The sequence below is a fragment of the Solanum dulcamara genome, chromosome 10 (genome assembly GCF_947179165.1).
Source record: "Solanum dulcamara chromosome 10, daSolDulc1.2, whole genome shotgun sequence".
Taxonomy (NCBI): domain Eukaryota; kingdom Viridiplantae; phylum Streptophyta; class Magnoliopsida; order Solanales; family Solanaceae; genus Solanum; species Solanum dulcamara.
The window spans coordinates 70,681,520-70,808,489 of record NC_077246.1 but is presented as its reverse complement, the minus strand read 5'-3'; the positions used below and the strand labels follow the sequence as shown (position 1 = coordinate 70,808,489).

Below are 126,970 nucleotides of genomic sequence, written 5' to 3'. Positions count from 1 at the left end.
TGCATGTTAGTAATATTTTGTTTGATATACTTTTTTTAACTTATAGCTAATGCATATAATAGTTCTACATTCTATTTGGTATTATGATATGCATAACTAATACATGAGAAATCATAATATTAGCCATGAAGGAAATTCTAATGCATGTATTAGCATATGTAAAAACACAATTATCCCTTAAAAGTCAAAATCCATTCCACATTCTTCCATTATATTTGTAGAGGGTGTTTTTGTAAAAAAAAATATGTCATTATTGTTAATTTTAATATACCAAGCAAAACGTTGTATAAGAAATAATTTCAGCATAACTACTGCAATCATAACTAATACTAATATTAATACACTTTATACAGCATTATTCTTATACACTCTGCAACGAGCTCTTACTCATATCTAAACTTAAAAAGAGGAAAAGTTCTCCTATTGAATTAATCCATGTATTATTTCATCCACATATATATATATATGAGTTTATCAAATAGTTAGAAAAATATAGTATTACAAAATATATATCAACGTTTTTCATTATTAATCAATCACGTGAATTCAATATTTTAATTTTATTTTACTCCTACAAACTCAGTAAAAATACATTGTATTTGAAAATTTTCTAGGATATATATAAAATTTGAGTTGAAAATAATGAGTGTGATTATTTTTTTATAATATATATGTATACATATACCTTTTAGTCCTTTACTCCCTTGTTATCTTAATGGGGAAGTTAGATTATTTTTTCTTGTATAAAGTAGGAAAGAAGTTTTCGTTCTGAGCTGAGGATCTCCCGGAAACAGCCGTCCTATTTTGGTAGAAATAAGGTCTGCGCACACCTTATCTTCTCCGGACTCCACGTTGTGGATTTCACTAGGTTATTGTTGTTGTTGTTGTTAAAGTAGGAAAGAAGTTTGACAGCAACTGCACATTAATTAAGCAAAATGTTAATTAATGGATTAATTTCATTGTCTAGCTAGTTATATCCAACCTTTTGCAATTAGGGTAGTTTGGTTTAGAAGTAAGTTGTCCAGAAATTAGTGATATCGGAATTAATTGTTATGGCGATTGATAAATATAAACTACATTATTCTATGTTTTAATAATGTAAGATTATTATGTTGCGAATTAATAATTTATTTGGTCAAATTTCTAAAATAATCTTCGCTTGAAAATTGAGATTAAATATTTTGCTTTTATTCAATACATAATACATAAATTTGAATTATAATACTGAAATCTACTATAATTATATCTATTTATATATATGTATAATATTCTAAAAGTGAAAGCTCATTAGTATCCTTTAAAAATTGAACGATCAAACTGTCTTCTATCTAAAAGTAAAATTACAACTTATTTGTATAACTCATTAACAAAAAATTTTTGATAATTTTTTTTGAAGAATTTAAAATGCATGAAGTGAATAAAAATTTTCAGAGTCAAAAACTCTTATACCAATTGAAATAATAAGCGTGTATATATTATACACTACAACAAATTCGATTATCAAAGACAAATGATTTCGTCACTAAAGATCTTGTGTGACGTAAAAACAATCGTCAATCAATCGTCTCTAAATGTGGATCGCTAAAGATATACAAAGACGATTTAGTGGGTCGTCACTAAAAAAATATTATTAACTACAAAAACTAAAATCGTCCCCAAATATTTCAATATTTGTGATGAATATATTTGTCATAAAAAGTGTAATTTTTTTGTAGTTGATTGTATGATTTTTTCACTGAAAACGTTATTATCACCAACAAAATTACATTGTCACTAATTATTTAGTTTAATCAGTGACTATACCAATTGTCTCTAAAATTATTTGTATTTTGTAGTTGAATGAATGTAATTTCGTCACTAATGAATGCTTTTTATATACAAATATTATTTCTTCCTAAAATGTATAAATTAGAGACAAATTTATCATTATAAAAAAGGTTAAGATTTATAGTTAAATCTATCATCTTGTCACTAAAAGTATTGTGGGACAAATATATTTGTCACTAAATATAGTCAACTTATGACAAACTTATTTATTTTGTGACAAAAATATTTGTCTTGAAAAGTATGTTTTAGTCGTTGCTAAAAGTTACCTTTGATGATAAAATCTTTTGTCACTAATTCACAAATATTTGATGACATTTAATTATTTCATATTGATATTATATTTTAAATTAGAGTTTCATAAATTAAAAATTAAATAATAAAATATGTCAAATAATAAAAAAAAATCCGTCCATGATAATACAATTAAAAACAGCTAAAACAATAAATATTTGATGACATTCAAATTTGTAAATGGTAACATTTCACTAGTTTCTCGTTAATTCGATAATTTATGAATGGTGACAAATTTTCTCATACTTTAAAAGATATGAAAATTCATCAATATAAAGTTTACAAGGAAAACTCTCAATTACAATAAGTAAATTGAAAATTTATTAAATTGACTTCATGATCCGAATTTATTCCTTAAACTTAGCATGCATCATATAATAATATAAAGTGGACATAACATAATAAAACATTTAAGATAATAACAAAAAGTATAACCCATGAGCATATAATCCAGAACAAAAATAATATTGAGATAATAGTTCATTGCAAGCTTCTTATATTATGCTAATGAAAGTACATGAATGTTAGTCATAAATTAAAAAAAAAAAATAGACAAAATATTACTCCTCATATACTAATGTAGGCCACTTTTCTAATAACTTTACTCTTGATTCAATTTTTTCATTCTTGTACCTGAGTGAAAAGAAAAAAATGTAATCTTAATATGTAGACGTTGATATATTATCAAAATTTAATCGTAAAATTGATATTAAAATGAGAAATAAATAGGGAAAATACTTACGAAAATTACACAGTAAAATTGTCCTTCCTTCCTTTTCTCAAGACAAAATTCACAAATTGAAATAATCTTAAGAAGACCACTGGAGAGGTATAGCAAAAAATGATAGAGAGTTGTATATTCATATTCAACAAAAAGTGAGAGAGAGTTGCATATTCAGTTTTTTAGGAGTATGGATCTAATGATAAAACACTCAAAATTCAATAAACACTAAAAATAGAGATAATGTAGGAAAGGTATTACGTGGGAAGTTAAGCAATGAAGGTGGCTAATAACTAAAAGAGTGATTTGTGGAGAAGGAGGAAAAAAAAAGAATACTCCCTCTATTTTAATTTCTTCATCTGATTTTATTTCTGATTTTAATTGAATATAAAATTTAAGGAAAAAATTTATTTGATTTTGACTTAACACAAAATTTTAAAACACACACACAATATATATATATATATATATATATATATATATATATATATATATATATATATATATATATATATATAATGTTTTACTTTATATGAAATTTAAGATAGTAAACAAAACTTTTGAATCTTGTAATCTTAAACTACAGATATGTAGAATGTATCAAAATACTTTTTAATCTTTTAGTATTAAATATATCATATGAAAAATTTGAATTAAAGAGATAAAAAAAAAGACACTTTTTCAAACTAAAAAAAGAAGTAAGAAACATAAATTAAAATGAATGGAATAATAACTATTAAAAAAGGTTGGGTAGAAAATTAAGTATTTAATTGTTTATTTTTTTAAAACTTATAACTACAAATATGATCCAATAAACTTTAACTGAATCAATCTATATATAAGCATCTAATTACATTAATTAAATCAATTAAGATATCATTCTAACAATAGAGATGTGAGTCAAATAACATTTCTTGAAGCACTTGTTCAAAATGAAGCTTGAGCAAGTCTTAATAATGAGGTTTTGTTTAAATTAATTCCATGTAGTCAATTAAATTTAATAAGATATAATTCATCTATAAATTAAAACTATATTTAAAACTTACAAGTAATATCCATAAAATTGAATCAAATAGAACAATCAGCACTTAAACACATTAAATTTGTAAAAATATTTTCTCGATCGAATAAGTTCAAATTAAATAATAATTCTCAAAATACTTGAAGATGAACCCGAGTGAAATTTGGTGTAATTTTATACTTTAAATTTGATATAATTTTACTTAATCAATGGTTATTAAATATAACCCAAACTATATACAAAATTTACAAGTATGTCTATAAAAATGAATCGAATCGAACAATCAATATCTATAATTAATTATACTAAAATATATATGTATTATATTCCGATCGAATAGGTTTGAGTCGAATGAGAATTAATCTTGAAGTACTTGATCAAGATGAAGCTTGCGTCTAAATTGGTAAAGTTGATTTTATTTAATTTGATATAATTAATTATTCAAAGTTAATTATATATAACCTCTTATTTATTTAAATTATATTTGAAATTTACAATTAATATTTGTAAAATTAATTTGAATAGAAAGATGAACACCTCTAATTATGCTAACTCAATAAAGATATTGTTCGACAAAAGAACTCTGAATCATGGAGCATACAATTATTATTTGATCTCATGTGGTTGTAACACCCCAATTATTATTTTTGTCAAGACTCGAATCATTCTTTATGTGTGTGTAAGATCGAATTTGGTGAATTCTAGTTGTATATATGAGTTAAGATCAATTCCTAAGTATTTGAAGTTTATTAGATGTGTTTTAGGATCATAAGGGATCTCTAACACCAAGCCGAGTCTAAAGAATTTCTATCGGCTAAGTTTTCATATGAGTTCGTATAAGGGTCAACTTCAAACGACTATATCTCCTATAATATAATTAATTAGGTGACCTATGAACTATCAAATTAAAGGTCTTTGAGTCTTCTTTCCAACGCCACCAAGATTGCATTTTTTGGAGTTCGGAGTAAGAAGTTATGCCCAGTAAACCAGAGAGGTGCGCGACAAGTCCGCGACGCGGACCTGTCTCGAACTTGGCCAGTTTTTCCAGATTTTAGTAAGGGAAACTTGGACCATTTTCTATTATATATATACGATCTTGAACGTATTTTTAGGGCATTTTTGAAGCCTTTAGCCTCCACAAAACCACAAAACCCCATTTAGGACCTAACATCAAGATTTCTTCAAGATATACTCTAAGGTACGTAAGGCTAATTAAAACATGGATTTGTGTTCTTCCATGTGCTCCATAGATGTGTTTGATAGAATTGTGAAAGACTTGAACCTTTCATGAATGTTTTCTTGAAATTTTCCTAAACCTTAAAATATTTTTACATACTATTAATTGGTTGATGATCTTCATGACTTGATTTCTTGAACAATTACTTTTCATATTCTATTTCATGAAGTATAACTACATATATTGACTGTAAATGATTATGCATATGTATTGATTGGAACGAAAAGCATAAATTGAGATAGCTATGAATGTGAATGGCATAAAATAGGAACATACTTATTGTCTTCATAAAAATATATCTACTACTCTTGAAAGATGTGATTGGGACTGATTGGATAGTATGATTGGTTGAGAGGTTTGATTGTGATAAAATTGATAAGGGTCCAGAGACTTGTTGATATGACTATATTGAACTGATTGGATAGAGTTTTATGAGCATTGAGTCTTGAGAGGAGTATCAAGCACCGAATTGGATAAGAGTAAGTAATAACTCGAACCCAATAACTACGTCGTCAAACGTAGGAGAGGATTGAACCGTTAAAGTCGGATGTTTCTCAAATTACTGTCCTGACATGATAGGACTTGATTGGTTACGGATCCATGATTGTTGATTCGTTCTTACCCTGGCAAGGTATGAACGGACGTGGCAACAACGTCGGCTTGTTGTACTATCACTGGCTCATAAGTGATAGTTGTCGGATAAGAGAAACTCTCATAATAGTCTTGATAGTACTCTGAGTCAGATTGGAATAGATTGGATTGGGTTGTATATGATTAGTCTTGTCTAAATCATATTATTGTTTAAACATAGGACATCTTGATTTAGTTGTTCCTTCTTCTGAGTTGAGATTCTGAGTTGATTTGATCCTACCCTGATGCATATTTCATTCTACCATTTTACATATTCGTACATTCCACGTACTGACATCATTTGGCCTGCATCATTTCATGATGCATAGACAGGTACTAGAGATCATCAACAGGCACTCCGTTGAGGATCTATTAGCTTCCAGCTAGTTGGTGAGTCCTCTCTGTTTTCGGAGGATACCGTAGTTATCTTTTCAGCTTTGAGTTAGTTTTCCTTTATTTGATTTGTGGTAACCATGAACCTGTCATTGGTACTTCTGAGATTGTCGATAGAGGCTTCATAGACTGGAGTGTTGATTTGTTTCATTTTGACTAGTTTCATTCCTACTAGCTGTTGATTAGATAGATGGTTGGCCTTTGGCTTTATTTATGAGTAATATTCTTGTGATTTGAGTCTTCCGCTGATATAATGAGATTTAATGAATGTGTGATTGGAACAAGTGATTCGCTTGGGGACCAGCAATGATCTTCGAGTACCGGTCACGTCTAGGGTACCCTCCCGGGCGTGATAGTGGTGTAAGTTTATGATTTTTATTGTCTCTTTGATTTCTTTTTGCACTTATTTTATCAATTCATATTCAATTTAAATACTATCTTGATGAGTTGATTTTATGATACCATGTAAAAACTTATTTATGCAAGCAATAATACCTATCAAAGTGTAGAAATCTCTCAAAAACCACATATGCATATATATTTCTATAAATATTCATCTAACTATATATATAATTTTGTTACAACTAATTTAATATGGTTAGATAAGTACTATTATTATAATAACTTTAATTGTACGAAAAAAATTATTTAGTGTTGCTAAAAAATTATTATTCCTCCAATAAATTTTAATTCGTAATAAAAAAATAATTAGCTATGAATTTTTGCACAACAATAAATCTATGGCTGTTTTATTTTGTCATGACAAATAATTATAATTATTAAGCCAATTACAATTACAATATAGCCAAAATTAGTAATTAGCTATGAAATTTACTATAGCAATAAATCTATAATTGTCTCATTAAATATTGCCATAATTTTTTATAATTTGAAGAAAAATTTATTTAACTACAACAGTTTGTTTCAAAAAATTTATCGTAAATTTTGTCATAGAAATTATGGCTATATCATTTAGCTGTTGCCGCGATTTTTTTTATAACTTGGAGCAAAAAATATTTATTTAGCCATAATATTACAATTATTACACGAATATATATAATTACTTCCTAATTAATATCAACATTATTTCATACGCCAAATATGAATTATTGGTTTTTTTTTTGTCTAGTCCACAAATTCAAACTTTATTTTTATAAAACTATACAAAATTGTTCCATTTTAAATTTTTTTAATTGTAAGCGTAAAATGAAAAACTTAGTGTTATACACAATATTTTTTTTTTATTAAAATAAATATTTTTTCAAAAATGACCTCCAGATGTTGATTTTATTAAAAATAATTAGATAAACAAAATATACCGACCTCTAGGGATCGATATCATATTAATATTTAATAAAAATAAAATTAAACACATTAAATTAAATAATATCAACATTCAGAGGTTGATATTTTATATTATTTTATTTATTATTAAAAAAATCATCTTCGGACAATTTATTTAAATTAATTTAAAATATATTTTTGTATTTTTTTATTTTAAATTTAGATTAAATTATATTTATTCTTAATTTTCTGATGTAGTACCAACCACAGGAGGTCAATTTGAATAAAATATTTAAATAAAAATAAAGTATCGACCTCCAGTGGTCACTATATAAATATTTTAATATAAACCAAATTAGTTACACATAATCGTCCTTCGGAGGATGGTTTAATTAAAAAATTATAGTACTTTAGCAAACGATCCCTTGCATAGTCAAAGATTATTTTATATTTATTTATAAAAATAGTTTTATAGTAAATATTTAAATTATTCAACTACGAATTTTAAGTCGTCCCTATTTAAACACTGCAAATTTTGTGACAAAACTATGTTGTCACGAAATCATAGGTTGATTAGAGACAATAAAATGATCGTCACTAATTGCTTATAGTATTAGTGACAAAAACTAATGTCACATATAAATATTAAAAATTGTGTCTAAAACTTACAATATTTAACTACGAACTCTAATTTGTCGCTATTGTAACAACTTATTTTTTGTGACGAAAACTTTTCGTATCTAAATTGTAACTAATTTTAAGACAAATAATAGATTGTCACAAATTGGATGCATTATTAGTGACAACATCATGTGTCACTAATAACTTAAAAGTCGTCACTAATGGTACTTAATATATGGCGGCAAATTATTTTTTGGTGGGAAGCTTTGCTGGACAAAATTTTGCTACAAAATTATTTGTTTCGTCACTAAAAGTATATTGCTCATGCATTTAAGCACGAAATATAATTTTTGTCACAAAAGATAAATAATTAGTAACGAATTTTGTGTCGTACCTAATAATGTCGTAGCTAAATATCACATTTGTTGTAGTGATAATTGTCTAAGTGAGTACCTATTAAAAAAGGGCTACACCAATTTATTCTTATGTCTTTATAAAACGGTCTGGATCTTGATCTTTTCATATTTGTTATGGATGTTGATGGGATGACTATTATTGAAACTCATGTATAGCTTTCAAAAGGAGTAGACTGTTGAAGAAAGAATTTGAAATAAATGATCTTGAAAAAATAAAATTTTGCCTTAATTTATAAATTGAACATATGACAGATTTTGACCATCAATCGACATACATCAAAATATACTAAAGTAATTTTAATGCATAAAGCATATTCATGGACTAATGGAATACATATATTTGGTGATATACTTGTCACGCCCCGGGAGGGTATCCTAGATGTGGCCGGCACTCGAAGACCATTGCTGGTCCTCAAGCGAACCACTTGATCCAATCACACATCCATTCATTCGATCAATCAGCGGAAGGCTTAAAATAAAGAAATAATTAGGTGGACAATCCAAATCAACAATCTAATTCAAGAAAGAAAGGCCATGGGCCCACAAATCAATCTCCAATCTATGTCATTAAATAATTTGACACGAACAATTCAAGAAAATAAAATACTCAATCGACCCATCACTATCTAGTCTATGAAGCCTCTATCACTACAATCTAATTGGTGTCAATGACAGGTTCATGGCTACCTCAAATCAAAATGAAAAGACTAAACCCGACGCAAGAATAACAAAAGTGGTATCCTCCGAATGTAGGGGAGGACTCACCAATAAGTTGAGTGTGAATAGATCCTCAACGGTGTGCCTAATGATGATCTCTTAAACCTATCTATGCATCATGAAATGATGCAGGTCCTAATGGACGTCAGTACGTGAAATGTACGAGTATGTAATATGCCAGAATGAAACATGCGTCAAGATAGAATAATATCGGTTCAAATATCTCAAATCAGAAAGATAAGAGAGACTCAATCAAGGTGTCATAAGTCTAAAGTAAGAATACGGTTTAGACAGAGACCAATCATATACCATCCAATTCAATCCAATCATGTACGATACAATTCAATCAAATCGTTCAATCCAATCCAATTATATGCAATCCGATCCAATCCAATCATATATCATCCGATCAAATCCTGTACAATTCAATTCAATCCAATCATTTACAATTCAATCACATACCATCCAATCCACTCACATATCGTCTAATCCAATCCAATCACATATCATTTAATCCAATCCAATCATATACAATCAACACAACAATCAAGTCAAAGGACTCAACTCAATAGATATGCAAATTAGAATTTAACAATGTTTTACCATTCGACTCAATCATCTACAATCACAATCAAACCAATCATATCATTCATAATCCACTCAATTTGAGAGTTTCTCTAACCGACAACCATCACCTATGAGCTAGTGATAGTACAACAAGCCGACGTTATTGCCACGTCCGTTCATACTTTGTCAGGGTATAAACGAATCACCCAATCATGGATCCATCCATCAATCAAGTCCTATCATTTCAGGACAATGAAATGGAAAACATCCGACTTTAACGGTCCAATCCCCTCCTACGTTGGCTACGTAGTTTATGGGATTCGAGTATGGACTATACTCTTACCCAATTCGGTGCTCAATACTCCTCCTAAGACTCAATATGCTCATATCTATCAAGTGAGTAAAATACTCAAAATACTCATTTATTCTCTTAGGACTTAGTTTCAAATCAACTCATTTAGTCTCATTGGACTCTTTTCAAAACTCAATCAGTCTAGTCTCATTGGACCCTCATTCACAATCAACTCATCTCAATCATCAAACTCTTCTTTTTATTGAATTTGGTACCATCCCAACTCAATGAATGCAGAAAATATTAAATGCATTTAAAACATAATTTCAACTCCCCAACTCAAACTCAAAATAGACATTTTTAGGTAAAAATGCTCAACTTGTTTATACTCAAAATACTCATGTTCAAAAATGATAATTTAGAGACTTCTCAAACTCAGCTCATGCTTAAACTCTTTTTAAATCAAAGATGAAAATAATCATTCTTCAAACTCAAAATAGTGTATAAATAGTTTATGTAAAAATGTTCACTAATCATTTATTTAAAACTCCTTCTCAAACAATCATTTATACTCATATGACTCCAACCAAATCAAATTATGCAAATCACATATCATGTAGTCACATTAGACTCCAATCCATTTCATCTCAAAACATCATCATCAACATAACCTCTTCATCAATCATTTTTCCTTAGTTAAATAAACATCATTCACCTCATCATCAAACATCATCATTCACATCATCATCAAACATCTTGCTCCAAAATCATTATTTAATTCTATATTCAATTTATAGAGACAAAAGGACATTCTAGCTCTACCAAGGTTTCGTTCCTTTTTATGTAATTCACTTTCATAACTATTCCAATTCATTCTTTTCATTCCAATCAATACATATACACAAAAACCATCAATCTCAACCTCAAGACAATTATGATAAAAAGAAATCTTATCTTGGATTCATGTGAATGAATACATGAATCCATACTCTCAACAAAACTCAACTCAAGAACACTATTAATACATATGAATTTATAGACAAAAATTCATTTGTAATCAATATGTAGCTACGGTTTATGAAATAAATATGAAGGATAATGATTCAATAATTCAAATCATGAAAATCACAAATCAATTAATAGTATATAAAAATATTTTATAGTTTAGGAAAAAATTCAAGAAAACCTTCATAGAAGGTTCAAGCCTTTCACAACTTCCATCCAACACATCTATGGGGCATATGGAAGAACTCAATCCATATTTTAGGTTAGCCTTACATACCTAGAATGAAGATCATCTCATCGGAAACCAAGACTTGACTTGAAGATCTTGAATCCTTGAGCTTGAGAGCAATTTGTTGGAGATAACTTGAGAGAGAAGAGGAAGTTTAGGGTTTTGGAGAGGAAAAAGACAGAAAAATGACCCCAAAACGCGTCCACTTCTTATATATATAATTAGGGAATGGTCCATAATGCCCTTCATCAAAGAAAATCTCGAAAATAGACTCAAAACCCTACAGGCGCTATAGTGGCGCGCCGCGCCAAGGGCCAAACTACAGAGACTAGTTTCTGGCGCTATAGTGGCGTCGGGCGCCATTGTAGCTCTAGGCCTGAAATTTTTGCAGTTATAGTCTATAGTAAAATGGTCATAACTTTTGACTCCGAATTCTAAAAAATACAATCTTGGTGGCGTTGCAAAGAAGACTCAAATTCCTTTAATTTGATAGGTCATGGGCTACCCAATTCATTATATTCTAGGAGATATGATCGTTTGAAGTTGACCCTTATACAAACTCATTCGGAAACTTAGTCGATAAAAATTATTTGGACTCGGCTTGGTGTTAGATATCCCTCATTAGCCTAAAACACATCTAATACTCTTCAAATACTTAGGAATTGATCCTAACTCATATATAAAATTACAAGTTATTCGGTTCGAGTCTACACACGTGAAAAAATATTCGAGTCTTGGCGAAAAAAATTTCGGAGTGTTACAATACCTTTCTAGCTGCCTTATAAAAACCTTACTAAAAAACTCAATTAAAACAAGATCAAGCAAAATATAGTAAAGTGACAAAGTGATTTTCCCTTAGATTCTTTTTAGTAATATTTTAACAAGACACATTATTTATTAATAAACATCTAAGAGGTAGCATTAAGAATACACTAAATTGTGAATGTTTATTTAGTACAGTTACAAATTACAAGTCATAAAAGTCTTGAAACAACTTTTTAAGACGATCAAGCAAGCAACTTGCAAATAATTTCTGGTGACGATAACATACGTGACACATGGCGGGCATTGAAAGTGGATACTTGGCAGGCATGTAAAAAAGGATACTTTGAAGGCCATATATGACCGACATGTATCACATCACTTGACTTACAGCCTTGACACATATAGCGCCTAGATTTACCCTCACAATTTCCTACCTTCAAAAAAACTTTATTATGAATTCTTCATATGTACATAAGTTCTAAAACAATAGGCCAATATATCCTCTCCCTCCTCTCAACTTCTTTAAGTCATACTACTTATAGTACAATTTTGTCATTGCATAGCATTATTCAGAATAACAATGCAGATTTTAAGATACATTGGACCTAATCTCTGCATGGTTCAATATAGAAATATATTTAGTTATGTCCATTCAAATTAAAATGTTTTATATAGTGGAGCTTTAGTTTTGGCAATAGTAGGTCCTGCTTCAACAACCTCAGTTGTGGTCAGAGGCGGATTCATTATTTTGAATTTTTGGCTGCCACACTACTTTAAACAATAATTTATGGCAAAATTTCTAGCATAGAGTAAGATAATACTCAATAATTATTAAAAAATTTGCATACAAAATTTAGACTTATTCTGTTTGTTCAGTTAAAATTTTACTTATAAGAGGTCTAAGGTTCTAATCTACTTATTCACAATTCTTTTTACAATAAATTCGGTAAAAACAGTTTTAAAAAAATACACCCCACAACAGGGTTCAAACTTGCATCCCTGCAGTAGTAAACCTGAGTTTTAACCACGGGTACCACAAGACTCATTATTTCTAAGGGTGTCATATATAATATTTATACTTTCTTTATAAATATTTATATATATAAATATAAATATACATATACATGTATGTATAGATTTTCAATCGAGATCACGGGGTAGCGTGGCACCCCTTCCAACCACATAGATCCACCTATGGTTGTGGTGCAGTAGTGGTACTGCTTCACTCTTAATCGAAGGTCTCGAGTTCGAGTCTTATGTATGAAGAAAATCATATTAGGAGCGTTACCCCCGAATGAACGCAGCAGTGCGCGATCTGAATTTAGTCGAGGTTCTAATACGAGCTCGGGAGACCAGGTAGGAAACAAAAAAAAAAGAAAAGGATCCTGGTCCACTAAAATTAGATATTATACTTTTGGTTCGTGAAGAGTGCGTAAGCTTTTTATTATTGCATTTTGGACCACATAATATAATGAAAAAAAACTTTAATATAATTTCCTTTCTCAGTAAGAAATCTAATTCAACTGAAATTAGAGAATCTATTTCTTACTCCTTTCTTGAAAAAAATCGAAGGACCAAAATGAATTAATTAGGAAATTCTGTTTCCCTTTATGAGGAGAACGGAAAATTGAGAAAAGATTGCATGTTTTTCCCCACTCAAATAAAGGCAGTGCAAAAAGCTTCCAAAATTGAGGGGTTATTCATTGAAATAATCAATTGAATTGATTGTTTTTTTAATTACTAGAAATAAATTTAAAATATAAATTTTGTGGGTTTAACTTTTAAATTTTTAGTATTGAACTCATTATATTCTCAAAATTATAAATTTATATATATATATATATATATATATATATATATATATATATATATATTATTGTAATATTTGAAACATTTTACACATAAATTTATGGTTTGTCTCGAAAGTATTAGGTTCAGATGAATCTGATATCAATACTCTACACAATACTAAAAAATCAATAATTTTCATTGAAAAATGAAAATTTTTAGTGATAATTTTTATAGATATTTTGATTGAATAGGTAACAAAAGAAAAAATTAGAAAGTTTTCCACTATTTTGGTGAGAAAATGTTTTTCACCATGCATTTTCCTAGTAAGCTGATTCGATACAACATAAACAAAAAAATCATCTTGTATAACATAAATTTTTCACTGATTTATAATGGAATAAATTTTTATTTCTAGTAATAATATTCACCTACACTAATCTATATATATAACTCATATACTGATTATACATATATTATATATGAATTACACATATATTATATACTTATTGATATTTTTAATTTAAGTAGTTGAAGGGATATATTGGTAAAGTTAAAAGGTTGTGAGTCATTGAAATGAAAAAAGGAAAAAAATCTCTTCAAATTTGTGATGCTTTACAGTTGGTTATTCTTGTCATTTTGCTAACTGTTGCTCTTCAAAGTTGGTACTAAATGTGAGGACTTTAAAGCTTATTGTACTTTTCTTTTCTTTTCTTTTGAAAGATGCATCACTTTCATAGTGCCAAGCTAGGATTTAAAACTTTATAAATGAAGAAGAGAAGTATATATGATTAAGTTACCTTCGTTCGGAATTCAGAATTTGAATTTTATTGATTTTAGTGTAAACTTTTAAAGTATCATAGTTTTTTTAGTTTATTAGTTTGAAATTTAATCGTTGTGTATATATTCCACATGCTTGAGATAATGTTATTTGGTTAGAATGAACCAATTGTTCTCCTCTTTAACGAATGAGAGTTTTCAGTGAAATTATGTGAGGTAGTAAGATATATGTGGGACAAAGGACTCGTAGTACATGCTGTCATGAATATGTAACGAAAAGAGATGAGTCTAAATCGACCCTCTTCTTTTAAAAAAAACATAAAAGAAAAAAGCAATAAAGAGATTAAACACTCGTATGAGATTAGACTAAACAATTATCGGCCGTTTCGATGTATCTATCATGACCTATTTTGATTAAGCCCAAAAATCTATTTCTAAAGTGAAACCTAATTTGAGCTGTCAAATAGGGGATGATTCAATGAAAGAAAAACCAGTAAAAAGAGTTGTATAGAATTCATAAAATTTATAGGAAAAGAGCCTCTAATTTTTTGCACGTAACCAAATTGCTCCCACACAATCAAGTATGTAGGTCTTCTAAAATTAGGATACCAAATGATTTAGGACTGACACAAGTTATGTGAAACTGTATTATCAAATATATAATATCCGATTGAATTTAATATGTACTCTTTCGAACCTTTATACATAAATTATACATAATTATAATATTTTCTTTACTTCTTTTGTTTTCCTTGATGAAAAGATTAAGGAAGAGAAGGCAAAACTTTATTCAACCTAAATATATAGGATTCAATGATACTATATATTAATATTGAAAAATGCTATAACTTTTTGGGAACAAAGCATTAGTTCATGCGTGAGCTGTGATTTTACTAGTTTATACTATAAAAAAGAAAAACTCGATGAACTAAGCTTTTAATTAAGTACAGGGTTTGGAAAAAAGAAAAAAGCTAAATCACAAGAATCTATTACAAATTTATTGCATCCCTAATCTTGTTTTTGCCAAATCTGATTCTCTATACAGGCCAAATCGAATATATAATTATTGGAATAATGAACATGCAAGCATAAGTAAAATTATTGTGTACGAATTTACAAATTTTAAAATTATTAGCTTGCTTACCAGCCCTTTGTGTACATACTAGATTACAATCATGCCCACCACCAATGAGTTCGTTGAAATGATTAAAATTCCTCCACTTTTAATTGGAGTTCACAAGTTTCAATATTGGGTCTCCATTTAGAATAAATGTTTGTTGGGTCTAATTATTCAGCTTCAAAAATTTACTATTTTTTTCGTTTCTATTTACTTATCAAATATTTTTTAATTTGATTTTCCTTTTTACTTATCAATTTTGATAAATAAAAAAAGGATAATTTTTTTTTCTATTATACCTTCAGTTTATTAACATTGAGTTAATGTCTTTGAAAAATGTAGTGAGTGTTTAAAACTCTATCAATTAATAGGAGTAAAATGATAACCTCACTATACCAATCATTGTTTTTTAATAGTTGTGTCAAATCAAAATTTGACGAGTAAAAAAGGACGACGGAAGCAGCTATGAAATTAGAATTGTCTAAGATTATACTATAAAGAGACAACAATTCGTTTCCTCCACTTAACTTCCCGATACCACGTTCATGAGATCATGACTAAAGACATGTTAAGCGTGAACAACATAAGATAGAGGTCCAAATTTCAATACCAAGGAAAACTAATAATTAAAATAGGTCTAACTCTTACATTATGTTATAGTATACTATTATTTTTATCTCGAAAATTTAATTAATAGGTAAATCACACTTTATTTACTTAAAGTATTTGGTAAAGTCTAGTATTTTTCTGTTTTTCTTAATAGAATTGATGAACCAATCACAATCCCGGAACATCCATCTCTACTGAATTTGAATTCGTAACAATTGTCCTTGCTATAATTGCAATTTTTCTTTTATATATTGAAAAAATTATAGAGCATTAATAAAATCGTAATTTAATGAACTTGATTCAATAAAGAAATTTGATTTTTAATTTTACGAATAACTAATCACAAGCTTATGTGGATTCGACACTCAGTCTAAACATTTTATATATTACTTGACAATCACGTATATTTATGCGTGCGTTTTAAGCTTTAATATTTTTTTTTTATTTTGATGGACTTAACAATTATGTATAAAAAAAAATAGTGATCCAATTTATATATATATACACACATACACACACCCCATAACCTTCTGTTGAAAGTTCTATGTTGTTGACTCTGGAGGATCTAATTAAGTACTTAATATTTAAATGTTTCCTTTTAATAAAAAGCAAAAAGAAGAAAATAATAAGATCATAAATAAAACTTGCTATGTAGAGAAAGGGATTTAAATATATAGGTTTTAAATTTTTTTTTAAAATAACTTACTGTATTCTGATTAAATAAGATCATAAATAAAACTTGCCATGTACAGAAGGGGATTAAATATATAGGTTTTAAATTTTTTAAAAAATAACTTACTGTATTCTTATTAAATTATTTATTCATATTAAGTAAAAAAAGCTACTGCAAATACAAATTTTATGTCAAAATTATTAACTTCTACCAAATTCGTATACTGCAGTGAGGCTTCATTTCTATCCGTGCACTAAATTATTTTTAAAAAAGTGTATACAAGAAAATTGCTTATAAAATTATTTTTTAAAGCATCAATAAAATTAATTAACATGTTATAATAGATTAAACTAGATCCTATAAAAAAAATATGTTGTGTCAATGCATATAATTTTAAATTCAAAATATACCAAATTAAAACAAGGAACATGAATGATTAAAAAAGGCTTCAATTTTTTAACCACTGATATTTGAGACCCCCCCCCCCCCCCCCCGCACCCCCCTCCCCAAAAAAAAAGTATAGAAATCTTTTTATATTAATTAAGTATGACCTAATTATTTGAAACCCTAATCAAATTCCACGTGTAATTCCAACAACTCTAATTAAACTCTATTCTTAGTTTTCTATTATTAATTATTGTTTCTTTTATTTTAATTTTCTTATTATCTTAATGACGTTATAGTGTATGTTCCTTTAATATCGTGTTTAGGCTTTACTTAAATCTTAAATTGAAGGTCTATTAAAAATAATATATTTATTTGTATAAAATAAGAAGAAATCAACGTACATACAATTCTTTTTTATATTTCATTTATGAAATTATATTAAATACGAATTACACCAACTTAAGAAATAACTTAATTCAACAATCGCAATGGGCATTTTTAATCCTTCTTTTTTAATCTTCTTTTGGGCTGACTTCAACAATTAATTAAATGAAGCCTATTCTTTTTTATATTTCAATTATGAAATTATATTAAATACGAATTACACCAACTTAAGAAATAACTTAATTCAACGATCGCAATGGGCATATTTAATCCTTCTTTTTTAATCTTCTTTTGGGCTGACTTCAACAATTAATTAAATGAAGCCTCCTCCATGATTGAAGATTTAATTTGTTATAATAATTGCTGACAGTTGAGGACTATGACTTTTGATTTTTACTAAGTACTAGTAGTATTTTCTTTTTCTTCAAAAAACTTCTAGACACAACTTTAGTCTCTTATTTATTTATTGTATAAAAAATATTATGGAAGGGAAGTCAAAATTTACTTCAACCTTTAAAAGAGAATATGATAATACTATATATTATTAGAAAAATGATTAGACTAATAATCAGGTTCTTTCAGCAATTACGTAAGGAGATTGCGAAATAATAAATTAACATAAGAATTCATGCGAAAAACTCCTTGCTCAAAGAAGATAAAAATCTTAACTTATTTCTAACAGGATTTTTCTAAAATCTCCCTTATAACACGAGTAATTTTAAAATTACAATTCTTTAATTATACATTTAAGGAACTAATTCTAACAACACCTACTTTTCAATCCTAACAATTCTCCCACTTTAGGTGTGAATGAATTTCTCAACGGAGATACTTATAAATTTAAAACATCATATAATATGAATCGAGGAGTACATAACAAATTTCGCTCGTCTTTCTCGCATCTCTCCCATCATTCGCCACTCTCCTATGTATCTACTATTTCAGATACATGCGAATCACGTCAGATACATATAAATATGTATCTCTTTGCATTTAGTGTGATTTGGATGTATCTAGGATACATAACAAATCTCGCTTGTCTCCCTTCCTATCTCGCTCGCCTACCTATTTTAGTGTATCTGATAGCAAAAATATATGTATCTGAGTATATCTTCCTCAATATATGATAAAAAACTTTTAATTTATGATAAAATATGTAATATTTTAAGAGATATAGATAATAATAGTATATATGGTAGCAAAGTATGTCAAATTATGTAGTTTTTTTTCAATAGTAAATTGTTTGTCTATTGTTTTCGAGAAGCAACAAAACACAACACACCAAATACTACAAAGCCCATTCTTAAAGTGGGCTCACTAAGTGGGCCCAAAGTGGATATTGCTGTTAAAAAATTGGATCTGCAAAAAGTGGTCGAAGTGTACATATACCTAAATTTGATGTCACTATTTAAGTTATGTTTTAAATTAAATTTATAATTTTTTCACGTCTATTTACTTTGAAAACTTTAGATTTGCATTGTGTGAAGTTAGTTTTGATATAACTAACAATAAAAAATTCACCGCGAATCATGGAAATTTATATCATAGGACATGATTTTTTCATACATTTTTCATCGGATTAGCTCACTTAGAAAATGCATAGTAAGTAATGTATTATCTTAGAAATAGTGAGAAACTTCATAATTTTTTTGAATGAAAATATTATTATTTTTTTAATACCGATTCAATTAAAATATTTATAAAAATATTACTGAACATTTTCAGTGAGAAATTTTAGTAAATAAATAGTAATTCTTTTAATAGTAATAGATCTGATTGAAGTTCAAATATTTCTACTTCAAAAATATACGCAGGTTTATTTGAAGTTTAGACACCTATGCCTAAAATTCAATCATTTTTATCCACATTTTATGGAGAAATATTTTAACTTTAGTTGTATGATACTTCAAACACAACATATCTAAAATTATTTAAAAATATATCATAGACATGCAATTTGTTTAAAATAAAAATTAAATAACAGTATCCAAATAAAATATCCGTAAATTTCTTACTGCAAAAAAGTCAGTCAACATCTCATGTTATTTATTTCTTCAATGTCCAAAAAATTCTTTTTGTGATTCTATCAGAAAAAACTTTTATTTAACTTAAAAGATATGCAAAAAATTAAATCCTTATCCGATAGCTTATCAACTTTAAAAAGAAAGCAAATCCCTTGAGTTTTCTTCTTCAAGTAATGTTTCTTTCCTTTTTTCTTCCTTTTTAAACAAGTGAATATGATATAATTCTGATATTTGACAACGCCATATGTATAAAGTATAAATAAATCTAATTTCATATGATATCTCACAAAAAATGGCAAAAGTGAAAAGGTAGTGAATCTCAATTAGGAAAAAAAAAGTTTAAAAAAAGAAATGTATATGGTATTGAATTTGAAAAAGTTATCATTTTCATGTGTGTAATCAAACACCTTTCTTTTCTTAATCTTGAAAATTGGACTTTTCAAGCATTATCATATATAGGGCTGGGCATAAAATACCGAAAACCGAATTACCGAATCGAACCGGCTATTTCGGTATTCGGTAATTCGGTATTTCGGTTCGGTATTCGATATCGAAATTGATATTTTGGTATTTCGGTTTCGGTATTCGGGATTTTGGTATCCCGAATACCGAACTTTTTTTTTTATTATTATTTTTTATTTTTTTACAAAAAAACTGGAAAAGAGTATAGTAAGAGGAAACTATCTCATTTTTTCATTTCCCTTACCATTTTCATTTCAACTTTCCCACGTTTACCGTATATTATATCATTATATGCACACTTACACGTACATTATGGATAACTGCTAAAATTTAATTCATGTACATGTAAAAATTATAAATTCTAATTTCAAATTTATGCAATTGATTAAGAATTCTAATTTCACTTTGCATGATTTCCACGTTAGTTATCTACATAAATTGTTTGGTAGTTACATTGAAAACGAAAGATTCCAACTCTTTCATATCTTTGCAGGAACTAATTAATAATTAGTGCAGTGATGTAGAGTTTTTGGATAATTCAAAGAAAAACATATGTATAAAAATTATGTATGATATATTAGAGATTTTTGTTTTCACTCTTTTTCATTATTTTTATTACATGGTAATATTTTTTTTATTCTGTATCGATTCATAAATTATTTTCTCTTTGTTTACGATATATCATTTCTCCTCCGTAGAATGTGGCTTACAAGCAATTTCGATTTCGATATTCGGCAAGTTAAAATGCATATATTACTTAATTATGGTGTAGTAATAAAAATGTAAGTTAAGATATGTATTCTTTAGGTTAATGTAAATATTAAATGCGGATAAATTTTTATTGTATATTAACTATTAAAAAAATATGGTATTACCGAATACCGTACCGAACCAAAGTTTTATTTATCGATTACCGAATTACCGAACTGAAGTTTGAAAGTTCGGTATTTGGTATATACTTTGAATTACCGATTACCGAATTACCGAACCCGAACTTTGAAAATATCGAACCGAATACCGAACGCCCACCCCTAATCATATACAAGTGAAACATTGGAAAATGATACAAATATAAGTGTGTGTTCGGAGCGAAGGAAAAATATTTTTATATATTATTAGAAAAATAAGTGAATTTTTTATCTATGCTTTTGTGTATAAGGTATGTAAGTAAAAATAGTATTATCATAAAAATATATGTATATAATCTACACAAATTGTGTGAGAGGTGAAAGTGAGGCTGGGGTGAGGGAATGAGGGGTACGGGGTGGAGATACACGAAGATGAAGTGTGTTTGTCAGGACCCGATTCCTCAAGTCATGATGACACCTACTATAATCCACCAGTAGGTAAGTCAATCCGTCAACCCGGAACTTCAAGTAATTGGTTTGAGGGCAGAAACTAAACAAGAGTGGCAAATTATAAATATAAGCAGAAAGAATAAACAGAAATAAACCAAAACATGATATAAACAACTAAAGATCCCTCCCAGAACCTGGAAGTCATAAGTATAGAGCTGCTACAAAATAAAAGACGAGTACAAGTACTGAAAGTGGACCAAAAATATATACAACAACTGGCTAGTCTCAAAAGGCAAAAGACGAGCCGCCATCCATACTGAAGGAGACAGAAATGATCCAAAAAAGCCGAGTGCTCACCCTATTCTCTAAAGCTGACTACAACAGGCTCGATCTATCCACGACGGTAGCTGGTGCTTGGTCCTGCATCACGTAAGTTAATGCAAAGTGTAGTATGAGTACCAAGACAACAGGTACCCAGTAGGCATTATAGGCCGATTCAGCAGAAAAGGTGAAAACAATATGAGAAAGAGGAATAAGCCTAAATATGAATCAATATAAGCATCTAAAGTGAAAAGAGTACTATCTACGAGAACTACAGCTAATTATAACCAACTGAGTCCCCGTAAGCCCATCAAAACACTCGTGCGCAAGTTAAATAAAATCCGGACGAACCTCCATAAGCTTGCCGAATACATAGAATAGCTACAACTATCAAGGCTAGGAACCAAGAATCTGCGAGGTTAGGAACCGAAGAATTGTATCATTTTCAAACCCAAAATCTCCAAGAGCCAAAGAACTAGGAGTTCCTTAGGGGTCGAGGCTGGAACTGGGACCCAGATGATCGCACGAATGTCCAACATATCCAAGGCCGGTACTGAGTACCCAGATGCTCGCCGTGACGCATCGGTATGATCAAGATTAGGACTGGGTACTCCGATGCTCGTCATACTAGCAAGCCAGCAAAGGTCAGGGATGGGTACCCGGATGCTCCTCGATAATTTAGAACATAGGCCGAGAATAGGTACCCGGATGCTCACAGATAATTTATCTCATGGTGTCGAATATTCTTCTTTCCAACTAGACTACAACAGTACCGAGAATCTCTTGTCTAATGTGTCAACTGATATACTTAAGCCGGAGACAAAGCCAAATGGTCATGAAATCTATTCTTGTCGACGCATCTCAAAGTCATGGTTATACCGAGTTATGGATGAGGGTGTTATTAAGAGCAGGGGTATCACTTAGTTAAGGACAACTACCAGACACTGGCTTGCTATACCATTCTACAAGGATCTAAATTCATCGGAGCGACTCCTGGGCAACTAAAATAGGTTTACAACCTTTACTAAGGCCAACATACTCCACAATATCAGCAACATTCTCATTCAACTCTTCTTATAATACTAACAAATAACGGCAAGATACGCATGCTTTCAAATACCCGAAAAACTCGATAACAAGTCTAAAGCATAATTTCTAACACCTAAGATATACCATTAAACTACCCAATCTAAATTCCAACTATTTCAACATGCTTTCACACATTCCAGCTTAATCTAAAGAAAGGGAAAACGTAGCCTACCTGTAGGGTGAACACACGAACTTCAAATCACAATGTCAGAGCCTTTCCCTTTCAAGAGGTCTCGAAACGCTGTTATACTGTCAAAAATAGAAGCACAACGTCGATATGGTCGTTTAGACACTAATTTCATAATTTTTGGAGACGGACCAATTTCGGGGTCTAAAATGGGGAAATTGGAACCCGCATTTGGAATTTCAGATTTGAACCCAAAAATAGGTTCTAAACGTCACCCCAATCTCATAAATCAACACTATAATACAATTCGGGGTGGGAAACTACACGGGACGAGCATTCAACCAAATTTCACAAAATTTGAACTAAAAGATGTAAATGACAGCTTCTTGATTAGCGAATCCTGAAAAAACTAGACTCTCCTAATCTAAAAAAATTACACCATGACGTTTCTTGCGAAACCCCCCACAATCTACCCTCAAAATAACTAAAAATGGAGTTCAAATGATCAAGATACAATCTTCCAAAATTCCACACAATTTCAATCCTAAAATGACCAAAAAAGTAGCTAGATTCGTAAATTTACCTCACACGAAGCCTCCACACAAGATTCTAAGTTTACCATAAGCTAACTTTCAAGTCAAAAGCGCCAAATGGCCCCAAACTCGTATCGATTGCATCGATAATCATGCCAACAATGATACTAGCCTAATTTAACTATTACGGAGCTGATGGAACCATCAGAATTCAAATTCGAGGTCTCGTTGACCAAAACTCGAAAAGTCACAACTAAATCAACTTAGGCTTCAAAATTCCAAAATGGGCTCGGGACCTCTAAAAATTCATCCAACACTTTTTATAGACCAAAAATCATCCCCCAAATCGAACGGAGTCGTCGAAATTCTATTCCGAGCATCGAAACTCCAAAAGTTGATAAAAGTCAAATCTTGACCTAAAATTCTTCAAATTGTCAACTCAAGACCTCAAATCTTGGTTACAAGTCCAAAACTAATTCTGTAAACTCTTTTAGACCAATTTTGATATTTCGGAGCTGCTGGAATCAATAAAATTCTGTTTTGAGACCCGTAGCTTCGGTTGGCCCCAAATATCACTTTTGAACACTTAAAGCTTATGAAAACTCAAAATTTTCAAAGATTTAACTTTTTATAGAATTTTCTAAAAACCAACACCCGATACCAATTAGAAACGACTCGGGGCAACTAAAGTGAGGGGTAAAATGGTCATTTTATAAAAATTTCAAAAATGACCTTCAGAATCATTACAGTGTTGGAGGACGAAAAGACAGAATCAGTGTGTAATACCATTTGTGGAACTTATTTCCATACTTCAATTAAATAATTCATTTTTCTCATTTTTAAAGAATTTATTTTCCTAACTAAAAAATTGGATCAACGTACCAAACATAAGAAAATTAGAAATCATTTCCGAACACACGCAATATATTGGCATTTGGTTTTTGCAGTGGGTCCTATGCACAACAAGTATATTTAGTTCGTGAGAGCATATGAACTTTTAGTTTTATTGCATGGTGACTTCATAGGGAAAATGACTTTTAGAATATTTCCTTTTTCAATAAGAAAGTATAGGTGTAATTCAACCCTAAAGTTAACACTTTGATATTAGAATTGCTCAACGTTCATATAATGAAATCAAATATCAATGAATTAGAATAAATCTGATTTTAAATTATGATTTAAAATGTGAACATTGAATCTAACTTAATTCATTAACATGGGTTGTAGTGCAGTAGTAAGACTGTTTCACCCTTAATTAAAGGTCTCAGGTTTGAGCTCTGGGTATGAAAAAAATCCTGTTGAAAGTGTCACCCCCAAATGGATCCTGCAGTGCACGATTCAGATTTAATCGGGACTCCACGGGCTCCGGACACCAAATGGAAAACAAAAACAAAAATCTAAATTAATCCAAAAGCTAACTCAAGAGGTAAGCATTGTCTAAGATCATATAATGAGATTAAATATACACATCCCACCTGATGTGGCACAATTCAACACCAACATGTACATCTAGCTAGGTTTGCTAGCTAGATCATGAACAACATAGTATGGAGTCTAACATTGGATAAATCAAGAATTAGATAATTTTTGCGCTTGACACTCAATAAGACCACATATCATATAATTCTTGCGTCCGGCGTTCAATAAAGACTGTCCAAAATTACATAATGAGACCACATATCAACATCTTGCACGCAACATCCAATATATGATAATTCAATAATTGCTCAAATTAAATTTGAATTAATCGAATCAGTATCAATATACACAGATGTAAATCAAAAAAGGTAAAGAAAAGCTAGCTATGCTTAAATTGGTCGATCTTCTAAGGAGCAAATTGGTCGTGCGTTACAACTGGTCATTCTTGTCATTTTGCTAATGTTATTCTTAAAGTTAGTGTGGAGTGTGAGAACTTTAGAAGATTATTGCTTTTTTTTCCCTCTCTTTTTCAAAAAAGAAGATACAAATATCTTTTTGTCTTTGACCAAAAAGTATGAAAATAAAAAGAAATTAATGTTTAAAGTTAAATCATGAATGTGTAAAGCTTTAACGACCATACTTCACTTTATAACACATTTATTAAATTGTGGGGGCATCAACAAGAAAAAAAATGTTTCCATTTTCATAATAGAATAGAAAAATAGTGTTTACTGATATTTTTTAGCCTTTTCTTTAAAAAGTAACTTATTATGGAGTTTCAAACTCCACGGGTGAAGCTCCATGATAATACGCTAAGAGATTCAATAATTGCATTTGAAACTCAATCACAATGACTATTATTTTAATTATAGGAGCTGAAAAGTGATTGTTTAAGAAAATTTATCTTACATAGCACGATTGCCCTCGTCTTTTCAAAATTAGTCATTATCATAGAATTTCAAATTTAATTGTTAAAGTTATAGGACATTGTCATTGAATTTCACTTGTGGATAAGAATTTGAAACTCCAAAACCATAACTATTTTTTTTCAATACAAGAACTAAAAGTGGTTATTTGTGTGAATTTTACCCAGAGGTTTGGGGCCAGAAAGCCCACATATACTACTTGGGCCAATCAAGAAACCAATATCTTGATTTGTCCAAAAGATTCATTTGCCTTAGTACATTCGCCTGCTAAATTGCTCGTAGCTAACATAATTTTATTGTTAATTTATTATTAAATATAATTAGCAATGAATTTTACTATTTAACTATGAAATATGTTAGTCGCTAATTTCTATTCTTTAGTAGTCAGAGAGCAATAGCATTATAAGTTAGTTGACTTTTTTACGTCAAATTTGACTGAACTAAACTAAAACGACCCTTAATATGTTTTTTTTTCTTTTTTGGGCAAAATTATGGATTTCTTTTCATAGAAGTTAGTAGAGTATTTTAGTGAATTTGATTGTAATTGACCAATGTTTGTAAGTCAAAGATGAAAATTACATTTTTCTATAGTTTGTTTATCGATGAGATTTAATTTAACTCTACAAGTAATTTAAATTTCTTGACCATATAAACTTGTTTATTTGAGTTATCTCTGCACAGAAGTTTGGGGATTTGTTTGTTTAATTGCTTGCCTTTATTTGTTCAAAATTTTAAATTCTTGCCTCTCAAGATTTGAAAAATAATTTCCATGCAAAAATTTATCTTTTTGCATCATAATATCTATAAGTTGTATTCCGCATTCTTAAAGAACAACTCAGTTGAAGAGCAAATCGTGCAATTAAATCATGTCTACTACTTATTATTGCAGTATACACTGTTATAACTACTTTCGCTATTCACAATTTCTTTTCTTTATTTGGTTTTTCGTACGGTATTTCGCTACTGATTTGCAATTAAATCAATCTCATCCATTGCACCACATGCATCATTTAATGGTGCTATTAACAATCCAACTATACAATACATCATTAAACATAAAACATTCTATTTGTGTAAATATTTTTTCTTTAATATGTATGAAGTATAATATTTTTTGAAATGGATATTTTTAGATATATATTTATTATGGATCACTCTTATTAAATAGAGAAATCTAATTTGGACAGTTCGGAAAATACAATATCTAAGATAATTTTTTTTAAAGAAAAAAAATCTTCAATAGAGTATTAAAAAATCTTAATTTAATCTTCATGAATATCAATAAATAACTCTAGTAATTTTAGAAATTAATTAATTAACACTATCTGTTGATCATTCTACATTACTTAACACTTCCATGAAAAAGAATGTAAAGATGCTTTATATATAAAAACAAAGAATACAATCTCTGCCTTTTTTTAAATCTATCTACTTTTATATATATACACACAAAATACATGAACAAATAAAACAAAATACAATAATAATTAAAACAAATAACCAAGAAAAAAATTAAGTAACTCATAATCTTTTTATTGTTTCAGTGAATAAAAAGCTTGAAAGTGGCCACCACTTTCTTAAATGTGTTAAAGAAATTTGTCCCAGAATTTTGTGACACAATTCCATCATTGCCAGCAAGAACTCTATATTTGTCTTTTCTTGTAAAATTAGTACACTCAAATCCTAATGTTGCAGCCAAAATCCTCTGGACATAATTTGCAACATCATGTGGACTTTTACCTGATGAACATGTGGCTTCTACTGGTAGTTGATTCAAGAATGTTACCTGTTTAATGACCACAAAAAAAAATATATGAATCAATAAGACATATAGTATATTATAAGCTGGCGCAAACCCAAATAGGATCGGGGGTTCATTCGAATCTTCTTTAATATAAACTATATTATTTAAATATGATTAAAATTGTTTTTTAAGTATACATAATAAATATTGAACCCTCTCATACTTCTTCGTGTGTTTGAGTTTTTGTATTTTAAACTTTTTAATGAAAAATTCTGACGCCGTTGATAATAGGATCTTATTAAGGCTTGAGACATTCATTATTAAAAGACGTGAATTTTTCTATTAATACTTGTCAGAAAATAAGCTTGTCGGTTATAAGAGATTTTTGATAAAAAAAAAATCTATGGAAAACGATCCAACGATCCAATTTCTGACGAATGTGGGAAGCAAATAGGTTTTAGTGAATATAATAAGCCTTTTGAATTTTTATGCTAAGCAAATAGTGAAAAGTTATGATTAAGAAAGTAAGAAATATTTTTGATTTTATCAAGTGGAGGATTTTGAAAAGAAATATTTTTGTTTTTATTTTTCTGCAAAATAAAGAAAAAAATCAGTTTTTCATTTAAAAATCATTTAAAATTATTGTTTATATATTTAAAAGAAATTCTAACATTACCTCATACATTGGCCTAGGGTTCATGAAGAAGAAAATTGGATCCATTGCTTTCCATCCTCTAGCTGTTGTTGCATGAAAAAACCCTACTCTATAATTCATTGCTACGGGCACGATTCGATCGGTTAATTCAGCGAAAAGCGCGCTGAACCTTAATAAAAATGGTTCCCTGCATGTTGTTCCTTCGGGGCACACGACCAAATCTCCTTTCTCGAGTTGACGTTTGATTTTATGTGCGTCCACTTCTCGAATTCTCGTCAGTCGTACAGTCGGGATCGGGGACAGAATCTCCGAAAATCGGGAGATGGAGTACGTCACGGCCGGAATCCTACGTTGAAGTACAGTGGATAAAACCACAGGGTCTAGTAGGGTTCGGTGTGTGCACACAAAGAGCACGCCCGAATTTGTGATTGACGCTGGTGGTGGTGGTTTGCCCTTGACAATAACTTTACCACCAAATAATGGAGCCAAATAGGGTACAATCCATAATGGTAGCATTAAACCTATAATAATACGTATTGTTGCTAATATAATACCAAATGGAATCCATAAAAGAATTAATAGAGCAATTGATGGTGTTGGACGTTTAACAAGACGTCCATCATGGAAAATTACTGGTAAAGGCTTGATAAGATGATCTTGATTTTTGTTGATCATAAATGGTGGATGTGATTGTTCCTGTTTCAATTTGTAACAAAAAATTAAATTAAATTAATGTCAATGTTATAAAGAAAATCTATATAGTTCTTTCTAGTACAATTATCAGATGGAATCACATTAAATAGGTGGTCACATATATCTAAATGTGACAATTGTTTCAACTATATTTACAATTGACATTTGTAACAAATCTTTTTGGCAAGAATATTATTTCAATGTTATAACAAAGAAAATAATATATCTAGGTCTTTCTACTATGATTACCCTATGGAATTTTATCAAATGCTAGATTTTTCATTTTTCAGTTTAAGTTATATATATATTGCCAGTATTATAAAAGACATTAATTCTTGAACATATATCTGTCAAAAAATTTAGGTACCTTGCGCATAAAAAGTATATATCTAATTCCTTCTTGTATATTTATCGATTGGAATCTCATCAACTAGCTTTTTCATTTCCAATGATCATATATATAGTTCGAATTCAAACAAACGAAAAAAGTTAAGACATAAAAATTTAAGCTATATATACTGACATCGTACCTTGCATAGTGAAAGGAATGAAGAAGCATTTTGAGGCCTTCCGAGGCCTAAGCTAGGTTGTGTTTCACCATCAAATAAAGCACCAACTTTTTCCAAAATCGAGTCGAAATCTTCCTTAATAAATCCAGTGGCGAAGCCAGAATTATTCACAACAAGTTCACTCCCAATAACATCATCAGCTCTCAAATGTTCCTTCACAAATCTCTCCACCATAATTCTTGGAATTTTTGTCACAACAATTCTCTTATCAAATGAACTAAAAATCCTCCAAGAATTCATATCAATATCATCAAAATAAAACTTAGGTAAAACAGCTCTAGCCACAGCTTCAATTTCAGAAATTTTTACACCTATAGTGGCCACAAATATCATCAATTTTAACCCTTTATCTTTTCGGCCACAAATTTCAAGAAATTTAATCAATGGCCATAACATGAGTAAAATTGCAAATCTTATAAGACTAGATGCTTCAAATGCCACTAACATGAAATAACTAAAAGGATCTTGATCTTTTAAAAGAGTACCTTCAAGCTCACAAACAATTGATGAATCCATTTGGACAACTTTTTTTTTTTGGACAAAAAATAATGTCGTTGGTGTAGTTATGTTAGATAATTGAAATCAAAAATTGAGTTTTAAGGAGTATGAGAATTGTAAGATGAAAGTAGATTTGACTTTGTTCTAAGGAAAGAATGGAATTTGTTTATCTAATTTACAACTACCAAGTTTATATGCAAAGAGGGTACATATATATTTATATTAAGATGTAAGACCCTATTTGTACATAGATATATATATATATATATATATATACCTACATGAAATAATAAAGAACTCAATAAAAAATGCTTTAGAATATACAACACATGTCAACATGCCAAGCTTGGTTACTTAACTCAACCAACTAATTGTTGTCTTTTTTTGAAAAAAAAAATATCTATAATTAAGAATTTATATTTGAAAAATATTATTCGAATCCTGCTGGTTAGTCTGTAAGTTATGAACATTCTACTTAAACCTTACCATATGGATGTAAAAAAATAAAGGGTTTTTTTCGAACGTTTCTCATGGAATACAAACGACAATTGTAATTAGTTATATATACATAAATATCCTTTGCATCACTAGAAAATGTTCTATCATGAAAATAAGGAAGTTTACCACTTTACCCGTCTTGTGATCAAGATTATCAACGACTAATAATTTAAGTTGTGATTATAATGAATTCGCTTTGGTAATGAGAAAGCTGTAAATTTCTTAAACTAGTTAAATTATATACATATATAACTATTTATGGCTTGTAATATATTAAATTATATTGATAATACAAATAATACTTTTTGTGTTGTTATGAAGGTTTTGAATTTGTTAAATTCTACCCTTTTAAATTTTATAATTACTTACAAGTTTAGTATAATAAAATGACATTTTTCATGCATTATCTACCTGCAGGTAGGTGGTAAGAAAAAGCTATATACTGGGGCAGATCTAGGGCCCTATGAGTGTATACTCGAACCTTATTAATAAAAAAATTATATTGTATATATAGAGATAATTTTTTTATTTTTTATATGTATATATAGATTGATTATGAATTCCGCGAACACATCAGTTGGATCAGTTGTTTGAACTGCACCGTGAAGTTTCAAAATCAAATTACAAGTATTCTATTTTTATTTTTACTTTTTGAGCCCCGTAATTAAAATTCCGAATCCGTCACTGGCTATATAGTCATATAGGCAACACTCACGACTATCTTCCTAATCGCTTTAGAGTTTTAGACCACAAAAAAAATTGTGATAAAGTAGTAGGTACTCTTTCTTTCTCACATAGAAGCTTCAAGTTCGAGTCTTAAAATTATAGTAATTCTTATTTCCTTAAAATGTAATCAATTTTAGAGCGAGTATCGAATATCGAAGGAGAAATATAATATCAAAATGTTTAAACTTTTACTATCTATTTCTGTTTTGTTTTTTTATAGAGACTTGCAAGAAAGTTATGAAGTTAGGTTAGAAATATTTGTTCCATTTGCGGCGCATCAAATCTATATACAGTTGTGGTTGCTCAACTGATTTTCTATCACCTTTTTGTTAACTTTTTGGCCTCAATTAATTCATCATTAAATAATCTATGAAAATATTTCTTTCTAAACTTTATAACATGAAATTAACTAAAAATATAACCCTAGTCTATGAATATATTTGTCATATTTATCAATCGTTTGGTTATTAGTATTACCTAAATCAATATACATTGTATACCAAAAATCAAAATTTTGATGTTAATCTCGAGATAACTTTGTTTTGATCTAGATGATTCATAGTATTAAAAACCTTTCTACACAATTAGGTCAGCTAGAAAATTATCAGCTAAAAGAAACGATTCATAATAAGTTGGATTAATAATTTCAAAAATACACTAAACGTGCTACAACATATTATATATATCATTTCAATTTTATCGCATGTTTGTTAATGAACTTTTTAAAACTCAATGTAAAAAAAGTGTAATTTGCATAAAATTGGTAATGTTAAAAGCTAATTACATTATTGGGGAATTTTCGCATATAGCCACTTAAAAATACCTTAATGCTCCATAGCTATAGTTTGCTAATTGCAATTCGTAGTTATACTTATAGCAGCGTTTGTATAATTCGCGCAACATTTGTATACGTTTGTATAATTCGTTATACAATTCACAGTTTTTCTATAATGTTTGTATATTTCACTATACAATTCATGAACAACGTTTGTATAATTCGCTATACAATTTGTAGTGTTTGTATATTTCACTATACAATTCGAGTCGCGCATAGTGTTTGTATAAATCGCTCAAATTATACAAAACTCAAATTGTAATTACAGCTAGATGTTTGCCGCGAGCCATAATTAATTTAAATTATAGTTATGTTAACTAATTAACTAGTATATGTTTGTTTATCCGCATAATTTTTCCTACATTATTTCCCTATTCTTTTTTCAAATTACAAAAATTCATTAAATGAATTTCGGACATGTCATTGGACTTCCGGATACATCAGCAGACATCCGGATACATAGGGGAGGATGTATCTGAGGAGAAGGGATGTATCAGAGAGGAGATAGAGATCTATTTGTGAGGGGATAGGACATCCGGATACATAGGGGGGATGTATCCGAGAGGGGGATAGGGGTGTATCCACGAGGGGGGAGTGATATATCCGAGAGGGGATTTTTGAATTTTTTTTAAATGATAGGAAATTTTAAAGATTATGGTAAAATAAAATGTGTATTTGAGTAATTTTTTCAAAAGTGACATTTGATTCGACTTATATAAGTGGACATTTATTCAATAGGAGGTTATTTTGGGCCATCGCGCATACAATATTATAAGGGGAAAATTACACGAGATGGCAAACATTACTAGTTTATTACTCCATATGGGTATCATTTTATTTTATTATCATTCGTGGGTATATTTTTCTTAGATTTGCTATAATTCGTTTGTATATTTCGGTATACAATTCGTGTACAACGTTTGTATAATTCGCTATATGCAATTCCAGTGTTTGTATATTTTGGTATACAAATAATTTATGTGTATATCATTTGTATAATTCGCTATATAATTTGCAGTTTTTGTATAGCATTTGTATATTTTGCTACACAATTCGTGTACAATATTTGTATAATTCTCTATACAATTCTCAGTGTTTGTATATTTCGGTATATAAATAATTAATGGGTACAACGTTTGTATAATTCGCTAGACAATTGCAGTTTTGTATAGTGTTTGTATATTTTGCTAGACAATTCGTGTACAACTTTTGTATAATTCGCTATACAATTTGCAATATTTATATATTTAGGTATACAATTCGTGTACAACATTTATATAATAACAAACATAAATTTGTCATTTGAAAAATTATACTCATATGGAGTTATTATACTTAAAATGTTTGTCATATGTGAAATTTTCCCTATTATAAGAGCTTAAATTTGGACTACTAATATGTATAGGCTGAAATGGGCCTAGCCCCTTGAGATAACAGGCAACCCAAATCATTGTTCCACAATTAGCCATTTTTTGTGGTTGCTATTTTTTTCTTTTGAAAATAAGTCACAATTGCAAGAGCATGTTTGGATTGACTTATAAATTATTTTTAGTTTTTCTGAGTGTTTGGTTGGCCAACTTAAAGTTATTTTGTACTTAAAATAAATCAAAAAAATAATAATTGGATATGTTTGGCTTAGCTTATCTAAAACAACTTATAAGTTGAAAGCATTTTATAAGTCAAAAAAAAATGGCGTAGCCAACTTATTTTTTTAGCTTAAACCAAATAAGCCAAATAATTATTATAAATATCTTAATTATGCTCTTTAGTTACAGGTTGACGAATACACAAAAAGCCTCCGAAGTTAGTTTTTCAAGACCTTGATGATTAGTGCATTGTTTATATATTCTAATTAAAGACTCTTTTTGAGTAGATAAAGTATGATAACATTTCTTTTTTCCTTCATCAAATTCTTCATTGAAAGAATATGTAACTTTTTGGAAGATCCAATAAAAAGTAAAACGCATTCTAAAAATGCGATTTATGTTTATATGTTAAAAAACCTATCTAGCAGGTTGGTAGTGGCATTGGGCTCCTGGCGAAGCAAGGTAGAATCAATGGGTTCCAAAAAAAATTTCTTTTTATTGTTTATATATGGTTATTATTTTTTTTATGTGTATATAATAGATGTTGAACTTCTTTCATATCTTTGTGTGTTTACTTATCCATCGTCTGATCTTTAGTGTATATAATAAGTTGGATTAGTAACTTCAAAAATACGTTAAATGTCGTATAACATGATACATATACCATTTTTTTACTATAAGAATGTATATAAAGTAGGGTTGTTCAAAACCGAACCGTGATCAATAAACCGAATCGAAAAAAGTTATTGGTTTATCGGTAATGGGTTACTGGTTTAGTGATTTTGATAATACTTTTAATTTTTTTTATTATTGGGTTATCGGTTCTTAACGGTTTAAGTTTTTTTCTTAACGGGTTAACTGATAACCATATAATAACTTAATAATTTATATTTATTACCATTCAGTATATAAAGTCCTTCACTTAAGGTCTAGTTTTCATACTTTTATTTCTTGTTCTCTCAAACTCTAGGTTATTATACAATGTTTTACATTTGTTTTTAAACAAGACGCAATTTATCAACTTATGTGCATAGTTTATTTGGTTCGTCACCTTGTTTCTAAGTGATTTTCAATGGGTTTTTTTCCCATCAAATCTTAATGGTTAAACCGATAATCGAACGATAATGATCAATAACTGATAATCCATAAGCCAATATATTAATGATTCTATAACGATTTGGCATGTCTATAAATCGATAACCAATAAACTTTAAAATCGAACCGAATTGACAGCTACGCAGCCCTAATATAAAGTAAGTTTATTATATAATTAGGTGTAAATGAATCGCTTCAAATTGAACATATATAGTTTTTGATTTTAACTTGCTATTATAGTATATGTAATTTTGGGAAAATTAATGATGAGGACTATATTTGATGATAGACCATAATTAAATAACAATAGTCTAATCCCCTTAGATAAAAGTAATTAAATTAATTTTTCTTACTTATAGTAAAAAAAAGTAATTTATTTAATATCCGTTTTTAATCAGAAATTTTGAATACGAGTCTGGAGTATGAAATCACCAAATATCTACTAAGATTTGATGGTTTGATATGGAATATTAAATTAAATGCTAATACAATAATTAAACTAAAATAGAAAGGCATTTAAAATAACATGAGGAATTAAGATATCTCGACCATTTATAAAATAAATAAAATTTGATCTTTCAGAGCTGTTATGTCTAAAATGAAGATCTCGTAAAAATAACATAAAACTTAAAAAAATAAAAAATAAAAATTGACTACAAAACTAATTCTCTCTCAAAATGTATTAAGACAAATACTAATACTTATAATTAAGAATAGAACTTGTAATTTCTGGCTTGCAGTATGATTAGCCTCAAGGCACCCATTGGAGCTAAAATCATCAGAAGAATACCAAGTATGATGCATATCTGCATAAAAGAAACAAAGACAAAATAATAATATCAACAATACAATCAATTAAATTTCATCAATTTCTCAAAAGAATTTTCTTGTAACATACCCAATTAGTCCACCAAGACAATGAAAATCTTCTAGGTTTGTAAATGGCAAGCCACATGATACAGGGAAGCTGCAACAATAGAGAAAATTCTTGTCAATTAGAGGTGTTGTTTGTCAGTCGGTTCGGTTCGATTTGAGTGTGAACATTATCAATTTGGCTTATTGATTATCGATTTGTAGTCTGAAAAATCGATAATCGAATCAATAATAAGATTTTGATTATCCAGTATCGGATTATTGGGTAATAACATGCAAAACGATAACTGAATCAATAATAAGATTGTGTGTTAATCGTTAATGGTTCGTTTATTTGGTTAACTAATAAGGTTGTTTTGATCATTGCCTACATAAGTTTGTCCAAGAAAAACTAGTTCAAGAGTGATCAATTCTAACAAATATTCTCATTGATTGGTGTGTGTATATATATATATATATATATATATATATATATATATATATATATATATATATATATATATATATATATATATATATATCCAAGAGTGTTTTCGGTAAAATGTATGTAAGGATATTATTATAATTTTACTTTTCTTATCGTATTATTGGTTAATCTGTTAAACAAAGAAGTTAAACCAAGATCGAATTAATAACCCAATAATCATAAGACACTCAACCGTTATAAAACCGACAAACTAATAACTCAAATCATTAACCCAATAACCCTATTATCAGTTAGTGTTATTGGTCTGACTCGAAATATGCACAACCATAATGTCAATATTTGAGAGATTTGATTTTGTAGTCAGTCATTAATATTATTTTAATTATATGGTTTTTTTCTTGGAGATGACTAAAAAAAACTAACATAGGATGTGTAAAAATAACACAAGATCTTTGTCTTACAAAGTAGGTAGTAGGAGCAAATGCAAATCCTCCAAAGAAACCAAGTAGTCCACCAAAGAATGGAAATGTCATTCCAAGGAACAATGTTAAGGCTGCATATGCAATACAAAATAATAGAATAATTAATAAGTGATGGCTTAATTATTGAGCAAATCATACTAAGTGGTCTTTTGGTCATGAATATGTACATATTTTTTCGGAGTTAGAATTTCAAAAATCATGTTTGTCCATAAAATTTTGAAAAAATTCATGATTCAATTTGAATTTAAAAAATACTAAAAAATTATTTTCATTCACGAAAAATTAAAAACAACTCCAATTTCCAAATATGAATATATATATAAATTTCACAATTCTTATGGCCAAACGTAACGAGCTCTAATAATCAACCAAAAAAAATAGAGACATACCAACATAAACAGTCCGAACAGTAGCTCTTAGCATTGTAGTTGGAGCAAACTTCCTTGCCTTGACCAAGTAAGATTCCACCATGTCAAACACACCCATAGCAAATATCTGAAAAATTATCATCAAACCAAAAAAACCAACAAATTTGTATAAGTTAAAATATTGACGTGTAAATTAGACGCACGTCAACAAAAGTTTAAACTTTACCGCGAACTAAAAAATATATAATAAGTGATGTAAAGTATCAAGGATCGCTCGAGTTCATTATTCACCACCAAGTTCAAAATAATGATAAGTAATTGTTGATATAAATTAAGTTTGACCAGATAGCTTCCAATATCAAGCAAACTAAAACCAAATAATTTGTACAGTTAAAATCTTGACGCGTGAATTGGACACACATGTCACAAAGTTCGAACTCTACCATATATGAACAACAACAAAAAAAAATACTAAGTGATATAAAGTGTCAAGAGTCGCTCAGTTCATCATTCACCAGCAAGTCCAAAAGTAAAAGGTAAGTAATCATCCATCTGAACTAAGTTTGACCAGATAGCTTCCAATATCAAGCAAACCAAAACCAAGCAATTTGTATAGTTAAAATCTTGACATGAAAATTAGACGGACATCACAAAGTTCAAACTCTACCATGAACCAGAAAATATATAATAAGTGATATGAAGTATCAAGGGCCGCTCAAGTTCGTTATTCACCAGCAAGTTCAAAAATGAAAAGTAAGTAATCGTCCATATGAACTAAGTTTGACCTGATAGCTTCCAATAACATGAATGACAACGAAGGCGTTCGCCATGATAATAAGCCAAGCAGGTTTCTCTAAGGAGATCAAAATGTTGTCTTCCACAGTATTTCCAAAAGCTGCATAGCCAACAAAAGCAACTGGAAAATAACATATAGCCACAATAATGTAAGCAACAATAACTCCTTTCCACATTGGTTTCTTGCATGGATTTTCTGGAGTTGATGGCATAGTTGCTTGAATTTCTAAGACAACATTATGGCCAGCATATGCAAAAGCAACTTCCCCTAAAGCATGAAATGCACTAAATACTCTTCCTACTTGTGTTGAAGACCTTTGACCATACTCAACATCTGGACCTATTCCCTTGTGTACTGATGCTCCCCAACCTATGGTTGAATAACTACACATTTATGAAAAATGTTGTCAAGATACAAAAAAAAAAAATTGAAATGAAACACTGCTAAAAACAATGCAAAAATCAAGGGTCGAAACCAACGAACACCCTCAATTTACTAAAAAAAAATTCGATGCCAAATCAATAGACTGTACATCGTCGAAAAGACAACTGAGGGAGTCTGTGGTTTCAATAAATTGAAAACCTACATAGAAATGAAAAGACTGACGTTGATTTCAATAAATTATAAATTGAGATTGAAATTTTAAGAAGACCAATAGATGGACAGAAATATACATAAAAAATTTAGTTGGAATCGAATTGAGGTTACTATGACATAATTGGACAATTCTACCACTCAGCCACATACACTAGTTATTTGATAAAATATGCAATTTTATACTTCAAAAACCGATGAAGCCCCTCAATTTTCGTAAAAATATAATTAAAAACCAAGGAACTTCATCGATTTTTTGATATAATAAAATAAACAATAGTTTTCATTGATTTTCTTAAAGTCCATCGATTTTCTTTAAAAATGATGAACTAGGTTGGTTTTCCTTCGATTCTTTGGACCGACTCAGGCCGTCGGTTTCCTTTTAATCGATCTTTGCATTGTTTTTAATAGTGAAAAAAGGCAATTAATTAAATATAAGATGTTATTATTACCTAAGAGATGTGACAGCAGCAAGGAAGGAGACGAAAGAAATAGAGTTGAAATTAGGGCAATGTGAAAGAAAAAAGTGAACAGAACCAAAAATCATGATGAAATAAGTGGTCCTCAAAGGCCTACAAGTAGGACAAGCAGTGTTATAAATCTTCATGAGTGACTTGCCACCAGTGACCATATACAATATGTTCACTCCAACTTCCACTGTCAATTGCTGAGGAACCACAATCCATAGCCCAAGCTTTTCACCAAAAGCCTCTTGCCCCAACTCATGGTACCTATGATAAAGAGGGCAAAATTAGCTCGCGAAAATCATAACTCATCCAATTCAGTCAAGTTTGAACTGATTATTGACCTATTTATTTATTAGCTCGGCTCATTTCAGTTTAATCCATTTCATCCCATCAAAAAAGTGGGGGCAGGGGAAGGAAAAATGGAGGAAGAGATATCGAACCCTCATCAATAAGGTAAAAGATCAGGTCATCAACGAACTGAGTTACTAAGATTCTCCGTTATACAAAAAATAATAATATATTCAGTGTAGTCCTACACAATGGGATCTGAGAAGGGTACAGTGTACTCAGACCTTACCTCTACCTCAGAGGTGAGGTAGAGAGAGGGTTTCTGATTAACCCCCCGGCAAAAGTCTCCGTTATATATAGTCATAATAGTAAAGAGATTAAAATAGAGCTAAAACTGAGTGAATTGAATTATGACCTGCATTTTAGTCTATTTTGATTACCTGTCAAATCTTTTTCCGGGTACCATCTCATGCATCTCCACCATTTGCCATAAGGTATATAATGTTACCACCCATGATACGATTAGTACTACGGTTCCCCAGTACCTATTATAATAAATCTACCATGAAAAATCAATTCTAAAGAAAATTATATCGTTATAATGAAATGTTGCTAGATCATGAATGATTATTATACTGAAAATTAACGGTGTATATATATATATATATACATACATATGTTAGTAAGCGTCATTAGAGTGAAAAATAGTGAATTAAGCCAATCCACAAAAAAACAAAATATGTCCTAGATGTGTCTTAGTCAGTTTAGAACCAGAAATTTCACTATAAGAGTAAAAAGTAATTTGTAACCTATATACAAGTATAAATTTTCAATGGAGAATGTCTTTTAGACTATAAAGATGTAGAAAAAAAAACTCAAATATAAATTTTCAATGGAGAATGTCTTTTCAACTAATAATTCTTCACTGTATGTAGCTACGTCACTGATCTTAGCGAAAGAGGTAGGAAAAAAAGTACATACCATCCCATTTGGGACATGGCATAAGGGAGAGTAAGAACACCAGCACCAACCATAGCGGTGACATTGTGAAACGTCGAATAATACCACTTTGCATTCCTATTTGATGTGATTGGTAGCCAATCGTCAGCATTTTTAGTATTGTTATTATTACTCTCCGATCTCGATCCTTGCCTTTTACTACTCCCCACATCTGACATACTGACCTAAATTTCTTTTACTTTTGTTTACTTTTTTCTAAATCTCAAACTGAATACTAATTAATTCCTATATGAGGAATATAGATGATTAAAGATGTACTTCTCACCTATATATGTAGTATGTTGAAGTGAGATAAATTAGTAACAAATTTAAAAATAAAAAAAATATGAGTATTTTTTGATAAATTTAATATTATTTTTAAAATGTGGTTAATTTATTCAAACATATTCCCCTAATATTGTGGTTTACTTAGATTCAAAGTTTAACTAACTCTCATTTTTAATGGGCTTTGATTTTTTCGTATTCTAAATATAGCAAAGGCAGTTAGGATAAAGCTTACCTATTTTGGTACAACTTGCAAATAAAATTTACAATTCTAACTACTAACACTTTGATGAGGCTTACGACATGGGTTGTGGTGGATGACTGTTACTTATTGTTTCATAATGTATTGTATTATTTTAATATAATATTTGGATAGACTATATCTTTTCTGTCGTTACACGTAATGTTACACATTAATAATTTGAATGATAAACCTACAAGAGAAATATGATACGACTAGAACTATTATAAAAAGATCGTGTAAAGAATACAATAAGATTCTTAAATAATAAGTAAAAATAATATAAGAGGAAAATATTACGGTAACGCCTTGATCACATCAAAATAGTCGTTACACAAAATAAAACTTTTCGTGGTTACCTAAAGATGGATACGATGTGGTATAATGAAATTTAAGTAACAATTTAAACAAACATGTTAGTTAAATAAACAATACAGTTCAATACAATGGGTAACAACCATCCAAACAAGGTGTTAATTAGAGGTCTCGGGGTTTGAACTCTTGGAATGAAAAAAATCACGTTGAAAATGTTACCTTCAATAATAGGTCATGCAATCGAACTCCAATACGGATATAACACTATGTGAGGAAATTGAAAAAAAAATAGTAATGAGAAATTGCATCTTACAAATCAAGTTAATGAAAGAAAGACAACAAAAATATTACGTTAATTTTTGTTTATTATAATTTTTTCATTGTCCTTTCATACAATTAATACTTCTTTCCATATTTCCATATTAAGTGAAAGTATTTAGAGCCCGTTTAGATAATTAGCTGATTAAAAATAAATAATAAATATCCAGAAAAAATATTCCTTAGAGTATTAAAGCTGGTTTTACAAAGGGAAAAGGTTCTTCTTAATTTTGTCATTTAGAGGTGATATACTTTCTGTTATGAAAGTGGCTCATATTATACCCATATCGTTACACAAATGATTCACATATACCTCCGCCGTTACAAAAGTTGCCCACATATACCCCCCACTGTTACAAAAATAGCTCGCATATACCCTTTTTCATCTTAAGGAAAGAAATTTTTTTTGTTTTGTTTTTTAATTTTTAAACAAATTCATGTATGGGGTATATTTTTTTTTGAGAAAGTAAAATAAAAAATAAAAAATATATATACCCATACATGTGATTTTTTTAGCAAAGTTTAGGGGCATATATAATCTTTTTTCACGCATGAATTATTTTTTGACTTCTTTTATTATCATTATTTAAGTTTCTAATTCTTATTTATTTTTATTTTTTCATTCTTTGGTGTAAATATAAGAGAAATAAAAAAAAGTGTGAATGAAAAAAAGAGAAAAAATAAGAAAAAAAAATAAAAACTATTTTTTGCAGCTATATTGTAATTTAAAACTAATTTTTACTGCTATATTGTAATTTAGTTTTTGTATCTATAAAAGAAAATTGGGCATGTATAATAAATTTTACAATAAAAGTAGTGAGAAAAATAAATTTGACCATCAAAATAATAACTCAAATTAGCCGTAGAATCAAAAAGTTAAAAAAAATAAATTATGTGTGGGAAGGACCAAATATACCCCTATATGTATTTTTTTTTAATAAAAAACTTTTTTTAAAAAAATTAAATTAATTTTTTCACCGCCATTAGAAGAAAAAGGTATATGTAAACTATTTGTGTAACAATAGGAGTATATATGAGTCACTTTCATAACGAAGGTATATCAGCTTTAAAAGACAAAATTGAGGGATATATCAGATCTTTTTCCGTTTTACAAAATAATAATAATAATAATAATATATATATATATATATATATATATATATATATATATATATATATATATATATATATATATATATATATATATATATATATATATATATATATTTGGATAGAAGTGTTGAAATATTCACAATTAGTGTGTTTGGTAAAAAAGTGTTAAAATTAGTATTTTTAATTCATTTTCAGAAGTTTGTAAATATAAAAGTAGTTTTATACCGTTAGCCAAAGGGGTGAATAATGGAATAAGGGATAATGAAAAGGGAAAACTACATAAATTAGATCAATTAGTAAAATTATTTATTAAATTGGACTCAATCCACATTATTTATTCTTAATAGATTCATGGTCTAAACTATTTACGCGTCTATCCCACTTTCTTTTTTTTTATTTCGCGCATGACGCAACATGACATCAGCATCACAATTATGAATTAATCATATGTAATACTCTGTCGGTATATTGATACCAAATCGGTATCATATAGGATTGAACTTAATCTTATGTGATAATTCGTCGGTATATTGATATTCTATCGGTATAATATAGGATTCGACTCTTTTTTTAAGAAATAAATAAGAAACAATTAAAAGAAAATCATGAAAGTCACAATTTTATTATTAAACTCTGAATTAGTGAAAAATATTTTTTTATAATTTTTTTCAATTTTTTTTTAAAATTGTATCTAAATTATGACTATTTTTTAAATTAAAATATTGAAGAATTAAAACATACATCAATGATACAATGGCAGTATGCATATATACTATAATGGTATCACGAATAATTGAGTAATCTCATCGAAGGCAAAATTCAGTGAAAATATTGCTTAGTTACTCTTTGATACCATCAGAATATATTATACGTTGTGTAACGATCTAACCCGTCGTTACTAAAATATCTACAGTAAAGGTATACAAATCTTTTTCGTCATAAGACTAGGATTAATTCCTTGATATGGGAGTGTATTAGTTGTGAATTAAGGTCGTACTATGCTCCTATGTCAAAGTTGAGTTGAAAGTATCTTTCCGATTTAGTTTTAGACTTGAGTTCAAACTAAGGTCAACTTCAAACGGCAATATCTCTCAGCCTATAATGAATTAGATGATCCATAACCTATCAAATTAAAGGTCTTTTAGTATTTTTTCCAACGCCACCAAATTTGACTCATTCGGAGTTCAGAGTAAAAAGTTATGCCTATTTTATTGGACATTGTCCCGACTAGACCGCCAGAGCGGGATTGAGGCCGCTGTAGTGGGATACAACAGATCAGAACTTAAAAGCAGCGTATTTTTATTATCTCATTCTTTCCTTAAATGCCAAAATAGATGAGGGTTACTCTAGAAATCCCCAAAAGGCTGCCCTAGGCTTGGAGAGAAAGGAGAAAGGGAATTCTAACGCGAGGAAGGCTACATCGCATGAATTTTAGGCCAGTCTCCATAGATTCTCCTTTCAAAAGTCAAGGATCGTGCTATAATCCTTTTACAATTGTTTGGCGCCCAAGTAAGCTAGGAATTCTCAATTGAGTAGTTATAAATTTATTCCCATTGCCTAATTAATGTAGATTGACAGGAGATTTTATGCCTAGGCCTTCGGGAATGGAGTCTGGATGGTTAAATGATTGTCAATTGATATTTAGAGTGGGAATGTATGTTGTATATCATATTTATTATGTGACCAGTGATAAAGGTCCAATCTTTGAATGTTAATCTTGGTGAAAACTGTTTAGAAGGCCAATGATACTTGTGGGATTAAATGTAGACTATTGTTGGATTGTTAGGATATCTTGAGACACGTGGGTTATGGAAAATTGATGTATATAGAGAAATGTGATTATACAAATAATTGTGTGTGTTCATGCTGGTTATTCCATGTGAATTACTTGAGTGATGTAAATCATGAAATAAAGGTGAATATGAATAACTTAGGGTTGATAAATCCTATGCCATGAACCAATGTAATTACCTATGGTTATAGATTATGGTTTAGTCTATATCATAGAGAGACTTTTATAGTGATGCAGTAGTGTTGTGAAGTTTTCTATGAGTTTACTATTGTGGTTGGGTGATTGATGTGTTGTAGTGATTGGTCTACAATTCCAAGACCGTAAAATTCATAATCTTGAACTTACTCTATTAAAAATGATACCTTGAATAAAGAAAGCTTGATTAAATATTGTTAATAAAGGGAAAGATAAAATGAAATCAATGAAATGACTATTTGTGAACAATTACATGCAATGAAGCTGTTACTTAACTGTGCAAGTACGTGAACTATTCGTTGTGGACTGTGATTGTGATACTAGATTAGGTGTCACATTCTGACACATATATTGAATTGGGTGTCATGTCCTGACACATATATTTGATCAGGTGTCACATTTCGACACATATATAAGATCGAGTGTCACGTTTCGACACATATATTGAATCGGGTGTCATGTTCCGACACATATATAGTTTGGGTATGGATTCCATGAGAGAAACATTGTGTGGCTATCATCTGTGAATTGATCTTGACTATATATGTGATGATAGAGAAACTGACTCAATTATAATTGAGCATGTCCATCTTGTGTAATAATTGATATGAAAGGATCAAAGGTCCAAGTGTTACCATGTTGACTATTATATCTGAGATTTACAATGTGAAACAGTATATTGCTCTGAAATGACAAATTTATAATATGTTCATGTATATGCCTGTTCGGATAATGTTATGATTGCTAGACTTGTCCACATCATAGAAATGAGGTCGTGGGTAAATAAATAGAGAGTAATCGATGCATTGTTAAGTGAAATTAGTGACTTAAAGTCAGATATTGCTGATGTCTTGTGGGCATATTTCTTAAATGGGGGATTTGAAGAGAATTCGAAGCTTCTACCTCCGAATAAGCCGCTCTAGCGAGAGGAATTCCATTGTGGCGAGCCCGACAGATCGAAATAGGTCCCGCCACAACATGCCAGTGTGGTTAGAATATGAGCCTTAGCCCACTTAAATATTTTTCTCTTTCGAGTGAGATGTTAATTATTCTAGGGCCAGATGTTAGTATGAAAGCTAAACGTAGTAGACTAGTTAGACAAAGTTAATGAGCCCCGTAGTTCAGAAACTCATCTATGTGTTAAATGGCTAGGCCTTGATATGTCTTAGGGTTGGCAGCGGACCAACTAGAAGGGATGAGAGTTAGGCTTGAACGACTTTAATGAGTTTAATGGGGATAATAAGAGTTTGTGCATAAAGGTTTAGCGATGTATTTCCTCAAGAGCATGTTTTCTTCTTGTCGATTTCTTTATATTATGCGGGGGGTATCGGGTTGCCCGATGATGCCTACCAGTACCTGTTGTTTGTAATGATACTACTCTTTCTATGCCACTTAACATAGTCTGGTTGCAAGGTCAGTTATGTTTCATATGGTGGAAGTTGTGTGTTGTTTTTATTTATACTCTGTATCTTTAGAAACTTTAGTACTTATTTAGACTAGTATTCTTGGGGGTGTTAAAGTATTTTGTAATAAATTCTAGAATTTTGATGATTCAATTATGATGTATCCCTGATTTTTAAGGCTATTATTGGTATTTTGTTAATCTTTTCATGTTATTTTTGTAAGGGTTTCCTATCTAGGTGTTGGAGTAGGTGCGTGCACGGCCTGATGGGTTGGATCGTGACACGTTAATGGTATCAAGGAGGAAGAAACACTCATTCAATGAAGACACTGCTTAGTTACTCTTTGATACTAGAGTATATTCATATACTATAATATAATGTGATGGTATTAGAGAAGAAAAAAGGGTGACACTGATATCAGCATGAGGTGAGCCTGGGAATTTAAAATAAAAAGGGATATGAAAGTAATGAGGCATTTAAGAGTAAATATTTTACTTTTTAAAGATACAAGTGTTCTTTTTCCCTAATTAAAAGCTATAAATATTTTGAAGATTACAAAAAATATTAGTCATAAATGATGAAAGGCTTGGTCAAAAAATATTTCTTATAGTTTTTGAATTTTTCTGACTAATAAATATTTTTTATGCTATCAAACACGTAAATCAATCAAAAGATATAAATATTTTGATCGATAAATCTAAAAGCTATAAATGTTTCAGTTACAAAAGTTATTAGTCATACAATAAAAGGTTTGGTCAAAAAAAATATTTTATTTTTTTGGATTATTCTGACTAATAAATACTTTTGATGCTATCGAACACATAAATTAATCAACTAGTATTTATAAACTAATTTGACCTATAAATCTAAAAGTTATAAATATTTCAATTACAAAAGTCCATAGTCATAAAATAAAAGATTTGATTAAAAAATTGTTCTAGTTTTTGAATTATTCTAACTAATAAATACTTTTGAGGCTATCAAACACGTAAATCAATTTAAAAGTATTTATAAATTAGTTTGACTGATAAATCTAAAAGTTATAAATATTTTAATTATAAAAGTTATTAGTCATAAAATAAAAGATTTGGTCAAAATTGTTCTAATTTTGAACTATTTTGACCAATAAATATTTTTGAGGCTATCAAACACGTAAATCAATTTAAAGGTATTTATAAACTAGTTTGACTGATAAATTTAAAAGTTATAAATATTTCAATTATAAAAGTTATTCATCATAAAATAATGATATTCATATACGGTAATAAAATGTGATGGTATCAGAGCAGAAAAAAGGGGAGGGGGCACTAACGTGAACATGATGTCAGCGTGCGAATTTAAAATAAAAAGGAATAGGAAAGTAATAAGGCATTTAAGAGTAAATATTTTACTTTTTAGGGTATAAGTATTCTTTTTTTTTCTGATGAAAAACTATAAATATTTTGGAGATTACAAAAAAATATTAGTCATAAATGATAAAAGGTTTGATCAAAAAAATATTTCTTATAGTTTTTGAATTATTCTGACTAATAAATACTTTTTATGCTATCAAACACGTAAACCAATCAAAAAGTATAAATAGGTTGACCGATAGATCTAAAAACTATTAATGTTTCAGTTACAAAAGTTATTAATCATAAAATAAAAGTTTTGGTCAAAAAAATATTCTAGTTTTTAAATTATTCTGACAAATAAATACTTTTGATGCTATTAAACACATAAATTAATCAATTGGTATTTACAAACTAGTTTGACCTATAAATCTAAAAGCTATAAATATTTCAGTTACAAAAGTCATTAGTCGTGCAATAAAAGATTTGGTCAAAAATTTATTATAGTTTTTGAATTATTATAACTAATAAATACTTTTGATGCTATTAAACACTAGTTTGACTGATAAAAATCTAAAAGTTATAAATATTTCAATTACAAAAATTATTAGTCATAAAAAAAGGTTTGGTCAAATATTGTTTTAATTTTTGGACTATTTTGACTAATAAATATTTTTGAGCCTATCAAACAAGTAAATCAATCAAAAGGTATTTATAAATTAGTTTAATCGATAAATCTAAAAATTATAAATATTTCAGTTGCAAAAGTTATTCATCATAAAGTAAAAGGTTTGATCAAAAAGTTATTCTAGTTTTTAAATTATTCTGACTAATAAATACTTTTAATGCTATCAAACATGTAAATCAATCAAAAGGTATTTACAAATCTAAACATAGATTTTACAAATTTCTTTATAATAAAATCTGCATATATATAAGTATTACTAAACACACAAAATATTTTAATCAATTAGAGAAAATCATAGTAGAAAAAACTATTTGACTCGTTAAATATTAAATAAAACAAAATATATTTTTTTAAAAACTAAATAAGAAACCAAAAAACTAAATAAAAGGGGTTAGAATCTAATTTGAAGTGGTCAAAAATATTTTAAAAGTTGTTTTAACAAACTTTGTCCATGTTTTTCTCTTAGTACTTTGAAGAATTCTATGCTAAAATAAAATAAAATTTGTTTTGAGATTTCAGTTCTAAAGACTTTTTCTGACGTTGATAATTGTCTGAATTAGTATATTTTGTGTAAACACCACGTGTCAATAATTTAGGAGTTCATACTTTATTTTGCTCTAATTTTTTTGGAAGAATTATAGTGTAACTTAAAAAAATATAGGAACAAAATAATGTGATTATTTGGGTTAAAAAATATAGGAACTTTTTTTAATAGCAGTATCGCATAATTTACGTACCTCATGAATGTCTACAGGTTATTATGTGTAACCTTTTTTAAATTTATTATTGTAATTAAATAGAATTTTTCGACGTTTATATGCATGTAATTTCTTACGTCTACTTTACATTCTATGTCATATGTTAATATTTTTTAATGAAATAATTTACAAAATTGAAATTATTAGGTGCACTAAGACGACGCTATCTCATTATAAATTATCTTTGGAATTTAAAATTAATTGTTCGATATAATACTCGAAATAATAACTCAATAAAAAGGAAAATTTTAGTTCTTGGAACTTTTTGGTACTGCAATACAACAATAATATTATATACAATGTACAACAATAATATTATATACAATGTAATCTTATAACTAGGGTTTATGGAGGATAAAATGTACACATGTGTTATTTTTTTGTGGGATACAGATTGTTTTCAATATTACTCAAAAAAAAAGTTTTCGAAATAGAGTTGCACGAAAAATTTGACAATAAAAAAAATAAGAAACAAAGCAAATGAAACAATAAGTAGTGATACACATTAAAAAATAAGAAACTATGTAAAAAATAAGAAACTATGTGATTACTAAATAATATTATTATAAGAAGAAGATGAGACTCTCAATATACAATCGTGCAATAATATTTTACTATCTATTAATTTTATACTCTAATTTATCGATCTTCATATCTTCCTATCTAATATTCATGTCCTACCTATAACTGTTAAATTTTTTTTTACATTTTATTTTCAAGTTATTATTTATAACTTTTCTTGAAAAAATATTATTGCAATTAAATAAAAAACTTGACGTTAATATGTATGTAATTTCTCATGTCTACTGTAAATTCTATTGACACACATTTTAATATAACTTATTACACATATTATGGAAGTTCTTTTTTGATCCACGAACAGATGAATGTTAATGATTTACGAGTTTGAAATTATTAGTTTCATTATAGAAAGATTATCAAATTTATAGAGAAGACAATATTTTTTCTTAATAAATTTTTTATTTATAGTCATCGTATATTTCAGATTTCACTGTTCGGCTAGTCTAGATTTATATATTACGAAAGCTCTAACACTAAAGTTTCCAAAACAAAATGATAATCAAAATAATAAAATAAAATCATAAGATAAAGAGTAACACATGAAAACTTTAGGTTACACAAACCCTAGCCGTCTCATATCCAAATTGAAATGAAATATAAAAATCTTCAAATGTCAGAAAAATAATTTATTTATTCCTCTGAAAAAATCTCAATTAAAATAATAGACCTTATATTATAAGAAATTAAAAATATCCAAATATACCAAATTTAGCCAATCTGGAAATATTAAACACAAGAACATAAGCTAAACAATAAGTATTAATATCAGCCGTTGAACTTCAATCCAACGGTTGATATGACACCTGGTACTCGTGCTTATCACACTTTTTTCCCTCACTTACTTCAGTATTCAGTGCACTTTGCTCACTCTCTTTCTCTCACTAGAACTCTTTGATTTTCTCTCTCTAAACAATGTATCGAACAGTCGGCGATCACCGTTTTTGCTTTCGATCTCTTTGATTCAACACTGGTTTCTATGAAAATCTGTACTGAATCGATTGAAGTTATGGTTGTTTTTTGAAGTTTAGCTTAAATATTTATGAAATTTATGAGCTCGTGAGCTAATTTGAGCTGAGTTTTGAAGTTTTTGGACGTTTTTTGAGGTGTTTTTGTTAATTTTTATGTGTATGTGCGATGATTACTGATGGTTATGCGAAGATGATGTCGGAAATTGGAATGCGATCAATGCTAGGAGGAAGTAGCGATTATAACGAAGAGTTAGGGTTGTTGCTTAGAGAACAAAGGAGGCAGCAACAAGAGATGGGTGATCGAGAGAGAGAGCTCAGTATTTACAGAAGTGGTTCAGCTCCGCCGAATGTTGAAGGATCGTTGAATGCTTTTGGTGGCTTGATGATAGGCACCGGTGGTGGTGGTGGCGGTGGAGGTGGAAGTAGAGGAGACAATGGTAATGATTTTGGTGGACTTTCAGAAGAGGAGTTAAGGTGTGATCCAGCATACATTTCGTATTACTACTCGAATGTGAATCTGAACCCAAGGCTTCCGCCACCTCTTTTGTCTAAAGAAGACTGGCGGTTTGCCCAGCGTCTACAGGGTAGCGGTGGAGGTGGTAATGTTGGTAGTGGTGGTAATTCACCAGTATTAGGGGGGATTGGTGATAGGAGGAAAGGAAATCGTGGTGAGGTTGATAAGGGAAGGGATGTTGAATCACTTTTTTCAATGCCGATGGGATTTGGTGCAATAAATGAAGAAAATGGAAGTGAGGCGCGGAAGGAGTGGGGTGGTGATGGTCTTATTGGAATGCATGGATTAGGTTTAGGAAGCCGGCAGAAGAGCATCACTGAGATGATTCAGGTGAAAAAGAAATGGAAAATATTATTTTATGTTTGCAGGTTTTAATCCATGAGTGTTGATGTGTGTTAACTAAAAGTGTTTCTGTCAGATTGCTTGTTACGTTAATACTGAATCTTATTTCCTTTTCAAAGAATGTCAATGCTTTCTGTAATAAAATGTTGAATTTATATAGGTTTGTGCATCTCTAGCATTGTTGTTTATCGTTACGTGACATGTTTGTGTATGGCACGGGTCAATTACAAGCATTTTTTAACGTTTTGCATCATGCTTCACTGTTTTGTCCTTGCAGCATGTCGAGAGCAACACTTGTGGGCTAGTTAGTTTGAGCTTAGATTATTGTCTTTGTCATATTGATCTACGTGGGGGTCAATCTTGGCGATACAAAATGTTACCTAAAATTGCTGGATATCTGTGTTGCCACTCTGGTGTTCTTCTTGCTCTTGAGAAAATATCAGCAGTTTCTTCTGGTTCTAGGGTTGTGTGGTTTACTTAAGTGCCGGGGGAAAACTTGTTCTCGGGCTTCGTAACTCTAACCTGTCCATTGTTTTGTTTGCTTAACTGGAAGAGCATGTACACAGGCATTCATAGAGTTTCATGCACCAGTATCTTTTTCAATGCCCAATAAGTTGAAAGTCACACATGTTAGTGAGAGTGTCTATCTCTTTTTATCCTCTTTTCTGAGAAGCAAAAGGCTCATTTCGTAATGTCATTAATTATTTCTCATATTCATTAATGTGGAAGTTTGGAGTTGGCTTTATTTTATTTCCATATTGTCGTTGCATTCTTAATATGCAACTTCTGACATTCTAAAGTTGCAAACATGGCACTTGTAGTTTATTGTGAAGGTTGGGTAACTGTATTCTTTAATCACAATTGATTGATGTTGAGTCAGCTTTGCTTTCATTACATCAATAATATCTTAAAGAAGGGGTCAACTTGTACTCACTTAATGAAGTTCCTTTTTTCTTTTCTTTTTGGAGTTTCATCTTACTGGCTATGGATTTCCGATTCTGAGACTTCTATAAAATGTAGGACAATATGAGCCAAACAACATCGAGGCATTCATCACGTCCTGCTTCCCGTGCATATGATGATATTGTTGATCCTTCTGAGTCTCAATTTGCTCATCTCCATCAAAATATGGCATCTTTGGACGCATTACATTCTCGAGAAAAGATTCAAGCTATGTCTACCCTCCAGAGTGGCAGTTCATCAGGTTCTCAGTCTTATGGTTCGGCCATGGGTACATCACTGTCACGAAGTACCACCTTTGATCCTCAGCTTGTGGCTAGAGCTCCTAGTCCTCGTATTCCTTCTGCTGGAGGAGGAAGGATAGCATCACTAGAGGATATTTCATCTCATATGGGCGAGCATACTGATTTGGCTGCTGCATTGTCTGGCATGAGTCTATCAGGGAACAATATGGGAGATGAACGGAAACATCAAAAGTATCAAATTCATAGTGAGATTGAAGATCATCAGAATCTCTTCCGATTGCAGAATGGTCAGAATCCTATGAAGCAACATCCATATGCAAAAAAGTCTGAATCTGTTCAGTTTCACAAGTCTGCAGGTTCCTCTGCTGCATACTTGATAGGGTCCTCTATGCCAACTCTCAACGGTGGAGATAGTTCTCCATCTCAATATCCAACTGTCGGTAGTCCTAATTCAACGTTTTCTGCTTATGCTTTAGGGGGTTATGGTATGAACCCTCCATCACCGTCCATGTTTGAAAACCAGCTTGGGGCTGGTAATTTGCCTTCCATACTGGGAAATATAGCTTCTCCGATGGGTGCATGTGGAATTGATGCTCGTGTAACAGGAGGCGGATTGAGTTTGGGTCCTAATTTAATGGCTGCAGCAGCTGAACTGCAGAACCTTAATAGACTTGGTAATCAGACCTTGGGAGGCTCTCTGCAAATGTCTCAGATGGATCCGTTGTACCTACAGTACTTGAGGTCACCTGAGTATCTTGCTGCTCAGCTAGCTGCTCTCAACGACCCAACAGTTAATAGGGAGTCTTTAGGGACTTCATACATGGACTTGATTGAGCTTCAGAAAGCTTATCTGGAGACGTTGGTTGCATCTCAAAAATCACAATATGGTCTTCCTTATCTTGGCAACTCTGGTGGAATAAATCATGGTTACTATGGGAACCCAGCACTTGGCCTTAATATGTCATATCCTGGAAGCCCTTTGGCAGGTGCAGGTCTTCCAAATTCCCCATTTGGACCTGGTAGTCCTGTAAGGTATGGGGAAAGGAACATGCGTTTTCATTCAGGGATGAGAAACTTAGCTGGTGGTGTCATGGGAGCTTGGCATTCCGAGGCCGTTTCTAACTTTGGTGAAACCTTTTCTTCCTCGTTACTAGATGAGTTTAAGAGCAATAAGAGTAAGTGTTTTGAGCTATCAGAGATTGAAGGCCATGTTGTTCAGTTCAGGTATACATTTTTGGCTAGCAGCACTGCTCTTCATGTCATATTAGCCTCTAAAATCTTACCATTACTAAATTTTTTGTATGAGCAGTGCGGATCAGTATGGGAGTCGGTTCATTCAACAAAAACTTGAGACTGCTACCACAGAAGAGAAGAACATGGTCTTCCAAGAAATTATGCCGCAAGCCCTTTCTTTGATGACTGATGTGTTTGGTAATTATGTGATCCAGAAGGTATGATCCTTGATGTTTCTTTGTTGAGTCTTTTTCATGTTATGTCTTCACTTCTAGGTCACGTGAAAAGAAGTGTCGTTAATCAAATGAATAGGACGTGTAACTTTCTTCTTGCCTTCTGCTATTCACATTTCTCAGTTTTTGGAGCATGGAAGTTCACCCCAGATAAGAGAACTGGCTGACCAGCTCAGTGGGCATGTACTCACCCTTAGCCTTCAGATGTATGGTTGCCGAGTAATCCAGAAGGTATCTTAGTTTCTTTTATTGTAGCTATAGTGATGTCGCTTTCATGTTCTCTGCTCTAATCCTTCCGATTTCTCGAGTTATCTGATTCACAATAATATATTTTTAATGTCTTCAAATCTCACTCTTGTTTTGCTATTTTTGGTTTGAAAGCTTGTTTTCTGTCTTAAACTAGGGAAGTTCACCGAGTTGCTGTTATTTGAAATTGTGAACTGGTACTATTCCACTGTCATTTGTGGAATAATTATAATACGTGAATTTCGTATTACTATTTCTGGTAAGTCACCGAATGGGTCAGTCTTTTAGTTCTCCCAGATTAGAATATCAAAGGAGGATGTTGCAGATGCCTGGGGCCGGTCCGGTAGATGGGTCACCCTCTAGCCAGTGACTATCCCAGCTATGGAGCTTGATGTACACCGCCATGTGATATTGTCTTGTTTCTCTCTTTCTTTACATGCCTTTTGACTGGTCTTGGTGAGACCGAGAATCATATTGCAAAATGGATACTGTCTGCTAGAGCTTTTGTCAACTCTCTAACTGCTGCTTTCTATTCTTATATTGGAGTGCGATAGTATTCATAACTTCCCCGTCAAATGTATCCTGATAAAAAAGATACCCCTTCAAATATATAAGATGTTCTTGTCTTGGATTGTAAAATACTGAACACCTCTCCAGCTTGAAAATGAATTAATCTGATCCGTCTCTCTGTCCTGCATGCCTCTAATTAAAAGGTTTGTATATCCCTAGTCTACCTCATGTTACCAGATTTCACCAAGTGGTCCCAGCTTGGTGATGAGTAATCTCAGGTGACTGGAAGCTGGTATTAATCATTCTTCTGATGGCTATAATTGCTGAATGGCATAGGTTTCACATCTTGTATGAATTTTCAGGCCATAGAGATGGTTGATCTGGATCAGCAGACTAAAATGGTCGCTGAGCTTGATGGTCATGTTATGCGCTGTGTTAGAGATCAGAATGGGAATCATGTAATCCAGAAGTGCATCGAATGCATTCCAGAGGATGCTATCCAGTTCATTGTTTCCACATTTTATGATCAAGTTGTGACATTGTCCACCCATCCATATGGATGTCGGGTCATACAGGTCAAATAATTCAGTATATGCTTATCTCTTTTGTGTATTATATCATCGATGGGATGACGTCCGTTTCTAAATTTTCTTTCTAATGACAGAGAGTCCTGGAACATTGCCATAATCCTGAAACCCAGAACATTGTGATGAATGAGATTTTGCAAACAGTTTGCATGTTGGCGCAAGATCAATATGGGAATTATGTTGTTCAGGTTTGATCTATTTCTCAACTTACATGTGAACATCCTTACTGAGAGTGGTGTCAAGAGTGTGCTAATTTAGAGAGAATGCAACTTGTCTGCAGAATACTGAAACAACTCTGTTTGTTCCAAGAGGTTGTGTTTTTGAGAAAATGCTGTTTGGCCAGCTATTGGTGGTTCTTTTACTCTAGATTTTGTTTTTTTTAACTTTTTTGAGGCTCCTTGGCACAAGGAAGTCCTTCCTTGAATTGCTATACATCTTTCCATTCAAGGGTTTCTGAATTTTTTTCTCACCTTCTACTTGACACGTGAATGAATGGGTGTTCACAGCTTAATTCATATCTCCAAGTTGATGGTAATAGAATTTTAGTGCTAAATACTTGTATTTTGGATTTGGGTTTTTATATACAAGTTAAAACTACATGAGGTTGTGTTCTAGAATTGCCATCAACTTTCTCATAAACAATAAATTTTCTAACTATTACACGCTATTTGCAGCAAATGAATATATGAGTTTTCATGTTTCAATGTTGTAGAGTACACTGGACAAATGTCATCAACTTCCCTGGGTGGATTATTTCTCTTATTATTTAGCTCATATGTTCTGCCTACCTCTCTAATCCTGCCAAGTTTTGTTACAGCATGTACTGGAACACGGAAAGCCTGAGGAGCGTACTTCTATAATTAGTAAGCTGATGGGACAGATAGTTCAGATGAGCCAGCAGAAATTTGCCTCTAATGTTGTGGAGAAGTGCTTAAGCTTTGGAACTCCCGAAGAACGTCAGACCTTGGTAAATGAGATGATTGGCACCACTGATGAAAATGAACCTCTTCAGGTTTGTTACTTCCTCAGATGCTTCTTCAGTAGTGCGTACTCAAGCTTAAGTAAATCCTGTTACCCGCTGACTGTTTAATCCTCAGAAGATAATCTAGATTTCATTACTCTATGTGATTGATTTAAGTTTATGTTTTAGATGATCTAGTGAGAACAACTATTCCTTTTTGAGCATTTAGCTTTTACTTTAGAACTATATGATTTTTCAGTTATGCTCTTTAGAATGAAGTAAACTCACTATGTGATTGATTAAGTTTACGTTTTTAGATGGTATAGTGGGAGCAATTATTCCCTCTTAGCGGCATTTAGCTTTTACTGTAGAACTACATGCTTTTCCAGTTCTGCCTTTTAGATTGAAGTTAACAAGTTTACTTTTGGAGAAAGTGCAACCTCAGGGGCTCTGGGATTTGCCTAACTAAAATGAGTATGGCCTTGTCGGTCTTCCAGATTCTTTTGGTGCAGTCGACATTGTTTATGAGTACTCTATAACTTATATACTTGCTACTGATAAAAATAATACTATTAATATTTTCTCCTGAGGGAGCTTATAAAAGGTATTTTGCATGGGATATTACTTCCAACTCTTTATTCACTTACAAGACTTCTTCCTTTTTCTATGTATTTGTATTGGAAAAAACATGGTGGTAAATTTTCAGGTAGATAAACATGTTATCTAGAGAAAAATGTAAGATATAGGAACAAACTAAACAACCAGATTTTAATAGATAACCAAAAATTAAGGGACAGATTACTAGTTCACATGTAACAGATGGAAATAAGATCAATAGAAAAGAATGTCTTATGAGAAGAACATATTTATAGGTGATTGATTGGGTTGATCAGATCAAGAAAGAAAATCATTTCACTTGTTCACAAATTGAAGCTTTTATTAATTTGATGTACAGGCGATGATGAAAGATCAGTTTGCAAACTATGTTGTACAGAAAGTGCTGGAGACTTGTGATGACCAGCAACTTGAACTCATTCTCAACCGTATCAAGGTTCATCTTAGTGCTTTGAAGAAATATACTTACGGAAAGCATATAGTCGCGCGTGTAGAGAAACTGGTTGCTGCTGGAGGTACTATTTTTCTTTCCCTTCTAGTTTTCAAGACCATAAAATTTATCCCGACATCTTGCACAAAGGAGAGGCTCATTTACCATAATGACAATTGATAAGTCATACTTTCCACATGTAATTGCTCACTGGTCAATCACCTGAGCTGAGGATCTGTTAAGAGTCAAATTATTTGTCTCTGACAGCCAATAGTTGAGATCACTTCCAGCTTTTGTTTTGCTCTTCCTCTTTGTAGAACCACTAGCCATATAGCAATAAACTCTTATCATTGTGACTTATTATTTCCATTGTTGATGTGCTCTTGAAATTACGTGTTGCATCTTTTGCAGAGAGGAGGATCAGCTTCCTGGCTTCATATTCTGGTGCTGCTTAGATGGTGTAGGAAGGAAAATTGTACAGCTAACTGAGGCTAGAACGAGTACCCTCGTCTTTGTTTTCTTGCCCAGAGCTTTAGCTCTACTTCTTGCTGATGGAACATATTAAAAATAAAACTGTATGTGGTGTTTGTAACATTGTACATTATAGCTTTGAGGTATAATCTATATAAGCAGGTTTAACTGTGAGGCTCAGATGGTAAACATACCTGGATGCCCCTGCCGCGGAGATAGAGTAACTGTACAAGGGTGTAAAGAAAAACTGTAGTGACATCTTAAACTGTACAAATTGTTGCCATGTGCAGAGCCTGTTGTTTTAGGTACCAATTTATAATGTATGGATTCGATAATTATCTTTTCTTCTGTTATAGAAAACTCTTTATCAAGCTTGTTTGTCTTTACTTTATTTGATTTCATTCAGAATATGGTACCCATTAGTAAATGTACTGCCAGATTTGTACATTTCAAAGATGGTAAGGAAGTTTCTTTTTTAAGAAAAAATTTGGGCTATTTCTTGATTTGTGTGTCATTCTTGCGTAGGGGCATACTAATCTATCGTTTCAATTTTAACGGATGCCCCTGAATGGACCATAATAAGGAATTGGCTTGATGGCTAGCCATTTTTCCTCGTGCCCAATCTAAAGTTTGGGTATATTTGGTATGATAGAAGTAAATATTTGTAGAACAATTTTACGTAGAGGCAGACTTGAATATAACCTATGGGTTCACGTGAATTTTGTAGGTTCTTCTCAAACACACACACATATATTAAGAAATGTATTATAATTATACTATTTTATTGCAAATCCAATTATTATTGTATATTAACTTTAAATCATCGTAGGAATTTATAAACTTCAAATTCTGAATTCGCTTTACACTGTTCTTTTAAGTTTGCAAAAAGTGAACACTTTTAGTAGTCGTCGATGTTGATATAAGATAAACAAGTATGAATATGTTGTTTATGTACCTCCATAACATCACCATATGGCATTTGTGAATTAGATTTACGGGAATTTATCTACTAAATATACATAAACAAAAACTTTAACCTTATACATACAATGTGATATAAGTCGTCGATGTTGATATAAGATAAACAAGTATGAATATGTTGTTGATGTAAAAAATTCAGATGAATCCCTTGCATTGTATTCTGACGAAAAGGGTTCGGATGAACTTCCTTACGTCCTAGGAGGATAATAGTATAACCCTCTAGAAGTATTTGTAGTCTTTAAAGGGAACTATATATAAGATAACTTCTTGTGGCTTCATTTAGGTTGTTAATAATCAGATTTATTGACAATTACACATGATCATTCAGAACTAGAATGATTCAAGTAGTTTTCTTGACAATTACATGTGTGATCGTTCATAAACTATGAACAATATCGGACTCATGAGATTTTCTATCTATCAATAAAAAAAATTCTGTCATTAGCTAGATTAATAAACTCGAAGACAATAACGGAGGCCCCAAAAGAGATGGAGTTTTAATCCATCCCTAGTTTCCGTCAACTATGTTGAAGTCCTTGAAGTTTTACAGAAGTCCTAGTGTTTTCAGTTGTTGAACATGCTCTTGTGGGAGAGGTGGAGGAGACCAATCATTTCCAGTATCCTCACCATCAACATCCTCCACGACGTATTCCTACACAAGAATTAAAACACACATTCTCAGGAACTAGTACTCTATAAACTATAGTGATTATAATAGTCATCATACAACAATCATGAGTGAAAAGAGGAAAGGCCTCTCTCTAAAGGAGAGTGATATAGGCAACCTATCCTGTCACAAGCATCAGTTGATTCCATGTCTCGAACCCGTGACCTGTAGGGTCACACAGGGACAACTTTACCATTGTTCCAACAATCATGAAATGATTCATGAAAACCTTCACAACTTGGATACTAGAACCATTTTCATGATGATTAATTAAACCAACATTACATTAAACAACTTTTAGCAAAAATGGTTCCATGACCATGAATGAGTGAGAATGTTGAAGCTTAAGTATTAGAAAAAGATAGAACATAATAAACCATTAAGAAAGTTGGGTCTCAAGAGTTTCTAGAACATAGAGAGGGAATTGAGAAAAATATACTCCATCTATCCCAATTTATGTATCACACTTTTGAAAAAGAATATCATACTTTCTTATATAGAAACAATTTAACCTTAAACTTCTCATTACACACTTAATGAAATGATTTATAACCACACAAATGTTTAGGCTTGTTTTAGATCACAATTTTCAAAAGTTTTTTTTCTTCTTAAACTCCGCACGTAATCAAACTGCTACATAAATTGGGACGGGAGGAGTAACACAAAAGACACAATAGACCAAACAATGGATGTCTAGGACTCCTGGTTATCGGAATGACAAGGAACAATGAGATGCACACCAATGAAAGCAAGGTGAAAACTATTCATATGCTTGCTCTAACCGAGATCTTTGGGGATGATTATGTACTATAGTTCGGCAGAGGAAACTATATATTTATTGTTATAACCTGGATTTTCCAACAGGACACACCTAATTCTTGTGGGCGGTTATTTATGATTAAAAAAAATGGATTAACGGCAACCTTCGTGCATAAACATCATATGCGATTGAACACTTCAAAACCGAGAAAAAGATAGTCAAGTGGATTTCACTCACCTTAGTGAGCATTCTTTTTGCAAGTATGTGGTAGTGGCGCTGCCAGATTCTCTGTCCGACCATCGTAACAACCAAAACACTGTAAAATATACCAATGATAGTAAACAGTCCAAGTACGACTAGAGCCATTATAAATAAAAATGGCAACCCAGCTTCACCGGCACCTCCTAAGCAACCTCCACATTCACTGGTCATACTAGCACAACCTTCAAAGCATGTGCTACAATCAGTCCATATACAGAGTGTACCAGGCAAATGGCAGTCGGCACAGACTCTGCAAGAACATTACCAACAAGAAAAGAAAAACGATACATTATCAATGCTCATTTACCTCAAAAAATAGCGTAACAGAAAACCATCAGAAAATTATTAACTCAGAGTTACTATTTTACAACATGTTACAGCAGATTATAGATTATAAAGAAACGAACAATTAACAAAATGATGTACAAAATGTTTCAGAGATGCTTCAGCATGTAATTATCGGTTATCTCTACACAACTGTCAAATACAACAACAAATATATGTTCTATAGCAGCAAGACTAGTCCCACCTCCCAAATAAATGTATCTCTTAAAATTAAATTTACAATTCTACTTTCTCAGAGACACAAAGGGTCTGTTCGCTATGGAGGAAAACATTTTCTGGAAATGTTTTTCCAATTTTCTCATGTTCGGTTGGTCAAAATTAAAGAAAATATTTTCCATGGAAAACATACCCAAAGAGAAAGAAACAAAGACTTTATAGTTCTTATCCAGAAAATTATCAATGCATGATCTTTGGAGAATAAACTAGATGGTTATCTTACTATTTGTTTTTTTGGTTTGACAAATGAGGAAGAGGAAACTGGAAGAAAGAAGGCATCATATGTACCCGGGATGACAGCAGCAAAGGCACACTTCGCGGCAGGGCTGAGCCAAATCATTGCGCACTCTTTGGTCGAAACAAGTTATCAAACAACCAGATAGGCCCAGCAAAGCGAAAAACAATAGGGCCCCTGCACAAGTTTAAGATCAATGGCATAAATTTAACAGCAAGCAATAGTTTTGTGTCGAAGAAGAAAGGTTAAGCATCAAATTATTTAGTACAGAGAATTGTGGAGACAGTTTTGTGTGGACAATCTATCTATTTCTTGACAGGAGAAAGCATGGAGATTCCTTCCATGTCCTGATGATGCCGCATAAAAAAAGGTACATTTTTGCCATGGGTAAGGCAAGAAAATGATCAAATCCTCACAACTATTTTTTCCTCAAAAATTGTTTCTTTTGCTTCCTTTTTTATTTTTTTGGATAACCGTGGTATCCGGACTAGCTTGCGCGTACCTCAACGAATTCCACGAGATACCTGTGAGGATACCACCTCCCACCAGCACTAGGTTTTAGGTAACTTTGTCCACCAAGGCTAGAACAGATGGGAAGAAATCTTCTTCCTTGTGTTCTAGCCTTGGTGGGCAAAGTTACCTAGTACTGTTGCTGGCGAGAAGTGACAGAAATCTCACATAATTTAGTTGAGGTGCACACAAGCTGGCCCGAAATAACTTCCCCAATCATCCCATCAGTTCACTCCCTCTGTCAGCCTCTCCGCACTCAGCTAACACCTACCTCCGTCAGAACATCACTTCTCTCCCCCCAACCCGCTTCCTCCACTGTCAGTATACGCTTACCATTACCCCTTCCCTACCCCCCATGTAGGCTTCCTCTTCTCTTTTGCCGAGGAAAAAAGGATGATGATACGGGGCCATGGAGTGTTCACGATCTGATCTCCTTATCCAAAAATATGGTACTAAAAATATACTAATAAATCATTTAGCTTTGCCAACCAACAATTAGTATGCAGAAAAGTTCTCGTCCAAGCAGGAATAAAAGATCTCACTACATAAAAAGAATTTCGTCCATTACATGAAGCCAAACAAGGATAGCAGCTTAAGCTACTTTAAGTATATAATTCCCCATCCTTGAGAATTTTTTTCATGAATATGACTAAATTTCTCAAAAACAATATCAATCATAGGAAAAATTCCAGTGGAAGGAAAAGAAATGAAGAAGAAACTTTAAATCCCAGAGGAAAAACAATAAAGAGAATATTACAACGAGCAGAAAAAAAAGATAATGACAATAAAGCACCTAAAAGTAAGAGATAAACCATATACATGGACTGCTGTTACTACCGAAGCTCAAGATAGTTTACCGCATATGTAGTAGAAGCTTAGTTCACTATCGAATCCCCAAATCAAACGAAGCCAAGATTTCTTGTATGTATCAATGATGTAAACTAAGTATCCCAATGAAGCTATAACCTGCAACGGAGAGTTAAGTCATCAATTGAATATATTTTCGGCAGAGAGGATTAAAGAGACATCTCAAAAATCAAACAACAAAACTAAAGAGGGACAACCACCTACAAGCTGAACCGCAAGAAATATGGATAAAATGTCTCTGGTTACAAAAAATCGGAACTTCAAAGTACGCCATTTTCTATCATCATTAACATGAACTCTCAAGTGATAGGGTGCTTTGCAAGTAGTGCAATGGGCAAAGGCAAATCCTTCCTGTAAAAGACAAAATATTTGCTATGAGCAGATAAACTTGCAAGTTTGGTGGTTCAAGCTTAAAAAAGTTCACGTCACTACGTGAATCCAGTGTTGGATGTATTAGACAAAAGCCTCACCAGCATTCTAATATTTGTCTCTTACAAACACAAAATAAAGGTAAAAACTTCCTTGAAAAGGCTGAAAAAAATACCTTGACAGCACGCCAATGATCAAGGCACTCGCGATGGACATACTTTGAGGTTCCCTTGCACTTGCAAGGTGCTATAAAATCCCCACCTAAAAGTCAAAGCGAAACATTTACAAGCATCTCAATTATCAAAATTATGGATTTGTCATATAGATGTATTGTAACATGCTTTTGAATAAACTAAACAACGAGGACCTCAACAAGAAGAATTAAGCAACACTTTTCCTTAAAAATGCTTCTCTCTCTTTTTTTATACTAGTGTCGTTAGATGTGATAAAAGTTGTCTCATATGTTACAACACCTAACCAAACATCTTCTTTCCAAATAGAGAGTACAAAAACATAATTAACACTGCATTTCTAGTCAAAATGTAAACTTCAGTCAGCTGCACTCTCCCATTGATGTGAAGAACATTATCAGGCAACCAAATACACTTAGGCTGGGACTATTTGGGATTTACTGAAGGGATAAAACCCACATTTTTGGACTCTCCATTCTCCATAAAGAACCAACCTTCCAATTTCCAATGTAATCCCACATCACCAAGCTTTTTTAAGAACAGCTGACTGCATAAACAAGCTAATATGCCGGAAAAAAGCTTTGAAATTATGCACAAACAACTACTACGCCTCTATCCAAACTAGTTGGCAGCCCATTTCCATTCCAAACCCAAATTTAGAAGATTTATCCTTTTTCTTTATAACAGTCGTATCCAGGTCAGCTTGTAGGTAACTCGACTGATTCCCTGGGGTTCTGTCCATAAGGCTTTGATCCATGGGAAACAAATTATCTAGTGTTTTTGAACATGGGACCTCATGGTTCCCGAGTAGTCCCAACCACTTCATTGAACACTAGGACACACCCTTCGGTGCAAATTTCAAAAAATTGAATTATAAGACAAATTTCTAAAACTGGAGAATCTCTGAAATCCCACACTCATCTCTACACTGACTCTAATGTAAATATACCAACATGGACTATCCCTTATTCCCAAGTTCTGTAAGTATTTTCTAGCTAGTGTTTTGTGACTTCCGCTCACAAAACTTCAATTTTTTTCCAGGTAAAATGCGTATGTCAAAAATTTGAATTCAAATTTCAACTTCAAAATCTATGGCCCAATGGGATCAAGCTAGCGATTAGCCATAGATTTTGTATCAAATTCTAAAAATCAATCTTGAAAAAACATTTCAAGTTCCAAAAACTGGTCAAGGGAGAAACTTCACTTAAAACTCACAAAAGTTCAATCCTTTTCCAAGTAAGATCCATATCCAAACACAACTACAACTACTTCCCAAAAAACCACAACTTTCATAAACTCAATTTTTCAAATTTCAACTTCAAAATCTACTAACAAACATGAAGTACTTAGACAATTTACAATCTTGGGATGAAGGAGATCTATAAAAATTGAAACTTTACACAAAACCCATAAATCTGAAAAGAAAAAAAAAACTAACCATCAGATTCTAGGCAAATCCTGCATTGAATGTGTTCATCTGGACCTGCTTCAAGGTCTATTATATCATCATCATTAATATTATTAGGTACAGTAATCAAAGAAGGAGGGATCAGAGGGGAAGATTCTTCAGGTTCAGGATGATCAACACTCATTTCAATTTCTTTTGACATTTTTTTTTTCTATTTAAAGAAATTTGTACAAAATAATATATATGTAAATATATATAAATGTGTGTGTATATAATTTAGCTATATGTATGTATCTCTCTTCCCCAACTGATCCTTTTGTTGTTTCTGGGATTTGTTTTCTCAGACAACAAACAAGAGAAACTGATGATGGTAAAGAAGAAAAACGAAAAGGGGCAGGTAGAAATATTATTGAAATTATGTAATATTTTCTCTAAGTGCTTGTTGGACAGTGATTTCAAATCAGATGGATTGATTAAAAGTTAAAGATTTTACTTAAATTTGTAATTTTAATTTTTTTTCGTATATATACAAACTCTATGATTTGTGAAAATTATTTAAAAAAATTTAATTTATATATAAATTTGTCAATAAATATATTATGATTCATGAATAAGATATTGAAATATTCTTGAAACCTCGTAAGCCTCCACCCACCCCTATACTGGGTTTATTGTTGTTGTTGTATTGTTGTTGTTTCCTTTCTCAGAATGTAATCTATTGCTTTCCTTATTATTTCTTTACTCGTGAATACTTTAATTTGCTTCACGATTTTTTAAAACAATCTATCTATTTCTATAAAATAAAATAAAAATTTACGTAAATATTTTATTTTTTTCATATCTCACTTGTTGCCACTCAATTTAAGATCATTGGGCCATCGTTGTGGGCCTCAAGAACAATGAAACTATAGTCTCCTTTGTTGAAAAACAGAGAAATCCGAATCCAAAACCCTGCTGCTCTCTTTCCCATTCGTCTTTTTCTCTCTTTCTTGAGGAAAAAAACCTTACTTTCAAGCTCCCATGGCTGCTAAGAACGAAGTGAAAAAGCGAAAGCTCATCAAGAAGGCAGCAGATTCCATGGCTACACCTTCTAAAATCAACAAGAACAACAAGAAGCAACAGCAAAAAACACCCAAATCCAGTAATTCTAACCCACCCACTTCCGATTCTGGCTCCGGCTCCGGCTCCGGCTCCGGCTCCGGCTCCGATTCCGACTCCGACCCATTACCGGTTAAACTTCAGAAACTTCTCGAACCTTTCTCAAAGGATCAACTCGTTTCCTTAGCTGTGGATACTGCACTTTCTCATCCTTCTTTTTACAACCTTATACAGTCAACCGCCGACAAAGATATTACCCACCGGAAAATTTTCGTTTATGGGTTGACGCGTGATACCACGCGCCAAACCCTTCTCTCTGTATTTGAACAATACGGAGAGATTGACGAATGCAATGTTGTGATCGATCATGTTACCGGAAAGGCGAAAGGGTATGCTTTTGTTGTGTTTAAGACTCGGAAATCAGCTGCGAAAGCGCTGAAAGAACCTCAGAAGACGATTAACAATCGTTTGGCTTCATGTAAGTTGGCTTCAATGAAAGAGACTGTTGCTTCCGGGACTAATGAATTTGGTAGTCGGAAGATATATGTTAGTAATGTGCCAAAGGATGTGAATTCGGAGAAATTAAGGAGTTTTTTTGCGAAGTTTGGGGAAATTGAGGTTGGACCGCTGGGATTTGATCCATCGACTGGGAAATCGAAAGGGTATGCTTTGTTTGTGTATAAGACAGTAGAGGAAGCAAAGAAATGTTTGGAAGAGCCGTGTAAGATGTTTGAGGGGCGGCAATTGTATTGCAAGAAGGCGGCAGAGGGGAAAATTGGTGGTGGAGCGGCTAGTATTACTACAGAGATTGTACAGCAGCCGTTGCTGGCAATGCCATCAGGGCAAGGTGTGTATGGTTCAGTTGCAGCTGCTCAGAGTATGGGGATGTTGGGTCAGAACGCTAACGTGGCAATGATGAATCCGTTTTATGGTGGAGTACTTGCTAACCCATATGGAGGATATGTTAATCCATTTGTAGGAGTTGGTGGTTTCGGGCAGCAAATGGGGATGGCAGCTGGATATGGTGGTTTGTTAGATAGTTTAGGAGGGGGTGTTTCGGGTTTAGGGGCATATGGTGGTGTTGGTAGCAGTACGGGTGGTTCTACTGGGGGAATGGCGCCTGGCTTATTGCAGCTCTACCAAAATAAGCAGGTTGGGCAACCTTCATCTGCAAAGCATCCGGGGAGTAGTGGCTACTCGTCACACTTGTGGTACTTGGTCTTCTATTTGATACCCTTATTACTATGTTTTGTGTTAAGTTGTACTCTCTTTGTTAATTGGTAAGACATGAAAGAAAGATTGGTTTTCTGTTGATATGGTCAAGTGGACAAGTAAAAGAAAAAATGTGGTTTTAGTATAGTGGACAAGTAAAAGTGAAAAAAAGAGTATTTTTGTTAAGTCCCTTCTTTCTTGGGAGATATTTGCATAGTGTCTCGGTATTTAAACTTTTATCATCATTTCTGCTAATCATTAAGTAAGATTTTTCTTTCCATAACCTGCATTTTTTCTTGATTTGTTCCTACTGCTTTTACATGTGATTATTAATAGTTTTTAAACTTGCTTATTTGGTATGCTAGAACATATGTACAAGTAATCTGACTAGGTTACCAGTATTATGTTTGTTTTTATTTCCATGCTTGCCTTGCAGTAGATGTAAAGTTCTTCACTTTTTTCTAAATTTTCTCTGAGTGCGGTACTCTGTTGCTAAAAGTACTCACATCTAATTGGTATATCTTACTAATTAGTGCCTAGAATTTGTTTTATATTAGTTATAGCTGATGTAAAATGGTCATAAATTGATTGAATGGGTATAGAGGACTCGTATAGCCGACCGAACTAGTTTGGATTGAGGCTTAGTTGATTGATCTATCTCAAAAACCAATGAGTTAACTTAGAACTTATGACTCAGTTGTTGTGAGCTAAAGTCTATAAGCAATTAGTGTCTATATGACATGTAAATTCTACACTTAAGGTCATTCATAATAAACAATCTCAAGTTCACTTAGCAAACTACAACCAGAAGCTATCTGAGCAACATCTCAGCTGGAATAAAGGGGGTGAAAGTAGTCATTTGACATTACGAAAACAACAAATGAGAATTAGTTAACAGATAAGAGAAAATTACAACCATTCAACAAGTAAAGAGTCATTACGAGTAAAATGTTGTAGTGAAAATGGAAAATGACTTTTATCCTGCTACCTTCACCTCAGCCAGCTAAGCAGATACCTGCTGTGCTCCTCTCCTTTCCCTTGTGCTATGATTATGTGGCATATATATTTGAAGAAAAATTTCAGACTAAGGTATGTCTAACCAGTCTAATGACAACACAGTCCAATTCAATGGAAAAATGATTTATTGTCCGTGATGTTGATTCTTTGTTATCATATTACAAATTAAATACTAGCTGTACCCCAAAAATTAATAAAACAAAGATAATCAAAAAAATAATTCAATCTGCCTCCTATGCATGGGAAAAACTAGCATGTTCCAGAAGCTAAGGTCTCTTATGGTATTTCACACCTTTCTTTAAGAGATTAGGGAGCCCAGGTAAAGCAAGGACGAGAGTACGAGTTAACCAACTGATAAATTGATTTTTTTTTGTTATAATCCTGTTGATTATACTTGTATTAGCTTGAATTTACTACCTAGCATAGAGGCTCGTGATGTTATCATTCTCCGTTGAATATACAAAGACGTGTTCTTGATTTGAGTGGATTATCCATTAACCTGTGCTTCCCGTTCTTCTTTCTTTTTTTATATCAGTTAATTGGCCTTTTGATTTTGCTTTGCCTTTTACGTAGCTCCAACCCCTTCTCCCTTGTTAAATGTATTATCTGGTACTTACTTGTATATGATTTTGCAGATGAACAACGCCTGATTCATGATGAAACAAAGTCATTGAAGCATTTGATGAGTGTCTAAGGGTCAGTCTTTGTCAGTGGCTTGGGTTTTATTGGATCTGTAGCCATATGTTTCTTATTTTTTTCCTTTCATATAATTCATACTTCTTACTGATAAGCCAAGTTCCTATAGGACTTGGTAGATTTTATGTCCTATGTCATTGCCCTTCTCTTTGGCGGATAAATTTCTCATTTTTCCTTTTAGACTTGTTTTGATGTGGATTTGTCCTTTTTCTTTTCTTGCTCTTATGTTTTTCTGAGATTTTCATTATAGTGCCTTTTGGTTTCATTTGTTTCTCTCATTCTTTCGTTTTATCCATTATTTAAGCAGTATCAAGAGATATCTCAGGTTCATGATATGGTGCACTTTTTAATAGACAATTTTGATATTTTGCTGTTATACCTTATCTTTGTGTGTCTGGCATTGTTTTCTTTTGTTTAAATTTGTTACACAATTCTTATTTGGCTAAGTATTTTCTTGATATTGTTATTATCCATTTCTTCTATTTGGCCTTTCTCGTATGCCATATCCTCTTTCCTCTCTTTGCGTACAAATATGCTTCTTAAGTTTGTAAAATTGTTACCTTGACATTTCCGAGTGGATATTGTCTTTTGTTTAGTTTCACTCCGGCTCCTAAACGTTATTTTTACTTTTAACAAGGATGACTAGGGGTTCTTCAATGTTTATTGCTAACTACTAATAGACAATTTTGATATTTTCTCAATTTTACCTATTCATATCTTTATTCTCTTTAACATTATTTAACTTTTAACAAGGATGACTCAGGGTTTGTGAATTTTTATTGTTAACTAATAGACAATTTTGATATTTTCTCCATTTTAGCTGTTCCTATCTTTTTCTTTTAAAAGCACAGGTCTTGTTTTTTCCTTTGTCTTAGTTTGTTCAAGCTAATTAGGCTTGTTTCTTAGAATAGATATTGATTCATTTTATTCTATTTTCTTTATTTGTTTGAGAAATAACTTTCAAAAGTGAATGAAAGTCCATTTCATTTCCTCACTTCCTTTTGCATGAAAATTCATGCTTTTCACTTTTTTAAGAATTCTTATTTAGAAGTTTTGAGCTGTAATGTTGTCTTTGTTTTTATTTCTGGTTTCTCTTTGTATTATATGTTTTTCATTGTTCAGCTTGTACCATTAACCTTCTGGTTTCTGCTTGTATTATTAACCTGCAACAAGCTTACTAAGTTTGAAGAAAGAAAAGTGTTTAAAATATGTTGCATTAGTTTCTCTTCCTTTATTCCCTTCCGGATTCCCTTTCATCCGGATTTCCCTTCTGAGATTGGTTTTCCCTCCGCTTTAAACGTCTTTTCCCCGTGAGAGCTGGAAGAGTATCTGTCATATGTGTGATGCTTCAATGACTTAAAAATCTGTGGCTTGCGCGATTAAATCGGCTTTCCTGCCTGTGTATCCCATGCCCGGTGCCATTGATCTGTCTGATGGGAGAGATCCACCAATTCCTTTATTTTGCGTAACACACTCCTCTAGAAACGAAGTATGATTACATTCACTTCAAGGATTCTTCACCAATTATCAGCTTATTTCTTCCCTATAACCATTTTCTGTTATCTTCATTCTTTATCCTGTTTGTCACATGTAACTTGGCATACTGATGTTTCAGTAAGATTCATAATTTAGATTGCAAGTTTAATTTCTGTTGGCAGCACTTCATGCTACAGATGTTGACAGTTCTGATCCTGAAATAGAACTGGTCAGCAGAAACATTTCAAGGTTACATATGATATATTACCTTAAGATTATGTTGCTCGGATCCTCCAAAAATGCATTGCTGATGGAGGATTCCACAGCAACAGAGCCTTAAGATTATTTGTTCTTATTCTTGAACTCCGTGTCTCGGCACATCATCTCTCTATGAATTGGTCTTTTCTCCTACTGTCACTTGCCATTAGACTACATTCGTTGTATTTCTGTAGAATTTACTACGTAGAGTTTGATCAGAAATTGGCTTTCTATGTTTTGTATCTTAGAGCGATGAGCATCAAAAGTCAATTCTGCTTTGATTTGATTCATATCAGAAGCAAGACTGTTTTACCTAATGTTTTATACAGTGAAAGCCTTGATACTTATGCCTAATTAATCGAGCTGAATACGTCTGTTGCTGTATAACTTCAAAAATTGTCTAATCAAAGTCTTGATCTATTCTCATTCAGCAGCAAATCATAGTGATTTTTATGAATAGAACATCCTCTAAACATTGCCGCAGTTGGGAATTTTTTTTAAGTACTCTAGTGGTGCATTAAGACACAAAGTTACAGCGTCAACATAACAGACCTCATAGTGATAAAGGAGATTAGCCTGTTGTGGATAATTTACTTCTTCCTCTTCTTTGGTGGCTGAATTGCTTCTTCTTCCTCATCTTCCTCTTCCTCTTCCTCTTCTTCATCATCCTCTTCTTCCACAGTTTCATCCTCGCCTTCAGCAGGCCCGTCTTCTTCCTCATCATCTTCTTCATCAGGTTCATCCTTATCATCATCATCATCATCACCGTCATCTGGTTCGTCTTCACCACCACCCTCATCATCATCTTCACCGTTCTCTTCAGCACCTCCTGCCCCTTCTCCAGGATGTTTCTTGGAGTTGCTACCGTTGGTGTTTGGGTTATTGCTCACATTTCCTCCATCTTCGGATGACAAATCTTCACCTTCATCTTCTTCTCCATCCTCATCTCCCGTTTCATTGCCGTCTTCCTCAGCATCAAGAGGCTTGCCTGGAGAAGATGCATGATGCTCTTTTCCCATTTTAGCCTTTTGTTCGAGTAGCTTCAAGTACCCCTATATATAAAAACATTATGCACTATGAAAGCGTAAACAAAAGAGTTGCTACATTGTCGTCTCAAAGAAAATGACTAAGAAATATTTTATGTTTGTGAATTGTTGGTCTCATAGGTTTGTCGCGAAAGTTAAATATTTAACAAATTGTGATTGGATTTTGAACCTCGTAAGTTGTATATATGAAGATTTGCTTTTATAGTTCATTTTCATAATACTACAGTGATATATTAAACATGTATGTTATATTTTATTTAATCACCTCTTTTAAATATTTTTTCAACCTACCTTTGCTTTTCAGGCTTGGGATTTTTCTATTGAAGTTATAAGCAAGTATAGAAGATTATTTTGTTATATTTACACGTGTCCAAGTTACAGATAACTAGATGGATATCTTAGTTGGACCAGGCATCTCATTATCTTTTGATCCAATGCCTAAGAAACTAATGGGCCAGACTCGATATTTTTCAGCAACAATTAGATAACTGACCTGTCAGTCCTATAGTTTATTGGAGTTAGCAAAGAGCATAAAAGATGGAATATTCTTTGGACATGATTATTCCCACATTATCTTTAGACAAAATTATAGATATTTCACATTCAAGTGGACCTAAAGATGTTGTCGAATTTACGCAACCGCACTCCCCATTGGAATATCCAACACACAAAAAATGTTATATTTCTTTTTTTTTTTTTGGAAATCAAGGAAATCCATGGTTCCCATTTTTTGGGTGTGTTTATGTATTATAATAGGTCGGAAATTGCATAGATCTCATAAATTGCACTAGGCAAATTCAATATAACGAACTCTTAATTGCACTATACAAATTCATATGTAATCTTATAAGCGGCAGAAAGATGAGCAGATCGAGGAAGGGTCTCAGTTATTTTCTTATCATGGAAATAATAAAATTTATTTCATAACATTATAAAGAACATAATACGCCCAAAAATGTTTTATTGATAAAAGGTCAAAAGAAGATGAGATACAGAGGATTAGAAATTAAAAAAAAAAACATTTTTAAAAAATATATATGACACGTACTGAATTACTTGAAAAAAAAAGGAAAAAATCCAGGCTCCGGCGCATGCTAAGAAAACCAAAATAGCTTCTGATACTATAAGATCTTTTCCAAATAATTAATTAGCCAACAATAATCATAACAAGCCCTATATTTAATTTAAAAGTCATATAATTTCTTTTTGTTGATATTAAAAAGAATTGATACACTCTGGAAATTCAATTATGTCGTATAAATTCAGATTGGAAGTATAAAAATCAAACCAATTATTTTTAAGTACCTGAGTGAGAGTGATGATCTGAGTTTTAACCAACGAAGAAGCCAGTAAAATTAGCAGTGATTCACCGGCGCAAGTTAGTATACTCTGTCTAATCATGGTAACACTGACTGAACCTTTGCTTGTCTCCATCAGTACGGTACGGTACAATTACACCAACAACCGTCAGATCCCTGCACCCATCAATTCTCAGCCGTTAGATTATCACCAAATAACAAAATTTCAGAAAACGATAAACTATTCTAAGCTGCTAGTGAAGAAGACTATTTTTGTGCCGGTAAAGAAGTCAACAGTTCGTCGGAGAGCTTATTTTGCCGGAGAACAGAAAAAAAAAACTGAAGTAGAATAATTCAGTTAATTGGAGCCGGAAAACAGAAATCAATGAGAAGAATTTCATCTCGTAACGAAGAAGAGAATTTTGCGAAATAAACTGAACCGCAGAAGGTTCTAGAAACGAAAAAAAAAACTGAAGTAGAGTAAATTCAGCTAAGTGGAACGCAAGGAGAAGAATTTATCTCGTAACGAAGCGAAGAAAGAACAAACTGAACTGCAGCAGGTTCTAGAAGGAAAAATAACCGAAGTAGAGCAAATTAAGTTAATCGGAGCCGGAAAACTGAAAACAAGGAGAAGAATTTTATCTCGTAATGGAGCAAAGAAGAGAATTTTTCCGAAATCGCAATCGGAGAATACAATGAACTTCATCAATTGTCAAATAAACTGAACCGCAGAAAATTCTACAAGGAAAAAACAAACTGAAGTAGAACAGATTCAGCTAATCGGTGCCGGAAAACAGAAAACAACGAGAAGAACCGCGATAGTAGAATAAATTCAGCTAATCGGAGCCAGAAAACAACGAGAAGAACCGCGGTATTTTCTAGAAGAAAAAATTGAAGTAGAATAAATCCAGCTAATCGGAGCCGGAAAAATAGAAAACAACGAGAACAACTTTTTCTAACAGAAATTAAACTGAACCACGATATTTTCCAGAAGAAAAAACTGAAGTAGTTAAAATTCAATGAATCGGAGCCGGAAAACTCACTGGAAAGACAGATCGGAGCTCCGATGAAGCAGATCGGAGAGTTTTCAGAACTATATCGTAGAGAAACTAAGTTCAAAAGCAGCGTTCATTGTGGACCGTCCGATGAAGAATACAGATCAACAGAGATCAAGCGATGGAGGGTAAATATAATCAGCTTGAAGAAGGAACTCATCGTTAGTGGTTACTGAGACAGAACTGCCCGTAATCTCTCTACAGTCATTGCGGGCAGTCAGGGCAGCGTTTTCTTATCTAAAAATAGAGATAAATATAAAAAACGCACCTAAAATATCTCTGTTTTTTGAGTTTCATACGTAAATTATTAGGAGTGTGAGTACAATAAAAGGGAGAGATGTGTTTCTCAAATTGAAAAGTGATAGTTTAGGTATGAAACTCATACTCACAATAGTTTAGATATGAAACTAAAAAAAAAAAAAAAAAAAGTGTTTTTGATACTTATCTCTTAAGAATAATAAAATATCTGCTCCTGCGCGAACATTAGTCCTTGACAAGTGTGTGTTTTTAGTTATGTCATATGTGTTGATTAATTATGATGCAATAATTAATTACTTGACTTTCAAATTTTGGTAAATTAAGGATTCGTCTGGTTGGAAAGTAAGTAATTTCGACAGTAGTTATTTCATTTTCATTGTGAGATTAAAATAATATTACAATTTCGAAATAACCAATTCAATAAAGGGTTTAAACTGCTCTTAAATTATTGGAAATTGTATAAAAATGTCTTTCAATCATTTATTGGGCCTAAAATGACCTTTTCTTTAACGGAAAAGGACACGAGAGACATTTTTGTACCATTTCCAATAGTTCAAGGGCATTTTAGACCCTTTTCCGTAACTAAATTCTAAATTTGATTTATAATTAATTTTAAATAATTAAATTGAAACCAATAGATGGTCGCCACGTGTTTAAAAAAATATTCAAATTATTTAATTAAAATTATGTTAAATAAATTTTAATTTATAATTAATTTTAAATAATCAAATTGAAACCAATAGATGGTCGCCACGTGTTTAAAAAAAATATTCAAATTATTTAATTAAAATTCTGTTAAATAAATTTTGATTTATAATTAATTTTAAATAATCAAATTGAAACCAATAGATGGTCGCCACGTGTTTAAAAAAAATATTCAAATTATTTAATTAAAATTCTGTTAAATAAATTTTGATTTATAATTAATTTTAAATAATCAAGTTGTACCCAATAGATGGCTGCCCCGTATTTAAAAAAATTATTTAAATTATTTAATTAAAATTATGTTAAAGAAAATGTCATTTTTGAAATTAAAGGTGGATGATTATCATATAAAATTCTGAAAGTTAATGCACTTGTCATTCACCTTTAGGTCTAAAAATTATTTTTTCTTTAACATAGTTTTAATTAAATAATTTGAATAATTTTTTTAAATACGGGGCAACCATCTATTGGGTACAACTTGATTATTTAAAATTAATTATAAATCAAAATTTATTTAACAGAATTTTAATTACGAAAAAAGGCCTAAAATACCCTCGAACTATTGAAAATGATACAAAAATGCTTCTCATGCCCTTTTTCGTTAAAGAAAATGTCATTTTTGGACCTAAAAGTGGATGTCAAGGGCATTTTAGGCCCAATAGACAGATGAGAGACATTTTTGTACTATTTTCAATAGTTTAAGGACAATTTAGGCCATTTTCCGTAACTGATTTGAGAGTAAGTGATCCCGTAATTTTATCTCAATCAAACATGAGATAAATTAATTCTGAAATTAGTTAGTCCTTGTTCCTCATATCAGCCGAGCCCTAAATAAGTAAGAAGTGACTTTTTTTAAAAAAAAAATAGTTCGAGGTAGGAGAAATGAAAATGAAAATGTATGGAGAAATGAACTTTCACTATAATCGATTAATTGAGTTATTAAGATTTTTCTTTACTTGTAATCGTAGGTTATGTCATCTCTTGTTCTCGAAGTCTTCTAGTCTAGATAAAGATGCCTTGTGGTTGAACTTACTAGTTACTATAGTTAACTACTAACTATGGTTAAGTTTGTGTATGGTTTAGTAAGAGTGTTAATTAAGTTCATTTAATTGTTAGTGGAAGTTCATTAATTGTTTGAAGTTGGCCAGAGAAGATGAGCAGAAATTTTATGGGCTTCAACAGATTAGCTTGGGTTTATAGTGAAGACCATTGATGCACAGCCCAACCATAGCTCTCTTTTGTTGATTTGGGCTAACTTAGGCCATTGTTTTAAGTTGGGTCATTCGCACAAATGTTCCTATTTTGCGATGGCCCTTAATTTTTGGGGAAAACTATTTAATTAAATTTATATTCAAATCATATCTACTCATTTAATTTTTATTTTAAAATAGTTACCTATTATCTCATATTTTATTAATTATATACCAATTACCATATTTGAAATGAGATACATTACTCCTTAAAAATAGACTAAAATAGAGCCCCTATCCAATTAATTATCTCTCTAATTTACTCTTTCACTCCAAATCAATCATCCTCTCTCCTAATTCTCACCTCTCCACGTTCATCACTCAATTCTCTCTCTTTCTTCCTTTAGATGATCTTCTTGAGTGGCTAAAACTGAATGAAAAATGGAGTACTACAGATCAGATTCTTAGTTTTGTAATTGTATCAATCATTATTTAAGTTCATCTACTATGTATCTTAAGTATGTTTCTGGGGCATTTACCTGAGCATGTATCCATGATATATCTGGTGTGTATTTGAGAATGTATTTATGTATGTATTTGTCATGTATATGAGATGTAAATGTCATGTAGCTGAGCATGTATCTGAGTTGTACCCATAGTGTATCGTGTCGAGGCTACACATACTATTCCTCGTGATATTTATGGAGGGCCTCATAAAGGTTTTGGCAAAAAATTGACTGAAGGTCATATCACTAAAATATTATGGGCTAATACACACGAAAAATGAGAAAATCGCCTAATTTCGATTGTGCAATCCCAAAATGCTATGAATACGCTGTGTATTGTATCGAATCTACACGTACTTCTCCCCCGAGTACTTACAGAGGGTCCCATAAAGTTTTCGGAAAAAAATTGATCGAAAGTCATATCACCAGAATATTAATTGGTTAACACATTTGAAAAATGAAAAAAATTGCCTAATTCCGCATTTGCAGCTCCTAAATGCTATGAATACGCCTTGGATCGTGCCGATGATAATGTACTACTCCTCCAGGTAATTACGTAGGATACCATAAAGGTTTCAAAAAAAAATAATCGAAGGTCATAAAACCAAAATATTCATGGAATAACACACATGAAAAATGAGAAAATTACCTAATTTCACTTGTGTAACCCCTAAATGCTATGAATGCCGTGGATCGTGTCGAAACTACACGTACTGCAATCCCCGAGTACTTACGAAGGGTCCCATAAATGTATCAAAAAAAATTGACAGAAATTCATATCACCAAAATATTCATGTGCTAACATACACGAAAATTGAGAAAATTGCCTAATTTTGCTTGTGCGAATCCTATATGCTATGAATACACTGTAAATTGTGTCGAGGCTATGCGTACTGCTCTTCTGGGTACTTATGGAGGGTTCCATAAAGGTTTCGAAAAAAAATTAATCGAAAGTCATATCACTAAAATATCCATTGGCTAACACATACGAAAAAGAGAAAATCGCCTAATTTCGCTTGTGTAGCCTCAAAATGCTTTGAATACGCCATGGATCGTGCCGAGGGTAACATACTACTCCCCTGGATACTTACGGAGGGTCCCATAAAGGTTTCGAAAAAATATTAACTGAATGCCATATCACCAATATATACATGGATTAATACACATGAAAATGAGAAATCGCCTAATTCTGCGTGTGCGCCCCCTAAATGCTATGAATACGCCGTGTATCGTGTTGAGCCTACACATACTTCTCCCCTGGGTACTTACAGAAGATCATATAAAGGTTTTGGAAAAAAGTTGTTCAAAGGTAATATCACCAAAATATTCATAGGCTAACATACTAAAAATGAGAAAATCGTATAATTCCGCTTGTGCGACCCCTAAATGCTATGAATAAGTCATGGATCGTGCCGAGGCTACACGTAATGCTTCCTAAGGTACATACGGAGGATACCATAAAGGTGTTAGGTAAAAATTGATCGAAAGTCATGTCACTAAAATATTCATGGGCTAAAACACACGAGAAATGAGAAAAATCTCCTAATTCCGCATATACGACCCTAAATTCTATGAATACGTCGTGGATCTTATCGACGCTACATGTACTTCTCCCTCAGATACTTATGGAGGGTCCCATAAAGGTATCGAAAAAAATTGACCAAAATCTATATCACCAAAATATTGATGGGCTAACACATACAAAAAATAAGAAAATCGCCTAATTTCGTTTATACGACCTTTAAATGCTATGAATACGCCGTGAATCATTCTAAGACTACACTACTGTTCCATCGGGTTCTTACAGAGGGTACCATAAATTTTTTTTAAAAAAATTGACCGTAGGTCATATCACTAAAATATTCATGGGCTAAAACACACAAAAAATTAGAAAATCATCTAATTTCTGTTAAGTGACCCTAAATGTTAGAAAAATTGTATGAATTGTGGCGAGTCTATACGTAATGCTCCCCCAAGTCATTACGAAGGGTATTATAAAGGTTTTGTAAAAAAGTGATTGAAAATTTTGTAAAAAAAAGTGATTGAAAACAGTAGTTCGTTAAAACATTCATTGAAAAAGACACAAAAAAACTGAGAAAATTGCCTAATTCTTGTTGAGTGACCCCTATATGCTAAAAATGGTCTAAATCATGGAGAGACTATATGTACTGCTCCTAAGTCATTACGGAGGGTCCTGTAAAGGTTTTACAAAAAAAGTGATCTAAAGTATATTCACCAAAAAATTCATTGACTAACACGTACGAAAAACTGAGAAAGTTTCCTAATTTCTGTTGAGTGGCCTCTAAATGCTAGAAAAATGTCTGGATCATGGCGAGGCTATACGTACTTCTCCCCTAGGTCATTACGGAGGGTCTTATAATGGTTTTGCAAAAAAAGTGATCGAATGTCAGTTCACCAAAAAATTCATTGAATAACATACAAAAAAGACATTAAAAATCGCTTAATTCCTGTTAAGTGACTTCTAAATGTTAGAAAAATTGTCTGGATTATGACGAGGCTATATTTACTGCTTCTCAAGGTCATTATAGAGGGTCTTGTAAAAGTTTTGCAAAAAAAATGATCGAAAGTCAATTCACCAAAAAATTCATTGACTATTTCACACGAAAAATTGAGAAAATTGCTTAATTTATGTTTAGTGCTTCTAAATGCTAAATAAAAGGGCACGGATCATGGTCAGACTAAATGTATTTCTCGCCCAAGTCATACGGAAGATCATATAAAGATTTTGCAAAAAAAAAGTTACTAAAAACGAGTAGCCTAAATAGAACACCAAAATAGACTAATTGAATTAACTAAGCTAACATAATTACACACCTGAAATATTGGCAAGCGGTAAATATATATTAAATGGAAGAAACAAAAAGGAGATCATGAGAATATAGGAAATTAATGTGTTCAGAATGGATTAATTCAACAGCGAGCAGAGGTGGGAGTGATATGGTATATACCGAATTATCATATCATATCGAAATTTTTGATACTGTGATTTTGATATTATGGTATTTGATATGGTATATGATATACTTTTTAATTTTTTTTTGGTATTCGTATTGGCTTAAGATAGAAACTCAATCATTGTTGTGTACATCTTTTCTTCAGAGATTCTTCTCTCACACCCCTGACTCAGATAAAATCTATATGATGCTAGATTTGGTTTTGTGCCAAATGAAGCTAGATGTAGGGTGTGTTCGGTACGAAGAAAAATATTATGTTAAAGAGAAAATAAGTGAGTTTCTGAATTTTACATGAAAGTAACAAATAGTAGTACATAAATGTAAAGACTCATCATATATTTGTGGATAGTAATTTGTAAACTACCACATCAACCTTATTTTTGTATCCCTTGAAGTCTCCATGGAATGTTAGTGAACGTTGGGAGTTAAATCCGGCCTTCTCCAAAACCCTACGAGAAGCCTTGTTCTCCAAAACACTATACGCTTCAAGCTTTACTATTCCAGAAAAGTCGTTGAACACTTGAGGGATTGCCATTTTTAGTGCCTTTGTAGCAATTCCTTGTTCCCAATACTCAACTGCAATCGCGTAACCTATGTCTGCAGCTTCAATATCATGAAGACCATCCGACCATGATGGATAGATTACCCAAAGGAATCCGATGGATAGATCATCGATACATATTGATACATGCCATGGTTTAGGAATACACACTTCCTTGATGAAATTATAGGCTTCTTCTTTTGTGGTCAAAGTATCCCATCGGATGGTACGAGTTACGCGATCATCGCTTGCCCATAATAATATGTCATCAGCGTCTGTTAATCTAAATGCCCATATGTGATATTTCTTTGTGAATTATATTTGAGTAAATATCTCAAAAAGTTGCTCACTTAACGAGGAATTACGTAGCAAAGGTATTAAACTATTTTTTTTGTATTAATTATACGATCATTCCATTTAGAGATTCTCTTATAAAATCATTCAACCAAATTTTTAATTGAAAAAAATAACTTTACCTCCTTAACATTTTGAATTTGAAAAATAAATGCTATGATGACTCAGAACCAAACAAGTTATTAAAACTCTACCAAATTGTTGAGAACCAAAGATTCAAAAGTATCATTATGAATTGGAACAATTAGACATTGGAAGGTTCCTTTTGATGCATAAATGGAAATTTGACCTTGTCAATTTTTAGCAATGTTCCCTTTTTTTGCAAAACACAGAAAGAATTCATATAAATCAATTATTTAATCATTTTCATGACTTTATGAGGTGCACGACTAAATCATTTAATGGTAGATAGTCAAATATATGAAAAATTATTTCTAATCAAGAATGCAATTAAAAATGAAAATGAGAATTTCTAAGTTAAATTCTTTTTAAATAAGGACAGATTGAAAAGAAAAATGCCCGCCCAGTCAAGAGAAGAAGCTAAGAAACTAGAGTATTCAAAGCAAATTAATTGCATTTATACTGGCTCCTATATTATTAAATGTTGATAATTAGGGCTTTACAATTTTATACAATCTTAGTTTCGCAAGAGCAAGTGAAAAATTTTAAGAAATGACCAAAACATTATTCTCAATAACCACGAAATAGTTTTTAAATAAATCGCAATGCATAAAACTTAACCTCTTTTCATAATCACTATATAATTGTACTTCTAACACTATGGTGCATTCTATCATCTTTTTCTTGAAATTCATCCAAAATATTTGAATTTACGAATATGTAAATAACAAAGTTAAAAAAAGGAATAAAAAATATTATACAGGGGCAGGACAGGGGTGGGTTGAAACCATTGTAAAATATTATGCAAGTCGGGTTGAAATGTATGCAGGTTATGACTTAACCCGCCCCACATTGTTTGTCATCCCTAATTAATTCATTTACTAACAAACAATCTCTTAAACAACAAGCTACTAAGGGCAGATTTATAAGATGAATTATGATGTACGTAAATTTATGGTCTCTTCGCAAAATCAAATCCGCCTTTGTAGCTACTCATGAGTAATCATCACTCTCCTTCCATCCACCATATTCTTCTTCTGCATAATCATCTGCCTTCTGTCAAATTATTCAACATACCATGACCCATTACATTAGCATTTTAAGTAAATTTATGACAAAATTTAAATTTCGAGATTCAAATTTTTAAATTTTGGTTGTAAATTTGAAAATATATTTGAAAACTACGTAAGAAATACTATAAATTCACAATAATTAACAAATTAAAACATTTAAAAGGTATATAAAGAAATTTCGATCCAAGAAAAACTTGATTGACAAATAGTTCCTACGTTACACAAAGTAGTTGCAATAGCACTCACTGGCCACATTTCGTTTCTATTTTTTGAAAAATAGCTATTATCGAAATAGAGCTTCAAATTCTACAAGTGAAACTTCTCAATAATATGCTAGAATTTTACACTCCATGGTAGTGGTTATGGTTTGTTCAATACATGGACTAAAAAATAGCTAATTTTTTGAGTTTATCCCATAAGTTAAGATTAATCAGACCAGTAAATTCTTGATATCGCGTAATCATAAATTTTTAAAAATTGAGGTAGTTTTATCAAAAGAATATATACCTTTGGAGTGAATGTGATACCAACTTGAATTTCACCACAATAACATTGATCACTCCCCACCACACTATATTTTTTAGGATGAATTTCAGCTCTTCCATTCTCCAATCCCACTTCAATAAATTCCTTCAAGTAGATACTACAATATGTACAAAATTTATTGAATCAATTTCAGCTTTTACACATAATAGAATTTGAGAACAAGAAAGGAGATCTTTTAATAAAGTAATTTATGACTTATAAAAAGAAATTGTTGATATGGAATTAATCACTATCCTTAAAGTGCGCACTAGGTAAAAAACAGCTCCAGTAGCTCAAAACCACATAGGAGAGGTAGCTTCACTAAGCAACCTCGTGCAACGAGCTTGACTAAAAAAGTATGCGGAGGGTTTCGAGCATGAGACTACCCCCCGACCCCCACCCCCACATTTGGAGATTTACAATGTGGTTCATCGGAGGGTTAAAGAAGAATCTAACAACCACGACTCAAGTCTTTACAACCTTCCTTTGATGATGAATTTTGGGCTCATTTCAATCGTCTCCCCTGCTCAACCAACTCGATCTTAAAATTTAAACCCCCGCTATGTTGCAATGTGTATTTTACGACTAGAATATTTCAAAGTCAAAATCGAAAATTCAAGTTTTAACGAAAAGTTTACTTACATGGCTTCACCAAGATAGTCATCAGAAGAAAATGTATCATGATCCATGAGCTTAAGTATAAGCTTGTATTGTCCATCTACTGAGGGATATTCTATCTTGAATGTGAACTTCTCATTCCATTCTGGTTTACTACCTTGTCCTGCTTTTATGAGTGAAAAAAATATTACATTAAAATCACTTATGTCTAAACGTTCGGCTAAACACCTTCACGTTCTAAAATTAAATACCTTTTTTAAAAAAAAAATATTTTTTTACTTTTCAAAAAACTTGGTCAAACAGACTATTAGCGTGGGGCTACAAAGTCCAATTATACTTAATCTTCAGCAATCGTCTGATGGGCAAGAGGTGGAAGTAGAGTTGTGATGCTCGATTCATTGAAACTCAATATTTTTGATATGAAACACAAACTTATATACACAAAGTCATTAAATTTGTAACAAATAGTATTAGTAAGTCTGAATTCATAGTTTTATGTTAAATCCATATAATTTAAATTCTGAATTCAGCTATAGAAATAGATTTATGTTAACGAGTGCTTAAGAACTATATAAAAAGAGAGAATGAAGATATATAATTTATTAATTAATACCTCGAATAGTAGAGCTCTTGCGTTCTTGACCTCTATATTGAAGTAAAACATATGGATCTATTCCACCACCTACACAATATACATCACAACCACATTAAAAAAAATTAAATTATGTGCACACAAGTATAATGAGGGTAATTAAATAACAAGGATAATACTAATGAAGCGTAGAGACAGATTCGAGATTTAAATTTAATATATTTAATTTTTAAGCTTTTAGTATTGAATTTGTTGTAATGTTAAAATTGTAAATTTAGATCTAATATTTTTTTTGAGATTTTAGTAGACTTTTACATATATATCTACACATAGAATATAAAATTGCCGAAAGGCTTCATTTGCCCCCGGTACATATAGGAGGAAATGATCTAGTACTATAATTTTTGTGTTTTAGTTTGACAACTCATGAAGTTTAAGTAAAAGACATTTTTGTATTTTGTGCTCTTCAACAAAATATGTGTAATATATCAAGAGATTTTTAAATTATGTGGTATTAAACATACTAAAGTAATACACATAAATTATAATTGCCTGAGTAATATGTATAAGTGAAAAGATCCAAATATACCCATCTATTGTACAGAGAGAGCTTGACACCCCTTCTCAAAAAATTATATTATATATAGGGGTCAAATTTTGATTTAATAAATATATATATAAGTGTTAATATTTTTTGACACAAGGTATAGGTGCAATGGTTAAGGGGTTTTGTATTCTACACTGTGCTAGCAACATAATAGGACTTTTTTATTACAACCATTTGTTTTTCTTTTTATAAATTTATTTTGTTGGCTTTCAAGTATATTTACTTCTTTTTAAGATCCTAATCCTAGCTCTGCCACAGTCTTTACATATACCATCCGATAAAAAGAAATGTTTTATATAATAATCTATTTAAAATAAAAATCATAATAATCAAAATTCATAAACTAAAAACCGTGAATCCACCTCTGTCAACAAAGATAAACAAGAAATTAAGAAGAAGATAGAAAAAAATTTAAAAAAATACCCCAGAATTCGTTGTTTTTGAGACCTCGAGCGCTAACAAGATTAATCTCCATTATTCCAAAGACAGTCGTCATCGATCGACCAATCTCAATTTTTTCCTTCTACGAAAGAACAAATATTATTCAAAGTAATTTATATAACAAGCTCTGTGTGTGAATTTATGGCTGATGAAAAAATAGAAATTTAGCGTTCAAAAATGGTGGAAGAATTTAAAGAGATTCAAGTCTTTTATGACAGTCTGTGAGTTGACAGGTTAGGGGGAATCATCTTTTAACTCTTTGTATATTTCTATGGTTTAGTGATATAATATATATAAACGTGTCATTTAATTTGGTCTCACTTGACAATTATGTGTTGTAATTTTGGGTGTGCATAAGTAGATACTTAAATTTGTATAAAGTTGTACAAATAGTCATATGCGTCCTACATAGCAATTTCGTATTTTACGTGTATTATGTCAGGTAGGATGCATGTATCTATTTGTTTAATTTTATATAAGTTTAAATGTGCATACACAAAATTGAAGTCAAGTTAAAAGATACATTTACATATTATGTCTGCTTCAATTGAACACCCGATGCATAATAAAGTTTTTATATTTGACATTTTTTATTTTATATCTACCTCAATAAATAGTAACTATCTTACAAATTGAGGATTGTTATCGGACAAATAAGACTCGTCCGCTGTTAATTAAAATTGTAAAGTTCAAATTTTAGGAATCTTAAGAATGAATAAAGAAATTCTAATATAAAAATAAAATAAAATTGAACTAACATGACGGAAATTTGAACTAATTAACGAGAACGAATAACGGATGAAAATAAAACTAAAGGTTATTATAAGTGACAGCTTGTCAAATCACACATCAACTGATTCCAGCTACTCTTTGTAATTATATGATGTTTTTCACATTTGGAATTTTTCTTTTTTTTTTTAAGGAATCTCACGCTTTTAAGCTGGATCAATAAGGTTTGTGATGGAATGATAGGAGATACATCTATCTTTTATCGGAGTTTCAAGTTTGAGAAGAAAAAATTTGTTACGAAGAAGTTTTCCTTTGAATGAATTTTATGCAAAGCGAATTTGAATTAGTTGGATGAAAAATCAAAAGATAAAAAATAAATATTGATTGATAGTGGTAGTGATGGAATGATAGAACTAACCAGAGTTTCGAATTTAAGAAAAAAAAATTTGTTAGGAAGCAATTTCTCTTTAAATGAACCTTACACAAAACAAATTTGAATTAGTTGAAGTTCCGATAAAAATATCGAAATGGGTGAAATATTAAAAGCAAAAAAATAAATGTTTGTTGAATGATCTTTTTCCTTTAAATGAAACGTTTACTATTCTAATTAAACCTTATTGTCAAAAAATGGATTGGCTTGTAAACACATCATTTTGTTACTTCTAGAAAACTTCATACGTTACAAAGTTAGAATTAAATTGAATTGAATTTGGTCAAAGAAACAAAGTTCACACCTAACTAGCTTTGTTTAATGACTTATTCAACCACTATAAAGTAGTTGTCAGGGGCAATTTAATTTGAAAGTGACAAGAAGCAACATAAATTTATTTATGGATATAAGATATCATTTTCTTGTACCTTCTGATATTTTACAAATTTATTTTAAATTTTATATCTTTTTATAAGAGATCGTCATTTTTATAATCTAAATAACACATAAAAAAATTTAAAAAGTCATTTGTTTTAATTCAAAATTATAAGTGATTGTAAGAGATCATTTCCTCGTACTACTTCTTCCGTTTTAGTTTATGTATTTTAATTTGACTGACTACGAAATTTTTTGAATCATGTGGTCTTACGCTTAAGCTAAAGATGTGTTTCATGTACCAAAATATTCTTTAAATTTGTAGTTTTAAATGTGAACATTTTCTTAAAACACGCTAAAAAGAAAAGTACAACAACAACAACCCAGTGAAATCCCACAATATGGGGTCTGGGGAGGGTAGAATGTACGCAGACCTTACTCCTACCAAGGTAGGACGGCTGTTTCCTGGAGACCCTCGGCTCAGTAAAAGCATAAATGCATAAAAAATGTTAGATAAGAATAGGAAATTAAAAGCTTTATGAGAAAAACAACAAACAAATAATGAATAGATAACAAATAAATACAAATAAATAAATACAAATAAATAAATACAAATAACAAATAACGATTAAATAAATAATGATAGCGTCACAGGTAAATAGAGTAATCATAGCATAAAAAGTAATAAATAATAACAGAAATAACAGAAATCATAAGTCACAGCGCAAGAGATCGTAATGCACTACTACGCCTATGAATAGAGAAGAATAACGAGACTATGAACTAGCATTCTACCCTAATGTGGGTCCTCCACACCCTCCTATCTAAGGTCATGTCCTCCGTAAGCTGTAACTGCGCCATGTCCTGTCTAATCACCTCTCCCCAATACTTCTTTGGCCTATCCCTACCTCTTCTGTAACCATCCATGGCCAGCCTCTCACACCTCCGCACTGGGGCATCTGTGTCTCTCCTCTTCACATGTCCATACCATCTCAGTCGTATTTCCCGCATCTTGTCTTCCACCGAGGCCACTCCTACCTTGTCCCGAATAGCCTCATTTCTAATCCTGTCGCTCCTGGTGTGCCCACACATCCATCTCAGCATTCTCATCTCAGTAACTTTCATCTTTTGAATGTGAGAAGTCTTAACTGGCCAACACTCCGCCCCATATAGCATAGCCGGTCTAACCACCACTTTGTAGAACTTGCCCTTAAGTTTTGGTGGCACATTCTTGTCACATAGCACTCCGGAAGCGAGCCTCCATTTCATCCACCCTACCCCAATACGATGTGTGACATCATCGTCAATCTCCCCGCTGCCTTGCATGATAGACCCAAGATACTTGCAACTACTTCTCTTTTGGATGGCCTGAGCACCAAGCCTAACTTCAAAGCCAACCTCCTGAGGTGTCTCACTGAACTTGCACTCTAAGTACTCTGTGTTTGTCCTACTCAACTTAAACCCTTTAGACTCCAAGGTATGTCTCCAATCCTCCAGCTTAGCGTTAACTCCGCGGCGAGTCTCATCGATCAGGACTATGTCATCCGCAAAAAGCATACACCATGGCACCGCATCTTGAATTTGTCGCGTCAATCCATCTATCACTAAGGCAAATAAAAAAGGACTAAGAGTTGATCCTTGATGCAACCCCATCACTACTGGAAAGTGATCTGAGTCCCCTCCTACTGTCCTTACCCTGGTTTTGGCTCCCTCGTACATGTCCTTGATCACCCTAATGTATGCCACAGGTACACCTTTAGCCTCCAAACATGTCCATAGTATTTCTCTTGGGACTTTATCATAAGCCTTTTCTAGGTCGATGAATACCATATGCAAGTCCCTCTTCCTCTCCCTATGCTGCTCCACCAGTCTCCTCATAAGATGGATGGCTTCTGTAGTTGAGCGTCCCGGCATAAATCCAAACTGGTTCTCTGAAATAGACACGTCTCTCCTCACCCTCATCTCTACCACTCTTTCCCACAGTTTCATAGTATGGCTTAGTAGCTTAATACCTCTATAGTTGTTGCAACTCTGGATATCCCCTTTGTTTTTGTATAGAGGGATCATTACGCTCGACCTCCATTCTTCGGGCATCGTTGATGTTTTAAAGATGACATTAAATAACCTAGTCAACCACTCCAAACCTACCGAGCTCGTGCTCTTCCAAAATTCCCCGGGAATCTCGTCAGGTCCGGTTGCTCTTCCCCAGCGCATCCTACGAACGACACTCTTAACCTCCTCGACCTTAATACTCCTGCAATACCCAAAATCGCGACGCCTCCCTGTATGTTCTAAATCTCCCAACACAAAGTCTCTGTCCCCTTCCTCATTCAAGAGTTTATGGAAATAGGACTGCCATCTCTGTTTAATGAGGGTCTCGTCTACCAATACTTTTCCATGCTCGTCCTTAATGCACTTCACTTGGTCCACATCGCGTGCCCTTCTCTCCCGCGCCCTGGCTAACCTGAACAATTTTCTATCCCCACCTTTCTCTTCTAGTTCAGCATAAAGACGTTCAAAAGCTGTTGTTTTTGCCATCGAAACCGCCGACTTCGCCTCCTTTCTCGCTATCTTATAAAGTTCCATATTCGTCCACTTCTCCACCTCATCTGTGCTTTCTATCAACTTTGCGTATGCCATCTTCTTTGCTTCCACCTTTTCTTGCACTTCTTCGTTCCACCACCAGTCTCCTCGATGCCGACTACGACTACCAGTCGAGACTCCCAACACTTCCCTTGCCACAGTCCTAATACAACTAGCCGTCCTATCCCACATACTGGTCGCATCCCCATTACTATCCCAAGCCCCCATGACCTTCAACTTCTCTCCCATCTCCAGGGCATTTGCAGTGGTCAAACTCCTCCATCGGATCCTAGATCGATCATCCCCGACCCTCTTATTCCTCATCATCTTGATCTCTAAATCCATCACCAAAAGCTTATGTCGGGTTGTAAGGTTGTTTATCGGAATGACCTTACAGTCTTTGCACAGACCTCTATCGTCCTTCCTCAGGAGTAAAAAGTCTATCTGAGTCTTAGCCACCGAACTATGGAATGTTACCAAGTGGTCTTCCTTCTTTGGGAAACTCGAATTGGCTATGAACAACCCAAAAGCTCTTGCGAATTCCAAAAGTGAAATGCCTCCCCCATTTCTGACCCCGTAGCCAAAGCCTCCATGCACATCATCATACCCTCCTGAAATAGACCTGATGTGCCCATTGAAATCTCCTCCCACGAAAAGCTTCTCAGTAGGTGGTATACCTCCCACTAACTCGTCCAAATCCTCCCAAAAGCGCCTCTTATCCTCCTCTCTTAAGCCCGTTTGTGGCGCATAAGCACTAATAATGTTGAATGTGCTTCCTTCAACGATCACCTTAATCGACATCATCCTATCGTTGACTCTCCTAACCTCCTCCACCACCTGATCCCTTAGATCATTGTCTACTAAAATGCCTACCCCATTCTTATATTTCGATCTACCTGAAAACCAAAGCTTATACCTGTCTACCTCCCTAGCTTTAGAACCTACCCATTTGGTCTCTTGGACACAAGCTATATTAATCTTTCTCTTCTTTAGAATCTTAACTAGCTCTATGGATTTGCCCGTTAACGTTCCAATGTTCCAAGAACCAACTCTCAGTCTAGACGCTCCTTTAACCCACTTACCCCGCGTAAATTCAATTAGAGCTGAGTACTATTAAGCAATTTCAAAATTATCTTAATCAACTACTTTAATCATATGATTATTCAAGCTTGTTCAAGCAGTACTTGAGCCCCTTCACAATCAACCGGTAAGTTAAGCATTAAGCATTAGAGTCATGCTCGAGGGTAGATGAAAACAATATTGATCCTCCTAGGGTATCGAGCGAAAACAAAAAGATCAAGAATTGAATTTAAATCCAAGCAGAAACATTTGCCTTTTCTTGCCAAAATCTACATTTTGATGATGAGCTTATTCATTCTCATTCCAGTAAATCAAATACAGATCAAGTTTACTCTATGATGGCGTTCTTCTTCCTCTCCGACTTTGACAATAACACTGTTCATAGAGCTTCAACATTTAAATGAATCAATATATAGCTCAACAAGATCCCTATTTCTTGCAAGCATAGGTTTGGTACCTTGGAACGGGAAAATTTCAAAGGGTCCTAAATACAAACTTCTTATGATGTGAATGATTTGTATGGAGACAAAAGAAAAGCCCCTCAAAGCCATAGCAGAACGAAACTTGGTCATTTCTTATCCACATTACACGAAGATTCCTGAGATGATGTGCAATCTGTGCATGCGTTATTAGCTGATGGAGGTAGGTCATCTGAAACCTTGATCCTAAACGTTTGCTGCTTCTCTTCATTCCCCGGGACATGGACGAGAGCTTCCATAATGAGTATCTCCCAGTCGCTTGGCCGTAAAAATGATGACCATTTGTCCTCTGCTCCAAATATTAAACAGCAGAACTAGTTAAGTATGTAGAAGGAGTATGTTGAGACAATTATGAACATGTTTATGCAACAATAAACCATCTCTCTTTTAATATTTTCTCTACAGTAAACTTGAGCTAATGACTTAAGGCAAATGTTCGCTTTAAAATTAGAAATGGATACTATACAATTCAACAGAATCTAAGAAATGATCAAAATATAAATAATTTTTGAATTGGATTCTATAAAAGTTCAAATTCCGTTTTTTGAATTAAGTTAGACAATAATTCATACAAAAAAACATCACTTCTCGGAACATCCTCATTATTAAGGAATAGCTAGTTATATTCCAGTTTCCTCATTTCTTAATGGAAAGCTAAGCAATCTGAAGACCATTTTCTTTTATAAGGAAAGACAGATGAGGATAAAAAAAAATACTCCTTCCTTTTCAATTTGATTGTCTAGTTTTGACTTCGCACGAAATATAAGAAAGTAAAGAAAACTTTTGAATCTTGTCGTCTTAAACTAAAGATACGTAGAATGTACCAAAATGTCATCTAATCTTGTGGTCTTAAACATGCCACGTGGAAAGGTGAAATTAAAAAATTGCCAAGAAGAGAAAGAGGTATTCTTTTTGAAACAGACTAAAAAGGAAAGAAAATTGAAACGGAGGGTGTAACCGTTTTACACAATAGATTTCTCTGTTGATAATGGCTTTGATTTGGATCTTTGTGGGACCATTTTTAACCTATCACCACCATGACTAACAACTACGGATTAAATATTCCTCAACCGGTATATCTGGGATTGAAAAACTAGAATAGAGGATGTCCAAATTTCAGAACACATTTCTGAAATGAAAAACTAGATAGAGAATGTCTGCTCAAAGCGGTATTTAAGAATAGCACCAACCTCCATTACGAACTGCCTTCAGCTGAAAAATTCCGGTGCCTTGAGGTCCAGAGACGGGAAATGTGCATGATACAGATTGCCTTTGGTGAGCTACTGCTAGTGATGCATTATACCAAGGGCCTCTAACAATGGGCTCCCCAATAGCATCTATAATCGGCTTGTTCTTACTGGCTCTTTCCAACGCCTTGCTGCAAGACCAAACAATAAAGGATGAAACAAGAAACTGGAATAACTAGGGATGGCAATGGGGCGGGGCAGGGTGGGTTTAGAGTTATGTGGGGCGGGGCGGATGCAGGGCGGATGCAAGTAATTATTATCAAAATTAATGTGGGGCGGGACGAGTTCCTGGTTTATGGGGTTTTATGTGGGTGTAAAGTATGTAATAAGAATTCGAAGAAAATTAAATCTTTGTAATTAGTAAAAATCAAATATATAAACTTTTTATATTAAACTTTGACTTTAATTTTAATTTCTTCTTTTTTAAAAAAAGTTTAAACTAGACAAATGTTAATTAGAGTTAATTAGCGATTAAGAAACAATTGTTGAAATGTTAACTAGAAATAATTAATTAGTTGTTGAGATGTTAATTAGCGAAAAATGAAAAAAAAATATGAATTTTATTTTTCATATTAAACTCAATTAAAAAAGAAAAAAAACATAAAAATTTATGCGGGGCAGGTCTATATGGGGCGGGGCGAGTTGAAAATGGAAAAAATTGTTATGCGGGGCAGTTTAAAAATTTTGCGGGTTGAGCTCAACCAGGCCCGCACCCGCCCCGCCCCATTGCCATCCCTAGGAATAACAATAGCCATGAAAGACATAGTTATCCCCCACCCAAAATCCTCAATACCCCTATCCTCATTGTCACCCAAGAAAATATAGATATCAATATATTTATGTATTACACAACAACAACATACCCAGTGAAATCCCACTAGTGGGGTCTGGGGAGGGTATATTTATGTATTACACACTTACTAAAATTCAATCAATAGAACATCTGTATTGAGAACAAAAAACTCTTGATCAGTTGTACTATGTCTGCATAAGACAAAAACTTTGCTGTCCATCTTGTAATTCCACCCACTCATTTCTCTGATATACTAGAGCTAATTATAGCTGTCCCTTTAATGGTTTCTGGAATCCTATATGTGATGCCCGTTACCATGATCTTACTAATTTCCTTCCTGCTTAAGGCATATGGAAATATTTCAGTTGAGGAAAATGGTGATACTTTACAAATGTTTTGGTCTCAGATCATCTTTATTTTACATTTTTACCCAAGAAGATTGTTCAACAAATTGAAGCGGTATGCAGGAGGTTCCTATGGACAGGAGGTACTGCAGTATCACACAAGGCTTTGTTAGCTTGGGATAAAATATGTTGCCCAAAATCAGCTGGTGGCTTAAATATTCTTGACATCCTAACTTGGTATAGAGCTGCAATACGCAAACTATTGTAGAACCTGTGTAAGAAGAAGGACAAGCTGTGAGTTCAGAGGATTCATATATAATATGGGAAGGATAGGATGGCATGGGAAAAAAAGTTGATGCAATATCTGGTGGTGAAGGCATTCCAGCAAGAGCTTCCTGGATGGTGCAAATAAATCATAAAGGCCAGAACATACTTTGAAGATGCTGGTTACTTTCGCCAGTGATCTATTGCAGATGCAAGCTTTCTCCATAAAAAAAGATGTATCTAAAGCTGAGAGGGATTTCCTCAAGGTGCCTAAGGGAAGATTAGTATGTATCAGTAATGGCTCTCCAAGGTGGATATTCATCTTTAGGCTGGCAGCTTATGGCAAGTTATATACAAGAGACAAAATAGCTCTTTGGGGTATGATGGATAATTTGACGTGTCTTCAGTGTAGTGAAGATCAGTGTGAATATCTGCTTCCATATGGAACAAAATCCTCCAGTGGCAAGGAATACAATGGCAAGCATTAGATTGGCAAGGGGAGAGCAGTAGGCAAGAACACATTACGAGGGTATAAGAGCAGTTGTAGAGCCCGTTTGGATTGACTTATAAGCTGTTTTCAGCTTTTTGAGTGTTTGACAGGCCAACTTAAAGTCATTTTGTGCTTAAAATAAGCCCCAATAAATAATTGGGTTTGTTTGGATGGACTTATTTTAAGTAGCTTATAAGTTGAAAACAGCTTATAAGTCAAAAAAAATAAGTCAGAGCCAAATTATTTTTTTTGACTTAATAGTTGTTTTCAACTTATAAATTGCTTAAAATAAGTCCATCCAAACAGGCTCGTAGAATGGCATTAGCTGGTACCTTAGAGGCACAAATGATAGTCCCCTATTCCTATATAGTGGATCTTCTTCTCCCTCGGACTATCTATTTCCTCCTAAGAGTTCTATTGATTACCTTTTTTCACATTGTCGAATATTATTGGTCCTGGTAGAACTCTCTCACTCAAAATTAACCTTGTTATTGTTGATAAGAAACCACACTTTTTTTTGGGCTTAAAACAGCAACCCTTGATATTCCATTAATCTAGTTATCCACATTAAGAGGTTTTGTTGAATAGATGGCACAAATCAAGGAAATTCAGTTGGTAAAGATTCTAAAAATATTGGTATTTGGGACCAATCTACTACTAACAAAATTCAGAACTGGTCGAGCCTTATAACACATATTTGCACCCTTAATGTTACCTTTTAGTCAATTTGCACCAAATGGGCACAGTGTTTATTTCATTAAATCCAAATTTGAAGTTTTGATAAATGCTAGAGTTACCTTATCATTGACATCATGAAGGCGGTAGAGTTCACTGATTTTTTCCAACCCTTGCTCCTCAACCCCCACGAACCAATGCATCTTTGATTGTCATAGATACATTTGTAGCTATTATTTTTAGGGAAAACATGACAATATAAGACTAAAAGAGGGAGGCCATTTGTTTATAAAAATAATTTGATTTTGAACCTTTAAATCAACAGAATTTTCTATATTCCATCAATATCAACTTATCTCCAACCACTGTTCTATTTTCGCTCTTGCAATCTTCTACTCTCCCCTACCATGGCATAAAACTCTACTTCATCTAAGTTAACTTCATCCTAGTGACACATGATCTCACGCTAGTAAGACCCCAGTTGAGGGAAAAGGAATGGATTTTTTTTTTTTTTGACCCTGAAGACGGCATAGAAAATGCCTTTATCAACCATTATAGATGAGAGAAGTTTGCAAGGAGCTAACTTTTATGGGGATTTAGTGGAGTTTTACAATAACCTAGATCTGCCATGTGACCAGGAGGTCACGGGTTCAAGCCTGGAAACAGCCTCTGGCAGAAATGCAAGGTAAGGCTGCGTACAATAGACCCTTGTGGTCGGGCCCTTCCCCGGACCCTGCGCATAGCGGGAGCTTTAGTGCACCGGGCTGCCCTTTTTTTACAATAACCTAGATGAGAACACTAATGCATATATTATAATGGGAAACATTCTTGACTACTTATCAGCAAAAATCAAGGAACTCTATAGCCTTCCTGATGTCTATGATGAGGTAACTTTACCATTTATCAAAAATTCCAAATCTGGATTTAATGGGAAAAAGACTAAGCCCATTTGGTGTAAACTAGCTAGAAGGTAGAACTAAGGTTACAAATATGTGTTGCAAGGCTCGACCAACTCTAAATTTGTTAGTAATAGATTGGTCCCAAATACCAATATGTCTGGAATAATACTAACAAAATTTCCTCGGTTCATGTCATCTACTCAAAGAAACTCCTAAATGTGGCTAATCAGATTAATGTGAATATCATTGTGAATATCAGGGGCTATCGTTCTAAGCCCAAAATTAAGAAGATGTGGTTGCCATCAACTATAACAATGTTGATTTTGAATGCTGGAAACTACCCGGACCAATGATTCCGCCGATAATGTAAAAAAAAAAAACAGAACTCTTTCAAAGACATTGGTGGAAGCGGATGGTCCAAGAAAGGAGAGAAGAAGATCCACTATACAGGAGAGACGACAAGCATTTGTGCCACCAGGAACAATGAGGTACATAATAAACTTTTAAATACAACGATTGAAAATGTTAAAAGCCAAATGAATGAAAAAAACTAAGGGAATGGAGGGTAGGCTGATGAAAAAATTGGACAGAATTGAACACATTAAAATGTGGGAAGCAATCTACTACACTACCATGATTTGGGGACTTGTTGACTTTGTGAAAGGAATGAGTTCATACTGGGGATGCAAGGAACCATGTGAATTTTACCAATTTCGATTTGTAGATTCATCTGATTTTGTTACTCAAGATGAATTTCTCAAAATGGAAAATCAGCCTCTGGGGGTCTATCAGAAACAGTCCCCCCACCCCACAAAGGTAAAGGGTAGGGGTAAGGTCTCCGTATATCCTACCTTCCCCAGACCCCACTTATGAAATTACATTGGTATGTTGTTGTTGGAACATCAGCCTCCACAAATTCAAAATGCATCACCACTACCATTCCTGACTCCAGCAGTCCCTATTGTATCTAAAACTAGCAGCAACATATTTTCAGGTCTCCCATATTTGAGTAACATTTTTGAGAGGTACACCCATTTGTTTTATCCTGGAGCAAGAGGCACCAAGAGGTCGAGAGAAAGGAAAACAAATTTTGGAGCAACAAAATGTGCCCTTTGAGACGGATTGGGGTAGAGGATCGAGAGCATCTCAAAAGCACTTAATCTTTTAACCATCACATTAGCTAGCAATTAAACTATATCATAGAAAAGCTCAACTTACCAGAGTCAAGATTCTTTGAGTGATCTAAATGTGAAGATAAGATATATTCAAAATATAATTATTAATAAGATCAAGCCTGGTATTTAATTGGAAAAGGGTAGAGTGAAGACCCATTATCCACCGAATTTCAAAGCTGGAAAGAGCAAAATTCTAGAGGGGGGTTTCATCTAAAAGAAATAACTTTTGATTTCGCTCATTTCATCTTTGAAACTCGATAGATAATAGGTCATCCCTCTACTCTTCTCCAATTAAATACCAGACTTGGTTCACAAGCCGGGATTCGAACTACTGACATGCGCCAATCACACATCGCGCTATGTATCACCTTTACTATTTAAACTAAATCCTTGGGGCAAGCTCTATTTTTAACGCAAGTACAGGATCAAATTACCTTACTTCATCAAAAAAAAAAAGTAAAGGATCAAATTAATCCTCAACTTCACAACTCTTCCCTTGTTAACACTTATAGGGAACTCCAAATTACTAGTGAAAATAATGATTTTACCACTATCTTCTCAATATGAGCACATAAAATAAATTCCAACCTGAAGAGGCTTGAAGCGCATAATCATATTATAAAAGTCTCATAAACCACATCCTAAAAACAAGTTTGAATATTCATCTAGCATTCTCGAGGTCAATCTTCAGCAACAAAGCAGGACCTTTCCCAAACAGTCACACACGAAGAGAAAGGTACTCCTCCCATATTATCAAAATCACAGGGATAAGAGGAAACAAAAAAGCAAACCTGCTACAGCTATGATATATGGAGAGATCATCAAGAGCACTTAGAGCAACGCCTCCCGTTAAGCAAATCAAGGTCCCTGACACTATCCTTCGCCCCCATGTCTTTGCCTTCCCTTCCTCCACCACCACTTTTCCCGAACTACATCATATCAAATCAATCAATCAGTCAACCAAGAGCGGATGCACAATATACACTACAGATTCACTCAAACACAATAGCTCTAGTTTAGAAAACCTATTAAGTATGTACAAATATTAAATTCCGAACCCAATAACTCAAATGGTCAGTGGATTCAGTAGCATCATCCCGAACCCATAAAGTTCAAATCTTGGATCTGCCTCTGCAATCAACTAACACCTCAACACCAAATCAGTTGGGATAGACTATATGAATCCTCTGTACCCATTCCACTTTTCCCAAACTACATCATATCAATCAATCAATCAGTCAACCAAAGGGCGGATGCAAAATATGCACTACAGATTCAAGTCATTCAACCAAACACAGTAGCTCTAGTTTACTTTAGATTCTGTATATATGTTAAGAACCCTATTAAGTATTTACAAATATTAAATCCCAAACCCACTAACTCAAATGGCCAGTTGGATTCAGTGGCATAATCCCGAACCCATAAAGTTCAAATCTTGGATCTGAATTCTGCAATCAACTAACACCTCAACACCAAATCAGTTGGGATAGACTATATAAATCCTCTATACTCATTCCATTCTGTATATATGGTAAGAAACTTATTACATATGTACAAATATTTAATTCCGAACCCAGAAACTAAAATGGTCAGTTGGATTCAGTAGTATCATCCCGAACCCATAAAGTTCAACTCTTGAATCTGCCTCCGCAATCAACTAAACACCCTCAACTCCAAATTGATTGGGATAAACTCTATAAATCTCCATACCCAATCCATTCTACGAAAACACATTTGATTCCAACACTAAATAATTCATCAAACTACAATTTTCCCACAAAATTTTAACAATTCTTTTCATATTAAACGAATCTAATTCTTTTTCCCACCATATTCTTAATCCCCTGTTATATCCATTCACAATAATTAGCATATATATAAAAGAAAATGACACTATGATACAAAAATGGTATCAAAAATTTTTTTAAAAAAATGATCTTACGGTGATGAAGTGCGACGCAAGAAGGAGATAAATCTTCGCCCAAACATTTTTGCTTCTGTGAGTTTCTTCGGCTTGAAAAACCTCCCTTAAACCCCTAAAAATCAAATGGAAAATAAATAATTATTTCGTACGAAAATAAACAATTTAGTTTTTAAAAAAAAATTAATAAGTTGGATAAATAAATTAAAGTGAAAGTACATACAAAGAAAAACAATATGAAATGAACGCAAAAGTAAAAATATGGTCAAGAATAGAATTATCAAACTAATATAAAATTCAAAAATAGTCATTTTGTAGCCACTTTAATTGAAAAATAACCATTATCAATCTTCAAATTCCAAGATAATAGCTATTTTAAAGTCATGTTTATAAAGTGAACGGAGGGTTCAATATAGTTGAAAAAGTTATTATCCTATATATATTTAACTTGAAATTTATTAAAGTCATGACATGATTCAAAATTCGATAAATAATTGCAATCGACCTAATATCCTGCTCCTTTTCATTTAATGTGTGACGTATCATAAATCATGTTGCTTTAAATTATATCATTCTAAAAATAGCATTGATATTAGTAATTATAAAAATAATCGACTTAAAATAGACAGGATTCTCATTACCATTTTGTGTATTCTGTGTGATACTATTTGATTGGACATAAAATTTAAAATATTTGTTGGACTTGTATATTTTATATTATTTGGTTGTGGAAATATACTGAACAATACACAAATTGGATTCTAAAACTTGTGAAACTCGTAGTAGATAGCATGAAAAAATGCTGTCAAATAATTATAGACATTACAAAGTATTATATAAATTGGGATAAAAGAGAATATAAACAAAATCATGACAACTAATGTAACAGAGATTCTGCTAATATTCGAAATGAAAGTTTTAATATCAAATATTGCCATATTCAGTGTATTTAGCTTAACAATAATTCCAATTCTTTTTCCATCCTTTTTTTTGGGTGGATAATCATGATGTCTGAATCAGCTTACACTTGTTATCAGCAATAGATAATTCCATCCATCCGAACTAGGACACATGAAAAGAAACCATCCAGTAGTTCGTCTCTGCGGAGATTTGAACAATATTTCTATTCTCTTACCACTAAGATTATAGGATTTCCCTTAAAAAGTGTGCATAATCATCGTATATTTATTAGGTTGGTGTAAATACTGAACGGAGGTAAGTTGCAAATACTCATCGAGTTGGTCTAACTCTTTCCTCTTTCCTTTTCTCAAAATCATGTCGGACCAACTATAAGATTCTCAAAAACAACTATACGTTAATCTCAAATAAATTCAGACTAGTTATATGAATTCTCACTGACCATGTTACTACATTTAAATTCATCTCAAACATGTATAAGATTCTCAAAAAGCAATACAAATATGTTTAAAAAGTCCTTTTCTTCACATCTTTGGCTCTCAAAAGATGAAAGGCTATATACAACAAAAGGCAATTTAGCATAGATGTGTTAGGAAAACATCAAAGTTAAATTTCCAGCTAGATCAAAATAACAACTGTAGATTGATCAGATAATTGATACAAATTTACAACATAGTTCCTAGGTTCTAAGATTCAGTCTAGTATCATAAGCATTTCTTCTCATAGGAACGTCCGCGAATTTGATCAATTACTCTTCATGCTCTGTCAACAGACATAGATATATGTTCACAAAGTAAGCTGTCCCGTCGTTTTATCTCAGTTCAGGTAGTGTGTATATGGTTAAAGATGTTGTAATTCATTCTCAATTCATGTAACAAGGGGAGAAGCAGCTGGCCTCGGATAAGACGTAGATTTTCTTCTTGAAGCTTCATCGGTGCAGGTTCCATCATGCTTCCTTTGTGTCGTTTCACGTTTGAGACTTCCTGGTTCGTTTAAGTTCTGAAGTTGCTCCAATGCCTTTACGACCTCGGGCATTTTGGGCCTGAATTTGGGTTCTAATGCCAGGCATTTGACTGCAAGAAGTGCTGCTTTCAGTGCTCCTTCCACTGAGTACTGACCTTCTATACGATGATCCATAATACGGAGGACTTTCCGTTTACTAGTAAGGAAAGGCTTAGCCCATTCGATTAGATTATGTTCCCCGTGGGGGCGGTTTTTGTCCATCACTCGACGGCCTGTCAGCATTTCTAGAAGAACAACCCCGAAACTGTATACATCACTTCTGGCTGTTATATGGCCTACACAAGTGAAGTGACAATCATCAGAGTAGAAAATGGTATATTGGGGCCAATGAACATGCAATTTATCCATTTTAGTAGACAAAGCTATCCATGGTGAATAAGCGTAAATGGATTAAATAAGAAGGGTTAAAGAACAGCAATAAACTCGAGGAGATTAATTTTTTGTTGAATAGGAATTATATAACAGAGCAAACCAAATAGCATTTCACTTCCAATTTCTTTCAAATCACATAGTATTGATCTTCTCGAGTAAGAAAGACTTTCACCTTGGACAAATCGACGACTATCAAGAACTAAAGAGAGGAGATAACTCTTAAGAGAAACATTACGATATATATATATATATATATATATATATATATATATATGTCAACGCTCAGATGGAGACAAATTTGGGTGTTTAGGGCCATGTTCGTACAGAGACAGTTAAAGAAGTAAATTGAAAATACAACAACGACGCAACAGCATACATGAAGGTAGAGAGGTTGTTTCCGATAGACCTTCGGCTCAATTAAAGCATAACAACAGTTAGGAGTAAATTGAAAATGTATATTACCTGTGGCCATATACTCGGGAGCAGCATAACCAAAGGTACCCATTACTCTAGTAGACACATGGCTTTTACCGTCGATTGGCCCATCCTTTGCCAATCCAAAATCAGAAAGCTTCGCATTGTAATTCTGTCAATTCATGGCATGGCAGATAATAAGAGGGCAACAGAAATATTCTGAAAACTTATAGAAGACTAAATTTCAAAGTTGTTTCACATACAGAATCAAGCAAAATGTTGGATGACTTGAAATCCCGATATATAACTTTAGCTTCTGGGCTGTGGAGATAAGTCAGTCCCTTAGCTGCCTCGAGAGCAACCTTCATCCGGAGATTCCATGATAGTGGTTGGAAATAAGTACTCCCTGTTCAATATGTACCAAAGGTTTAGTCATGACGTTATATGAACGATATTTATTGGATGTCCTCAAATCAGATGCGGATTCGAAGTTTATGGGTTCCTATAACAAACTGAGTTCACAGTCAAATATTTAGTAGATTTCTTATACATGGTTTAGAAAAAAACTATCGGGTTCCCGTGAATCCACATATCATACTGTGGATCCGCCCCTGACTCAAACACGGAATTATAGTTTTAGACAAGCTGTACTCACTTCTGAATAGATGATTTTCCAAACTTCCTCTTGGCATGAACTCATACACCAAAAGCCTGTGTTCGTCTTCTAAGCAATATCCGATCAACTTCACAAGATTAGGATGAGATAGCTGGCTCAGGTAAGTGATTTCCGCCTGTAGTTCAAGTTCACCGAGAAAAAAATTAATCAACTTATCAAGATCAAGAATTATAGAAACATGATCAGCTAACTACATTACGGCTAAATGATCTATCTTTAACAATTCCGATATGTCTTTAATATAACGATCATCGAAAAATTTAAAGGGAAGAGTTTATATACCAGCCATTCCTTGTGACCTTGAAATCCCTCTTGGTTCAATCTCTTTACAGCAATAACCAATCCAGTCCCTGGCCTTGCAGCTTTAAACGTATTCTCGTCTATCCAACCCTTAAATACGCAACCAAAACCACCTTCTCCCAACACACTATCTGGACGGAAGTTCCTCGTGGCTACTCGGAGTTCATTGAAACTAAAGCTTTTCAAATTCGACGATTCCAGAATCTCACTCTGGCTTCGAGGTGTCAATGGAGCCGATGAATATGAATGCCTACTACTCAACTCTCTTCCATCACTTGCTCCTGTTAAAAAAAATGGTTACTTATCTCTAATAATACCATTTCATTGATGGAATTAACCAAAATTTAGAATCTTCAACATAGTAATTGTCTACAACTACAAGAATGTTGAATTATGATAGCAACCTAAGCAAAATGTTGTACTGTTTTTTCCCTTTATTGAGCCAAGCTTAGACGCCTCTAATTCCACGGAATACCTGCTACCTCTCACTAACACAAGTACTGAGTAATCTCACAATAATTCGGAAAAATATCTTAGTATAAAAATATAACCTTTATATAGATCCACAAAATCTATATATAACTCAGAAATAGTTCCATAAACTTCATACAAATTTTCTCCCAATTAATCCTATAAAAACTAGAGACTATGGTTTTTACTATACAATTAGCTAGCGTCTGGCTAAAGATTTTGAATCAGATTTTGAAAATTCATTTTCAAAAATTATAAGTTTCCAAAAACAAAATTCTAAGTAAAAATGCATGTCGAAACACAAGTTCAAACTCCAAAAATATCAACTTCAAAACTCAAATTTTCAAGTTTCAAGTTTCAATTTCAAAATCTATAGCCAAATAGGAGCTAAAAAATGGAAAGAAATTTACCCATAAGTTTCCACAAATAGCATCCAAAAATTAAAAAAAAAATCCAAACTTTTCCAGTTCCATTAATTCTCTAAACATGTCCTAGCTAATTTAATTGAATCTAAAAGCACATATCCGATGCACTAAACTCTCGCTGTATACCAAACCACAGGTGTCTATTATACTGTTTCCACAGCTCAAACCCATAACTTTCCGATCACATGTCAGTGGATTAAAGAACTGAAAATCAAAAACAGATAAAATTAAAAAAATTACCAGCATGAAGAGGACTTTCTGCTTTAATTCGAACACTGAAACAAGAACCCATTAAAATTGAAGAACCAAAGGTTCAATCTTTGTAAGAAAGAAAACTCTTAACAAAATAATGAATAGTGATTGAATTGATTCTTTGGTTTTTTTTTACATATATATAAAAGCCAAAATAGAGTAAGTGTGAACAAAGAGAAATGTACTTTATATATATGTTGGGAAAAAAATATTGGTACTTTGTTGGGTTGGCTTTCACGAGAATCTCTTGTAATAAAAAAAAGAACTTTCACAAATGGCCAAAATCTACAAAAGGTTACTTTGACCTTTCCTCCTGTCTAGTCAATCTCATATTTATTCTTATGTAATCCCTCTGTTCGTTTCAATTTATGTGACATAATTATACATATTTATATATTTATAAATTATTTAAATTAATATTTTAAATTTCAAATTATTATATATCTTTTTTTAGAATTGACTAAAAAAATTGGGTTATATAAATTTGGAGAGTGGATGTTGGATATGTGTATTTTATACAAGTGACAAAAATGATCCTTATATTTTGGGATATGTATGAAATTGTCCCTTAAATATAGTATTGAGATAATTTGATCTTTTAAGTATCTAGAAAGATGATATCTATCACTTAAGTCATTTACTTTTATTACTTCGCTTTGGTGTTTGCATATTTTTTAAGAAATAACAGTTAATATGAGTATTTTTAAATTTTATGTCAAATCTAAAATAAATAAACAAATTAAAAATGGATGAAGTAAATATTTGCAAATTATCATTAACTTTCAAGTAGATGAAGAAGTTAATCAAGGCTAATGACATCAGTTGTTGGATATTAACCTTTTCGAGAAATGTAAGATCGTATAAATACGATCCTCATTTTGAAATCATAATTGATTGGATCATTATTTTATAGATTTTCTATCACAAACTCATTTCAATATATCCTAAAAACTTATAAAATATCGATCTTAGTCAATCAATAGAAAAATGATTGGCTAGATCATGTACTTAACTTTGGAATTGAATCTATTTCTATGCTTCATTCCTAATAAAACCGCAAATAAATCTATGAAAATTGTGAAGGAATTTTTTTTAACTAGAAACATCATAGAAGTCCCATCAAATATCAAAAATTACAAAATTGTACTAAACTCCTAAAGTAGATAAAAATAGCTGACACTACACTCTAAAGGACTCCATCGGACTTTAAAATATACTAAAAATAGCAAAAAAATCCAAAAAAAAAATACATCTTTAAATGTGAATTCATATTAGACTCTCTTTTTTCTTTGAAATTTGGGGTTCAATCCCTTCTCAAATTAAGTGTGTGCATCAAGCTGTACTTTTTTCTGTTTAAATCTAACAATTAAAACAATAAAAAAAAACTACTTTTACAAACTTAAAGGATCAAAATTATTTAAAAAATTTATATAAGGGATCATTTTGAACTAATCTCCAAATATAAGGTACTATTTAGCTTTTATTTTAAATCCTTTAAAGCTCATCTACTTTTTTAGTGCGGCCTAAGGTTTTTTTTATTTATTTTGGCTGCTGGCGCTGTGCAACTTGTACAAGAAGACAAACGTGTGTATTTATTGCACCTATTTTCATAAAAAAAATAAAAATAATTTCTAGAAGTATACTCGAACTATCCGTCTCAATTTATATGAAGTTATTTAACGTAGCATAAAATTTAAGAAATTACTTATATACATCACCTTTCTCAAATCTTATTTGTAGTAGTTAAGAGTAAAGCCTGAATATACATAGTGTATTTGAGTTTTGAATATGAACTATTATTTTTCGATAGAAAATGTTTGTCTATGCAATGTAAATTTAATTAATTGAATTTTAATAAGGATATCAAACGAAAAATGAAAAAAAAAAATTGGAATCAAAGTGCAGTTATTGATGGTGGAGACTATATTTATGTTTTGTGTTCCTTTGGGCATTGGACAGCTAAATTTACTCAATAACAATCAATGTAGCGTTGGATAAGAGATTAAAATGTTGTTTGGTATGGGATATAATAAATAAAATTATTTATGAATTGAGCTATTTTGTTGGATTAGTTATTCTATTATTTATATGAATAATTAATTTTATTATTTTAGTAAATATAGTGTGAAAAATAATTCATGTCTAATTAATACTTTCTTCGTTTAATTTTACTTATCATGTTTTAATTTATAAAAGTCAATTCAATTAATTATTGGAGTTAAATTAAATTAGATTAATTTAATATTTTAAATTTAGATGATCGAAGACTATATTAAAAATATAATAAGTTATAATTTTTTCATAATAATATGATAACAAAATGCATTTTTAAAATGTTAATCAAAATTTATCTAATTTGATTCTAGAGAAGTGAAAATAAATACTCTCTTCCTTTAAAAAAATGACTTAGTTTGACTTGACACGAAATTTAAGAAAATAAATAAAAAAATTTAATTTTGTTGTTTTAAATTAATGTTATGTTAAATATATCAAAATATATTTTAATTGTGTTGCCTTAATATGTCACGTAGCAAGTTGAAATTAAAATATTATCAAAAAAAAGAGGTACAAAACTAAAGAAAAAAATGGGTCATTATTTTTTAAACGAAGAAATATATATATATATATATATATATATATATATATAATATGTTTTTGCATGATGTCTTATTAGGTGCTTAAAGTCAATTGGTTGCAAATAAGGTAGCACAATTATGCTATTTCACTCCATGTGTAAAGCTTGAAATTTTAATGGAGACAAAATATTTGTATAAATTATATGTGTAGGGGGTTATGTGTTGCCTTTTTATCAAGAAAGGAAGAGCAAACAACACATTTTTTTTTCCATACGTAAGTGTTGACATAACGGTAACGTAATATATGACATAAAATGTTTCAAATAATTACTATTACAAAAATATGTATATTTTCAGTATAAAATATTAAAAAATATTTTAATAAAAATCAAATAGCTTTTATATAATAATAGATAGAAAAACAGTTTTATGAGATAAGCTTAAAATTGAATGACTTTTTACTATGGATGAAATTTTCGCAAATATAATCTTTCGGGAAGTATTTAAATTAGCCGTTTTACGTTGAAATGATTGAGATCTCTTTATTATTAATTAAATATCTTAAATTTAAATTATTGAAAATAAAATTTTAGCTCTGTTCTCAAAAAAAAATCATTCAATACACAAATTCAAATATAATTGAATTTCAATATAAATATCAAACATCAAACTAGAAACAAGAAATACTACTCCCTCCGTCCTAATTTACGTGACATCTTTCGAATTTTAAAATTAAACAAATTTATTTTTTATCATATTTTTTTCGTATATCTTTCAAATATTTTCAATTGTCAATTGATATGAACCTGTAGTATTTTTTACATAGTTTTTAAATGTAGAAAAAAATATTATTTTTTTATAAATATTTCATATCTAAATTAACAATTAAATTTAAAATATTTTATTCTTAAAATTTAAATTATGTTACATAAATTAAAACACACAGAAAATATTATTATAATTATAAAAGTGTCCATGTGCATGTATTTTTGAAAAGGCTAGGTCAAACTGAACTGGCAAAAATTAGAAAAAGGAAAATTCATCCACAAATTGCCAAACTAGTAACTAGTCTGATGTGACTTAAAAGTCTCTAAACAAATATATTCTTTCAGCTTCAATTTATTTAATTTTAATATGACGCAAAAGATAAGAAGGTATTTTTTTTTATTTTGTACTATCGTACTTATTCAGTTTAAAAAATAAATAAATAATTTATCATTGACTTTTTTATTTATGTTTATTATTCTCTTCATTCACTTTTAACATATCAAGATTGTATCTTTAACAATAATTATTTATTTTTTAAGATCGAACACTAAATTTTAATTAATATGGTATTATGATTAAATATTCATATCAAACATTATTTTTTAATGGACGTTAAAGTTTAAAATGAACAAATAAAAGTGAATGGAGAAAGTATTAACTATAGACATTTTTTCAGAACACTGAGTTTGTTATATTTGAAAGTAACTCATTAGAATTGATATTTTATTTATTACTCCTTAGGGCATTTCAAATTCTAACACCAAATTTGATATAAATCAACTCCAATTTACTGTATCAAATTTTACACCAAAAAGAATTTTTTTTTCTCTCTCTTCATTATTATATTATTATTTCTTATTTCATATTATTTTAAATTATAGTCTATTAATGTAAAATTATCTTATATCATAATTTTTTAAATAATATAAATTGCTAGCAAATATTACATATTATACATAATAATGGATAATACAAATAAAAGTGAAATCATTAATGAAATATAATTAAATAAACACTATACAATTAAAAATTTTATTTTAAGTTCTACATGAATATTCAACTTTCAAAATCACTACAGTGCTCTCATAAATGCTCTATTAATGCATTACGTAGTTCAAAGTGAGCTTCTTTGTCCTTAATTTTTTTATGTCGTGCAAGTTTGTTGCTAGTTTATTGAATGTTTATTATTTCGATAATTCTAAAGTACATTGTATTATTTATCCACCAATTTATATTTTTGCATATTTAATTTTTATCAAAGTTAATTGTACTTATATCCAATTCAAATTTATAGTAGAATTAACATAAATTTAATTTTAAAAAATTCAAGTAAAGGAAAATAATTTAAAAAATTAAATTTTTAATCTAAAATTAATATTATAAATATATTACGTAAAAATAATAAAATATTTTAAATAAAACATATAATTTATACAATGTTTAATTAAAAGTATTATATAATAAAATAATAATAAAATATTTAAAAAATACATTTGGTGTGATGAATAGTGTAACATCAAATTTGGTGTTACGCTGTTTATACACTAAATTTGGTGTAAAATTTGAAGTGGGTCGGAAATGGCAGTATAAATTAGTTTTTTTTTTTTTTTGGTGGTTATAAGTTGGAACTTTATAGTTCAATTTTATTGGAACACAAGTACATCGAATTCTACAATACATGGGAGTTGACCCTAACAATCTCCTTATGTCATTCACGGGCCCAAAAAAATAATAATCAATTTTAGGTGTCGTTTAATTTCAAGTTTTCAAATATTTTTGATAAATTATATTTGGGAGAAATTTTAGTGAAGTTTAATCATGCGTTTTATCATAAACTTTCTCAAGTTTTGATGAATTTCAAAAAATATTATTTTGTACCTATAAGTTTTAAAAATTGTTAAAAATACTCATAAATTTGAGATATCATTTTATAATGAACATGTTCCGGTAAAAAAAATAAAAAATTATAACATAATTGATAAAAATCAAAAACAACAAAATAACATTATAGGCAAGAGCAATACATTAATCGAATTAAAAACAAATTATTCTTTTTCTCAATTATCGTCACTCAAACTATTTTTTTCTGGAAGAGGTAATACCAAACTATTTTTTTTTATAAAAACTTGGTTGATCATATTAAAGGAGTAAGGTGGTAGATAAATATTTCGTTGGAATTAATAAATGATTAATGTTTTTATAAAATATAAAAATTTGAGTTATTTTTAAATTTTTAAAACTTCTCAAGTTCTCAAGTTTTAGTTTATTTTTTTTCAGAACTTGCCAACTTGGAGATTTTGCTAAATATATTTGCCAAGTAATTATAAATTATATGTACAAATACAAGTTTCTAAATATTTTTAAAAAAAAATTCAAAAACTATTTGGGCCAAACGCTCACTTAGATTTATCATATGGATACTCTACACTCCAATCAAACTATATATCATTTAATATATTCTTATTTTATCCTTTTTTTCAATCTTAAAAAAATGAATTCTTGACTTTATCCTATTGGCAGCCTGGCAATGACATTTTTTTTGGCTGTTCATTTACTCTATCATTTTTTTTTAAAAAAAAATAATTACTCTATTTTATTGAAAGAAAACCTCTTTATTATAGCAGCTAAAAAAGTAACTTTAATATGAAGGAAAAATTTTAAAACGTCCACATTGCATAAAGTGTTCTTTAACCTTAATCTAATTCTACTTTTTTGTTCATGTAGAATATTAAATAACAGTTTAAAAGATAGTAGCAATTCAATATCTAACTATAATAATTTTTCATACTAGAAACTTTTGACTTTGATAAGAAAATAGTTTAATTAAACAGGGACAATATTCTTATTCACAATTGGACCCTTTTTGTTACTATAGCAAACAAAAACAAGTTCATTTGACTTTCTTACATCCAAGAGATATTCTTATGTTTCCCATTTGGTGTTCGTACTCATATTAAAGTTTAATTAATCTGAATTCATATTACATTGAGCTCATTCGGAGGAAGTATTTTCTACTAAATTTTTTTTTTATACTCGTGGCTCCAAATCGAGTTCTTTGATTAAGAAAAAACAGTCTCATTTGTTGCACTACATCTAAGGGTGTGTATTGGTCGATCCAGTTCGGTTTTAAGTATTATCCGTTCGGGTTATTGATTTTCAATTTTTAAATATATTAAATCGATAATCAAACCGATAAGATACTTGTTATCGATTTTTGATTTATCGATTTTTGGTGTTTAACGGTTCAATTTTCGATTTAACCAATAAGAAAATTCTTTCAAAATAAATATACGACTTCTCCAACAATTTTCGAAATGAAAAGGAAAAAGAGTTTCTTAAGAACATGTTTGGAAAGCCACGATGTAATTGAGATTGGTGTAATTGGATGTAATTACATTTTTTGGCATATTTGGTAGACCAAGTAATTACTTGGTAAGAGAAAAATTGGTGCAATTGAAGGAGAGTAATTACACTCTTTAATTTCTAAAGGAGGTAAAGAATTGGTGTAATTACATGAGCTTTTTTAAATTCTTCTTTTATTTATATTTATATTTTTTCATTTTAATTTATTTTTTATTTCTACTATTTTAAAAAAATATTTTTATTATTCTAATATTTTTTAAATATTTATTTTTTATTTTTTATTTAGATTTCATTTCATTCTCATTCTCAGTCTTTACTTTTTTCATTCCATGAAATTTTCATATTATTTATTTATTTATTTATTTATTATTCTATTTCTTTTTTAAAATAAATTTTTTAGTATTCTAATTTTTAACATCACGAGTTACGTACGTTGCGTTAAAATTTGATATAAGAGCATTATGTTAAATTTTTTATTTTGAATTTAGGATTTATGTCATATTTTCAATTTCATTTGTTTTAGTACTATTGAGTTGATATTTCACATTGCAAACCATTTGTTTTTTAGTTAAACTTGATAGATTATTTTTTTGTCAAATGTTATATTAACATTTTTGTCAAACATACATTTCATGATGTTCATAAAAATCTTATACCTTAAATTATTTAAAATATACTAATTTAAATAATATAAATAAAATATTTTTAATAATATTAGTTGAGAACATATGTTTATTAATTAATATTTAATTTATATCATTTATAAATATCCTTATTTGTCTAATGTAAATTTTAAATTTAGAAAATTAACTTTTATTTTTAAAAATTTAATATAACCTTGTAATTACATTTGTGCAATCAAACAGAACAATTGTAATTACATTGTTGCAAACAAATAGACCATCGTAATTACTAGACTGTATAATTACTAGGGTAGTAATTACACAAATTCCAATTACCAGGTGACTTTTCAAATAGACCCTAAGGAAAAAATTCAAATGCTCATCAAATTTAACCCCAATTGGGATGAAATAATTTCCTAATTGTTTACCAGCGAAGTCGATTTTTTTTGAGAACGTGGGTATGGAGAAGAGAGGAAATCAAAAAAGGGAGAAAAAGAGAAGTAAAAAAAAGAAGAGAGAAATCAAACTAACTTACAACCCTAGCCGTCGCCTAACCCTTGCCGTCGTGGTTGCAACTTTCAAACTGTAGCCATCGTTCTTAATTCTTTAGGTTTTGAGTTTTGACTTTGTGAACCTAAAATCGCAAAGCCTTAAGGGTAAATACAATGTGAACTATGAAGTAGTGTGATGTGTGAATTGTGTAAGGCACTGATAGTATGATATAATGATTATATATTTCTATTAATATTTTTTGTTTGATATTTGTGTATGAGTAAATATTAAAATAGTAAATTATTAGTCTTAATGGATTATCGATTTACCCAATAACCCAATATTAAAAATCAATACCGAACCGATAATTCAATAATTTTTTTTAATAAAACCATTAAATAACCATAAACCCAATAACCCAATAACAATAAACCAATAACACTTTTTTCAGTTTGATTTATCGATCGATTCGATTTTTGCACACACCTAACTACATCCTTTAGTGGTCATCCAAGAGATATTCATGCAAACCTCAAAAGGTGTGTTCTTTCCCTTTCAATTTTTATGACATAGTCTAATTGGACAGAAGTTTAAAAAATAAAGAAGATCACAAGGCCGTTTCCTCAATCAATACGCATGGGACTCAACACTCTCCCACACATCATGTTGGTCAATAACATAATACCTAGCCTAAATAACAATTGGAGTGTAAATGACATAATACCTAGCTTAATATTAAAAAACATAATAACAAGGATCAATGAGTGTAATACCCCAAAAATTAGTTCACGAGAAAAAGACTGTCCAAGACCATAACTCATTCCCTCAATCACATGGATCGGATCGTAACCATTGTTAACATGTCATGAGATTTTCATGATCGGTAGAAGAGTATGCCGGTTAAGGTTAAAACGAAAAATTTAAAGTTAAATTATTTTCAAATATAAAAAAGATGTTACTATCATATATTTTAAAAAAACGAGAGTATAAGAAAATAATGTCACAGAATCTGCATTTTAGGACCATATATATGTTTGTGAAGGAAAATGAAGTCAACTGTCATGTGAACTGATAACACCTTTGTCGTAATGAAAAACAGAAATATCATCAATTGACTTGGAGGTCTCATGTTCCTTGTTTTTCGAGGAATCAACTTTTCAAGATATTGGAAATCTTCACTTTCAAACTATAGCATTTAATTCATTCATTGAACATAATGTTGGTTTGGATATCTATATATATGTTGTCAGTATATAGACAATTTCCACACCAGCCATCACGTGTACGTTTCCCAAGAGGGAAAAAGACCTATCGTCACAATAATCCAATGTAATTCTACGAGTAAAATCTGAAAAGAAGAGAGTGTACATAAATTTGACTCTACCTTGAAAAGTAAGATAGATTTGTTGTCTGAAATAGACCTTCAATTCAAGAAAAAGATAGGAAAAAAAAAAGGAAGACCAATAGTCACATCCAACTAAAATATAAAGTTGAAGATCTATAGAAAACGAACAACAAATCTTATTTCTTATCCTAATAAAATAGATGATAAAAGGAATGTAAGGGTAACATATCCATACAATAATACTTTTCCAATCGGCCAATACTTAATACTATCCATAAGCATCTTACTTCCATAATATATACTCCGTTTCAAATTACATGTCGCAATATTTTTTCTGAGATTCAAAGTAATATGAATTTTGACTCACATTTTAAAATGTATTTTTTCATCTTGTTAATATAAGAAAAACTACAATTTATAGTATTTTCTGTATAATTTTTAAATATTTTAATTTTAATTTTAAAATGCCAATTAATCTAGTCTAATTAAACTTTAAAATTTAATTAAATTAACTCTCGAGAAACAAAAACATAAGCGAATATTTTAAAATGGAGGGAGTAATCAGAAAAAGACTAGGAACTAGTGATTGCGAAATTGCATAGACTGTCACAAATTAGTGAACCAAGATATCTAGAACCAAAACCAACTAGAATGATTTAGTCTAAGATGATGTGTTTGACGTGACTGGAAAATGTTCACACAAACACCAAGGGAATTTTTTTTTTCCAAACATAAGAAAATGACAAAAAAGCATTTTTACGTATGGAGAATAAATGACTTTGATCACACCAAACACACAAATACTAACTACTCCATTAACTATCACCAATCAAGGGATTTTCCACCAAAAGAATACTAGACATAGGGTATGTCATTAGATGCACATTTTAATTTTATTAAACCATTTTGTCGCAGCCAAAAAAGAAGTAGGGCAGTGCAATGTACGTCAATTTTATTGTACATGTAATGTAAATTTCAAACTGCAACAAAGAGTACACAAGACATTGACTTGATGATACAAGTCTACTGCATTGTAAGTCCTAGATCAAAAACTGCAAAATTCAAGTCGTGTGCAAGACCTTAGGCGCTTTTCTTCACCTCAGCAGCCTTGATGATGTCAATGAATTCCGGCTATAAAATACAGAAAGGAAACATTAAGGATAAAGCATTTATCATCCCTTATTCATTATTTATTAAGCCAAGAAGAGCCAGAAGAAAGAAACTCCAGAGTATTTTTCACATACCTTCAAAGAAGCACCACCAACAAGAAAACCGTCAACATCTGGCTGTCCACCCAACTCCTTGCAGTTTGCACCGCTTACAGATCCTGCACGAGCAATTAGTACAATTCAGTTACTTGGTAAAAGCAAATTGGAAAATGATTGTCCTGTTTATGAAGTGGATTACATACTGAAGAACAAGTTTTGCATGTAGTTGGCTGACTATTTAGTCATTTTGCAGCCAAGTTTTATTATGGTTACAAAAGTTAGTTTTTAGTTACGTATTTTACCATGCACCAAATACTTTTGAGTCCAACTTCATAAAATTCTGGCTATAATGCTTGTCATCCATTACTGTTAAACATGTACCAGAGTTACTTTCCTTGAGAAGCCAAGTATAAAGCGTCCAGCAAGAAATGAAGTTAATCTTATCTCCCATAAACGTGTGGAATGTTGGAAAGAACTTCTCAAAATTTTAATGCTGACACATGGATGATAAATGAACAGAGAAAAGCATCAGATTATTTGGATAAAATTGATAGCATCCAAAGAACATTACCTCCATATATGATCCTAGTTGAAGCAGCCACTTCAGTGCTAACATTTTCTTGAAGCCATTTCCTCAATTCAGCATGTACCTGGAATGCAGAAATCAACCTTAAAATAAAATTGCTAAAATTCGTATCAAATAAAAGATCTGGGATGTGCATTCATTATTTACATCAAAGTAAAGATGTCATGAAACCACAAAATAACATAATCTATTAACTGCAAAAAGACTAGGAGAAACTTGCAATTCTATCTCGAAATTACTACTCAATTGGTTGATGTAGAAGTAAAGAACACTTTAGATAATTGGTTAACACAGATTGGCTTCTCAATTCCTCTCCCACACCAGCAAAAGAACCCAGGACAAAGCCTAGAAAAAATATGAGAGAAGATATTTGTAATCTAGTGTAATGGAAAAAAATAAACATGAAAAATAGCACCTGATGTGATCAGTATAAAATCACTGATACAAACATTCCAGGTCTAGATGAAATTCAATATAGATCTAGAGGAAGTTGACTGAGCAAATGAAACAAGCTGGACAATCAACTTACTTCCTGGGCTTGTGCAGGGGTTGCAACCTTTCCAGTACCAATAGCCCAAACAGGCTCATAAGCTAACACCACCTTCGACCAATCTTTTACTCGCTCTGCAATGAGATGAACTGAAAACAATTAGATGAAGGATGACAAAATCGATTGCTGGTTGCTCTTTCAAAAATTTACGTCTGTTGTTTCATTTTATGTGACAGTATTCTAGAGGCCATGGTGTTGAAGATGTTAATTTGACTTGCATACTATTACGATGGTGGAAGAAAATATCAAAGAAGTGATTGAAAAGAGGGAAAACATCATATCACGTTAAAATGTGAAATGTTTAATGAACTTTTGATGATGTTGGTGTCTGGGAAGTTTGCATGCATCTAGACCATTTTGCCAATACCCAATACTTTCCACAACCACAGTTACAAGATCATTCTACTGCCAAGGCCTAGGCACAACGAAAGAAATCACCTAGCAACTCTTGTTTTGAATAGGATTTGAATAAATTAATGAATTAAATTCTTGAAAGTCATGAAAGATGGTCAAAACTGGGCGCAAAAAGAAAGCGCCAATGTCTGTTGGAGCTATAAGTGCAACTAAAGTGAGGGCTTTTAGCAAAGTAGAGCCTCAATGAAGAATAAAACAAAAAAACAAAAATGAAACTAAACACAAACAATAATTATTTCAGTAACAGCATGAAAATACTGTAAGCTATGCATTATTTGTTGTGCCCTTAAGATCAAACCTATCTGTGATGGTCCGCACGCCTTTACACCTTGAAGTTGACATTAAAGTGCCAATGAACCAAGGTGAAGCCCACAACCTGGGTTCTGTGAGTTTCAAGCTTAAGCGCTCTTTAAGCAAGCCTTTAACGAAATTCCAGTGAAAGTTTAAATGGTTTGAGTAATATTTTATTTACAAAATCTTGAAATCTTCAAATGGTACAAATCGACATCGCATGCATGAACAATAATACCGAGTTGTCACTCCCAACATACACTAGGAAGCCTCCATAAGGACTCACAAAATACAAATAAAAAGATCTATTAATTTTAGTTCCTTTCCCTGTTATATTCAATTGATTTACTTCATTCTTTTTCATTTTACCTTTTTGTTTCTTAATAAACCTCATCAATCCATTTATTTCTTCATGCTTCCCATTTCCATGCTGACACTAAATATCACATTAAAAGTGGATGGCATACTAATCAACATAATATCATTGAGTCACATCCTAGATAGAAAATAACAGTCCATGAAGTAAGAAAGCATTTTGATAGGTCTACCTGCAATAGCCTTCGTTTGTGCTGCAACAACATCCATGGTAGATCCTGATTCTCTTTGTTCAAGAGTCTCCCCAACACATGCAATTACCTTCAAACCTTGAGAAATAGCATATGCTACCTTGTCTCCAACAAACTGCAATCAGCCGTTAACAAGTAAAAAAATTGTAAAATATAACACTGTTTCAGCTCAGTGATTAATAACTACATTGAGGGTATAACAGAAATCAGCAGTTTTATATGAAATAGCTTACCTCGTTTGATTCACCTAAAAGGGCTCTCCTTTCAGAGTGACCCAAAATGACCCAAGGAATGCTCAGATTAACAAGCATCTCAGCACTGCACAGAGAATAACAATCAGCTTAGAATAGATTATTAAACTAGACCACAATAATTATCTAAGTGTCACCTCTTTCCTCAAGGTGCAGGCCCAAACACTTACCAGCTAGATATATCGTCTTTCCCCAAGTATAACATGGTACACAAAAAGAACAGTAACGCACCTAACTTCACCGGTGAAAGCACCCCCTTTCTTAACCCAACAGTTTTGGGCAGCAACATGAAAATCAGGTCGCAGCACATCCTTGACCAGAGGAAGAAATACAAATGGAGGGCTCACAACAACCTCTGCAAGAACAGAAAGTTGCTAATGTGTTATGCAAAACTAACATCTTATCCAAACATATCTATAGCCCAAATAAAAGCACATGAAGAACTTGAAGGATGATTCAACTACATTGTTGTCACTCAACTGTTTAAGCATATCCTCATCTGTCCAAGTCCAGTTTGTGTGAATATGAGAGCAACAATATATTGGCAAATGATAATATATTTCAGAAAGAATTTTTTTTCCATCAAATAAATAGTGACCGAGTCTTCAAATTAGTAGACAACATTAAAAAGCTTTATGCAATAGTCTCCACCAACTCCTCATATAGATGATGTAATAAGTAGAACATGATTCTTTTGTTCCTTCAGTCGTTAAATAATCAGATGAGAGAAGCATAAACATATCTCTAGAGTCAATGCTGATCAAGTTTTCTGTCTGATATATATGATGTTTAGAAGAATGGATATCCTCAAATTTTATATTTTTGATGTAGATATCATTTACTACAACATTACAGTAAGTTACAACCAGAAATTCATATATATTATATTCGTTTGTCTTAGGGGCATAGTGGAGTGGATGTGGACATCCTAAAATGATTGTCCAGATATTTTCACACACCAGCTCCAACCAATCCCACCCAAAATTATATATTTAAAAACATTACTCATGCGGAAAATTCACTTACCAACAACATCTTGTGATGGCACTTGACCAGCATTGAGTGTTGATATTATCTTCTTGATTTCTTCACTGGTTCCATTCTGCATTGCATTCGTTATTAGAGCTAAATCATCTATCAATTACCAAATATTATAAAGGCTTCTACCAAGCAACACTTGATCACTGGTGGATCCACTTGTGAACCATAACATAGTTGAAAAAGTTTTCTTAAGACATAAATTTTTATTTAAAATCACAGATACACCTCTAGGCTTGACTACTACATACCACCGTGGCCGGGGTAGCTACCTATATAGGCCATATATTACTTTGTATACACAGAGAGTGACCTTTCAGTTTGTTTTTGTTTTTTTGCTCTTTTTTGTGTGTTCTTATTGATTAGCAATTGAAAATTATTCAATAAACAGTATACTTCTAAATAAATGGATCCAATTTCATACAGATCGATTTACTCTTATTCCTCCACTTTAAGACAATCCATAGTAAGAAAATGATTGAGATCCAAAACAACAACAACAACAAAAGCTTATTTCCAGCACAATACACGTTTTCGCTGAGAAAAACATAAGATCGAGATCCAAATTGTTAAACTAACAGTTGTAATCAGATCGGTAAGCCAAAAAACAGTACAACTAACTAAATAAATTGAATATAAAGCTACTAGAACTGCTTCTCAAGCTTGAAATTACTATCGATTCAGAAAACAAACGAGATTTCCAAAGGAAAAAAAAAGAGTAAGATAGCGTTATTCAGAAACTCGCTCGATTACAATTTTCCGAAATGGTTAATTAAGAAGCTAAGGCTACGATGAACTCAAAGGATCAGCACACTAACAATTTTAATCAGATCGGTATTATTAACAATTTATGCCTAAAAATCTGTATTAATAACTAAATAAATTGAACATAAAGCAATTAAAACCGCCTCTCAAGCTTGAAAAATACTATCTATTCAGAAAACAAAGAAAGTAAGAAGGCGTTATTTGATCGATTAATATTGAACGATGAAGTAACAAAACTAATAATAAGTTCAGCTATGGTAGATTCGGAAGCTTACGCATTTCCAGTTGCCGCCGACGAAGAAAGTTCTGCCCATTTTTTACGATGAACTGGAAGGATTCACGAGAATTGTACAGCAAGAAATGAGATCTAAACTTTTTGTGTTTGTGGTATTGAGATGAGGAAGCCAGAGGATTTTATATAGTGGGCATGTCAGCCTCGGAGTTGTCACTCACGCCTGTGATTTTAAATGACTAAACTACCCCATTCTAATATGTTACTATAAATATTCATTTCATAAAAAAGTACGGTGCAACGGATGTTGTATGGGTTGTTCGTTTCTTATTTAAAGATTATGAAAAAAATATTAATAATAAGTATTTTTATTAAATGAGATTTATGTGTTATAATAAATCAAACTCTAATGTAGATATTGATATTGAATGAAAAAAATTAAATTAAAATATTTATAAACATAAAATAATGTCAATTTTTTTTGAATAAACTAAAAAAGAGAATATATAACATAAAGTATACTTAAATGTGATAAAAATGCTTGTGTCGTAGTTATTTATTTTCGTGTAAAAATATGATGTATATTTATTTATTTTGTGTAAATATTGAATAAAATTTTATAAAAATATTGTCAGAGTGACTTGTGACTCAACACCAAAGGGGCTATAGAGCCCGTTTGGATTGGCTTTAAGTTGGTCAAAACCAACTTAAAGTTCTTTTTTAGCTTTTGAACGTGTTTGCCTAATACTGACTTTAAGCCATAAAGTTCTTAAAGTCAGTCAAAAATGAAAAGTTAGGATTCCTAACTTTTTTTTCCAAAGTGCTTAAAGTCATTTACTTTGACCATGGAAATTACTTTTATATCCCTTATATTTTAACTAAATACTCAAACTACCTTTTTTTATTCTTTTAACCCTAAAATTCACATCATAAGCACTTTTATCCAAACACTCAACTGCTTTTATTTATAAAAATAACTTTCAGCACTTCAAAGTTCTAAAAGCACTTCATACATAAAAGTTACTTTTTTTAAGCTCATCCAAACGGGCTCTATAAGCATATACTATTTTAATTTCTTTATCTTTTTCATAGTTTAATTTTTTATATTTTAACTCGTGAAAAGTTGTACTATTTTGATTATCATCCCTCCATTTTATTTTTTCTGAAAAATATTGAAACTCAAATTATTTTAGATACTTTTCAAAGAAAAAAGGCAAATTCATTTTCCATAAAATATCTAAAACGAGTTTTTTATGTGAATATTCGAATAGCATATACTTTGAAGATACCCAGGATTATATTAGTCATTTTAGAAAGTAGATGAACCATTTTATTTTTTACCTCGTGCCAAAGGAGCTCAATGTTTTTTTTTTAACTTGTATTACAGTACACAGAAATCTTAGGCATCACAAAAAGTGGGCGTACACCAGCAGATTGCATCCACAAGCTTTTCCTCCTCCTTTTTTTTAAATTTTTTTTTAATGGTTTTGGTATTATTACATATATTAAATCCACAAGTGACTTAATTTATAATACAAAATTTGAGATGGTTTCCTTTTATTTAGTTCCGAACAAACTTAACTTACCATAGTGAAATGATTTAATGAAGTAAAAATATAATATATATAAACGCCAGAGGCGAGTAAGATTTTACCAATCTTTAGCTACTGTAAAATGGTGCTGGGAGGGGAGGTAGGCACACAAGAAGGAACTCCTTTGTCCTCTCAATATCTTCAATCCAACATGAGAACAAAAAATACAGAAAATAAAGCTAGAATATACTGCAATTGCATTTCTAATCCAGTAGGAAATAAGAAGTATTTTTCCTTTTCACCAACATTTGTCAATCTTGGAAAAATTAGAAGCACTTTCTGTGGATAATAGAAGGATCAGATTCGTCATACTCTGCCTTTGCAATCCACATCTACAGAAAAGAAGAGAAGCAGAAAAACACCATCAGAAAACTGTCGAGCTTCTAAGTACGATAGACAACAGAAAAAAAAAACTTATAATTATTAGGAGGGAGGAGGAAGAGGTGACGTAAACCTGCTGGAAGGTGCTGAGGGAAGCCAAGATAGAGCCTCCAATCCAGACACTGTATTTCCTCTCTGGTGGAGTCCACCACCTTAATCTTCATGCTGCTAGGAGCCAATGCAGTAATTTCTTTGCTCATTCTATCAACAATACCAGGGAACATGGTAAATCCACCACTGAGCACAATGTTTCCATGGTCTTTTCTGATATCCACATCACATTTAATGATAGAGTTGTATGTAGTCTCGTGGATTCCTGCAGCTTCCATTTCAATCATTGAAGGTTGGAAAAGAACCTCAGGACACCTGAAACGCTCAGCACCAATGGTGATCACCTGCCCATCTGGGAGCTCATAGCTCTTCTCAACAGAAGAGCTGGTCTTTGAAGTCTCGAGTTTCTGTTCATAGTCAAGAGCTATGTAAGCAAGCTCTTCTTTCACGTCTCTGACAATTTCCCGCTCAGCTGAGGTGGTGAACGAGTAACCACGTTTGGTGAGGATCTTCATCAAACTATCAGTGAGGTCACGACCTGCCCAGTCAAGACAGAGAATGGCATGTGGAAGGGTATACCCTTCATAAATTGGGACAGTGTGGCTGACACCATCACCAGAGTCCAAAACAATACCTGTGGAGAAGAAAAAGAATAAGTAGCAATAACTAGACTGATAAGAACCATGTCAAAATTACAAGGTTATAAGTAATCATATCTACAAAGCATCACATAAATGCAAGATCTTTTCATGATAGAAGCATCAAGAAACTTGAGAGACATCAGTCGTATGGAATAAATATGCTGATAAAGAAGGAGAATTTTCTTACCGGTGGTACGACCACTGGCATACAGTGAGAGCACAGCCTGACTAGCAACATACATATCTGGGGTATTAAAAGTCTCAAACATAATATGGATCATCTTTTCACGGTTAGCCTTTGGGTTAAGAGGGGCTTCAGTTAGGAGGACAGGATGCTCCTCAGGGGCAACACGAAGCTCATTGTAGAAAGTATGATGCCATATCTTCTCCATATCATCCCAATTGCTGACAATTCCGTGCTCAATTGGGTATTTAAGAGTTAAAATGCCTAGCTGCGGTGTCAAGCTCATATCCTCTGCCTCTTTCTTGAAAAGAAACTATGCCTGATAAGGCGAATAAAGACTCATCTTCTTTCATATCATGTGTGTCAGAAGCATCAAATGATGTTTTATGAGGTGGGGGAATCTTAATCCAATGCCCTAAGCTCGTGGTGACAGAATGCTGTTATGTCCCTGGAGAGTGCTCCCCCAGGAGTTATGTGCCCGGAGTTCTGTCCCTGGCCCTTTCACCTTCCACGAACCAGAAGCATGAAAGATGGGATCTAGCATTTTAGAAGAAAGTCTTTCTCTTTATTGATGTCGAACTTCATCTGCCTTGTAGCGATGAAAAGAGATTCCCTTAGTCTTTGCCCAGCTCTTCTTCCAGGGAAACAGTCTTTGATAGCGCTCTTGCCCGACTTTTCGTGATTTATGCCTTAAGAGAATCAGGAGATATTTAATAGTTTGGGTCGAGCATCTAATCTTATTAAGAGTTGTCCTTGGCATACAGTGAGAGCACAGCCTGAATAGCAACATACATATCTGGGGTATTAAAAGTCTCAAACATAATCTAGACCATCTTTTCACGGTTAGCCTTTGGGTTAAGAGGGGCTTCAGTTAGGAGGACAGGATGCTCCTCAGGGGCAACACGAAGCTCATTGTAGAAAGTATGATTCTCCAGCAAATCCCGCCTAGATAATAAACCATTTATCAACCCTTATTCATTGTTTATTAAGCCAAGAAGAGCCAGAAGAAAGCAACTCCAGAGTATTTTTCACATACCTTCAAAGAAGCACCACCAACAAGAAGACCGTCAACATCTGGATGTCCAGCCAACTCCTTACAGTTTGCACCGCTTACAGATCCTGCACGAGCAATTAGTACAATTCAGTTACTTAGTAAAAGCAAATTGGAAAATGATTGTCCTGTTTATGAAGTGGATTACATACAGAAGAACAAGTTTTGCATGTAGTTGGCTGACTATTTAGTCATTTTGCAGCCAAGTTTTATTATGGTTACAAAAGCTAGTTTTTAGTTACATATTTTACCATGCACCAAATAATTTGAGTCCAACTTCATAACATTCTGGCTATATGCTTGTCATCCATTACTGTTAAACATGTACCAGAGTTACTTTCCTTGAGAAGCCAAGTATAATGCGTCCAGCAAGAAATGAAGTTAATCTTATCTCCCATAAACGTGTGGAATGTTGGAAAGAACATCTCAAAATTTTAATGCTGACACATGGATGATAAATGAACAGAGAAAAGAATCAGATTATTTGGATAAAATTGATAGCATCCAGAGAACATTACCTCCATATATGATCCTAGTTGAAGAAGCCACTTCAGTGCTAACATTTTCTTGAAGCCATTTCCTCAATTCAGCATGTACCTGGAATGCAGAAATCAACCTTAAAACAAAATTGCTAAAATTCGTACCAAATAAAAGATCTGGGATGTGCATTCATTATTTACATCAAAGTAATGATGTCATGAAACCACAACAACAACAACAACAACAACAACCACCCAGTGAAATCCCACAACATGGGGTCTGGGGAGGGTAGAATGTACGCAGACCTTACTCCTACCAAGGTAGGACGGCTGTTTCCCGGAGACCCTCGGCTCAGTAAAAGCATAAATGCATAAAAAAATGTTAGATAAGAATAGGAACTTAAAAGCTTTATTAGAAAAACAACAAACAAATAACGAATAGATAACAAATAAATACAAATAAATAACAAAATAACATAATCTATTTACTGCAAAAAGACTAGGAGAAACTTGCAATTCTATCTCGAAATTACTACTCAATTGGTTGATGTAGAAGTAAAAAACACTTTAGATAATTGGTAAACACAGATTGGCTTCTCAATTCCTCTCCCACACCAGCAAAAGATCCCAGGACAAAGCCTAGAAAAAATATGAGAGGATATTTGTAATCTAGTGTAATTGAAAAAAATAAACATGAAAAATAGCACCTGATGTGATCAGTATACAATCACTGATACAAACATTCCAAGTCTAGATGAAATTCAATATAGATCTAGAGGAAGTTGACTGAGCAAATGAAACAAGCTGGACAATCAACTTACTTCCTGGGCTTGTGCAGGGGTGGCAACCTTTCCAGTATCAATAGCCCAAACAGGCTCATAAGCTAACACCACCGTCGACCAATCTTTTACTCGTTCTGCAATGAGATGAACTGAAAATAATTAGATGAAGGACGACAAAATCTATTGCTGGTTGCTCTTTCAAATATTTACGCCTGTTGTTTCAATTTATGTGACAGTATTCTAGAGGCCATGGTGTTGAAGATGTTAATTTGACTTGCATAATATTACGATGTTGGAAGAAAATATCAAAGTGATTGAAAAGAGGGAAAACATCATATCAAGTTAAAATGTGAAATGTTTAATGAACTTTTGATGATGTCGGTGTCTGGGCAGTTTGCATGCATCTCGACCATTTTGCCAATACCCAATACTTTCCACAACCACAGTTACAAGATCATTCTACCGCCAAAGCCTAGGCACAAGGAAAGAAATCACCTAGCAACTCTTGTTTTGAATAGGATTTGAATAAATTAATGAATTAAGTTCTTGAAAGTCATGAAAGATGGTCAAAACTAGGCGCAAAAAGAAAGCGCCAATGTCTGTTGGAGCTATAAGTGCAACTAAAGTGAGGACTTTTAGCAAAGCAGAGCCTCAATGAAGAAAAAAACAAAAAAACAAAAATGAAACTAAACACAAACAATAATTATTTCAGTAACAGCATGAAAATACTGTAAGCTATGCATAATTTGTTGTGCCCTTAAGATCAAACCCATCTGTGATGGTCTGCACGCCTTTACACCTTGACGTTGACATTAAAGTGCCAATGAAGCGAGGTGAAGCCCACAACCTGGGTTCTGTGACTTTCAAGCTTAAGCGCACTTTAAGCAAGCCTTTAACGAAATTCCACTGAAAGTTAAAATGGTTGAGTAATATTTTATTTACAAAATCTTGAAATCTTCAAATGGTACAAATCGACATCGCATGCATGAACAATAATACCGAGTTGTCACTCCCAACATACAGTGGCGGACCCAGGATTTTTAATAAGGGGGTTCAAAATCTGAAAAAGTAGACTCACGAACTAGCCGAAGGGGCTTCGACATCTACTATTTATACATAAAAAAATATTTTAACCATGTATAAATAGTATAATTTTTCGCCGAAGGGGGTTCGGATGAACCCCCTAATTACATGCTAGATCCGCCCCTGCCAACATACACTAGGAAGCCTCCATAAGGACTCACAAAATACAAATAAAAAGATCTATTAATTTTAGTTCCTTTCCCTGTTATATTCAATTGATTTACTTCATTCTTTTTCATTTTACCTTTTTGTTTCTTAATAAACCTCATCAATCCATTTATTTCTTCATGCTTCCCATTGCCATGCTGACATTAAATATCACATTAAAAGTGGATGGCATACTAATCAACATAATTTCATTGAGTCACATCCTAGCTAGAAAATAACAGTCCATGAAGTAAGAAAGCATTTTAATAGGTCTACCTGCAATAGCCTTCGTTTGTGCTGCAACAACATCCATGGTAGATCCTGATTCTCTTTGTTCAAGAGTCTCCCCAACACATGCAATTACCTTCAAACCTTGAGAAATAGCATATGCTACCTTGTCTCCAACAAACTGCAATCAACTGTTAACAAGTAACAAAATTGTAAAATATAACACTGTTTCAGCTCAGTGATTAATAACTACATTGAGGGTATAACAGAAATCAGCAGTTTTATATGAAATAGCTTACCTCGTTTGATTCACCTAAAAGGGCTCTCCTTTCAGAGTGACCCAAAATGACCCAAGGAATGCTCAGATTAACAAGCATCTCAGCACTGCACAGAGAATAACAATCAGCTTAGAATAGATTATGAAACTAGACCACAATAATCATCTAAGTGTCACCTCTTTCCTCAAGGTGCAGGCCCAAACACTTACCAGCTAGATATATCGTCTTTCCCCAAGTATAACATGGTACACAAAAAGAACAGTAACGCACCTAACTTCACCGGTGAAAGCACCCCCTTTCTTAACCCAACAGTTTTGGGCAGCAACATGAAAATCAGGTCGCAGCTCATTCTTGACCAGAGGAAGAAATACAAATGGAGGGCTCACAACAACCTCTGCAAGAACAGAAAGTTGCTAATGTGTTATGCAAAATTAAGATCTTATCCAAACATATCTATAGCCCAAATAAAAGCACGTGAAGAACTTGAAGGATGATTCAACTACATTGTTGTCACTCAACTGTTTAAGCATATCCTCATCTGTCCAAGTCCAGTTTGTGTGAATATGAGAGCAACAATATATTGGCAAATGATAATATATTTCAGAATTCCTTTTTCTCTTCTTTCCTTTTCTCATCTTCTTGTTTCTTTGTTCTCTTTTGAATCAAAAAGTTTTCCAAAAATAAAATCCCTACCCCACAAAAATAGAAGTAATATCTACGTACATTCAATCCTCTTCAAACCCACTTATATAATTATACTGGATATGGTATTGTAAAATTAAAACAAAGAGAGAACAATTCAACGTTTGAGTGTGATTTAAGAGCTATGTTCAATAATAAGTTCATCATATGGCTCGGGTTCTTTTGATGGATGAACCATTTGGACTCATTTGATTTTATAAATATAAGAGACTCGCGGCAACATAAAAGGCCATTAGAAGCATAATCATGAGTAATTATCTTCTTGTTAAAAACTGCATACAATAGACTCTGACCCTATCTTAAAACTCACGCATAGTGAAAACGTAGTACATCGAGCTCTTTTTTATCTTTTGGGTGAGAGAACTTCATTTCAAAGGAGCCAGAGTCTCTTGGAGTATGGACAAAACAGAAGGCCTACATGCACAAAGCACAACCTATTATAAAACACAATACACTAAATTTGGAATCTGTGTTACTTGGAAAAAAAAACACTGTCAAATACAAAGAAAAGAACAACTAAGAACTGGTCTGTCCAAGAAAACATAATAATCAGTGTATCCAAACTCAAATCATGTCACTTGTGCAACACCATTCATAGCTTCAACTGCTAAAGATCCATCCTGCACAATGAGTGGGGGGTGGGGGGCCATCTTAATAGCTACTCCATTTCTTGATTTTTATGAAACTTAAATGAATGGAAATAAAAGATTATTGCTTCTTTGCATCTTTCTGCTTGATTCCATCTACACTTTCTATAGGAGGCAGAGTCTGCAATTCAACGATAGATCCAATGTTATATAAGCAATATGAAACAAGAGGAAGAGAAGACACTAGGATGAAGCAAAGAGAAAGTATGAGCTTGTAAATAGATGGTATATGGATTTATACAAGATAAAGAATTCCTAGAAGATTACATTTAACTAATACCAAGATCTTTCGTATAAAACACTCGATTCATCTTACAATAGAATGTTATGTGCCCGTCAAAGCCTTCCAACCTCAACAATCCTACAGGAATCTCAAATAGCAAAATATATGAAGGACACTGTTTTAGCCTTCATATCAACTCAACTCCAGCCTAATATAAAGGAGTTTTTGCCAATTAACCAGAAAGTAGTCCCCCAGTCTTTGGTTGTTGCTATATGATAACAACAACAACATTCTTAGTGTAATCCCACTAGTGGGCCTGGGGAGGATAGAGTACGCAAACCTTACCCCTACCTTGAGCGGTAGAAAGGTTGTTCCCGGTAGATCTTTGGCTCAAGAAAAAAGCAAAACAAAGCTGTACGAAAAAAGAGATAACGGAAGGGAAGAAGCCATGGCAAAATACTATACAAGGCATGATAAAGCAATTTGAAAAACAAGGAACAATAATTACCACAAAATGATCCAATAATCGAAATACAAGGAACACAAATACTAACATAAATCAAAGGATAAGAAACTACAAGAGCAATGCTACGACAACTAATATAGAAGGACAAGCGTGAAACACTCAAATACCTACTCAAATACCTACTATCCTAATCCGTATCCTCCATAACATTTTATCTAAGGTCATCTTTGGTTGGTGCTATATGATGTGCCAGGCAAAAATGTTATTCTTTTTATGCAGCTTCATTTATTTAAATGATTATTCTGTGATCTAACAACTTGAATAGGTCACCACATTCATTCTGCTTTCAGTTCATGATTATCCATTTGGTGAGGTCTCAAAAAAGACGCAAGTAATACATTTTTTTTTATCTTTTTTTAAAACAACTAAAACTCACAATCTAAATACTTTTAAATTTTTTTTAGGAACAATGCAAAGTAAATAAAGAAGGGAAATAAGTATATTTGTATTTCATATTTAATAAGTAGCCCATATTCACCAGACCTAACCCAACCCCCATATCAGATCTTCTTCTTGCTCTATTGGAGGATACTTCTTTTTCAGAGAATGATCTTAGGGAGGATAATTCTGAATATTATAAATAGAAAATAAGAATTTAATGACTTCCATTTACTAAATG

The 126,970-nt window shown here is 32.0% G+C and overlaps 11 protein-coding genes and 2 pseudogenes across 14 annotated transcripts; 2 read left to right on the top strand and 11 right to left on the bottom strand.

Annotated features, from left to right (window-relative positions):
* Positions 1-27,360: 27,360 nt before the first annotated feature.
* Positions 27,361-30,165, bottom strand: LOC129870660 (glycerol-3-phosphate acyltransferase 5-like). The gene is made up of 3 exons (XM_055945495.1): positions 29,576-30,165; positions 28,374-29,048; positions 27,361-27,739 (listed from the first exon to the last, which is right to left on the bottom strand). The coding sequence occupies exons 1-3, from the start codon at positions 30,128-30,130 to the stop codon at positions 27,494-27,496; spliced, it is 1,476 nt and encodes a 491-aa protein (XP_055801470.1). The 5' UTR covers positions 30,131-30,165; the 3' UTR covers positions 27,361-27,493.
* Positions 30,166-35,559: 5,394 nt separating this feature from the next.
* Positions 35,560-40,310, bottom strand: LOC129871146 (lysine histidine transporter 1-like). The gene is made up of 8 exons (XM_055946032.1): positions 40,129-40,310; positions 39,588-39,692; positions 38,845-39,123; positions 37,788-38,181; positions 37,024-37,129; positions 36,614-36,705; positions 35,751-35,819; positions 35,560-35,658 (listed from the first exon to the last, which is right to left on the bottom strand). The coding sequence occupies exons 1-8, from the start codon at positions 40,179-40,181 to the stop codon at positions 35,560-35,562; spliced, it is 1,197 nt and encodes a 398-aa protein (XP_055802007.1). The 5' UTR covers positions 40,182-40,310.
* Positions 40,311-50,022: 9,712 nt separating this feature from the next.
* Positions 50,023-57,853, top strand: LOC129870087 (pumilio homolog 1-like). The gene is made up of 9 exons (XM_055944675.1): positions 50,023-50,979; positions 52,012-53,420; positions 53,506-53,647; positions 53,786-53,893; positions 54,781-54,993; positions 55,083-55,193; positions 55,823-56,017; positions 56,922-57,096; positions 57,423-57,853. The coding sequence occupies exons 1-9, from the start codon at positions 50,302-50,304 to the stop codon at positions 57,464-57,466; spliced, it is 3,075 nt and encodes a 1,024-aa protein (XP_055800650.1). The 5' UTR covers positions 50,023-50,301; the 3' UTR covers positions 57,467-57,853.
* A 110-nt stretch (positions 57,854-57,963) lies between these two features.
* LOC129871838 (U6 spliceosomal RNA) lies at positions 57,964-58,056 on the bottom strand (annotated as a pseudogene).
* A 662-nt stretch (positions 58,057-58,718) lies between these two features.
* On the bottom strand, positions 58,719-64,752 carry LOC129870303 (uncharacterized). Its single transcript, XM_055945034.1, has 7 exons — positions 64,323-64,752; positions 62,869-62,954; positions 62,529-62,675; positions 62,315-62,423; positions 61,001-61,124; positions 60,128-60,401; positions 58,719-59,115 (listed from the first exon to the last, which is right to left on the bottom strand). Exons 1-7 carry the CDS (start codon positions 64,492-64,494, stop codon positions 59,008-59,010), a joined length of 1,020 nt encoding a protein of 339 aa, XP_055801009.1. The 5' UTR covers positions 64,495-64,752; the 3' UTR covers positions 58,719-59,007.
* A 423-nt stretch (positions 64,753-65,175) lies between these two features.
* Positions 65,176-68,495, top strand: LOC129870302 (UBP1-associated protein 2A-like). Its single transcript, XM_055945033.1, has 2 exons — positions 65,176-66,601; positions 68,255-68,495. Coding segments are annotated over exons 1-2 (1,290 nt in total). The 5' UTR covers positions 65,176-65,312; the 3' UTR covers positions 68,256-68,495.
* Positions 68,496-79,027: 10,532 nt separating this feature from the next.
* Positions 79,028-80,110, bottom strand: LOC129869936 (uncharacterized). Its single transcript, XM_055944498.1, has 2 exons — positions 80,100-80,110; positions 79,028-79,906 (listed from the first exon to the last, which is right to left on the bottom strand). Exons 1-2 carry the CDS (start codon positions 80,108-80,110, stop codon positions 79,414-79,416), a joined length of 504 nt encoding a protein of 167 aa, XP_055800473.1. The 3' UTR covers positions 79,028-79,413.
* A 720-nt stretch (positions 80,111-80,830) lies between these two features.
* LOC129870500 (16 kDa phloem protein 1) lies at positions 80,831-84,200 on the bottom strand. 2 transcript variants are annotated; one of them, XM_055945309.1, is made up of 5 exons: positions 83,936-84,200; positions 82,927-82,995; positions 82,338-82,479; positions 81,678-81,813; positions 80,831-81,153 (listed from the first exon to the last, which is right to left on the bottom strand). In XM_055945309.1, exons 1-5 carry the CDS (start codon positions 84,006-84,008, stop codon positions 81,091-81,093), a joined length of 483 nt encoding a protein of 160 aa, XP_055801284.1. In that variant the 5' UTR covers positions 84,009-84,200; the 3' UTR covers positions 80,831-81,090. The 2 variants fall into 2 exon arrangements, with proteins under 2 accessions (XP_055801284.1, XP_055801285.1); XM_055945310.1 differs by having other exon boundaries at positions 82,338-82,476.
* Positions 84,201-89,354: 5,154 nt separating this feature from the next.
* Positions 89,355-97,598, bottom strand: LOC129871650 (uncharacterized). Its single transcript, XM_055946605.1, has 4 exons — positions 97,459-97,598; positions 96,308-96,445; positions 90,820-91,007; positions 89,355-89,918 (listed from the first exon to the last, which is right to left on the bottom strand). The coding sequence occupies exons 1-4, from the start codon at positions 97,503-97,505 to the stop codon at positions 89,719-89,721; spliced, it is 573 nt and encodes a 190-aa protein (XP_055802580.1). The 5' UTR covers positions 97,506-97,598; the 3' UTR covers positions 89,355-89,718.
* Positions 97,599-98,891: 1,293 nt separating this feature from the next.
* LOC129871218 (receptor-like cytoplasmic kinase 176) lies at positions 98,892-102,431 on the bottom strand. The gene is made up of 6 exons (XM_055946106.1): positions 102,277-102,431; positions 101,123-101,421; positions 100,820-100,955; positions 100,428-100,570; positions 100,213-100,336; positions 98,892-99,653 (listed from the first exon to the last, which is right to left on the bottom strand). Exons 1-6 carry the CDS (start codon positions 102,326-102,328, stop codon positions 99,223-99,225), a joined length of 1,185 nt encoding a protein of 394 aa, XP_055802081.1. The 5' UTR covers positions 102,329-102,431; the 3' UTR covers positions 98,892-99,222.
* Positions 102,432-112,324: 9,893 nt separating this feature from the next.
* Positions 112,325-117,534, bottom strand: LOC129871544 (triosephosphate isomerase, cytosolic). Its single transcript, XM_055946485.1, has 9 exons — positions 117,400-117,534; positions 116,348-116,423; positions 115,553-115,676; positions 115,304-115,388; positions 115,053-115,185; positions 113,779-113,873; positions 113,235-113,313; positions 112,700-112,782; positions 112,325-112,586 (listed from the first exon to the last, which is right to left on the bottom strand). The coding sequence occupies exons 1-9, from the start codon at positions 117,436-117,438 to the stop codon at positions 112,536-112,538; spliced, it is 765 nt and encodes a 254-aa protein (XP_055802460.1). The 5' UTR covers positions 117,439-117,534; the 3' UTR covers positions 112,325-112,535.
* Positions 117,535-118,955: 1,421 nt separating this feature from the next.
* Positions 118,956-120,497, bottom strand: LOC129871542 (actin-97-like; annotated as a pseudogene). The gene is made up of 3 exons (XR_008762268.1): positions 120,209-120,497; positions 119,403-120,014; positions 118,956-119,280 (listed from the first exon to the last, which is right to left on the bottom strand). The product of XR_008762268.1 is annotated as an actin-97-like (transcript).
* A 514-nt stretch (positions 120,498-121,011) lies between these two features.
* LOC129871543 (triosephosphate isomerase, cytosolic-like) lies at positions 121,012-125,753 on the bottom strand. 2 transcript variants are annotated; one of them, XM_055946483.1, is made up of 8 exons: positions 124,773-125,753; positions 124,524-124,647; positions 124,275-124,359; positions 124,024-124,156; positions 122,557-122,666; positions 121,775-121,853; positions 121,242-121,324; positions 121,012-121,150 (listed from the first exon to the last, which is right to left on the bottom strand). In XM_055946483.1, the coding sequence occupies exons 1-8, from the start codon at positions 124,789-124,791 to the stop codon at positions 121,115-121,117; spliced, it is 669 nt and encodes a 222-aa protein (XP_055802458.1). In that variant the 5' UTR covers positions 124,792-125,753; the 3' UTR covers positions 121,012-121,114. The 2 variants fall into 2 exon arrangements, with proteins under 2 accessions (XP_055802458.1, XP_055802459.1); XM_055946484.1 differs by having other exon boundaries at positions 122,557-122,651; positions 125,266-125,284.
* Positions 125,754-126,970: the final 1,217 nt, after the last annotated feature.

What these genes read in the sequence shown, in the direction of transcription:
- LOC129871544 (XM_055946485.1), bottom strand. Translation starts at nt 117,438, where the DNA reads ATGGGCAGAACTTTCTTCGTCGGCGGCAACTGGAAATGC. An exon ending in AACTAGGATCATATATGGAG is followed by an intron (nt 112,783 to 113,234) that starts GTAATGTTCTTT and finishes TTGCTCGTGCAG; the next exon opens with GATCTGTAAGCGGTGCAAAC. An exon ending in TTGGTGGTGCTTCTTTGAAG is followed by an intron (nt 112,587 to 112,699) that starts GTATGTGAAAAA and finishes TGTATTTTATAG; the next exon opens with CCGGAATTCATTGACATCAT.
- LOC129871650 (XM_055946605.1), bottom strand. Translation starts at nt 97,505, where the DNA reads ATGTTTGGGCGAAGATTTATCTCCTTCTTGCGTCGCACTTCATCACC. An exon ending in TTGCGTCGCACTTCATCACC is followed by an intron (nt 96,446 to 97,458) that starts GTAAGATCATTT and finishes GATATGATGTAG; the next exon opens with TTCGGGAAAAGTGGTGGTGG. An exon ending in GAAGGCAGTTCGTAATGGAG is followed by an intron (nt 89,919 to 90,819) that starts GTTGGTGCTATT and finishes TATTTGGAGCAG; the next exon opens with AGGACAAATGGTCATCATTT.
- LOC129870302 (XM_055945033.1), top strand. Translation starts at nt 65,313, where the DNA reads ATGGCTGCTAAGAACGAAGTGAAAAAGCGAAAGCTCATCAAGAAGGCA.
- LOC129870087 (XM_055944675.1), top strand. Translation starts at nt 50,302, where the DNA reads ATGATTACTGATGGTTATGCGAAGATGATGTCGGAAATTGGAATGCGA. An exon ending in GTTGCCGAGTAATCCAGAAG is followed by an intron (nt 53,894 to 54,780) that starts GTATCTTAGTTT and finishes ATGAATTTTCAG; the next exon opens with GCCATAGAGATGGTTGATCT. An exon ending in ATGGATGTCGGGTCATACAG is followed by an intron (nt 54,994 to 55,082) that starts GTCAAATAATTC and finishes TTCTAATGACAG; the next exon opens with AGAGTCCTGGAACATTGCCA.
- LOC129871146 (XM_055946032.1), bottom strand. Translation starts at nt 40,181, where the DNA reads ATGGTTGGTGCTGGTGTTCTTACTCTCCCTTATGCCATGTCCCAAATG. An exon ending in GCCATGTCCCAAATGGGATG is followed by an intron (nt 39,693 to 40,128) that starts GTATGTACTTTT and finishes TTATTATAATAG; the next exon opens with GTACTGGGGAACCGTAGTAC. An exon ending in GCTGCTGTCACATCTCTTAG is followed by an intron (nt 38,182 to 38,844) that starts GTAATAATAACA and finishes ATAAATGTGTAG; the next exon opens with TTATTCAACCATAGGTTGGG.
- LOC129871218 (XM_055946106.1), bottom strand. Translation starts at nt 102,328, where the DNA reads ATGGGTTCTTGTTTCAGTGTTCGAATTAAAGCAGAAAGTCCTCTTCAT. An exon ending in AGAAAGTCCTCTTCATGCTG is followed by an intron (nt 101,422 to 102,276) that starts GTAATTTTTTTA and finishes TTTTTTTAACAG; the next exon opens with GAGCAAGTGATGGAAGAGAG. An exon ending in TCCCGAGTATATGGCCACAG is followed by an intron (nt 99,654 to 100,212) that starts GTAATATACATT and finishes TCACTTGTGTAG; the next exon opens with GCCATATAACAGCCAGAAGT.
- LOC129870660 (XM_055945495.1), bottom strand. Translation starts at nt 30,130, where the DNA reads ATGGATTCATCAATTGTTTGTGAGCTTGAAGGTACTCTTTTAAAAGAT. An exon ending in CATTCCTTTCACTATGCAAG is followed by an intron (nt 29,049 to 29,575) that starts GTACGATGTCAG and finishes AAATTGAAACAG; the next exon opens with GAACAATCACATCCACCATT. An exon ending in ACCCTAGGCCAATGTATGAG is followed by an intron (nt 27,740 to 28,373) that starts GTAATGTTAGAA and finishes GTCATTAAACAG; the next exon opens with GTAACATTCTTGAATCAACT.
- LOC129871543 (XM_055946483.1), bottom strand. An exon ending in GCTTTCACCGGTGAAGTTAG is followed by an intron (nt 124,360 to 124,523) that starts GTGCGTTACTGT and finishes TTCTCTGTGCAG; the next exon opens with TGCTGAGATGCTTGTTAATC. An exon ending in AACTAGGATCATATATGGAG is followed by an intron (nt 121,325 to 121,774) that starts GTAATGTTCTCT and finishes TTGCTCGTGCAG; the next exon opens with GATCTGTAAGCGGTGCAAAC.
- LOC129870500 (XM_055945309.1), bottom strand. Translation starts at nt 84,008, where the DNA reads ATGACGACTGTCTTTGGAATAATGGAGATTAATCTTGTTAGCGCTCGA. An exon ending in CAAAAACAACGAATTCTGGG is followed by an intron (nt 82,996 to 83,935) that starts GTATTTTTTTAA and finishes TATATTGTGTAG; the next exon opens with GTGGTGGAATAGATCCATAT. An exon ending in CAAGAGCTCTACTATTCGAG is followed by an intron (nt 82,480 to 82,926) that starts GTATTAATTAAT and finishes CACTCATAAAAG; the next exon opens with CAGGACAAGGTAGTAAACCA.
- LOC129870303 (XM_055945034.1), bottom strand. Translation starts at nt 64,494, where the DNA reads ATGTCAAAAGAAATTGAAATGAGTGTTGATCATCCTGAACCTGAAGAA. An exon ending in GATTTGCCTAGAATCTGATG is followed by an intron (nt 62,955 to 64,322) that starts GTTAGTTTTTTT and finishes TTTGACTTTTAG; the next exon opens with GTGGGGATTTTATAGCACCT. An exon ending in CTTTGCTGCTGTCATCCCGG is followed by an intron (nt 60,402 to 61,000) that starts GTACATATGATG and finishes ATGTTCTTGCAG; the next exon opens with AGTCTGTGCCGACTGCCATT.